A 144,179-nucleotide genomic window follows, 5' to 3' on the forward strand; every position below is an offset into this window, starting at 1 on the left:
CACAAAAGCCAACAACCTTGCGACCGAAAATTTTTATGATTAAAAAATTACTCCATCAATTCCGCATACAATTTCTTAGCCATCTATTATACCGGAAGTAATTATATTTCGTTTAGGTTCACGCTTTTCCACCAAATTCTTACTACTGACGAGCTTTCCTCTTGGCTCAATACTCTCTCATCGTGTTGGTACGCCTGTTTCTCCGTCCGAGAGTCCGTTTCACTCCAGTTCCTGAAAACATTTTTACTACCGTTAGTGACTGGAGAGAATCTAATGATCCGATGAGAAGTCTGTAAAGATCTCTACCATGAATGTCATCATTGTTAATTTCTGATTTTTCATGATGTTTGCTAACCGGTTTTGTCCATTTGGCCAAGTCGCTTTCCCTCTAAGGACAGTGGTGAGGCTCTTGGCATTGTCCTTCCTGAGTATTTGACTATAGAAGATTACCCTCCTCTTTCTAATTGCTCTTGTAACGCATTATGGGCGTTGGTAGAGTCCCTTATCATGTCTGATTTTGCATACACCATCTTCTTTATTCAGCTCCATGATTTTTCTCAGAATTACAGAACCTGGAAATTATTATTATTATTGTTATAACACAAAAACACAGTGAATGAGCTCAACAAGCTGGATATTTTGTTTTGTCGCTAGTGGGATACTTCCTATGCTTCTATGACAGCGTGATGACTCGGCGGATAATACATGCAAATCCTAGTATTTTTGCTTTTTTTCGTAGTTATTAGATGGGTATTTTTTCAATTCCAACGGTTTTCAAGTGCCCATTAAGATCTTTTGCATACTCTCAGTGTAGCAAGAACCACTGAGACCTCTGTCAGTGGTTTACGCCAGAGTCACTGTAACTCGATTTTCAAGTCCTCATATCTGGCAAGTTTTTTCAGGTTGTTTCTCATCGAGCCTGCTACCGATGATTCAGCGATTCACACTTTCTTTTTCTCCGAAATTGTGATGACTGCTGTATTGGGTTCCAACATTCTACCTGAGTGAAGTGGGATGTCCCCCAGGAATTTGGCAAGTTCGTTTTCGAAATTTATGGCCTGTGGGTCCACCGGTCTCTCGCCATCTGCAGATGGCGATTTTGGCATATGTTCAAGTGGATCATTCGTGCCACATCATTGTGCCGCTGCTTGCAGCCAGCCTGAGCGATCTTTTTAGCAGAAACTCAAGCTATGGTCAATTGTTTCGCGACCTTCTTTGCAGAGTATACACTTTGGGTCTTTTGCTGATTTCTCTGTTCTGGCTTTGCTGACATTAGTGCTGATGGCTTGTTCCTGTGCTGCAAAAGTTACTATTATTGCTAGTACTATTGGTTTTCGGTCAAGTCTGGTCTGAATGAATTATCTTCACTTTTACGTATGTGTGTCACAACTCAATACTATCAGTCAGTCCCGGCACTTAACATGACAGACAAAGTAAGTAATTTATTTGGCGCCCCCGCCCTCCTCAGCCTTTTTCACAGTCATCCAGTACTACCTCTTCCCCCAAACCGCCGCACAACACTATCAAATTAACAGAAACGTTATAATAATTTTGATTGTGCCATGACTATCGTATTGAAGGCGCATGGTCGAATTACCTGCAATTTTATATCCTTGTCTTTGTCGATGGTCACAATACAGATGCGAAATCTGAGAATTGCATTCAGCTGGTGGATTAACACTAGAGGTACTGTGCTGAGATTTTTTGGTACTGAATAAAAAATTACCAAGAACATGATTTAAATTCAGTATTTTCCCGGACAGAAGGAAAACGCAACTAAAAACAAAGGATAATTAGCGGCTCTTCTGGATTTATGCATCTACTCAGATATAGTGCTGCTTGCGGAATGTAAATGGAATATATAGAATTTATTGGGATATTATTTCATAAAAGATGCAACAAATTTTATTTGCAGTGAGATACACTCCTGGAAATTGAAATAAGAACACCGTGAATTCATTGTCCCAGGAAGGGGAAACTTTATTGACACATTCCTGGGGTCAGATACATCACATGATCACACTGACAGAACCACAGGCACATAGACACAGGCAACAGAGCATGCACAATGTCGGCACTAGTACAGTGTATATCCACCTTTCACAGCAATGCAGGCTGCTATTCTCCCATGGAGACGATCGTAGAGATGCTGGATGTAGTCCTGTGGAACGGCTTGCCATGCCATTTCCACCTGGCGCCTCAGTTGGACCAGCGTTCGTGCTGGACGTGCAGACCGCGTGAGACGACGCTTCATCCAGTCCCAAACATGCTCAATGGGGGACAGATCCGGAGATCTTGCTGGCCAGGGTAGTTGACTTACACCTTCTAGAGCACGTTGGGTGGCACGGGATACATGCGGACGTGCATTGTCCTGTTGGAACAGCAAGTTCCCTTGCCGGTCTAGGAATGGTAGAACGATGGGTTCGATGACGGTTTGGATGTACCGTGTACTATTCAGTGTCACCTCGACGATCACCAGTGGTGTACGGCCAGTGTAGGAGATCGCTCCCCACACCATGATGCCAGGTGTTGGCCCTGTGTGCCTCGGTCGTATGCAGTCCTGATTGTGGCGCTCACCTGCACGGCGCCAAACACGCATACGACCATCATTGGCACCAAGGCAGAAGCGACTCTCATCGCTGAAGACGACACGTCTCCATTCGTCCCTCCATTCACGCCTGTCGCGACACCACTGGAGGCGGGCTGCACGATGTTGGGGCGTGAGCGGAAGACGGCCTAACGGTGTGCGGGACCGTAGCCCAGCTTCATGGAGACGGTTGCGAATGGTCCTCGCCGATACCCCAGGAGCAACAGTGTCCCTAATTTGCTGGGAAGTGGCGGTGCGGTCCCCTACGGCACTGCGTAGGATCCTACGGTCTTGGCGTGCATCCGTGCGTCGCTGCGGTCCGGTCCCAGGTCGACGGGCACGTGCACCTTCCGCCGACCACTGGCGACAACATCGATGTACTGTGGAGACCTCACGCCCCACGTGTTGAGCAATTCGGCGGTACGTCCACCCGGCCTCCCGCATGCCCACTATACGCCCTCGCTCAAAGTCCGTCAACTGCACATACGGTTCACGTCCACGCTGTCGCGGCATGCTACCAGTGTTAAAGACTGCGATGGAGCTCCGTATGCCACGGCAAACTGGCTGACACTGACGGCGGCGGTGCACAAATGCTGCGCAGCTAGCGCCATTCGACGGCCAACACCGCGGTTCCTGGTGTGTCCGCTGTGCCGTGCGTGTGATCATTGCTTGTACAGCCCTCTCGCAGTGTCCGGAGCAAGTATGGTGGGTCTGACACACCGGTGTCAATGTGTTCTTTTTTCCATTTCCAGGAGTGTATTATACAGGCAGCTCTTTCTTCCGGAATCGACAACGATTTCCGAAGCGGTACTTAGGTCGAGATCTAAGAGCACAGTTAAAATTTCTGCGATGAAGGAAACAGATACACTGATAATTACAATCTGAGTGTTACACACTTTCGGCGGTTGTCTCGGCCGCGTGGAGTGGCCGCGCGGTTTGAGGCGCCGTGTCACGGATTGCGCGGCCCCTACCGCCGGAGGTTCGAGTCCTCCCTCGGGCATAGGTGTGTGTGTTGTTCTTAGCATAAGTTAGTTTAAGTAGTGTGTAAGTCTAGGGACCGATGACCTCAGCAGTTTGGTCCTTTAGGAATTCATTCACATTTGAACATTTTGCGGTTGTCTGGAACATGTTGCATATCCGAGTTGACGGTTAGGTTGTGACCTAAGAGCACAGCTTAAAGTTGTTTCTGTATTCCTCTCCGTATCACGTCGTACTACGGTATATTTATATTTCACTGTGTGGCCGTGTGCTGTTCGCGCACTCCAAGCTGACTTCCGGCGGCGTTGCTGATGGGAGCGGCCGTAAATGAGAAATGCCTTTACGATCGCTTCTGTCAGTCACTGCGCTGAGCGTCAGCTAGGAGCGCGGGAATATCTTAACAGAAGCAACGCCATGATGATGCTTTTCGAATGCAGTTCTGTCGTTGTTTCCACCATATAATGTAACTAGGATGTCTCCTTGGCAACTACTAGCCCGTATTTCGCACATTTTTCTATTAAACGTTATTTTTCAGTTTACGGTATGGGAAGCTTCATGATTTGTAGTGCTTGTCTACACTTTACAATCATATGCATGGTGCCTGTCCTAAGACTTTTTAGGCGCATTTTTTGGTGGATATTTGTAATTTCGTTTTCGCACTGTGTAGCTGGAGTCACCGCAAATAAATACTACTCAACATGTCTTTCAGGCGACGGGTCTCGACGGAGTTACGTCGTTTTTATTTTTAAAGTGGAATTTTTGCTGCCCATTCGATAGAGTGATCCCAAATTAGTCTAGTGCGACATTCGTTTTATCGTCATGTATTAACATGGACATTAAAAGACGAAGAGTCACCAGTATTCCTGCAGCAACTGAACATCGATGCTGCATGGCGATAGAAATCAGTGTGGGCCAGGGTGGTTCTCAGTCGCTGCTGGAATCTGCTGGTTAGTCTTCGTATCTTACTGCCACTGTTAATCAGTGATGGGTACGGATAAACCTCAAGGAGGTGGCGCTAAAGATATCATGAGCTGCCTTTACATTCACCGTAATAAAAAATAATCAAGTCACATGCAAAGTTTAAGAAATTTTTAATTACGGTTACCTTCCTCCAACCACTTCTCGCCTGTGCAACATTTTGGCAGTAGCTCCAACAGATGGGGCAGATTATTTGCTACAGTATGCTTTCATTCATTAGGCTTCTTTAGCTATTTATTTTTGTCATTTTTATATTATTCTGTATACTACAAAGGCTGCATTTTTCCCTTTATTGTTACTTCATACCCCTACCTCATGTGGGCCTTTTTGATTTCCCCACCCTTTTTTTCCCTCATCTGTCCGGGTTATTCCCCCCCCCCCCCCAATCTGCTTTAGGTTGTGGTGTGTTATCTTCGTCTCTAATCTCTGGTGCAGTGTTTGAGTGTTCAGTGTTGTGTGCCCCCCTTTTTAAAGTGTTGCGAACAGAAACCATACTGTCGCCGTCTTTTTTTCTTTTTTTTTATGCCTGTGTACTTAATGTGTGTCTTCATTAGCACCATCAACCCCGTGTTTTTTCTATTTTAACTTCCACAACTTTCCGCCATTTTACTGTTTTTAACAAAGTCACCGTTTTATCGCCTTTACATATTGTTTGTCATCTTCCCATTATGTTTTTTAACTCTTCTATCGGCTGTAGAGCGTCGTATTAACCTGCTGTCAGTCCCCCCCTCCCCCCCCCCCCCCCTCTGGGACGAAACTGGAAACTGTGGGAGTTGCAATATACAAGAAAGAAGGAGTTTGATGAGGCTCATTTACATAAAATCCAAATATAGATAAAATGACTTTCGATAAGGACATAGCACATAAAAACTGGCGGCACCGACAGCATAATTAAAACGATGTTCGCAGTATGAAAGCCACACAGGGCCAAGAAACTTAAAACACAATGCACTTATGTAGTACACATGGAGAGCACCAAAACACAATGGACAGTAACTGGATTAAAACTGAAAGGAACTGCCAAGGGAGTGGAGGCCAGAGAGAAGGAAAAGTTGAAAGAGAGGAGGATATCGGTGGAGGAGAGGGCGCTGGAAGAGGCAGAAGGGAGGGGGAGTTAGTAGCACACCAAGGGATAGGAGATGTGGAATGTGGGGAAGAGGGCAACCCAGGAAGGAGATGTAAGGACTGGGAAAGGAGAAGCGAGAAGGACAGGGGGAACAGCAGATTGGGAGAGAAAGGGGAGAATGCCCTAGGGAGGATGGGAGAGGAAGAGGAGGGTAAGAGTTGGAAGGAATGGTAAATATCAGGGCAAAGTATATCGTTCAGGGTGGGAGACGCAAAAAATTTCTTCGGTAAATTAGACACCAGGGGGTGAGGCGGATCGAGGCAGCAGCTGGTGTGGAGGATACAGATGTGTTCAAGGAAAAGAAGGAGATGGGGGAAAGCGATGAGGTCATAGACAATCCTTGTGGGGACTAGGGGATGGATACAGAAAGAAAGGCAGAGTGCATGGTGTTGAAGGATTTGGAGGGCTTTATAGAATTTAGGAGGGGCAGAGACCCACACGACACTGGCTTAACAGAGGATGGGATGGACCAAGGATTTGTAGATATGAAGGATGGTGGAAGGATGCAATCCCCATGTCCGGCCAGTCAGGAGTTTCAGGAGCTGGGGTCTATTGTGGGCTTTGCATTGGATGTTAAGGAGATGGGGAGTCCAGGTGAGGTGATGGTCAGAAGTGGAGGTCAAGGGTCAAGGTATTCCAAGGTGGGAGTAATTTGGATAGGACAGTCATAGATGGTGAGGTAGAAATCGTGGAACCAGAAGGAGGAGTGGTACATCCTATTATGTTTGCCTCAGTTTTTGAAGGATTGATCCAAAGGAGTACCAAGCGGTAAACTAGTCTGTGTGGGTTTGGAGGGAGCGCTGGGATCATTGAAGGCTATGGTAGCGGTCAAGGAAGGTGGTGTCATCAGCATACTGAAGGAGATGGACAGGTGGGGGTGGTTCGAGCATATCAGTGGTGTACAGAATATAAGGGAGAGGAGAAAGGGTGGAGCCCTGGGCACGCCTGCAATAGGATAGAAGGTACAGAGACTGGTGCTATGGATGGTGACAGGAAGGACGGTGGGAGAGGAAAGAGGCAGTGAGACAGACGAAGTTGATAGTAATGCCTTAGGTCTGGAGCTTGAAAAGGAGCCCAGAATGCCATACATGGTCATAGTGTTCTGGAGGTCGAGGGAAACAAAAATAGCAGAGTGACAGGAGATAATTTGGAGGGAGAGGAGATCGGTAAGGTTGAGGAGCTGGTCGTTGGCGGAGAAGAAAGGCCGGAAACCACACTGGGTAAGAGAAGGAAGTATTGTTGAATTAGGTGATGGGTACAGCAGGAGACAAGAGACTCGACGACCTCATAAGCTGACTATTACTTATGTCTTTATATTTTCATCTAACGTTCGCCACTACAGCGTGTCAGAATTATTGTCACCAAACTGTTTCCTTTTCAACAATCTAACTTTTGTCGTGCCTTAATTTATTGCGTTTTATTACTGCAATGACTTTTGTACCCGGTAAGCCCATTACAGTCCTTACTGACTGTATTCTTCTTTTATTTTATAACGTATAATTATATATTATTCAAGAATATATGTACGCCTACAGGAGCGACGTCTGGCGAGCTTGTGATACAGACATCTTGTGGTTACTGTACAGCAATTTGTTCTGAACAGTAAAAAGATGACTGTAGTGTATAGCATAATTTATTTATGTGTGACGATGCTGGCGGTGATTTTGTGTTTAGCGTTTGACAATGTCACTGTAGCTCCAGGATATTAGGACATGTTTTTATCATATGGTTCATATGGCTCTGAGCACTATGGGACTTATCTTCTGAAGTCATTAGTCCCCTAGAACTTAGTACTACTTAAACCTGTAAGTAGGCTGTTTAGGTTTTCTTAGCGCTCTGTATGAAAATCACTGGCTGTGCTGTGTGCAGTCTGTGGGTAGTTTGCATTGTTGTCTGCCATTGTAGTGTTGGGCAGCGGCAGCTGGATGTGAACAGCGCGTAGCGTTGCGCAGTTGGAGGTGAGCCGCCAGCAGTGGTGGATGTGGGGAGAGAGATGGCGGAGTTTTGAAATTTGTCATGAACTGATATATATATATATATTATGACTATTAAGGTAAATATATTGTTTGCTCTCTATTAATATCTTTCATTTGCTAACTATCACTATCAGTAGTTAGTGCCTTCTGTAGTTTGAATCTTTTATTTAGCTGGCAGTAGTGGCGCTCTCTTTATTGCAGTAGCTCGAGTAACCAAGATTTTTGTGAGGTAAGTGATTTGTGAAACGTATAGGCTAATGTTAGTCAGGGCCATTCTTTTGTAGGGATTTTTGAAAGTCAGATTGCGTTGCGCTAAAAATATTGTGTGTCAGTTTAAGCACAGTCTTGTATAAATGTTCAAAAGGGGACGTTTCAAACCTAATTAATCTAAAAACATCACACACATCCATGCCGGGGCAGGATTCGAACCTGCGACCGTAGCGGTCTTGCGGTTCCAGACTGTAGCGCCTAGAACCGCACGGCCACCCCGACCGGCCATGTTTTTATCAAATAGGTATGCTTCGTCATATCTAAAGCGCATAATTTTCACATGTATATCAGCAATTCTTTTCTTCATGGTCTGTTTTATTGTTTTAAGCTGTAGGGATCCACTAGTTGTATTTGTGTTTTGCTGCAGATCTGAAGAAGGTCATTACTGACCGATACATGGTAGTCTGAGAACCTACAATATTTGTGATCATAAACGTCAAGTAATGAAATTTATTCTACATTTTCGGGTCACTGTTCCATTCGCGACAATGTAGCAGTGTGAATATAGTTTTTAGGCAAATAATACCTAATATGTTTCTCTTATGTTTCTTATTCTGTGGGCCTTACATTCGTTAACCTTCAAATATTGATTGTACACAAGTGCAGGATTTTATAGATAACGGTTTTACCTTTTCGAGCTAGAGTACTCCCCAGATAAGAGATGGAGATGAACATTGCGTCGGAATTATTCTTGTTTTCCCAGCGACAACCCGGTACAGAAGAAAACAAGGCAGAGCCTATGTTGTACATGGAGAAAGTAATAAAACTTGGGGGGAGATGATGAAGTCATTTTGCTGTCAGCTTGGCCCCACACTGAACTTTTCAACTACTTCTGTTGAAATATTCTGAACCATCCTGTCCACAGCAACTGTATCACGGATGGAGAGTCATCGACAGATGTAACTTCAAGCGAGCCTCAGGGAATTGTGTTGGGGTCCTTGGATCATGTTGTTGAATGCCGCGCGTTTAAGGTACGTTTGGATGAGCCATGTCTTCGGAAATATTTGGCTGAATTAGCAATGCCGTCAACGCTGCTGCAGTGTGCAACAGGCAGCAATTTTGCGGTGTGAATGGGTAGTACTGCAGATCTTCCAAGTAGATGTCGGGGGGCTACTGTGTTGTCCACCAAGGGTGAAGAATATTTCGTACTGCAGAGCAATATCTCTGTCTGTCTTTGTAAATGCTTTCCTCTCGCTACGTGTAATCGTAGGTCGTGATGGAACTGGTATACAGTTTCTCATGTTTGTAATGGTTTTAGCAGTTCTTGGACGAATTGCTTGCACGAGATATTCGAAATCATTTTTGGACATTCTAGTGTAATTCTGAAACAGGTACGTATCAATCACTCATGCACGTGTTCGATTTTCCGAATCTGAGTTGTTTCGCCTGCTTAAAAAAGGACGCATCCACAACGCCCGATTTCTCTTGTTCCTCTTTCCAGTAACTTTACTACGTGTGTAATTTGAAAGCAGGAGAGCCGCAGTAACTTCTACCAGTTCACATTCGTCCATTTCGTATTAATAATGTGACCCCGTGCAAGCACGTCTCGTCGGGATATGTGTTCCCGCAAACAATGTCGGGCTACAGAGGTCGCTATGTTGTCGTCCAATTGGCAATTTTTATTAACTGGGAGACAACATTAGCAGTAACTTCAGGCTTTTTGCAGATGATGCAGTTATCTGAAAAAAAAGATGCTTTAATATTCAATCAGATCTTGTTAACATTTCAGAATGGTGCAAAGTTCGGCAACTTGTTTAAATGTTATGAAGTGTACAACAAAGCACTTCACAAAACAAAAAGAATGTAGTCTCCTATGATTGTAATATCAGTCATAGATAATTATAATCAATCAGCATTCAGAAACACTTGAGTGTAAGATTGTGTACGGATATGGAAATGAAATGAGCCTTTGGCGTCATTGGCCGGGAGGCCCCTTGCGGGGCAGGTCCGGCCGCCTTGGTGCAGGACATTACATTCGACGCCACATTGGACGACCTGCGCGCCGCATGGGGATGAAATGATGATGAAGACAGCACAACACCCAGTCCCTGAGCGGAGAAAATCCCCGACCCAGCCGGGAATCAAACCCAGGTCCGTAGGACGGCAATCCGTCACGCTGACCAATCACCTATCAGGGCGGACTGTACGGATTTGAAACCGAATGATTGCGTATGCTCCGTCGCAAGTCAGGGAAGCGATAGATTTCGTTTCATTAGCAGGATACCTGGAAAATGGAGACAGTCTATAAAATAAACTGCTTACAAATCACTGGTGCGCTCTATCTGGGAATGTTGCTCATGTATTTGGAACTCGTAGCAAGTATGACTACCAGTGGTTACTGAAAGTACACTATGTGATCAAAATATCAGGACACCTGACTGAAAATGACTTAAAAGCTCGTGGTGCCTTCCATCGGTAATGCTGGACTTCCGTACGGTGTTGGCCCACCCTTAGCCTTGATGACATTGATGACAGCTTCCACTCTCGCAGGCATACGTTCAATCAGATGCTGGAAGGTTTCTTGGGGAATGGCAGCCCATTCTTCACGGAGTGCTGTACTGAGTTGAGGTATCAGTGTCGGTCAGTGAGGCCTGACACGAAATCGACGTTCTAAAACATCCGAAAGGTGTTCTGTAGAATTGAGGTCAGGACTCTGTTCAGGCCAGTTCATTACAAGGATGTTATTGTCGTGTAACCACTCCGCCACAGGCTGTGCATTAAGAACGGGTGCTCGATCGTGTTAAAAGATGCAGTCGCCATTCCCGTATTGCTCTTCAACAGTGGGAAGCAAGAAGGTGCTTAAAACATCAATGTAGGCCTGTGCTGTGAAAGCAAGGGGTGCAAGCCCCCTCCTTGAAAAATGCGACCACACTATAACACCACCGCCTCCGAATTTTACTGTTGGCACTACACACGCTGGCAGATGACGTTCACCGAGCATTCGCGATACCCACACCCCGCCATCGGATCGCCACATTGTGTACCGTGATTCGTCACTCCACACAACGTTTTTCAACTGTTCAATGGTCCAATGTTTACGCTCCTTACATCAAGCGAGGCGTCGTTTGGCATTTACTGGTGTGATGTGTGGCTCATAAGCAGCTGCTCGACCATGAAATCCAAGTTTATTCACTTCCCGCCTAACTGTCATAGTAGTTGCAGTGGATCCTGATGTAGTTTGGAATTCCTATGTGATGGTCTGGATAGACGTCTGCCTTTGCAAAAACAGACATAATGTCTGATGGGATAACAGCAATCAGTGATTTTATAATGTTACTTTTAATCCGTCTTGATTGCAATTTTTTTTATTCATATGAATAAAAAAATTGCAATCAAGACGGATTATAAGTAACATTATAGATGTCTGCCTATTACATATTACGACCCTCTTTAACTGTCGGCGGTCTCTGTCGGTCAACAGACTAGCTCGGCCTGTACGCTTTTGTGCTGTTCGTGTCCCTTCACGTTTCCATTTCACTATCTCATCGGAAACAGTGGACCTAGGGATGTTTAGGAGTGTGGAATTCTCGCGTACAGTAGTATGACACAAGTGACACCCAATCACCTAACCACGTTCGAAGTCCGTGAGTTTCGCGGAGCGCCCCATTCTGCTCTCTCACGATGTCTAATGACTGCTGAGGTCGCTGATAGGGAGTACCTGGTCGTAGGTGGCAGCACATTGCATCCAATGTGAAAAACGTACGTTTTTGTGCTTTCCTTATACTTTTGATCACATAGTGTACGAGGGCGTGCTGAAAAGTAACGCCTCTGAATTTTTTACCTGAAAACTCTTAGCCTTTTGAAGTGAACCAAACGTTATTAACATTCTGTATCTTTATTCTTTATGTCTACACGTGTGTTTGTCAGCGTGGCCACACTGGAGACGAACACATTTCTTCCAACGATAGATCAGTTTGTTGCTACCGTCACTGTAGGATGTTTAACTTTGTTGACGGAGCCACAACTTCGTCTACGCTCGCACCGCTTCATCGCTATCAGAGTGGAGTCCTCCCTTTTCGAAATGTGACTAGACTAGGGACTTGTACAATATTACTGAAATCGTTCCACATGTGAATATTAAGAGTCACGGAAATAAATAACAGTATTATGCTGTTAGATTTTAAAATAAATTTCACAAGGCACCGCTTTCATCGTTACCTAGGTTCTCCTTTACGACTGGTGCACGCAGCTCTTTATGTGGATACCCGGTTTCTGAAAGGAAAGGTAAAGTGGATGGTAGACTTCGGTTTATTGGTAAAATACTGAGGAAGAGCAGTCAGTCTACATAAGAGATTGCTTACAAATCACTTGCGCGAGCCACCCTAGAATATTGCTCAAGTCTGTGGGACCCTTAGCAGATAGGACTACCAGAGAATATTGAATGTACACAGAGATGGGCCGCACGAAGGATCACAGGTTTGTTTAACCAGTGGGAGAGTGTCACAGAGATGCTGAAGGAACTGAATTTGTATACTCTTGAAGACAGACGCAAACTGTCCCAAGAATGCCTATTAACAAAGTTTCAAGAACCGACTTTACATGATTACTCTGGGGATATACTACGACCCTAAGTATCATTCACACAGGGATGGTGAGGATAATATTAGAATACATACCGCACGCACAGAGGCAGTCAACTATTCTTTCTGCGCTTCGTACGTGATTGGAACAGGAAGAAATCCTAAAAAGTGGGACAATGGAACGTACTCTCTGCCATCCGGAGTACACATGTAGACGCAGAAGACACCTACCTGCAGACAGCAGAAGTAAGGAGCGGAAGCAGGAGAAATGTGACAGTCATATCCCGACGCCTATTTGGAACCTGCTTTGAATAACCCAGTTCATCTGCAAGTACGTCTTTTAACATTAATTCTAGATATTATATATAAATCTGAATTACTTGCTTACTTTAAGGTAAGTGTTAAAAAGTGTGTTATAATTCCTTAAGAAATAATTTGTAAACGTTAGACTGCCAACAGGTGACTCAGAGAACCATTTGACTTCTTTCCAAAAAGGAACTCCGTTCACACGTTTTTGTGACTCGCGTAGATTTGAATGACACACTCTTGAAGATAGAGGCAAATTATCCAGTGAAAACCATGTTGCACAATTTCGAGAGCCGCACAATTTCGAGAGCCAGTGTTAAGTGAAGAACCTATATATATTCTTCAGCTCTTTACCTTTGGCTTCCGAAGGGAGCGCAAAGACAGGATTCGATTAATGACAGCACGTACAGCGTTCTCATTCTTCCCGCAATCCATATGCGACTGGAACAGGGAGCTACCCCTGAACGTGGTACCATGCTCAGTACCCGCACTTCACAGTGATTTGTTTCTAGATGCACTTCCGATATAGCTACTATCGATTTTCTTCTTTTCGGCATTCTGAATGCGCGTTTGGCCTAAACACAATTTTCAAGAGAACAGGAGGTCAATGATGCCTTGTACGAATCTTTAATTGATTTGGCAACAGGGACCTGAGTCCCAAGCGTAGGCAAACTGATCCCAGACCTCATCAACTGCTCGAAATGTAATGGCGGTTTCGTGAGAAAAATTTTAAATGTTTTTGTAATATGACATGAATTTTGCGAACAACTGAGCATTTGTCTATATGCGAAGTGAGTTTCACAATATTATCTAAGCGCGCTTCTGAAAGGTCGACCCGTATCTAGATGTTTGTAAGTGATATGACAGGAGCTTTTACTTCCTAGCATATCACTGGTAACTGGACGAACATAGGATGGAAACCCTCCATTATTCTCCACACCTACAAAGCTTTGATTCAATCCGTCCTCCCGTATGGGAATATTGCCTGCGTTTTTAATCCTCCTTCTAGGCACTACAGTCTGGAATCGCGCGACTGCTACGGTCGCAGGTTCGAATCCTGCCTCGGGCATGGATGTGTGTGATGTCCTTAGGTTAGTTAGGTTTAAGTAGTCCTAAGTTCTAGGGGACTGATGACCATAGCTGCTAAGTCCCATAGTGCTCAGAGCCATTTGAACCATTTTTAATCCTCTAAAATTTTACTGCCTATTCCAAATTCCTTAACAGCATGCTTTCCATTTGCTTCTTTTTGTGTCTGCGATAGACATTGATCTACTCCATGACAGTTTAGGGAAAAATAAGTCTCAAGCGTATAGAACAATACACGTACTGTACCTTTGTTTTCGAAAAATGGTTCATATGGCTCTAAGCACTACGGAACTTAACATCTGAGGTCATCCGTCCCCTAGACTTAGAACTACTTAAACCTAGCCTAAGGACATCACACACATCCATGCCCGAGGCAGTATTCCAACCTAGGACCGTAGCAGCAGCGCAGTTCTGGACAGAAGCGCCCACAACCGCTCGGCCACAGCGGCCGGCCTTGTTTTCGACACTTGCGTTCTCTTTTAAGATGAAAACTTACCTATAAATGTTTTCCAAATGTTTTCACTGTAAATACTCTGAAAAAGGCAGCGAGTACACTGCTGTATTGACTTTCTGAGAATTCATTTACGTTAGTGAAAGGCATTATGGCCTAGACCCTGGACAGCCAGTTCTTAGGCCATGTAACGGATGATAAATACAAAATAAGGGTGACAAAATACGCAAGTCTTCAAAAATAAATACGGACAACTTGTATTGTGCAGTAACGCTAGCGTTGTCTTCAGTACGAACTAATCTGGTTTTAATCGGAGTCTCATATTATTTTGACTTGATGTCAAGCAAAGCAACGCCTGATTAAACTCACATCTGTGACTCTAACCCGCGACGTTCGCTTCACGAGAAAATTAGACTGTTTATAACACGAACAGATCAGTCATCACCGGATATGAACGTTTGTACAAAGTTGTTTGTACTATTGATTCCAGCCCTTGTAGTTTTAATGGTTTTGATGTTCAGGCTGCACGAATTGCGTCAAATTGAATCAACGGTATTTCACCTGCCATCAGGAAACAAGTAAACAGAACAAATTCCAAGTGGGCAGGGAAGCCCCGCGCTTCCCTGAAATCTAACGGCAGAGAAAATCTTTCCGAGAACTTGAGCAGGGCTGATTCAACTGCTGCAGTAAACAAGAAGGCGCGGCAGGCTTCAGCCAATCACAGCTAAGGCCACAGCAGCGAGTGCGACCTTCGCCATCTCGCGTGTTTTACGTAAGGCGTACTCCGATACCAACGTAAAGATTTTCACTGACATTCGGTTGATATTATTTCCCATAGCTGATCGCAATTCTGCATCTGAAAACACATACTATAGTTCTAAATTAAATGTATAAAATAGCAAACGGTTATGGTATTAAAAATAAAAACAGTAAAACTTGATCAAATTGGCACGTGTATAAATGGAAATCTGCCCAAACCGTACAAGTATTTCAGTCCCGACGCATTCAGAGCACTTTTATATGCCAATTTCTTGCATAAAGCGGAACGTGCCTAACGCGGGAACGGAAATCAAATCTTAGAACATAGTTAATAATTCATTGCATCGTGCGGAAAAGTGCCCTGACGACAACACACACACCCTTGCCCCAGGGAGGACTCGAACCTCCGATGGGCTTGGTGGGGTGGGGGGGGGGGGGGGGGGGGGGGAGCCGCGCGAACCGGGGCAAGGCGCCCTAGACCGCACGGCTAAACAACGAAAAAGTTATGCACAGTGTCATAGGCGTACCCAGCGAGGGGCACGGGGGGCAACTGCCCCCCCCCCCAGAAGATATTCGCAGTTTTTCACTAGTTTACTGTTTTATTTAATAAGAAATGCTGCATGTTTTCTCGGATTGTACAAGTGCATTCTTGTATTTAAAATGTTTTATTAAAAGCAGTTTTTCGATGATTTACTGTTTTATTTAATAAGAAGTGCTGTATGTTGTCTCGAGTCCTTGTTTCCTGAGACTAGTATGACCTGCCCCCTCCCCCCCCCCCCCCTCCCAGTTCAGATCCTGGGTACGCCCTTGCACAGTGTCAGTTCAGTACATCAAAGGAGAGGGTTCGTTCGTCAGCGCTTTGTTTGTCGGCTTTCTCTTTTTCCTCATTTTTGACGCACGCCGGTGCACACAGGAACATTGTTGCGTATCTACCAACACACTGCTGCAATTTGCGCAGAGAAAGAGGTGAGTATTGTTCCATTGAACAATAATTTTACCGGCAAAGTCATTATATTCTGCCAGTTTCAGTTGACTAGTAGCACTGTAAGAGATACATTAACATGATGTCGAACAAACGATATGTGTTGTTAACACTTAACGAAAAGATTAATGAATCGAGGCGAGTGAGAAAGACAAACTCTCTCTGCGCGAAATTATGTGGCGTTTCAAATGCGGTAAAAGACAAATTTATGAGACTTTAATAAACAAAGATAAGATTCGGGATGAATGGGTGAAACGAAATGGGTAGATGAAAAGAAAGGCTAAGAAGATCGGAAATTAAGAAATTAAGGAAATAATGTGGGAATGTTTCGCAAGTGCGCGGGCAAAATATTTAACCTTTATCTGGACCCACGTTTCAGAGTAAGGCTCTGAAAGTCGCTACAGACATTGGAATAACAGAGTTTAAGGCATTCACAGAATGGGTGGACAGTTTCTAAGCTAGGCACAACATCGTGTGGAATGAGTTGTGTGGGGAACCTAAGGATGTGCAGGAAAGTGTAACAACAGAATGGAAGACAATACTGTCCAACTAATTGTGAATTATGACCCGAAAGACGTGTTCAATGCCGGTGAAACGGGACTGTTTTATCGCGCGCTGCCTTCAAAATCGCTAGCAACTCCAGGTGAAAAGTGCACCGACGGAAAAATATGCTGCTGTGTGGAAACATGTTAGGTGAAATGGAGAAGCCACTGGTTATTGGAAAGGCGGCAAAACGGCGTTATTTCAAAAACATAGACGTCAGAAAGTTTCCAGTTACATGGCGAAGCAATAAAAAGGCTTGGATGGTGAGTGGTCTTATGGAAGAATGGCTGGGCGCTTTCATTGCCAAAATGAAAATAGGAAATCGCCGAGTTCTCCTTTTCCTAGATAATGCAACCTGCCACTCGAAAGTAATGTTATCAAACATGAAATTGACTTGGTTCCCTCCTGATTCAACCAGTCTCACGCAACCCATGGACCAGGGGGTTATTTACACATTCAAGTGTCATTATAGGCGATTACTGATGCAATCTCTTATTCTAAATTATGAAGAATCCGAAAGTGCGTTTGCTCTTGCACGGTCAGTTTCCGCCCTGGGTGCAGTAAATTGGATTGGCTTGGCAGTAAAGAAAATATATCCCGAAACTGTCACCAGATGCTTCAACAAAGCGTGGTTTGGGGGACAAGAACAAGTCGCTTTTGTACCCATCGAAGTTGAAGAAATTGCAACAGCCAATGTTGATGATGACGATGACGATGATGAAGAAACAAAGGAAGAAGAAGAGGAGCAAAATGATGTCCCTAGAAAAATTGATATGCCTGAAGGCCATTGTATGCATAAACGATATTATACAATTTGCAGCACACACAAATTCTCCCAACTTGTTGGAGCTATTGTATGGTGCAAAAAATTGTCAAGAAAAAACAATTTTGAATAGGAAATTAAATCAACCCTTGATAGGTGGTGAAAAAAGTGAAATGTAAAGCAAATAAAAATGGAAATAATATGTATGTACATACAATAATAAAGGAATTTAAAGTTCGAGGAAAAATATAGAAATGCCGTGTTATTTATCAATTAGTGTAATAGTCCAGTATTCTATTGTCCAGTATACAGTAAATGAAAATCTAATGCGTTGGGGTGAGGTACATAAAAACAGTACATGCGTAATTAAAAAATTTGACTGTACTTTCGTGCATGATACCTAACAAATTTTACATAACCCAGTGAGTTTTGTGTAATCCGTAAACTTGTCCAACTTGGAAAATTATTTTAGTACCAGACGATTCCGTTTTGAGCAAGTTTTACTGATCTACTTCTACATACATTGTCGTTGGCAAAGGGTGAGGAGGGAAGGGGGGCACTTCACCCTCCTTGAATCTTGGTATAGTCTTTTTATTCTTTACGTAATTCTCTCGAATTTTTAGCAGTCATTATCTGCAAGTCCACTAAACTGCCGATTTAACGTTGCCTAACGCGACGAGAAGTACTATAGATTTCGCAGTCGCTATATGCGATTCCGGTTTCGGCGCTGATTTGTAGTAGGGCGATTCCATCTCAAATCATACAGGTCAAGAGTGAATGTGTCACATCACTATTTCAAAGTTTCCAGAAAAAAAACGCTGAATTCCCACATGATACCTGGCCAAAACTACAGTATTTTGGTTTTCTGATGATTTGTTAAAACGGCTACAGACCTCTCTAAATGAGGGTATTTGTGAAAATGTCGCAACGCAACGGAAAATTAAAAAATTGTAATAAAGAAACCAAGTGATAGAGATCTGAATTTATTTTCAGTAAATACTTTGTTCCCAATACTATGAGACATGATTACTACATATACATTTCTGAGCTTTTTTACTTTTTCCTTTCTTTTCTTTTTGGAAAAATAAACTACGAAAATTTGTAACTTTTTGCGAATTTTAAAATTATGTTTTGAAACTATGAATAGTCACAGAATGTTGACTGTCTTGAGAAATGATAATGTGGAAGGACTGCTAACTGTCAGCTATAACTACTGTATGAAATTCTTAAACTGTCAAAATATTTGTACGCAAAGATGAAAGAATCTGAAAGTTTTTGGTTATTTATAATTTATTTTCTCCCAAACCCCATCCTAAATCTTCTAAATATTTCATGGTAGTTCGTTGGTCATTGTACATAAGGAATGTACAACAAAGTGGGCAATACTTGTCTGTACAAAATATGAGAAATTTTTTAGGTAGACCTAGCTGTACTCTCAAGGTCAATAAAATCACGGACACTTTTGAAATTGATAACTGATTTTAAGTAAATGTCATGCAAAACTGGAATTTCTGAGTCAAAATAGCTACTTTACAACATTATAAGTGAGCGGGGAAAAAAAATCATAATTTTGTTTGAAAGCATATTATAGCAAAAATGAGGTATAGAATATTTATATCCATTTTTCTTTTTATCATATTATTCACAAATTATTATTGTCTTCTGTCATTATTTAACTTCTCGGTGGCTTTCCATGAATTAAAATTGCCCTACAATGTAATAGTCAGAACTGCATTGTTGAAAAGAGTTAATTTGTTGTTTTTTTTCCATCTGCTTCTCATTGAACTAATTTAGCCAAGCTGAATTTGAACACAGTCAAGGATGGTCCAACAAGAGCAGTACTTGGGAAATGGGAATTGCACACTGATCTTGCAGCAGGTTTCATAGCAGAACATTCTTCTCTCTTTTTTAAATGGAATTCCCTTCGTGTAATGTCATTTAGAATTAAGAGTGTCATGTTTGTTATTAATGTTGATATGGTGTGCAAAAATCCAGTATCATCTTGTATAGCATCAGCAGCTTCATGCTGGAAATAAAACCTTGTTGCAAGATGTTTAGAGAGACGACCTACCCCATAACATACACTTTTTCCCTGACCTGTTGCTGAAATTATCCATTTTTTGTCTTAATTCCTGTACTATAGTGTTGACCAAGCTCATAAAGCTGAAAGCAGTTTTTAAAATGAGATGCTGTACCATCAGTCCCATACACATGTTTAGGAAATGCATGGTCTCTAGATGCAATGTCATCAACTATCATGCTGACAGAGTAGCATGCATGTGCAGTGTCATGAATGAGATGATCACTGACAATAGTAAAACAGTGTGATGTTCCAAGAAAGTGAGCAACACATGTGAATATTGATAACTGTGATGTGTGCCAGTGGTAACTTTGAATTTCATTCCACAAAGCGATAGACCAGTTCTCAGCCAAGTCGAAATGAAGTACTAATGTTTCAGTATTCTGGGATGTGGCTGATTTGACTTCTGCTGTGGCCTGTCTCTGAATTGCCGAGATATGATGGTGAGCAATCCCTTTCATGATTCAATGCTTAACCTCTGTAACAAACTTATCTGGCTCTGTTGTCTTCTACACCAACTCTCCTCCCTACCACAGTGCATAGGTTATTCCATTGTCAGTATCCTGAAGGTGCAATGCTTCAACAGTCATCACTTCGGCAGCAGGTCACATGCACACTCCTGCAACCAACATTATCTTGCGGCTCTTGACGTACACACAAAAGCATCAGGCCCATCTCTGCCTACTTATTTCCTGTGTCACTGCTTATGGTGAAACAAACAAGTTCCAAATTAGTGCACTAAATATATGTGCATACTTCCTTCATTGGCTGGCATTTTACCCCTTTTGATCATAAGGAATAGAAATTTGTGAGACTTTTTTTTTTTTTTTTTAATTTGGGTTCTCCTTTTCAATTAGGAGATGTTCTTCTCTTATTGGTCTTGTCATATATCTGTTTATCTTTTTAAATTTTTCACCATTGTCACTAACAGAGATAACATCAACATTGTTAGGACTTTGCCTGCTGCAATCTTTGACATCACTTAGGTAATATTCCAGAGCAATAGGAAGTGATGGATTACCCACAGTAAGAATCTGGGCATGCCCAAATATCTTCCTCATCCATTATTTAACGAGCTTTTGAAATCAAATACGTAATTTGAGGAAGTGGGTATGTTTTTCTGTATCTGCTGCTTAGAGTAGCTACATGGTGTCAGTGTCAGTAACTGTACTTTCTCAGTATGGGTGGCTGATAAGCTAGCAGTATTTGGGGTTTGAAACCACACATCACATTTCATGTACGTATCACTATCTTCAGGTTCTACACCAAGTGCACCTACATTGTACACTTCACAAAATTTTGAAGCTGTTACTTGTGTAAAACTTGGTTCAATTTCTACCACTTTTCTTTTTACATACTTTTTTTTTTCTTCTGCTTCTGAACTTTCCTGGATGTTTAAGGGCGGATTTAATAGGGGCTACAGCAGAAATGCTAACATTTAATGCAACAACAACTTCACACCCAGGAATACAAACATCTGCACTATCTTCTTCAGTTTCACATTCAGGCGATGGTGATCGTTCAGGTGGGATGTCACTATATTTCTTCTTGTAGTTAGGGCAGCAGTTCTTGCACAATGGATGTGATGCTAATACTGTTACTTGAGGACTAAGATATTTCTGCAATAACCTCTGACAGATTTCCAACAACTGTGAAGTTTTTCACTTTTCTTTTTTTCATACTTCACACACCTCACTCTTTCATTACTATGTTTCCTCACAGACATTGTATCTAACAAAAACTTCAAACCAAACACAAAACTCAATGCAGAATGGTTTGTGTGTAAGCTCTCACTCATTTGTTTAAAACAGAAGAGCACTGGAAACAGTGTTGCCACCATGCATATTTTACACAAGAAATTGTGATGCAAAATGTTGAAAAATTTTTAACACTTTACAAAGAAAAATATAGCCAACTGTGTTTGCACTGACTATTGATATGTTAACCAAACAATATTCTGTGTAATTCTCAAAAGTTTTTGGATGGGGTTTTTTGAGTAAATTATTCATAAAAACTCGTAAAAATGCAATTTTTACATTTTCAGTAATAAATATTTACATAATACAGGTAGCTGGAGCACAGGAGATACTATATTAGTAGTATCTGGTAATATGAAAGCAAAGATAACATTTTGTGCCTTACCATATTGAAGAAAAAATAAATAAATAAAATTTAAATGGGAAAATTAACTTAAATTTTGTATTTTCATCTTAAATATGTAAGTTAAAGGAAGCCCATAAATGTGCAGGTGTCAACAAAATTTCAACATGCTAAGAGAGAGCTTTAACATGAAACACCTGCCAGGTCTCCAGTACTTATGATTTATTACTTATAATTTTTTTTTGTTCTCTACTGTTTCAAGGGTTATTTCCAAAACATACGTTTTCAAATGGTTGTACCATTTACAAAAATTAAGATAAAACAAAAATACTTTATTTCTTAACACTTATGATGATAGAGGTCTAATATATATTTTTTCCAGAGAAATTCATGACCACAAGTTGACATGACCAATATGTATTGTTATGAAATCACCCTGTACAGAACTGTGACAGAGTTATCTCTCCAATAATTTGCTGCCATTTTCTCATTCAGTCCTTGCTAAACTACAGAAAAAAATCAGTGTAATACAATGGCATGAGGATTCCATTGCAAATTCTCGACACTTAACCCTCGACTGACGGGGCAATCGTAACCACGTAAATATTGCAACAGACTCACATGTTGGACGTCACCCAACACAAACTTCAGTTAGCTGTAAGACTTTGCAAAAACCAATTTCACTGTTGTAAATGGATTCAAAGCCCCTTTCAGTGTCCTAATTAGGTACTCGATTTTTTTGTTATTTTTTATCCTGAAACTAATAAAAGAGATAACAAAAAATACAAATGAGTATGCTAAGGGCAAATAAAAAAAGAATCACTGAAGGAGAAATCAGCCAGGAAAGATTGGAAAGAAGTTACTTTTGATTAAATGAAAGCGTTATAATCCTGAATATGAGACTGAATGCCAGGCCCAATATTCAGAATTACTTTACTGATGAATGAACACAAAGTGTTCATTTTATAAAGACGTATTCAGCCGAGAAAGATTTTTTCAAGCTTTTTTGGATGTTCCATGTGCACCAATTGCAAGACAAACTCCAGCTGGAACTGTAACAAGGGAGGTCTACAATCAAAAGCATAGTGCGGTACCTTGACAATAAGATCAGAGACTTTTACATTCCAGGACGGCAGATAAACACTGATGAGAGCACTATTAGCTTCAAGGGGTGTGTCATTTTCAAGTGTTATAATCCAAACAAATCAACGAAGTGGGGTGAGGATTTATGTTTTGGCTGAAAAAGAGCATATGTCACAGAATTTGAACCATACTTTGGAGTGACTACTACACAGGCATTACGAAGTCCAGGAACCCCATATACAAGTATGAGTGATTCAACAGAACAGGAAAGGACTACCAGATTAATTGACCAAGAAGAAATTAAAACAGAATCAAGTTGCTGCCTACAGGAAAGACAAAGCAAAGGCAGTGGTGAGGAAAGAGAGACACTGTGTTGGCATGCTAAGTACTTGGCACAACACTGAAACTATGCCGATGACAAAAAGAGCCAAACACAACAGAGAGGAGCAAATCCTAAAAGCAAAGTCATTTGTGATTTAATAAAAACATAGGTGGAATGGATATATCCAACCAGCATCATAGTTTCATCAGCAAATCCAAAAAGTGGTGGTATAAGATGTTTTTCTGGCTGTTGGAGGGAGCAGTACTCAACAGCTTCATTCTTTTCAATTTGGATGCTACTTCCAACCAGAAACCCAAGTTGAACCACAAGAATTACACAGTGGCGGTTCCAAAAGCTCCGGTTGGAAATGGGCGGAACACAAATGGAAGAAAGAGATGATGACCATCTACTTTCGATGATGAGGAGAGGCTATCAAAGCAGCCACATTTCATTTACTCCAATGGAAAGAATAACAGTAAGGAATGTGCTGTTTGCAGTAACAGGAAGGTGAAAGGTGGTAGAAAGGGAGCTGTTTACTACTGCAACACATGTTCCAGAAAACCAGGACAGCATTCAGGCGAATGCTTCAAAAAGTACCACATCTTGGAGAAATATGGAGCCTAAGTTACCAAAAACGTGAGATACAAGACATGCTCAGCATTATAATGTACCATTATTTGTACCTTGTTTTACTTTTTAGTTTATAGTTAGCACTGGTATCATTTCATTACATGTAATAGAGACTATTTTAAGTGCAAATATTGTGAGTGCAGCGGAATTACTGGGTGGAGGGAAAAAAATCGAGTGGAAAGGGTTAAAGCTGGCTGCAGTATACATGTCAATCATTCCTCCCCCACTCTCATAAGCATGCCTACTCCTCTGGGTGCGCAATGGAATCACAACAGTAGTTTACTATTTGCCTTTGGAACGTGACAGCCTTTTACGTGACAATACACAGCCATTACAGGTGTGTGCATCTACCCTTAATACTAAATAGATCACTTGATAAAAGGAAATGCCTGTAATGAGGAAAATGTACCAACAAGCAGCTAATACCATTTTATGCACTAGAAGACAGACAAAAATATTGTGATATTCATAAAGACGAAGATCTGTGTAACCTGCCACAGAAATAACTGTGTCCATTAGCATAGGTGTTGGCATGCTCTGAAAAACCTGAAGTGACGAAGGATTACCTGGTGCACCAAACGTTGATTCTATTGGCCAATCTGAGGATTTTTTTTTTTTTTTTAAGGTTTCCCATATTCATATAGTTGTATACTGGCCTGGGCTACGCTTCAAGTATCCACAAAGTAAGTAGCTTTCAAACTACACTCTGTTCAATGTAAATTACGCCAGTCAACTCTTCAAAAAATTAAGCCATGAAAATAATGCAACAACGCCATTAACATGAAAAAAATTGGTTTTGTAAGTAAACTAAGTGTTATAGAAAGCATCAAAATTGAATAAGCCTTGTTAAAGTTGATTCCTGTTACCTACAAATCAAGGGGCTTTAATGTGGCACTTTTGTTGATATTCACCAGGATTTTCTCTATATTCCTGACTTTTTTTTATTATTTCAGATTTTTAATTTTCAGTTTCAACCTGACATTGTGGGAGTATGAATGAATTACGAGGGCAGTTCAATAAGTGATGCAACACATTTTTTTTCTGAAACAGGGGTTGTTTTATTCAGCATTGAAATACACCAGGTTATTCCCCAATCTTTTAGCTACACAACACTATTTTTCAATGTAATCTCCATTCAATGCTACGGCCTTACACCACCTTGAAATGAGGGCCTGTATGCCTGCACGGTACCATTCCACCGGTCGATGTCGGAGCCAACGTCGTACTGCATCAATAACTTCTTCATCATCCGCGTAGTGCCTCCCACGGATTGCGTCCTTCATTGGGCCAAACATATGGAAATCCGACGGTGCGAGATCGGGGCTGTAGGGTGCATGAGGAAGAACAGTCCACTGAAGTTTTGTGAGCTCCTCTTGGGTGCGAAGACTTGTGTGAGGTCTTGCGTTGTCATGAAGAAGGAGAAGTTCGTTCAGATTTTTGTGCCTACGAACACGCTGAAGTCGTTTCTTCAATTTCTGAAGAGTAGCACAGTACACTTCAGAGTTGATCGTTTGACCATGGGGAAGGACATCGAACAGAATAACCCCTTCAGCGTCCCAGAAGACTGTAACCATGACTTTACCGGCTGAGGGTATGGCTTTAAACTTTTTCTTGGTTGGGGAGTGGGTGTGGCGCCACTCCATTGATTGCCGTTTTGTTTCAGGTTCGAAGCGATGAACCCATGTTTCATCGCCTGTAACAATCTTTGACAAGAAATTGTCACCCTCAGCCACATGACGAGCAAGCAATTCCGCACAGATGGTTCTCCTTTTCTCTTTATGGTGTTCGGTTAGACAACGAGGGATCCAGCGCGAACAAACCTTTGAATATCCCAACTGGTGAACAATTGTGACAGCACTACCAACAGAGATGTCAAGTTGAGCACTGAGTTGTTTGATGGTGATCCGTCGATCATCTCGAACGAGTGTGTTCGCACGCTCCGCCATTGCAGGAGTCACAGCTGTGCACGGCCGGCCCGCCGCGGGAGATCAGACAGTCTTGCTTGACCTTGCGGCGATGATGACACACGCTTTGCCCAACGACTCACCGTGCTTTTGTCCACTGCCAGATCACCGTAGACATTCTGCAAGTGCCTATGAATATCTGAGATGCCCTGGTTTTCTGCCAAAAGAAACTCGATCACTGCCCGTTGTTTGCAACGCACATCCGTTACAGACGCCATTTTAACAGCTCCGTACAGCGCTGCCACCTGTTGGAAGTCAATGAAACTATACGAGACGAAGCGGGAATGTTTGAAAATATTCCACAAGAAATTTCCGGTTTTTTCAACCAAAATTGGCCGAGAAAAAAATGTGTTGCATTACTTATTGAACTGCCCTCGTATTTTGTGAATATTTTCAAGCTTTATTTCATAAACCAGATTTCATCATATGAGAATGTTATTTAAGACTGTTGAATCAAAAACACGCCTTCCCTATTCATATGATGAGTAACATGAAAGAAGATGTACTTTGCATGTACTATTGAAATATTCTTGCTGTTTGGGTAGTGAAGTAATCTACTTAAAAATACTGAGTAGATAACTTTAGATCTTTTGAGGTATTGTAATTTTGTGTACTTATTGTGAAATTTAGTTCTTTAAGCACAATGCATTTTCACACTTACCGAATCAGTTATTTCAAAACTGGCAAGTTCCCAATCTTGTATTTTCCTGGAAAAATTTTCTGCAGACAATCATATCTACAACCATACTCTGAAAAAACCATTGTGAAATGCATGTTATGTGGGAGAACTTCAGTGAGTGTTGGAAGGTAGGAGATGAGGTACAGCTATGTCACAGGACACAGCTAACAAAAGGACAGGGCAGTGCAGGGCACCTTAGTGAAGTAAATACTTCGCGATACAGTATGTGCACATATTGGGAGGCATTTTAGCCATTGTCATAAAGTCCTCCTTTGTGAAGACACCGCTGAACATGTAAATCTTAGTTCATAGTCGGATTCTGATGAGGAAGAGACATTCTGATATTATATAGCACTTGAAAGTGGAATATATCACAATGAAAAAGAGCATGCATAAACAAAAGAAATACTCATGGCTAATTCACTTTGATGATAAAGTGCTTCCTGACAAACAATTCACACACTATTTCCATTTGGACCATGAACTTCACAAGCTTGTGCAGAAATATATACAGGGCGTTTCAAAAAGAAAGAGCAGATTTCAAACATTTATTTCTCAAAAACTACAAATGATAGAAACACAATTCCAACGGTCCTTCACTCAATATGAGTACCAAATGTTACACAACAAATATCAAAACTGTACCTCAATATGAGCACCATTTGTTACACGACAAATATCAAACCGGTATCTCATTTCTTGCCACACACGACGCAACTGGTCTTTAGTTACCGAATTCACGGCCGCAACAATTCGATGTCGTACCTCTTGAAGAGTAGCGGGCATAGGTGGGACATAAACACAGTCCTTTATGTACCCCCACAAATAAAAATCGCAGGGAGTAAGGTCTGGTGACCTGGGAGGCCACAGACGATGACATTGATCTTGTGCTCCTGCTCTTCCAATCCACCGTCCTGGAATGGTGTTATTTAGGTACCGTCGTACAGGTTCAGAGAAGTGTGGTGGGGCGCCATCTTGCATGAAGATGAAGTGATTTGAATCTTCCTGAAGTTGAGGAAATAGCCAGTTTTCTAACATGTCCAGGTAAATGGTTCCTGTGATAGTTTTCTCCATGAAAAAGAAAGGTCCATAAACTTTGTTTACCGAAATTGCTTCATGTGCAGACGGTTACTCAGAACGCGCCATACCGTTGTTTTAGACATGTTTAGTTCGTGACTTGCCCGTGCCGTGGATTTTCTAGGGCTCCTTTCGTAAGCTGCACGGACACGCTCGACATTTTCATCCGATGTGCGTGGACGACCCGTGCTTTTTCGCTTGCAGATGCAACCATCTTCTACGAATCTGTGATGCCACTCATAAATTTGCTTATGACGAGGCGGCTGTTTGTTGAATTGACGGCGGAATGCACGTTGCACACCAACAATGGACTCTAACTTTGCAAATTGCAGCACACAAAATGATCGTTCCTGTGGTGTCGTCGCCATTTTCCTACAAACAAACGCCAGCGCCACTGCGGATTTGCATGGAACTTCTGCGCGGACCATTGAAAAACTTTGAACCTTTCTCTGACAAGAAACGTTTGAATGGTGTTTCTATCATTTGTAGTTTTTGAGAAATAAATGTTTGAAATCTGCTCTTTCTTTTTGAAACGCCCTGTATTTTCTGATGAGTATAATGGCCAAAAATCACTTGGAAGTGAAGGCAGACTCACTGTGTTCATGAGTAAGCTTTACTCAAATTTCTTAAAAAGTAAACATGTAAGCAGGAGTTACATAGTTTACTTTAGAAATTTAATTAGAAGACTGTAGTTACTATTCATGAACAGAGCGTAAGCTGCAACGGCTGTCTTTAAGGTATGCCCACTGAGTTCTGAAGAACTGTGAAAGACATACCACTGGTTTCTGATAATTACGATGGATGTAAAGCACTTGTGTCATAATTCAAAGGTGGTTCAAGTTCTTGAGTTGGAGGACTGTGAATTCCTAGGAGAGATGCATCATTTGTGAAATCACTTCAAATATTTTACGTCAGATGAAATGTTGACTAGTTGGTCATATCTTTTTAGTTGCTTGATACACTGACATGAAGAAATGTTAAGAGTGGTTCACTGGCAGATTTTGAGCCTTTAGTCTTTTTACTTTCAATCGTTCTGTCCCACTGCTGCACAATGAAATGTTGTATAAGTTTGGAAACATAAAGGTTTCTTTATTTTATTTGGTTGTTCTTTACATCATCAGTGCCTGATTAATGACAAAATGTCCAATTTTGCAGGACCCTCAGTTTGTGAAGCAGCTTCCTCATAACTATCAATATTACCGATATCTTTACCTTCGGCACTCGCACAGTAAATGTATCCCCGGACAATGCGCTGTGAAAGTGGAAGCAGGAACCGTGCTGCACTGCTCCCCAGTTAGTGCTGTCATATTTATGCACAAGTATCAAAAGCTTTGCTGTAGTATCCTCCCCGTTGTCGGCTGCATCTCAGTGTGCGCCTGACCTAAAGCTGAGAGCTTTGCTTGGGTAGATCAGTTGGTCCACAAAAAGCAAAAGTACTGGATATGAGTCCTTGTCTAGCATACAGTTTTAATCTGGCAGGAAGTTTCATAAAAAAATGATGTTGCCTTGGTTCATACTCAAACAGTTCAATTTTTCTGTGGAGGTCTTAATTACAGATGTCAATCTTTGAACATGACAAAAACTGCCACACTGTTCTTGTACCATCCATTTTATACCCAGTCCAGCTTGTCTCTCAATGGAATACTATCTCACATTCTTCACCGAAGGAGACTTGTCTTTAGTTAACATTTGGACAAACATTCAATATTTTTATGTTTCACTAAAGTCCAAGAGTTTCTGTCTTATATTGTAGTCAGTTATGGCACCAAAATGAATTATTGAATTTAAGAACCTTCAAAATCACAGCACATCAGCAATCGTTGGTTAATATATTAAAAAACTAAACCTAGTGTTAACCCAGGGGTTGGTGTAGATAACTACTCCTTCTTCAGAACAACAATAAAACCCACAAGTGCCTATTCTTTTTATCCTCATTTTCCTTTTACGATGAAGGTGATTTTAGACCGTTGAACACCTCACGTTTTATCCCTATATTTTTATTACCACGACGTCTTTAGATTACGTCCCCTCAGCCCCCCCCCCCTCCCCCAGCTAACAACTGGCTTTGGGTACAGTTTTTAAGAGTTCCTCCTGTTGTCATAGGTAGCTTCGTATATAAGTTTCTTTACTAGCATAAGCAACCGTGTACAGTTATTTTTAGGTTTCATCTCCTATTTAGCTCATCTCTTGTTCTATCCATTCCATTTTTTTATATACGCTGATCCACGGTTGGGAATATATGGGCTATTTAGCCCTGACCCATGCATAAACTCTCTCGTATTTGTATTCACGTTCAAGTAACTTCCCTTGTCTTGCCCACGTGCACAGATAGCGGGTCAGGCTTGTAAGTGAGCGACCATTTGTAGCTGCAGTTTATGGCGGGTCATGGCCCATCGAACATAGGCCAGTGTGAGGTGGAGCGTACACCATTAAGTTAAGTAGTGGTTTTGACTTTGTACGTATGTACTGTTTATGTTTTCCGTTTCTTTTACAAATATATAGCTATGGTGTTCCATTAATCATTGACAAAGGCCTTCTTAGGCACTTGTCGGTTTTATTGTTGTTCTGAAGGAGGTGTAGTTATCTACGCTGAAACCTGGGTTAACACTTAACACTAGGTGCTTTTTTCACAATCGAGGCAAGTTTTTAGTTTTTTACTATATTTATTGAATTTATCCTGATGTATTATAACCCTGGTGAATTACTTGTAACCTTATTGACTCAGAGTTTTTCATTTGTTGAAAGCATCCTGCTTTATATTTTAGCACCTCAAAACTGATCACAGCTGGATTTGGCACCTTTCCTTAACTTCTTAACCACTTTTGGTTTCCATTGCACTCATACACACATCTTGCCTTTCAAAAGGCCACATACATCAATTTATTTTGTGCAATCTTATTTACTCTTTTAAGTTAATGGGGTCAACTTGCTCAGTGATAGAAAATGTGCGTCTTCTTTTGAGTAGCACATTATTATTATTATTATTATTATTATTATTATTATACATCCTGCAGCTTACAAAATTTAGTCCAACAGTTAATTCTTTGTCAGCATACTGTTTTGCTTTAACTTCCTGGGTATTGGACTGCTGAGGTTAGAGCACTACTTGAACACCTTGAATATCTTTTTTGATAGCCGCTGTAATTGTCCTGCGTGTTCACATGTTGTTCAGAGGGTGGTTGGTGGTGGTGGTGGTCCTGGTAGACAGAGGGAATATCTGTGAAACACTTTTCCATATGGTTTGGGCCATCTGTTTTACAATTTTGAACCTTGTGTTAAGTACCTTCTGAAAAGATCATTGCTGTCAAGTTGCCGTAGAATGGAGCAAATTGTACTGGTTTTCTTTTAATTCCTCAGTTTCTGAACGCAGTTGAATTTGAAACATCATTTAACATACGTTCCATGATACTGATCGTATACACATCCATGTATCCTTGGTTAGTTATGGTCTGTAATTTGTTAATGATATCCTGCTTTTTTCCAGCATTATCACACCTTTGGTAGGAACCATGATTCAGCAATTACTTTATTTAGTTACAACAAAAGGAAAACTCACTTGAGAAATGGAGAATAGTTGGCCACTACCTAGCTTTAACAGTAGAAATCCCAAGTACCGCTTTCAGAACTATTTGATTATTCCTCGAGGAGGATGAAGGATAGGGTGAGGTAGGTTGGAAAAGAGTGAGGCCACTCAGACTCCATGTTGAGCAAGATGTATCTGTTGAAAGGACAAGGGAAGACAAGATTTATTCAAGCTTGCATATTTAATTTGTAGGAAGTTCTACACTATCACAAAATACTGATCAAATGCCAGTTACTTTCAAATCTTCTTTCTCCAGAAAAACACGTCTCACATATCATTTCATCCTGAGTACACTGGATCATCAATTAAATTCAAAAGGTTACTTGCAACCCAAGACTGAATGTTTTATTTGTTTCCAGTGTACCATAGATAAATAATACACCTGCATTACAACGTTACAAGTTCATGTTGGTTCCTGAAATGGCAGATGAAATGATCATTTGCCTTCTCTCTCTCTCTCTCTCTCTCGCACGCACGCACGCACACACACACACACACACACACACACACACACAGTGGAAACATTACTTCAAAGTACTCCACTGCAGATTATGGAAGGTCCACTCAGTCTCAGCACATCTAACCTTCAAATCAATTTGGTGGTGGGGATGATAGTTCTCCTAGTTGCACATCTGGGTTATTTTTGTGGTGCCTCATCTACTCCAGTTTCTTACAGCCAAAGAGTTTTGTGCTATATACAGTGTCTCCATTCTGATTTTCTTCGGGAGAATTCCTATTTTTAATAAACTGGACCATCTCCACTCTTTAGGGACAACAAAAGTCCCTGACTTTGATCTTACATACTGTGCCTTTCATTTTTAAACCCATCATTTTATCTTTATGAGGCACTTTCTTTCCGAAAACTGTACAAATTTCCCTTCTTTTTTTCAGTTTGGGTCATGTAAGAACGATGTGCCAATTTCAGTGCTTCCTCCTTTGTTCTTCTGTCTTCTTTCTCCAGTATTCTTTCACCTTCTCACTATGAATCCTTTTTCTCTGCTCCGATCATTTTGACCCTGTCTTCTTGCCTCTTCTGCCTTGGAATCCTTCCATTTTTAACACTTTCTTCTTAAAAATCTCTCTTTCTGTTGTATCGCTATTTCCCTTCCATTATTTCAATTATTGGAGGAAATTTTGGCATTATGCTTCATTCTTTCAAAAAATTAAGCTGTATCAAGCTTATTGTTCAAAATATAATATCAGTATTCATCGGAAACCCCTAAAATGTCAAATATTATATGTTTGGGCTTCGGTGTTCAGTCATAACAGACATAGTTTTGTAATATGTCATATACTGCAGTTTAGTGTATGTTAGGTACCAATACTCACAGCTATGATTTTTATAAATGGTACTGTGATATTGTCTACATGTATCAGGAGGAAACTTAAGAGAAAGTTGAATGTGCAATTTATGGTGCAAAACTTAGCACTGGACATGGGAGGACAAACCAATATTATAACTCATGGGAAATAAAGCAAAGCTATTCTTCTGTTGGTGTGCTGCATTCAATGCGTAACAAATATGGAAAAATGTATAGTGGCCAGAAGACTGGTTGAAGTCTCTCATCATGCCCTTCACAAGAAAGGGTCAATAAGGAACTGGTCCAACTACCAAACCATTGCTCTCATATCCCACAAAAGCAAAATTTTACTCTATATCTTGAACTAGCTTTTCAAGCCATACATTCAGCCTCGCAATTTCACATACCAAGTAAGTTTTGTTTAAGGCAAAAGAACTTGTGAACAGATTCTCAATACATGACAAATAATCAGGAAATCTTGGGAGTTCTATGTTCCTGTCATCATCTGGTTCTTTGACTATAGGAAAACTTTTGAATGTGTTGTCTGGGAAAAGTTGTGGCAGGTGTTTGCACTGCACCTCTGAAGTTAACTGCTGACAAGTCTGATTTCATAGGTGTTTCAAAAGATGTTGGACAATTGTGTTCTATCCCCCCCCCCCCCCCCCAATTGTACGATATCTATGCAGAACATGTCATTAGGAATGCTCTTGATGGATGGACTAAAGGCGTCTCAATTGGTGGTAAAACTATTAACAACCTCCAATTTGCTGATGATATCATGGTTTTAGCCAGCAGCAAATATGAACCTGCTGAGCAATTAACAAAAGTAAAAGACATTAATCTATCACAAGGATCAGGCCACAATCACCAAGTCCAACCTCATGTAACTGATCAGTGAGTACAGGTTCAACTCAAAAGGACCTATAAGTTGTGTATTCTTTCACCTATCTTGGGCCAACCATCTGCGACATGGAAAGTTATGAAGATTGGGAGACAGATCAGGCTATCAGGATTGGCTATGATTCAGCTCACCAAGCTCTGGCAGAACAGAGAAATAACAAACACCACAATGGTTGAACTTGTTGAAACACTCGAGTTTTCCGTCTTCTTTCATAGATGCAAGACAGAAACGCTTCAATCCAAAGACAAACAGGAGATCACAGCATTTGGGATTTCATGCTCATGCCCGGATGCTGCATATAAAATTGATTTAAAGAAAAAAAAATGACTATTGAGCAACTCAATATCTCCTTCACTTTTCTTCTTGTGACAACCAAAAAATTCTCCAGTTCTTTGGCTATATTTTGAGACGAGATGGACAAACCAGAAAAAAAATAATCATGGAAGGGAAGATCAAGGCCAAGAGCAGTGAATAGACAACTTGATCAAATCAAGCAGATATCTGGTCTACCTCTTCAGCAGGCTCTAAGAGCAGCTCATAACCATCCATGATGCAGACACTTGCTTCGGGGGGGTCACAACGCTCAGAAATGAGCACAAAGACTTGCGCTGGTGGTGGTGGTGGTGGTGGTGGTGATTCTTCAAAACAGGTCATCAACGCTTCAAAATAGTAACTACCTATTGCAAAAACATACATTAGACACCAGTGACTGTAATTGGGCACCCAGCAAGAAGCCATTGTAGATTTACAACCTGGTGCTCCACTGAAATTAAGCACTCTACATTTAAAATTTAATTCTGAGCCCCACTACCATCTTCCATTTTTTACACCGATTAAGTATTTTCAGTCCACAGCTCGTGGTAGCATTCTCGCTTCCCAAGCACTGGGTCCTGGGTTCGATTCCCGGTGGGTCAGGGATTTTCACCTGCCCCGAGATGACTGGGTGGTGGTGTGTTGTCTTCATCATCATTATTCATCCCCATTACAGTCAGACGAAGGCAATGGCAAATTTTAGAACCTTGCCTAGTACAGCAGTGCGTGTCTCCTGCATTGTTTCCCTACGCTCTCTCAAAAAGCATGGGACTTCATTTCCATTTTCAAGTATTTGCAATGCGAATAACATGTTACCTGCCAGAAAAAGAGTCTAGAACAATCCATGATGATCCTCTGAATCATTAGATCACAGTTTGCCGAACAACCAAAGTACTCAGCCAGTTTTATCATCTTAGGAAAGCAAGGAGGTCGTCCATATTTTTACTCATTTCAGGTTCTTGATTCTCAGAAGTGTTGGTAAAAAGCTTGTTTTGTTCTAAATAGTAGACTGCTTTCCTGCTCTCATTTCACTCAATTTTCTTGTGCCCTACATCCTCAGCTTTTCCAGAAAATATACCAGAAGAAAGTTTTGTCTTCTCCTCATGTATTAAAACAAAATCATCCTCCTGCTGGTTAGAAGCTACAGAATCTCATTCTACAAAGTTTAGAAGTTAATGAAAAATACTGGAGGATATGCTCTGCTTGAGTGTATGAAAAACATGCACAAATGCATGGAAAGCTTCGAAAGCCTATTTCTTACACTGAAATAATTGACAAGCAATAATGAAAGACAGAGAAAATAAGTACTTGAACAATCTTTTGTTTTGCAGTAAAAATACACGGTAACACAAATTTTGACAGAACTTTTTTCACAAAATGTAACAGACTTAATTAACACAAAATACAAACAGGTTATTCATATCGCAAAATTTGCCACTGCTAAAAAATTCAAATGTACAATTTCATAACATCAGTGTTTGTAAAAAACACATATGGAACCAAAACAGATTTTACATTTCTGCAGTTATAATGGTGAAAAATATTTGCAGGCAATCTTATAATCATTTACCTGGAACAAATATGAAACCTTAGTTTTTCTTCTTGTAAACTGGTTACAATATTGTACTAAAACAAAAAGTTAACACTGACAGTTCATGTAGAAACATGCCAAAATGCATGTAAATCAACTGAGTATTCTTTTTGAAGTATACACAGCTCCCATCTTTCATTACATAAATACTATCATTATCTATACATTAAAGCTAAATTTCCTTAAATTATCCAAAACCATCTCTTCCTTGCTCAATTATAATTTATGATACTTATAAGTTCATTCCTGGCAAATATATCAGAATTTACAAATATTTACATCAGGCTACCTTTATAACAAATCTGTAAAAATATCCTGCAAATATAAAACTTTTACAAAATATATATTTTTGTTTTATGTGATCTGTACACTAAGTGTATCAAAACACAAAGTGATCCACACACTGTCTAGTCTGTAAATAAAGTTACAAATCACTTTTCTATGTACATGGGTTTTCTTCAAAGGGCACACATTGAAAATAAGGTAATTCCTTCGGACACAGAGGAAGGGAGGGGGGGGGAGGGAGCGAGGGAGGGAGCGAGGGAGGGAGGGGGGAGGGAGCGAGGGAGGGAGGGGGGAGGGAGCGAGGGAGGGAGGGGGGAGGGAGCGAGGGAGGGAGGGGGGAGGGAGCGAGGGAGGGAGGGGGAGTGGAGAGAGAGAGAGAGAGAGAGAGAGAGAGAGAGAGAGAGAGAGACCTAACCACAAGCAGATTCAGAACAGAAGTAATTAATAATACTTGTAATGGGCAGAATTTAGCTTGCCCTCTGCTGCATATTTATATTTACATAATTATGTATTGATCATAAATTATTGCATCCCCATGCTCATCTTTTATTAAGTAGTTTGATCACATTTTCTATGGTACTGAAAAACAGTTCTGCTTGTTTCAATGGCTGTATGGTGGAAAATAAAATACTTAAAACAACTGTTCCTTTGTTAACAGTTTGTGAAAACCGCACAGACCACCACTGTGCACACAAGAGACACAGAATATGCCTGCAACAAATTCTTACAGAGTGTTGAAATTTGAAGTATGGCCCCTAATAAATCTGTCCAAATAGTTCAGTTTCTGATAAGTGTGCATCTCAGCCTTAAGCTGCATGTGAATCTTCAATCACACTTTACAAGTTATTTTACAGTATCAGCAACTTCATAATTAATTTTCTCCTTACAATCAGGTGGTTTTAATTGACATTTTCTTTGAGCTTTCCTCTCATACTTCCAATTAGCCAAGTACATGCTAATGGTACTAGAAGACAAGCCCTCAAAATGACATCATCGAAGAGATTTTTTGAAATTACAGAAAATGAAAACAGCATATTTGAAAACACAAACAAAATCACATCCCTTGTGGTAATCAAGAATTGCATTATATTTTCACTGCACTAAATACAAATAACTATGAATAAAAGCAGTTCTGAAAAATTGGAAGACATATCATGGCGAAAGGGATGTTTAAAATAACACTACATAATAATTATTATAATAAGGTCTAACACAATTTTGATTTTAAAAACTCAGATCTTCTCTACTGCAACAAAAGTATGAAAACTCACAACAAGAAATTGAGATTTTATCCCTGAGTATCCTTTATGTAAAATTCTCTTCAAGTGAATGTTCTCTTCCATCCTTTCGTCACTGAAGCATACACCAACACCTAAAATATTAATTATTGCTCTTTCTACAACAAAGATGTAACAGAATACTACTGTTTCACTGCCATTAATGGAAAATGTACTGATGGCACAACTTTGTAAACCTGTTATATTTGTAAATAAATTACAAGTCATGTTGTGGGATAAAAACTGTACCTACTGACTCTTGAATCAACATGATTGAAATGTCTTTTGAGTAGCGTACCAAATAAAATTTTCTATTTCTACATGACATTAAAGGAAATGTTTAAATTATAACAAGCTACAACATGTATGTTGAAGCCAAAACTGTTTCAATATTTGGTCAATAGTACAGACAAGACTTGAACATACAAGAAATAAAAAATTAAATACAACTTCACATATGTAGAATAGGTCATACAGAGAGGAATGCAAGAAAAACTATGACTGGTCCTGAACAAATGTAAACAAACAGTAATAAATAGAACCAGTGTGCCGGAGGTGATAACAGATATGTGAACATTTTTAGTTGCAGACAGTTCCCACTAGACTGAAATCTGGTATCAAGCCCTCGTAAGAACATGGCTTTGATTTTAAACAGTTTCTCAAAGCACACATCCCACTAAAGAGTATATAAATTTCATCTCAGTAATGATACAACTGTTTTAATGGGCCCTCGCTGTGCAATGTGCAGAGCTTACGTGAATCTGCTGCTGAATAAGTGCTACTTTTAACTAAGCAACTTTGCACAACCACATCTCTATAACATGTTTCTAGTTTCTGATTTTCATTGTTTTTTCATTCAACAAAAAATCTGTTTACTAGTTGCATGAAAAGAGGTAATATCTTAAGGGTATGGCTCTGACCTCCTTCACGGTAGTTACTTCTCACAATCCAAGGTCACTGCTGCTCACCATCATATCTGTGAAATTATCTTTGAGCACACTTTTTCAATGTCACATCATCACAATGATCAGGGCAACTGTGGTAATTATATGCCAAAAGCAGTTATTAAAGGCACTGTTCTTTATATATTTCAGTTCTTTTAACAGATCAACCTGTGATACATTGTAAACTAGGGTGACCAAGCTATTGTTGGACAGAGTGTAGCCAACATCACTTTGCAAATTCCTTAAGTAGCCACTGTGAACCCTGTAGTTTTATGTCCTCTTATATTTTCCCTTTCACCTCGTTTTGTTTGTTTCAAAGAGGGAAACATGAAATTGCAGAAGGATTCATTCTGTTAGTGACAGATTGGATCAGCCATGACAATATTTTTCTCACGAGTATAATTCTTAATTTAAGTCTTGGAATTATAAACTACATCTTAAAAATAGATACTCTCAGAATTATACAGCACACAAGATAACACTCTCTCTCTCTCTCTCTCTCTCTCTCTCTCTCTCTCTCTCTCTCTCTCTCACACACACACACACACACACACGATATATTCAGACAACTACATATCAAAAAATACTGAGCAAGTACAGAAAGCACCACAGAGATAATCGGTAACAAATAATTCCTTAAGACAATACAAAACTATAAAATATTCAATAAACAATGTCAACTGCCACCAAGGAATTTAAAACACACACACACACACACACACACACACACACACACACACACACACACACACACACACAAAAGTACTGCCTAATCTCCAGATTCTCAAGTCTTTATTTCACTGATGACAATGCTCTCCCCCAATGCTCTCCATGAGTGATCAAAGAAATACCCCTCTAAATTGTTAAAACCAATAGCTGTTGTGTCACCTCATCTGATAACTGCAGTGCAATTTGCAACTGACAGCTGAATGCTTTCATCGTGCAACAATCCTATATGGTAGTTAACCAACAACATTACTGGAATTAAAAATTCCTCACTGTTAAAAAAAAGGTATTTCCGACACTGTGCTCCATAGAAACTATAATAATTATAATAATAATAATAACAATAATAATAATAATGACTCCAGCGCTTAGAGTATCTTTAGATCAATAAATCTCTAGCATCCCCCATAGCTTTGCTTTCTGAGTAAAGGATCCTACTGAGCTGGCCAAAGGAAAAAATCTGGGACTATTAATGCATTTAGCTATGCCACGTAATAAAAGAGGCAGCTTGCAACCGGAATGATTCATCTACATTACTTTTAAACGGTGACCTTTCATTTTTTGATGGTTCAACATGGCAAGTGTTTAGTACTAGGCAAAATTAATGTAGAGTAACTTCCAGAAAAGATGATAAGACTCTCGAAATCTATAATTCATTTACAAGTCTCTTCATGAAGGAACGCGAGTTTTCAACTTTAAAATTCTCATTTTGAACTGTACCTTTGTATTGCATGGGATTGGCTGATTCCCCACATAAACGGAAGTAATGTCAGAAATCTGATGACCACTGTGCTTCTATATTGTAATCCTATTGTATCTCTCATTTAAGCACTCAGGGGAAAAAGATCACTGGACATACACCTGACTGTTTCAAAGGGAATTTTTAATTTACAAATATCCTTCCACTTTAAGTACCATCAAAACTGGAAAATGGCACTAACATCTTAAGTTGCCATCAGACAATAATTACTTAAACAAATGCCAACAATATCAATGATAGCTACATCATAAAAATTACCCTTATGTACACTCCAGAAAACAAAAAATTCTGCAGATCCAAAACATATAACTATCTACGTATTAACCCAAATAATATTCTTCAAAAGAGTTTCCTATCACTAAAAGCTCTTAGAGAAGTGACATCCTTAAGTGTGGTGAAACAAAAGTGTAATCAAAACCAAAATTAACTAACAAGACATTTTGGAATGAATCAGACATTGCAGAAAGTATACCCAACATCAGAGTACCTATATTATACACGAAGAGAAAATAAGATCAGGTATAACGTCTGAGTGACTCCATGGCAACCAAAAATAATATAGTCACTTTGATACACATGTTTGTTAACATTAAAACAGTATATATGGATGGGCAGGTGTGCATGTGCACACATGTATGCAGAAGGAAATTCAGCATGTATAACAGTGTACACATCAAATGAAGGAGAAAATATACCAAAGGAAAATATTTAGGAGCTAAAACTTTCCAAGAACAAGGTCGCTATCAATAATTAAAACTCTTTCCAATTATTATGTTTTCTACTGTCCATCAATACCAGATGTTGCTGTTTACATACTAACCTCTAAGCTGAAAGGAAGGAAATATAAACAATATCTAACAATTGTATTTGGATGTTTCTCATCCCTAAATGTGAATGTTCTTATAAACAAAGGGGTATTCTCCATTTAAACGTTTGCAGGTATGTAATGCTGACACTACTCAGAAATGTTTTACTGAAAATGTAGGCAAGATCACATTTTTGCCACATATTTGGATAAGAGTTTTTCCATAGCACATTTGTCAAAGAATGGGTAAGTTTCTGCAACTGATTTTATCATATTTCCAAGAAAATGCCATGAGCTTTTGCTGAACACTGCAAGTGTAACGAACTTACAATTTACATTAACACCACAGCAGATTTTATTTTATACATTTTAACAAGCAGAGATAATATTCAATCTGAGCTCAAAGATGATCACAAACCCAAAGCGAAGCTAAAAAACGATTCTGAGTCTCTGAGACACTGAAAAAGAGCATTTTGACTGAAACAATCTTAAACCATTGATTTACTATTTCTGGCCACCACGTATCGACGAATTATCAGCAGTTATAATACTTGTGCCCAAGTAAAATTACACAATGCCAAATACTGGGTGATTCAAAATTCCTATTACAGGCTTCTAGGGGTTGCAGAGGAGACAAACTCCTCATGGTATACACAAAGCGGAGATAATGAGTTCTGACTTGTGTGCTATAGGAGCACATGAATATTTTGAGTACTTGTCCTCGGGCTCTCATCTGTGTCCTCTTCAGTGTTGAAAGTGCAGCATGTCCATGGAACATCACAGCCAAACCACCTACTTTCAAAAGTGCCAATTTCTTTCAGCCGTTGTTGTAGTCAGATAAAGGTGTTATGTGGCGTCAGAATTACAACAGGGACTGACGACAGTGCCCAATTCTCAACTTCTGTGCATACCATAACAGCTGAAGATTTGGAAGTTATCTGCTCTTCAAACTGATTTTACTACCAAACACTGAATTCCTGGGCACTGATTCCTTTTGAAAACTTTATCTACTAAGACCCCTCCACAACCCCTAGAAGCTTGTAATAGGAATTTTGAATCACCTTATATAGGTTTCATAATCTCCAACATAAATGTTCCTGAAAACTGGTCATTACAAACTTCAGATTACATGCTGCCTCTTTTCTTCATATGCTATAAAGGCCATACATTCAAAATTCATATTCTATAACTAACTTCATAGCAGATCTGTAAAACTAGATAGCATAATCACAAGGTTGCAACCTCATACATATCAATGAAAAGAGATAACAGGAAAGTGACATGATGATGATAAAAATGGCATATGATGTCTCAAACTGCTGCTTTGAGAACATGAGATGCGAAAGTGTTTGATTCTTAGATTAATTTGATTCACCTCATCCAGAGTCAGTGCACATGCTTCATCGTGATGGAAAGAGCGACTCGTAAGATGGTGGGAGGTCTTTGTCAGCTGCCAGATGTGCTGGAGGTGCTGATGGTGGCAAAGTAGCAACAGACTCAACCATCACAGATGTGGGGGGAAACTGAGATTGTGCATGTCCTGAACTCGACGATGTACGACCAAGAGGGCTACTTCCCCGATTGTAGGCAAGATGTTCTGCAAGTGCACCCGATTCAGCTGCTGAGACTGGAACTCGCTGGTGTGGAGCACTCCAGCAAGCTTTGTGACATCGTCGTAATACCCAGATGATTACAAGGAACAGCACAAATGCCAGGAGCACTGTTGCAACGGCACCGAGCACCACCTTTGTGCCTAGTCCGCTCTTAGGCACCTTGGGTCCATCATCATCGTACTCTGCAAGATACAACACCTTACAACAAGAGCCTGAAAATTTCATGAGCTAGACATTTATTCAATTTTTCCAACTATAATGCTTTGTAGCTTAAAGTGCAAAATTACAAATTTTGACTTTTTTCTCATTTTTGTCTAGAAGCCAGATCAGTTTCTTACTGAACTAAGTACCTTAATCAGTTCCACTTTTGTTTTATACTTTAACAACAGGGGCTCTAACTCATCTAGACATTCTCATATAAATTGCTCTCTATGAAAAATTTTCTTTCACTTCAACCCTGAAGAAACTTCGGAAACAGCCTATACACAACATTTGACACTGATGCACTCTTTCCCCATCCTTTCCTTACATGTCATGATTTTGAGAGGCTCTGGGAAGTACACACACACACACACACACACACACACACACACACACACACACACACACACAGAGAGAGAGAGAGAGAGAGAGAGAGAGAGAGAGAGAGAGAGAGAGAGAGAGAGAGAGATTATGAGTGACTTAGCAGATAGCAGATTGGAAAGTGTTGGCTATTGTTAACAATGGCATACCATAAAACTCTCTGCTAGCCACTTTCTTGTCTTACAGTGCTGATTACCCCCCTTAACACAAAGCATTCTAGTTTCCTACCACCCACCAAGTTATAGCCGAGTATGCACTGGGGGAGCATTTTCACTTTCTGCACTAAGAGCAGTGTTTGGGAGATCCATGCAGTTGATATGCAAAACAGGAAAAACATATTTTCAACAGCAGAGAAAAAACAAATCAAATACAAATATGACAAAAACAATACATCGCTGAAAAAAATTTTGAAGTCTCTATGATTTCTATCTTTAGCATTGTGAGGTTTTCTTACCACACAGCAAGTGAAAGTGCTAATAAGAGCCAGATAACGAAATCTCGAAGACATGTTGGATGAGAAAATGTTTTCATTCAGTGGATGCACCAGGCTAGATGTGTTAATTTCTTCATGATGACAAGTAATCCAAGTGAAGGTACCAGACTGTGAGAGTAATATGAAAGAATACAATTTTAGAGTCTGATAAGTCTTGCACAGTGCAAAATGCAAATGATGCTGAATCTGAACAATAACTGACTGACAGTATTGGGAAACTGAGGATGCTCATTATTGGTAAAGCAGCAAAACAAAATTGCCATGAAAGTATCCAAACCAGTGATGAGGCTGGATGAGAGTATTTCAACTTACTGTATGTCCTCTAGAAGGGGGAAATATTGATAGCAGTAATCCTGATAATAAAGACAATCAGGAAATCCACAAAAAATTCAGTATCAAGCACTTGCCAAGATTTTTGTTTTCAATTAGTGATAGTGTTATAACATCCAAGATATAGGATATTGATGCAATAATAAATGTTTTTGCAGTTATTTAATGGTGCAGAATTTGAAACTGACTTTGAACTGACATCAGGACCTAGTAACAATTCTATAAATCATGAAACAATTATACTCAGAAATTAGATATGGTACCTTCCCCTTTTTACACTGACAAGATGTGTTGAATGTAGTGACATATGCAGTTGTAGTTACAATGTTTTCTTTCCATGCGCTATTTTTTAAATTTTTCTATAGCTGATTAAAGTAACAAATGATGAAAACTCATTCACGTAAGATACGCAAAAGGCTTAAGCCACAAGGAATCTGTGAATATATCCAAGACATTCTTCTTTCATTTCTCCTCCTCCCCAATCTTCATATCACCTCCAACCCCCATCAGCCACCCTGCAATTACCACCATCTCTTAATCAAAAAAATTATTTATTCAATGAAGTTTACAATGTCTATGAAAGAATATAACTTGCACTGTTGAAGCAATGAAACATGACAACAACAATTGTCTGCAGTAATAAGAAATCAATTCACAGACAGGTGGCACAAACAACTTCCTTCTGTTAGATTATCTTGATGACTAAGGCATCCGCCCATGAAGTTAAATAAAACAAATTTGTCAAAACTTGAGTACCATAGATTCCATATCAACAACAAGATTAATGCTAGTTAAAAGAAAGAAGAAAAAGAGTACTGTACAGTGCTGCATTACTGTTGTGTGTTAAGCTGTTGCCAAATGAAAAACAACGAAAAAAAAAATTACAAAAAAAAAAAAAAATTGAAATTCAATCTGCATAAGATGCCACTTCACTAATATTTTTTTAAAAAAATAACAAGTGGATAGCGGTATAAACTATTTCACTACAGTTATTACTGGTTTTCTTATAAACAGCCCCTGAAGTGGTAGAATGGTGCTACATGAAACACGAAAGAACCACAGTGTAAAGAGCACATTTAGGCATGTGTGTCTATGAACTGTCTGCATGATTCTGATGAACTCCTGTGGCTAGCAAGATCCTGTTTCTCTCTCTCTCTCTCTCTCTCTCTCTCTCTCTCTCTCTCTATCTATCTATTCGTTTAGTCGGTTCTGACTCTCTGTGACCCCATGAACCAAATCATGCCACTTTTTCCTGTCTTGCACTTTCTCCCATAGACCTTCCAGGTTGGAACACATTACTTCTGTGATGCCATCAATCCATCTCATCTTCTGACGTCCTCTTCTAGTTCCTTCAATCTTCCCCAGCATTAATGTGTGTTTCCCCCCCCCCCCCCCCCCCCAGCGAGGCATGCGTTCGCATTGTGTATCCAAAGTAAGTCAGCTTTTGTTTTAACATTAGACCTTCCAGGAAGAAATCTGGTTTTATTTGATCCAATATTGATCTGTTGGTTCTCTTTGCACTCCATGGAACTCTTAAGAAGTTCCCTCCAACACCACAATTTGAAGGAGTCAATTTTTCGCTGTTCAGCCTTTCTAATGGTCCAGGTCTCACATCCATACATCACAACTGGAAAGACCATAGCCCTCACAATACGGATCTTTGTTGCTAGTGTTGTATCTCTGGACCTTATAACCTTGTCAAGGTTTGACACCGCCTGTCTACCGAGCAACAGGCATCTCCGGATTTCATGGCTGCAGTCACCATCAGCAGAGATCTGGGAACCGAGATAACAATGTGGTCACTACCTCCATGGTTTCTCCTGCTATATCCCACAAATTGGTAGGTGTAGTTGCCATAATTTTCGTTTTCTTCACATTCAGCCTAAGACCGGCCTTTTCACTTTCGTCTTTCACCTTCAGCAAGAGTGTTCTCAATTCTTCTTCACTTTCTGCCAACAGGACCGTATCATCCGCGTACCTGAGGTTGTTTACATTTATTCCAGCTATTTTAATTCCTGTTTCTCCTTCATCTAGCCTCGCATTCCTCATAACATGTTCTGCATACAGATTGAATAAGTAGGGTGACAGTATGCAGCCTTGCCGGACCCCTTTCTGAATCTTTATCCATTTCGTTGTTCCATACATGTTCTCACCGTGACTTCTTGGTCAAGGTATAAACTCCATATCAGATGAATGAGGTGATCTGGTACACCCATGTTTTTCAGTACGTTCCATAATTTGTTGTGATCGACGCAGTCAAAGGCTTTGGCTTAGTCAATAAAGCAGAGGTACACATCTTTCTGGAATTCTCTTGCTTTTTCAATAATCCACCGAATGTTAGCAATTTGATCTCTAGTTCCTCTTCCTTTCCTAAATCCAGCTTGTTCTTCTGGTAGCTCTCGATCTAGATATTGGCGAAGTCTATTTTGTAAGATTTTCAGCATAACTTTGCTAGCATGTGAAATAAGTGCGATTGTTCGGTAATCTGAGCATTCTTTAGAAGTTCTCTTCTTTGGAATGGGGATGAATACTGATCTTTTCCAGTCTTCTGGCCACTGCTGCGTGATCCATATTTTTTGACATATTGAGTGCAGCACTTTCACAGCATCCTTTCCAGTGACTTTAAACAATTCTGCTGATATTTCATCATGTCCACTAGTTTTGTTATCAGCCATATTTTCAAGGGCCCACTGGATTTCGCTCTCCAAAATACCTGACCCTAGTTCTGAATTAACATTAACATCAGCAGTAGGAGCCCTGTCATTATGCAGTTCTTCCTTGTATAGGTCTTCTACATGTTCTGCCCATCTTTACTTAACACCCTCTGCTTCACTCAGATCTTGTCCATTTCTATCTTTTATCATTCCAATTTTTGCCTGGAATTTTCCTTTAATTTCTCTAATTTTCTTATAAAGATCTCTTGTCTTCCCCATTCCGTTACTATCTTCAACTTCCTTGCACTGTTCATTAAAGAACATATTTTTATCTCTTCTAGCTAAATTCCGAAAATCTTTATTTAATTCAAACATAGCTGATCTATCTCCTTATCTGTCCTCAATAAAACATTTGTGAGCAGACTGGATGTCAACTCTGTCCCGTTGCCAGTATCCAGGATACCATGGACTAATTATAAAAGTGATGGGCCAACTTGCTACAGAGAGGATATAATAGCTTTGTGACACCCTTCCCAACCAAACCTGTGCATGTATACAGGTAAAAAGGCATGCTGCAACACCAATAAGGGGCTCATACTGCCATGTTATTTGTAAATTTGACTCAATTTTGCAGTCACTGAAAAAATATTATGTACACTCTCAACCTGTGGAGTTTGATTTCATTTCCTCCTCCCCTCATAAGAACTTCACTGTTTTTGTTAGACAGTGTATTTCATGAGTGTATTTTATGATACGCGATTATGGTCTGTGGACCGAAACTGACTGTATTTAAAAAAATAAAAATGCCACCTCTTGGCAGTCAGTTGTAAATGTGGGGCACCATCTTAAAATGTACAGAAGAAGAATTACAGGCAAAATGAAGGGGAATTGGATGTGAGTAAGTTTGGTTTAAAAATAGACTTGCAATCAAACCAGTGAGACATACCTCCAAATGTGCAGTGCTCATCTAGACAACTTCCATACGGGCAGTTCACTATACTATCTGATTTGAATTCCTCAGGTATGCACTTGTCTTCTGCACAAACAAAAGCGTTCCGAGAAGAACAGGCTAGAAAAGTGAAGGAAGGATATTAGAGCAATAGATAAAAAGAGTGCTTAAATTGGTTTACAAACTGAACAACAACACAGTATACATATATCATTAATGTGAACAAATATGTGCTTTTTACAACATAGCTGAAACAAACATCATCTGAACAGGCACATTAATACCTCAACTTTTTCCATTTCATCCAAACTGGAGGACAGCAATTTCTATGTAACTTCTTTTTCTTGTACCTTTGTCCCAAATCAGCACAGGTCGACATGGTTAATTTAAGGATTGGCCAGATTTAAACAGCTATATTGTAGTTATTAGGAACTTCCATTAATCAAAAGAGGATGAATTGCTCTTCTCACATTCTTTGCATGCATCTTAGTTGAAACCAATGTGTTATGGACAAGTCACTAACAGAAGTTGTTATTTATTTATTTTTGGGTGGGGGCGCATAAGAGATTTGTGACTGTATACATATATACAACATAGCTTAAGATTGTGTAGGTGAGTAACAGGCATGCTGTTATATACTTCTACCACAAGTAGACTAGTGTACGAATAACACTATCATGACACCAGTAATCCTGAAACTTCAATTTTTGCCATATTTCAATAACCATAGCAAATGAGAAGTTTCGTTCCAAAAACAAAGCTATGACATGCTTTCGAGTAATTCTTAATACAATGTTCGGTAAACTCATCAATAATCCTAATCCACACATTCTTTGTTTTGTTACTGCATGTTTAAGGAAATTTCAAATGATGTACAATCGATATCTGCTAGTAGCCCTGACAGTTTTTTTAAGTCATTTTGCACTAGACTCATAGTTCATCACAATCAGCAGATTGGGCCTCAGCACCCAAGAGCTTAAATATTTTATTAGTCTGTATATTGTCTCAGTGTCTCCTCTGTGTGGTGAGCGGCAATCTATCCTTTCTATATAGTTGTTATTCCATCCTGGACTTTCCAATGTTTGATTTAGTTCACAATAATCAATGGTTATGAATACACACTTACTAGTCAGTCTCTAAGGACATATTTCTGGATGAGTGAATTACTTTCCCACCTCTTCTGCACTGTACTTAAAGAGAATTCTTAATGAAAATGTTAACTTGCTGAACTTAAGTAACATGTTACATCAATCAAGAGTAATTCATTATCGTGGCCTGTCATATCTCTTTCTATAATTTTGACTGGCTGCTTCAGTTACTGAACAGACACCTTCCATGCTTTTAATGATGTTCTGTGTTCTTAAGTATTTTATCACATTTTCATTGGATTGCCTGGGCATTTTGTGCCAAGACGATGTACCTGTGTGTCTATCATTTGAAACACCATGTAAGAATACAAACTCAGGAGCTTAATCATGACTTTATAGGAGGGTGACATGGTTCCTCTTCAGATGTTCTTGTGTGATTTGCAAGTTATTTCTATTTTGATGCCAATGTTATAAAATGCAGTAAATTAAAAATACTTGCAAAGTAAGTGCTGAGGTGGAACCATGTTAACCTTCAGAAACTTACTTGACTGTAGATAAATTCAGCATATGCTGTGGCAGCAGCACCTGAACTTTACATCCTGTTATTTAACAACAGAAAATCCAGGATGGAATAATGACAATATTATGAAAAGGATAGATTGCTACTCACCATGCAGTGGAGATGTTGATACACTGACAGGCACAACAAAAAGATGCTAAACAAGCAAGCTCTTGGCCAAGGGACCTTTTTCTGAATTAGACAACACACACACACACACACACACACACACACACACACACACACACACACGCCACTATCTGGCTGCCGAGCCCACACTGTGAGCAACAGTGCATGATGGGAGAAGTAATTTGGGTGGGTGGGTGGGTGGATGGGTGGGTGGGTGGGTGGGTAGTGTGGGGGTAAGCAGGAGGCTGGGGTGGGGAGGGGGAAGGATAGCAGGCTATAGGTGGGGAAAGGTAAAGTGCTGCTTGTGGGAGCATACATGGACGGTGGAGAGAGCGTAAAGCAGCTAAGTGCAGTCAGAAGGTTAGACAGATAGTGAAGGGAAGCTGAAAAGGAGAGAAGTAAAGAGACTGGGTGTGTTGGGGAATAGAAGAGTGTGTAGAAGAGTTCCCACCTGTGTAATTCAGGAAAGCTGATGTTGGTATAAAGGATCCAGATGGTACAGGGTGTGCAGCAATCACTGAAATGAAGAATGCTATGTTGCGCAGCGTGCTCAGCAACTGGGTGGTCCAGCTGTTTCTTCGCCAGTTTGTCAATGGCCATTCATGTGAACAGACACCTTGTTAGTTGTCATGCCCACATTGAATATGGCAGAGTGTTTGCAACTTAGTTTGTAGATCACAGTTGATTTCACAGGTAGCCCTGTCTTTGATGGGATAGACGATGCTTGTGGCCAGACTGCAGCAGGTGGTGGCGGGAGGATGTATGGGACAATCATCCCTGTATGCTCCCACAAGTAGCACTTTACCATCCCCACCCCTACCTTGCTATCTCCCCCCCCCCCCCCCTCCCCCCTCTCCCTGCCCAAGCCTCTTCCAAACTCCCATCACCCATACTGTTTCTTCACGTGCTGTTGCATGTAGTTTAGCCTCAGCAGCCAAAGGCAGTGATCATGTGCCTGTCTGCGACTCACCATTACCACTATACGGTGAGTAGCAATCTATTTTTTTCATAATACTGTTCTCAGTTATTTGTTGGACGTATTCCAATCTCTGTCTCCTCCTGAGGTTTTTACCCTCCACAGCTCCCTCTAGTGCCATGGAAGTTATTCCCTGATGTCGTAACATGTGTTCTGCCATTCTGTTCCCTCTTCTTGTCAATGTTTTCGCTGATTCTATGGAGAACTCCTCATTTGTTATGTTATCAGTCCACTTACTTTTCAACATTATCTGTAGCATGGCATCTCAAAAGCTTCGAATTTCTTCTGCCCTAGTTTTCCCACAGCCCAGGATTACCACCAAACAATGCTGTGCTTATATGTACATTATCAGGAATTTCTTCTTCAAAGTAAGGTCTATGTTCGATACTAGCAGACTTTTCTTAGCCATGAATGACCCCTTTGTCTGTGCTAGTCTGTTTTTTATGTCCTCCTTGTTTCATAAGTCAATATCAATTCATATTATGTGCTCATTAGACTGTTCATTCCATCCAACAGGTCCTGTGATTTTTCTTCACTTTTACTGAGGATGGCAATGTCAGCAGTGAATCTTGTCATTTGATACCTTTCCATCCTGAATTTCGACCTCACTCTTGAACCTTTCTTTAATTTCTGTCATTACTTCTTCAACTAAAAGATTGAATAGTAGGGGCAAAACACTGCATCCGTCTTACACCCTTCTCAATCCAAACACTTCATTCTTGGTCTTCCAATATTATTGTTCCCGCTTGATTCTTGTACATACTGTGTATCACCCATCATTCCCTTTAGCTTGCACCTACTTTTTTTTTTTTTTTTTTTTTTCATAATTTCGGAGATCTCGCAACATTTTACATTACTGAATGCTTTTTCGAGGTCAACAAATCCCATGAAGTGTGTCTCGATTTTTCTGCAGCCTTGTTTCCTATTCTCAAGCACAATGTAAGAACTGCCTTTCTGGTGTCTTTACTTTTCCTAAAGACAAACTGGTCCTTATCTGATTGGTTTTTAACTTTCTTTTCCATTCTTCTTTACACTATTCTTGTCAGCAACTTGGATGCATGTGCTGTTAACCTGAATGTGCAATCTGCCCTTTCTATCTTCGGAATTGTTTGGATGATATTTTTCCGAAAGTTTGCTGCTATGTCGCCACTCTCAGATTCTACATGGCAACATAAATAGATGTTTGGATGCCATTTCAACCAATGATTTTAGAAATTCAGATGAAATACCTATTCTTTGTAATTTATTTGATCTCAAGTTTTCCTGGACTCTTAAATTTTGACTAATACTGGAGCGCCTATGTCTTCTATATCAACTTCAATTTCTTCTTCTATCATGTCATCAAATACGCCCTCCCACTCATAGAGGCCTTCAGTGTACTCTTTCTATCCATCCATCCTCTTTTTTTTTCTTTTTTTTCCCTTTGTGATCAGTCTTCTGACTGGATTGATATGACCTGTCAGGAATTCCTCTCCTGTGCTAATCTCTTTATCTCAGAATAGCACTTGCAACCTACATCCTCAATTATTTGCTGGATGTATTCCAATCTCTGTCTTCCTCTACCTTTTTTGCCCTCTACAGCTCCCTCTAATACCATGGAAGTTATTCCCTCATATCTTGACAGATGTCTTATCACCCTTTCCCTTCTCCTTATCAGTGTGTTCCACATATCCCTTTCCTCTCTTACTCCGCACAGAACCTCCTCATTCCTTACCTTATCAGTCCATCTACTTTTCAACATTCGTCTGTAGCACCACATCTCAAATGCTTCGATTCTCTCCTGTTCCAGTTTTCCTAAAGTCCATGTTCAAGTTTCTTCCTCAAATTAAGGTCGATATTTGATATTAGTAGACTTCTCTTGGCCATTGCTGGTCTGCTTTTGATGTCCCCCTTCCTTCATCAGTCATTGGTTATTTTACTGCCTAGTTAGCAAAATTCCTTGACCTCATCTACTTTGTTACCATCAATCCTGATATTAAGTTTCTCATTCCTACTACTTCTCATTACCTTCGTCTTTCTTCGATTTACTCTAAATCCATACTCTGTACTCATTAGACTGTTCATTCCGTTCAGCAAATCATGTAATTCTTCATCACTTTCACTCAGGATATCAATGTCATCAGCAAATAGTATCATTGATATCCTTTCACCCTGAATTTTAATTCCACTCCTGAACCTTTCATTTATTTCCATAACTGCGTCCTCAATGTACAGATTGAACAGTAGGAGCGAAAAGCAACATCCTAGTCTTACACCCTTTTTAATACAAATACTTCATTGGTCACCCACTCTTATTATTCCCTCTTGGCTGTTGTACATATTGTATATGACTCATCTCTCCCTATAGCTTACCCCTACTTTTCTCAGAATTTCGAACATCTTGCACCATTTTGCATTGTAGAACGCTTTTTCCAGGTCAACAAATCCTATGAACGTGTCTTGATTTTTCTTTAGTCTTGCTTCCATTATTAACCACAACGTCAGAATTGCCTCTCTTGTACCTTTACCTTTCCTAAAGCCAAACTGATCATCTAGTGCATCCTCAATTTTCTTTTCCATTCTTCTGCATATTATTCCTGAAAGCAACTTGGATGCATGAGCTGTTAAGCTGATTGTGCAATAATTCTCGCACTTGTCAGCTCTTGCCGTCTTTAGAATTGTGTGGATGATGCTTTTCCGAAAGTCAGATGGTATGTCGACAGACTCACATATTCTACACACCAACGTGAATAGTCGTTTTGTTGCCACTTCCCCCAATGATTTTAGAAATTCTGATGGAATGTTATCATCTTTTCTGCCTTTCTTGACCTTAAGTCCTCCAAAGCTGTTTTAAATTCTGATTCTAATTCTGAATCCCCTATCTCTTCTAAATAGACTCCTGTTTCTACTTCTGTCACCTCAGACAAATCTTCCCCCTCATAGAGGCTTTCAGTGTATTCTTTCCACCAGTCTGCTCTCTCCTACATAATTAAGTGGAGTTCCTGCTACACTCCTATTGTTGTCACCCTTGCTTTTAATGTCACTCAAGGTTGTTTTGACTTTCTTGTATGGACAATCATTTCTTTTTTGATGTCTTCACATTTTCCTGCAGCACATTTTGTTTTGGCTTCCTTGCACTTCCTATCTATTTCATTCCTCAGTGTCTTGTATTTCTCTCTTCCTGAGTTTCCCGGAACATTTTTGTAGTTCCTCCTTTTTTCAATCAATGGAAGTATTTCTTGTGTAATCTGGTTTCTTCGCAGTTACCTTCTTTGTAAATATGTTTTCCTTTCCAGCTTCCTTGATGGTCCTTTTTAGAAATGTCCATACCTCTTCAACTGTACTGCCTACTGAGCTATATATCTCGTCATTCCTTAGTACTTCCGAATCCTCCTCCTCTGCGTATTGATTCTTCCTGACTAATATCTTAAACTTCAGCCTACTCTTCATCACTACTATTTTGTGATCTGAGTGCTATATCTGCTCCTGGGTATGCCTTACAATCCAGTATCAAATTTTGGAATCTCTGTCTGACCATGATGTAATCTAACTGAAATCTTCCCGTGTCACCTGACCTTTTCCAAGTATACCTCCTCTTCTTGTGCTTCTTGAACAGAGTATTCGCTATTACTAGCTCAATTAGTCTTTCTCCTCTCTCATGCCTTGTCTCAATTCTATATTCTCCTGTAATCTTTTCTTCAACTCCTTCCCCTACAACTGCATTCCAGTCCCCCATGACTATTAGATTTTCATCCCCCTTTACATACTGTATTACCCTTTCAATATCCTCATACACTCTCTCTTCATCTTCAGCTTGTGACATCGCCATCTATACCTGAACTATCATTGTCGGTGTTGATTTGCTGTCGATTCTGCCACTGAACTGTTCACAGTAACACACTCTCTGCCCTATCTTCCTATTCATAACGAATCCTACTCTCGTCATACCATTTTTTGCTGCTGTTGATATTACCCTATACTCATCTGACCAGAAATCCTTGTCTTCTTTCCACTTCACTTCACTGATCCCTACTATATCTAGACTGCGCCTTTGCATTTCCCTTTTCAGATTTTCTAGTTTCCCTGCCACGTTCAAGCTTCTGACATCCCACGCCCCAACTTGTAGAGCATCATCGTTTCATTGATTATTCAATCTTTTTCTCATGATAACCTACCCCTTGGCAGTCCCCTTCCGGAGATCCGAATGAGGGACTATTTGTGAATCTTTTGCCAATGGAGAGATCATCATGACATTCTTCAATTACAGGTTGCATGTCCTGTGGATACACATTACGTGTTTCTAATGCAGTGGTTTCCATTGCTTTCTGCGTCCTCATGCCATTGATCTTTGCTGATTCTTCTGCCTTTATGGGCAGTTTCCCACCCCTAGGACAAGAGAGTACCCTGTCCACTCCTTCACCTTTTTTGACAAGGCCGTTGGCAGAATGAGGGCAACTTCTTATGCCGGAAGTCTTCGGCCGCCAATGCTGATTATTAATCAAAATTTAAGCAGCGGCTGGATTCGAACCCGGGAACGAAGACATTTTGATTATAATTCAAAGATGCTACCCCTAGGCCAAGAGTGCGATATCACTGGGTTTAACAGTGGAATTTCCATTGCACTCTTTATGTCACCACCCTTGCTTTTAATTTCACCTAAGGCTGTTTCAACTTTTCAATATGCTGAGTCAGTACTCACTGTGCACTGTATTAAAGTTTTTTTGCAACAGTTGGTAATAACGGCTTGAAAGGTTCTGTAGGTTGCCCAAGTACACAATACACTTGCTCTTTAGCTAGCTAGCAGAGCACATATGCCAAGAGAAGGGGAACAGGATTTTACACCATCATAGGGATGCTGAGTCCCTGAGCTCCCTACCACACAAATATGCAAAGTATGGTGTTGGAAATCCAGCTGAGGAAGACAGGAGGATCTTGGTCACCCTATTGTTAGTGCTATGTCCTGTCTTCAGATGTTGGAAAGCAACAACCAATTTTCCTGTCCAACCTATTCTAATGTGACACTTGAGTCAGCATATCTATCTTTAATACAGTGACTTCTTCAGAAGGGTGCCACAGATGCAACACAATGGAAGAAATCCACCCTCTTCATATCAAACCAGTTTCCTAGCTGTCCATCTCAATAGCTGAGTGTTCAGCATGGTAGAATGGCATCCAAGGGGGCCCAGGTTTGATTCACAGCTGCGTTGGGGATTTTCTTCGCTCAAGGACTGGGTGTTATGTTGTTTTCATCATCGTATCATTCCCATCATCATGCAAGTCGCCTAAGTGGCGTCAACTAAAAAGACTTGCACCTCCCGATGAGGGGTCCTAGCCACACAATATTTCATTTTCAGTTCCCTAGCAATGTGGTTACACGTACCTAACAGTACAAGCACTTGTTTCTCTGAGATACATAAAATGGGTTCTGCTTTGTCCAATTGTTAGCAATATTGGAGCTCTGACATACTATCTAATGATTCATTTAGCTTCTGTTTTGAGCCCTACTTTAAGGGAAATGTGAATACCAAATTTGCAAATCAGATGACTGTATAGATCAACCTAAGAATTTCAGCCTCAAATCAACAGGTGTGAGACTTAGTAGTACTGTAGTCTTTCTGTCGAGATGGCTGCCATAATTGAATGCTGTGCTTTGCAACTCATACGAATAAGTTATTCACACATGTGCTCACTTTGACCAATTTTTTACACAGGGACCAATATTGTGAACAAACAGAAGGTGTTGCAATGAATCAATGTCTTCCACAGTAACTAATGTTTATACTAATGTCATTGAGGATAAATCATTTCTATCAGACATTCTAAAGTGAAATTTGTATTTTGGAGGTATGTAGATAATATGAATTTTTCTCATTCTATCCTTTGTTTCACTATGGAAGTGGAAAAAAATGGAGAACTTCCTCTTGTAACACAATGGTTCATATAACAGATAATGGGTACTTGAGGTACAATGTGCTTCACAACCAACACATACTGACCAGTACTTATGAGATACTAGCCGTCTCAACACAGCAATGTATTACATACACTCATTCATAAAGGATATATCACATCCTGAGAGCTTATCAACAGATCATAGCCATCTTCCCTCTGTACTTGTTCAGAATGGGTATTCTAAATGGAAGATCCACCACTTGTTTCTACCAATATGGATTAAACATAGTGAGTGATCAAAATGTAAATGTATCTGATATACTGGGATATCATTACAGAATGAGTCAAAATATGTGTCAAAAATGATTTAATGAACAGAGACATGATCCAGCAGGAGCCATGGAAGTCAAATCCACTGCAACGATTTAATAGCCGCCGCCCCCCCCCCCCCCCCCCCCCGCCCCCTTTCACACACACTTCTGACACCCGCACATTTCTAGCAAGCTAGCATGTATAGTGTTTCACCACCACAGCTACCCACATTCTCACTTGAACATGACGAGCAGTTTCCGTGTTGAAATATTGTACAGTTTCTCTGATAGTGTCCGACACAATGCATGAGAACTTTTCAAGCAGTTACTATGTACAAATGTTCTCAAACCAGCAATAATAATAATAATAATAATAATAATAATAATAATAATAATGTCCAAATCAGGCACTATTTAAAGCACAATTTCACAATGTATCATAAAATACCCAAGCAGTGTTAGTAGAAAGTTACTGTAAATAACAGTGTACATTTATTTTCAACCTTATCACATAACAAGGATTAAAATAATAAATTACCCTCACCACTTACACAACTGGATTTTGCAAATCACCAAAACAATAAAAATTTAAAAGTTAACTGTTCAACAACACGGATTTCTCATTCAAGGAACATTTCACTTAAAAACAATTAGCAGCTACATAACCAGCATCAAAATCTTTAGTCTGTGACACAAGGTTTTTAGTAATAAAGTAAGCAAAAAAAGGAGAAAGAAAGGTGAAAAACTTACGAACAGAACGTGTGAATGCCAGTGAAAATGTAAGCTCCTCAGAGTTTGAAGACAGGGGCTCATTAGCCACATACACTTCAACTGATATTTCACCATCAGAATCCACAAAAGCTATTGGTATGGTATCTGAATAGGATTGTACTGCATTTCCATAAAGACGCTTTATTGCATTGACAGTCCCACAAATTTTCTCAGTCTTCATTCTTTTATCATCACCTGTGAGCTATAGGAAAACATGAAACTTAATACATCATTAAACTGCAATTATGAAACTAAACTGTTTCCCTCACCAGCTATTGTTATGCTATGCTACTGTTATGTTAGGAACAATTTCTATGCCTGTACATAACAACGTACTATAAAATGGAAATGCACTCAAGACTCCGTGACATAATAACCTCAGATATCTAATTTCACTCAACAAGCACAACATTTCTGAAAATAACAACTCTCTCTTCAAATTTTTCAGATCATGCCAAATGAGATTCCATAGCTGTAAACTCAATTTTTCACATTACAATTACATACTGTGTTTTTACAGTCTTCTTATTAACATTCTTCACAATAAATCTTAGGATCCCAAGTTCGAACAAAAATAATAGGTTATGGCAGCTGAAGAACAATGACATGATGGACAAGCACCTTCACTCATGAAATTTTGCACCAACTGAATAGAAATCAGTTTTGAAGAACTGAGAGAATAACTGATCACACTTGGAATAAAATATTTTTGCATCCTCTGGTTGTTTGTGAAAGTGGGGTTCTTTATGGGCTACTTTCTAAATTAAATACAAAGAACAAACTGTGTACCCAAAATCAGATTACGGAAGTGTTATTGCCATAGTTTTATAAAGAATGTTAAATATTCTGAATTTTATTCACAAAGTGTGAATTCAAAGTGACTTCACCTGTATTATTTATTGGGAACACATGAAAGTTTGTGTCAGACCAGCACAGATTTTCACGTGTCATCAATAAATAGTAAAGCTTAAGTCACTTTGAAATCATAATTTCCAAATAAAATTTCATAATATTTAATGAGCAGCTGTGGATCGTCATCAGTGTCTGTTCCTTCAGACACGCTCGTATCACTGAAGGAACATTGTATAATAACAATTGTAAACACAGACATTGTAAAATAAAATAATAAAATTACAATCAATGTTTTTAAGGCAAGTTAGTGGAAAAATTTTATAGTTTGACGGACTTCTGATACTATGGATGACAAACACTGGTCACTTTCTACTTCACTACTGTACCCGACAATGCTTTGCAACTGCTAAATATGTGTGGGAATTGAATGTTAAGTCCTGACCCCCCCCCCCCCTCCCCTCCCCTCCTCCTCCTCCTCTTCCTATTTCTGTCCACTTGCTCCTCTCTCTCTCTATCTTCTCCTTCCCCTCTCTATGTCCATTGCCTGCCCTCCTCCCCCAGTTCAACTCCTCTTTCCGCCTCTCACTGGCCTTGAGCATTGTGTATTGCTCTGACCAACAAAAACTTGATTGGGAACGGAAGTCGCTTAAAATAAATGAGTAAATCATTTGGGATCATTAGCATACATGGTGTATGAGATCTCTCTTGCTGCTGCTAACAGGTAGTATTACAAAGTTTTGCATAATACAGATTCTGTTATAGTATTTTAACCATAGGGTGATAAGCAATAAGACAAGTTTAATGCTTTCTGTTAAAAATGGCTATGATGAAGAAAATGAAACAGTACACCGCTGTGTATACAAATTTTGCTTGACATTATATGTAAGGAGGATGAATACATATGGGAGCAAGACTTTTGTTTAATGGTTTAAATGCCCTGGTATCATAGTTAAAACTGAATGCGAGAAAGAAAATGAAATTGCACTGATCACAGCGCAGCATTTTCTTTCTTGCAGTCAGTTTTAACATAAAACCTGTATATTGTTGTTTAATAAATATTTATCAAACATAGGTTATATTTTTTTAGTATCATTTAAAAATTTGAAGTAAATCAGTCAAGAATTTTTTGTGATTTTTGCTAATGTTTCCACTTTGTATATTATATATACAATATATAATAAAATATACAACCTGCATATACAATTATATATATTAAAAATATATAGCATAAGTTCATCCAAAGGCATGTAAAAATTGGAAGTAAATTAGTTAAGTACTTTCCGAGATTTTTGGTAACAATGTTAAACAACGACGACTTGTCTTCATATACTAGTATAGATGATGATCTACCCTCAAATACTTTTTCTCATTCAGAATGTGTTTTTTCTCATTTTGGAACAAACTTGGGTAGGTGGTTGAATACAACTCTCATTGAGTGGATCGCACACTGAACTGTAATACTTGCTATTAATGAGGAGTATGAAAACACTATTATCATTGTGTAGTCCACACACAAATATACTATCAATGAGGCACACTGAAAATTTTTTTTGAGTAATTACAATATATCTTAAACATAGTAATGTGGCTTCATGGAAATGTGAGAAAAAAAAGATGGCACCGGTCCAATTTTAGAATTTAACCCTTAAACGGGGTCAATGGAAGCGTCCGATTCCAGCCGTCAGCTTTGACCCATGACGTAAGGCTGTTGTGGTGTGTGACGTCTCGACGGCGCGGAATTTAGTTTGTGAGAGTGGCGTGTTTGTAGGTGTCATTTTGATGTGATCGGTGATGCTGTCTGGTGGTGTGTTTATGTGTTGTATGTTAGGTGATGTTTTTGGTTTAGCTTGCGTGTGTGGCGTGTTTATAGGTGGCATATTATTGCAGTCAGTGGTTCTCTCTGGTGGTGTCTTTATGGGTAGCGTGTTAGGTGGTGTATGGGGTTCATTTGCGTGGTAGCATTGCACGTGCATGGTATTGATAGTGACTATGCTTTCATCGGAATATTTTTCAGTGAGTTAAAGATTTTGGTTGTGTTATGTTGACATTATTGTAGTTGTTTTCTGTTCATCATGTGTGAATTTTGGAAAATTGCTTTGTTTATGTCTTTGGTAGGTATGGATATGACTGACAAGGTCAACAGTTTTTGGTTGTTGGCAATGTGGGGGACAGTGCATTGTCTCTTATAAAATTTCTTCAACTGTTCAGATTTTTGGATGAAGTCTTGAAGTGTTCAGTGTGTCGTGACGAAATGAGGCTTACTAAAGTTCTGGCATCTCGGACCAGGGACGGCTATATGTGGAGATGTCATAAGGATAACAGGTCAAGGGAAGTTTTTGATTCCATTTTTTTTAGTATTCAGTGAAAGTTATGAGATTTATAGTGTGGTATGGAAGGATGATATTGTTTTTAGTTATTTTGGGAAGGTTGTGGTTGTTTTATCGTTTGGTTTAGTGGCGTGTGTTTATTTTTAGTTTGTTCCCACCCAAAAACTCCCAATTTCCCCGGCTTGTCCCATTGGTTTCATTATATTTTTGGGGGAATATGTGTTTGATGGTTTTTCGAACTATTTTTGTGTTTGTTGTCATGTTTATGTAATGACGTCATAGTCGCAATATGAGAGTTGTTGTGAATGGTCATTTCTGCCATATTGGTGACGTCAAAGCAGACAGGTGGAATTGGACGTTTCCGTTAACCCCTTTAATGCATAATGGAGCTGATCAGCTACAGACTTTATTTCTTCAATGTATCCTATACTGAGCAACATTTTGTAACAAACTCATTATGTTGTTTAGTGTATACACTCCACTGCAGCTGCTAAGCTGCTAGTGGTTCTTCATAGCGATTTTAAATGGCAGGACGAACTGAAACAGTTCGACAATCAGCTGTGTGGATGTATTGCGGCGCGTGTGTTTTGGCTGACAGTAGAGACTTTTTTTGTGTTTGTGCACTTATTTGTGGGTTTGAAAATCACTTTTTTTATTCTGAAAACTTAAGTAGTATGGTGTAGACAGTTAATTCAAGTGTCTTTATGATAGATTTGAAATAAGTTCTGTTTTTGTGTTTGTAGCAATTTAAAACAATAATGCTTTTTGTTAATTCAATTAAAAAAAATCTTCAATATTTTTTTCGTAATGTAGGCACTATAAACTAAACGTGGTAATTTTTACAGCTTGAAATAAAAAATTATGCGTTTAAGTGTTAACACACAATACCTAACTGAAGGGAACTCTCCTAAGTACAATAAAAGGACTAATCATCACAAAATAGCCTCTCTTCCCACATGAGGAATGCACCAGAAAAAGAATTACTAGATGATAGCTTTATGTTTATACACACAATTGTCTTTGTTGTGGGCTCACATTCTCATACAATTTTGTAAAAGACTTCATACTTTCCAGTGTTGTACATTTGCTACAATATCAACTAGAGAAATTTCGACCTTCAGGTCATTCTGAAATGGTTCCAGGTGCAGAAACCAAAGTAACAGCCAGCAGTAACAAAAAGAATAGAAATACATGAACATCTATGGCTCATGACACAAGTCAGTAATGAATATAGCAATGTCGCCAGTCTTGAGCCCTTAGAATAACTCAGTTGAAGCAGAAAGATGGTTACTGGATGGGAGGTGCAATAGTCTAAGCAATGTCTCCTTTGCTAGAGTGGATGAATCCCACTTCTCTTTACAGTATTAGTGAAGCACACTGCATCACAACATCAAACTCTCCTCATTGTCTCCTCTACATCTGAAGATTTATTGGCACAATGTATGAAGTTGTGTGCGCTCCATCTGGCATGTTTATCCAGATCAAGAAGTGGCAACTACAGTGTAGATCTTGACCTTTTTCCACAGAATTGTGTGTGTGTGTGTGTGTGTGTGTGTGTGTGTGTGTGTGTGTGTGTGTGTGTGTACGGACTGGACAACACAGTGAAAGAAAGAGCTGGAGAATGCCCTCATAGCTATTCTAAAGATGGCAATCTATAACACATTCAGAACACACAAAGCCCAAAATAACGGACAGGATTCAGAGATGCAGAATGCATCAAGGTTTGCTTTAACAGGCAGAAGCAGCAACTACACACTGCTTCACTATGGTACTTAATTCTGGATTACTTTTACGCGAGGGGAAAAACAGTTACTTTTTTAACTGCTGATGACCTTCTACAGTCTTTTGCATTGGAATATAAAACTCAATTCTGAACCTTAGAGTGATGAATAGTCTGCATGGAATTTTTTATTTCTAGTACTGAAGCTGTAAATGATACAGTTCATTCTAAATTTCTAAATTCACTCTCGTTATTCACCATAAATTTCATTATGGAGTTGGTCTATATATGTATTGTGTAAATATCCATCTGCCTGAAGATGCCTGCAAGGTGTTCAGCTATCAGCTATACACAATATTCTTACAGCACACTTCAGTAGAATAAATACTTCTTTGACCTTCACTGCACTGTCCCAGAAGATTATGCCGGAAGTTAGAATCTGACGTGATGCAATGTATGCTAGTGGTCCTATCAACTGGTTAAGACAATAAAAGAAGTTAGCGAGTGCAAAGCATGTAGAACTGACTTCGTTGATAACTTAACCATGTGCTAGTGCCATCTCTGTTTACTATTATCCATCTAGATTGATGGTTGAGATGCCGTTAGAGGGGGCTTCTAGGTTTTTTCAGACTGACCTAAATGTTAACTCAAGCACAGTTCCATGTTGGCATGATCTGTACTTTCAACTTAATCAAATTTGCCACACACACACACACACACACACACACACACACACACACACACACACACACACACACCCCAAGTGTAGCTTGACCACAATGGGTCAAACTACTTTTTTTTTTTCTTCATTTTTACTTCTCAATGTAAACTGGGATAAGTCAGTGCTTGTAGATGCATTGCTTAATTTCTCTCTGCCTAGCAGTAGGCACAAACATATAACTTGTGATGTATGCTACACTTGAATATAAATTTTGCTGATGGCAGGTGTGTGTGGTAGGAATGGGTGACAAATGGACACATGTGATGTTCGCCCTACATCAATTACTGCAGATATCTCGCAAGTATGAATGATCCTGTCAGTTTCAGCTGAAAGAGATTATGTTTAGAAATATTTTTTCTGAAAGCTTTTGCTATTACTTTAACTTCTACATAACCTATTTTCCTCAAAAAATGACAGCCAGTTATAAACAAAATGGTTGCTCATAAAGGTCACTCAAAAATGCAGGTGAGAACACATCTGCACATGTAGAGGTGCCTAAAATTTCCATAAACTGCATGTCTCTTTTGTAGCTAAAAGCAGGTGTTTCTATTGCAAGTTTGTGAAAGGTCATCTTGGCCGTATAAAAAAATGTAAGAAATTTTCATCATTTCTCTGTATGTCATTTTTAAAACCAAAGCTGAATTTATTAAGTGTATAAAATTCTAACATTACAATCTGAGTTCCATAAAAAAAGCTGCAGCTTTCATTTAAGATGAAACTGATACTTATACATACTATAATATCTTGTATGTAACAGCACTTATTTTTCTCTAATTAACATTCTTTTTACACAGTGAACAAGTGTTTTCCACACATACAGTTCCCATTCCACTTATGCTCATACGATTTTTCAAGAGCCTGGAGTGATAAAGGCTACTGCCTTACTCTTAAAATAATTTGGAGCTACAGTCGAAATGTTGTCTACTGTCCCTGAAGTCTGTGAACTATGTATCCCATTACTAACCGAATTGTCTATTGTCAACATATCTTTTAAATAAAAATGTGTTTGTTCCCACTTAACTGGGGACTAATGCCAGAAATGAATGATTACATCTGATTATCAGCATTGAAGGAAGTAAACTTTTATCAGTTATGCATGCTGAACACTGACTGTGATGAATTAAGATTACCATAAATAACTGCAACCAGTCATCTTTAACTTAGCAAAAACCGAAGTACAGAATTTACACAACTGTAATTTATAAACATTTCCACTGAATTCGAAAGTGAACTATCAAACCTAAACAGTTGCTACGATCCTCTGGGATGGAGCACTATGATCTGATAATTAAGATAGCAGAAGTTTGTGGTCAACTGAACCTACCAACACCAGATGTTGGCTGCATCCCATAACATGATGATGTGATGTGCGGTACCATATGCACACAACAGGAAGAAAACACAACAGAGTATTTCATCTCTGTTTGTTTTGAGATGTGATTTGCAGTGACACAGTGATCTGCAGTGTAGCCCAGAGAGTAAGTCTGGTTGGCAGCTGACACTTTGGTTGCAAGTTGATAAAGCCAAAGAATCTACATATGAAATCTTACATGTGGTGATATGCGGATCTGTAACACAGCTTGAGGTTTAGGTTAGGTTGTGAGGTGACATTTGGTTCTGAGTTGGAGAAGCTATATCAAACACTTCACTAATTTGAAGTCTGATGTGACTGCAAGAAAAATGACCAAAACACTTCATATGACTGTGGATCCTACCCAGAAATGTTGTTGAAGGAATAACTAAATATATTTTTCTTCTAATTTTGGGGCCAGCATGCAGATACTGGTCAGATGTGCACTACACATCAGAGGCTGCTTCTCAGGTAGCTGACTGTGGGTGGGATGCACAAAAGCGTTTTTTAGATTAGGCGACTCTCCTTCCAATCCAGATAACGATAACTGTAGGACACCCAGAGCAACAGTGAAAGATCGAAAGAAATGCCTCCCACAGGTGAGAGTATTAAAATCCTCATGGTAAACTGCTGAAGCATTTGCAACAAAGTGCCAGAGTTTGACTCATGAAAATCAGTTAAGCTCACATAATAGTCGGTACATAAAGCTGGTTGAAACCTGAAATTGATAGCAGTGTGATTTTTGGGGAAAATTTAAGTGTTTGTTGAAAGAATAGGAAAATGGAGGTGATGTATTTGTCGCAGAAGGCAAGGAACTCAAATTCACCGAGACAAGTTGAAGCTGCATGTGAGATCATTTGGGCAAGACTCATTATCAGGGGTGGGCATAAAATGATAATTGCATCCTTCTATCGCCCATCAGACTCATCTCTCCATATAACCAAAGACCTTACTGAAAACCTCAGTTCACTTGTACTTAAGTTCCCCAATCATACTGTCATCATCGGTGGAGACTTTAATTGTCCAACAATTAATTGGAAAAATTACAGTTTTGTTAGTGGAGGGTGTGATAAAACATCCTGTGAAACTTTACTAAAGGCCTTCTCTGAAAACTACCTAGAATAGATGGCAAGGCACTCCATTCATCATGGAAATATATTAGATCTAATGGCAACAAACAGAACTGGCCTTTTTGAGAATGTCCACAACAAAACTGGTATCAGTGACCATAAGGCAGTTGTAACAACTATGAATACTAAAGTAGAAAGACCAACCAAGACAAGTAGAAAGATTTATAAGCTCAGCAAACTAGACAAAATATCAGTAATGCCCTACCCTAATGGGGAACTTGAAACTTTCAGCACAGGTCAGAAGCATGTAGAGGAACTTTGGCTCAAGTTTAAAAGAATAGTTGACCACGCATTGGGTAGATATGTACCCAGCAGAACAGTTCATCATGGGAGGGAACCTTCACGGTATACAGCCACTGTATAGAAATTTCTAAAGAAACAGAAGCTAACACATAACAGGTGTAAAACAAAGCATAGTGCTGCAAACAGAGAGATGCTGAATGAATTTGGCTGTCAAGAGAGCAATGCATGATGCCATCAATGACTACCATAGCAGAATACTGTCAAGCAATTTTTCGCATAACCCAAAGAAATTCCAGTGATATGTAAAGGCTGTTAGTGGCACCAAAGTGCCTGAGGATAGCAAAGCAAAAGCTAAAATGCTTAACTCCATTTTCAAATTTTCCCTTACAAAGGAAAACCCAGGAGAATTGCCTCAATTTAATCCTCGTACCACTGACAAGATGAATGAAATAAGTATTAGTGAGAGTAGTGTTGAGAAACAGCCGAGACTGTTAAAACTGAACAAAGCTCCAGGCCACGGTGGAATCCCTGTCAGTTCTATACTGAATTTGCAGCTAAGTTAGCCCCTCTTCTAACTATAATCTATGATAGATCCCTTGAAACAATAAAACCATGTCTAGTTCTTGGAAAAAGGCACAGGTCACACATGTCTACAAGAAGGGGTAGTAGCAGTGATCCACAAAACAACCATCCAATGTCCTTGACATCAATTTGTTGTAGAATCTTAGAACGTATTTTGAGCTCAAACATGATGAGGTACCTTGAACAGGATGACCTCCTCAATGCCAACAAGCGCGGATTTCAAAAACATTGATCATGTGAAACCCAAATCGCACTTTTGTCACATGACATACTGAAAGTTTTGGACCATGGCAACCAGGTAGATGCTGTGTTTTAATTTCTCGAAAGCATTTGACTCAATACCACAACTACGCTTCTTGTCAAAAGTATGGTCATATGGGGTATCAAGTGAAATTTGTGAGTGGATTGAGGACTTTTTGCTAGGGAGGACAAAGCATGTTATACGAGTCATCATCAGATGCAGAAGTAACTTCGGTTTTGGCCCAGGGAAATGTGTTGGGACCTATGCTATTCATGTTGTATATTGATGACCTTGCAGACAATCCATTTATCTATACCTGAAAGAAGCTGCATAAATATTCAGTCAGATCTTGATAAGATTTCAACATGTTGCAGAGACTGGCAACTTGCTCTGAATGTTCAGAAATGTAAAATTTTGCACTTATCAAAAAAAAAAAAAGGTATGCTTTGACTATAATATCAATGAGTCACTTTTGAAATTGGCCAACTTATAGAATACCTGCGTGAAATATTTTGTAGAGATGTGAAAGGGTTATTCATGTCAAAACACGCAACAACTCAAGGATTTGTAACTCTCTATCTCAGATTTTCACTAAACTTTACACATTATAGCATAGGAACTACTGCAACATCTTTTTGGGATCAGACTACAACTTTATTTTACATCGAATTTTAAATGTAGTGATATTCTGGTAAATGGGCTCTGCAAGAATGTCAATGCAAAATGGTAGTTATCTACATATATGCAGGTGTTTACGAAGCTTTTGATTTGGAATTTTTTTGGAAGTTAAATAAGGCATATAGTTAAGAGATATCCACTTATTGAAGTAGTAAAATTACAGAAAATTTTTGAAAGTATTCATGTATATCAATTTTAGATTTCAGAAAAATTGCAACGTTGTGGAAAAATGCTCATATCACATTTCTTCAACTTGCTGGGAACCTGATTTTGGTCTTAAATAATCACCTAGATTGTAAGTTTTCTAATAAATATTTTAATGAGTCTTCTGCTAATTGACACACACATCTGAAATCAAAATAATTTTTGCTGTGATGGAAAAGGGTCATTTTAAAGTAAGTCCATCCACTCATTGTCTCAGATGCAATGGTATCAAAGTAGCACATTTGAGTATAACTCATTCTAGGCAGGCAAGTTACCTTTCTTTAAGAGTGAAAATTTATTTCCTTTCATTTGCCTAATTCAGTGATTTTTTAAGACTATAATATATATGATTTGTGTATTCAGCCGATCACCCTCTACAATGATAAAAAAGTGTTCTTAAGACAGCACTAACATGTTTGAAACCTTTATAGGCATGAAAGTAATGCAACAATTGCTGAAATTCATTGTTGAGAATAACTGGCATGCAACAAGTAGTCTATCTGGCCTCAGTTGTTCTTTGCCTTTCTGTGAGACATCTCATATCTGTTTGTGGTGTGCCTCTATCATTCCAGTTGTAAAAAGTATGTTTTAATGGAATTAGCACTCAGTTAATTGCAATGGAAAATGTGAATTCATGCACTGTAGGAAAATTACTGAAAACACTATGTCATTTGACAACCTATACCTTAGTAAAAACTCTACAAAAAAAAAAAAAACGGAAGAGCTGAGTGAAGAACCACGAGATTTGATATTGCTTTCCAAAAGAGCGAGAAAGTGCTACTATGTGTGAACATCACGGATACTATTACTTAAAAGTTATGAAAGTCATCAATGAAATTATTGTGATGCTTCCAAAAAATGCAAACAGTTAAAAAATCAGAGGTCAGTTTGCTTGTTGTCATCTAAAACATTAAGTGCTAAGAGAATCTATGTAAAAGTGGGCCAAAAGCTGTGCACAATTTGTCCGTAAGATTTGTGAACTGACATCAGTGATAGAAATGAAAGTGATGCAGATGACCAAGATGTGACATTTCACAAATCAGTACTAGAAAGTCAAAGTAGTGAGGATGCAAATAAAATTTTACATGATTTGGGGTGATATCCCTTAAAACTTCACTCCATTCCAAATCACAACAAGGTCTCATATGGCAAACAGAAACTAGAAAAAGTGAAGCATGTTTTGGAAAGAAAAGTGAGCCAGACATTAGATTGCAATTACGAAGGTTCTGACCATAGAGAAGAAAAATTTGATGATAAAATTATTAAGAAAACCAAAGATTTTGATGCCATGATATTGTTAAGAGAGGAGAGAAAAAGTGGCTAGTGTAAGAGTACCTGAAAAAATTCAAACTTTAACTTTAGCTCCACCTTCTTGGTCAAAAGAAAACATACTGTCAAAATTCAATGTTAGTGAGTATGAGGTTCAACAAGCAAGGAAACTGGAAACAGAAATGGATATTTTATCAATTCCTAAACAAAACAGGAGCAAAGTTATTGCCGATGAAATGGTAAAGATTGTCACTGATTTCTACCAAAATGACGAATATACTCAAATGTTACCAGGTGCAAAAGACAAAGTTAGCATTCAGAAGAATGTGTGTATGCAAAAAAAGACTCATCCTTCGCAACTCAAGAGAACTGTACTATTGTTTTAAATGGGAGAATCCAAACATTAACACTGGTCTTTCTAAATTTCATTCACTAAGACCAAAGTGGTGTATTTCAGCTGGTGCTGCCCGCACTCACTCAGTGTGTGTGTGTGTGTGTGTGTGTGTGTGTGTGTGTGTGTGTGTGTGTTAGCCATAAAAATGTAAGACTGCTTCTGGACGTGGAACACATTGAAGAAACATACAAAGAACTTATTAAATTTCTTGTACATAATTCTGAAAACTGTGCATGCTTAATCACTGTGGCAATTGTCCCATAGATGACAATCTGTCAGAATTATTAACACAGAAATTAGCTTACAAAGATGCTGATGATGAAATTGAATTCAGCCAGTGGATAAACACAGATCATCGGGCAGAACTGCTAAAGCAGTCTGCAACTGTTGATGAATACACCGACTTGTTGGTAACAAAATTACAGGCACTTAAACCATGCTTATTTATATCTAAGTGTCAGTCAAAATCACTGAAAAAATTGAAAAGAAATCTAACCCCAGAAAAAGTAACTCTGTTAATGGACTGTGCTGCAAACTACAGTTTTGAAATTCAGAATGAAATTCAGAGTTACCTCTGGACAAGAAGCAGATGTACAATCCATCCTGTGTGTATTTATGTGGTAAATGAAGAAAGTAAATTGGTAATACTGAACCACTGCTTTATAAGTGATGATATGGAACATGATGTAGGATTTGTAAATGCTGTCCGGAAAGAGATGGTTAAGTGGCTGGCAGAGCATTACCCACAAGTGAAGAAAGTGCTTTAATTCACTAATGGATGTGCTGCTCAATATAAGAATAGAAAAAGCTTTAAAAATTTATGTGAGGCACAAAAACAATTTTTCTACTGATGCTGAGCATTCCGAGCCACGATAAATCTGTGTGCGATGGTTTGGGAGGAACTATAAAAAATGTATTGAGAAAAGCTTGTCTTCAACTAGCAAATTATGCACAAATAACAACTGCATCTGATGTTTACAATTTTTGCAAACCTAATATTGACAATTCTTTTTTCATTTCTTAGAGAAAGTCAATGTAGATTTTCTATGCAAAAACCTCAAAAAGAGATTTTCAACAACCTGTACAGTAACTGTTACCAGGAATTTTCACCATTACAAACCACTTTCTTGTGATTATTTAGAGATTGCAAGAGTAACTTCTTCCGAAAAGCCTTCCTTGATTTTTTCATTCAATGAAAATGCCCCACAATGGACTTGCACTTGTCCTCAACAAGATTCTTTTGTAGTAGCTGTGTGTGATGACAGGTGGTACTTTGCCTTCGTGAGAAATGTCTGTGATGAAGAAGGGGACATTGAACTACTTTTTCTCTGCCCACCTGGATCAGCAGTAATATTCTTTGGGCCGGAAAAGGAATACTCTTGTTTCGTGCCTTAGGAAAACATTTTATGTGCTGTTGGTGTAGCTAAATTGACATCATTGGGCAGAATGTATTACTTTAATGATACAGATATGAAGTTAAGAGAATATAATTTGTCACAGTGGATTAAAAACAGATATGCTCTTAAGAAGTTTCATCGATAGTTTCATGGATCTTCACCGCTGAACAGGTACATTTTAAATTAATATTAGTGTGGCTAGAATAATTGTTGATTACAGATGGTAATTTTACACCCTAAATAAAGTTAAGATGTGTAATGAAAATGTTTCAATTAAATTTGTAACTTTTGGGTCTGTAGTTTCATGAGGCAGCCTTACATTGTCATTTTACATAATCTGATTTGAATGACTTTCTGAACAATGATGTGATATGTGTTAAACATCCAGGGTGCTGCCTCTCTCTCTCTCTCTCTCTCTCTCTCTCTCTCTCTCTCTCTCTCTCTCTCTCGCCCATATAGGGATCATAAGGATAAGATTAGAACAATTACTGGCATAGTCCATATCCCTTCAGGCAGGCTAGGAAAGAATCTTATCTTCATAGTCTCAGATATTATTGAATTTAGCATATGTTAAGATGTAGGACTAAGTAAGGAAAACATATTCTTTTTGTTTTCTCCAAAAAGTTCCTGCTCTGAGGTACAGCCCTCCAAAGATGACACTGTGCACACCATTTTGAAGATGCGAATTTTGGAAAAATTTTATAATGATTCATCTCCGGGACATTTTATATGTTTTTTTTATTTGAAAGATAATTGGTTTATGATTACTAAGAAATCTTCCATTTGGACTTATCTCTTCTTTTACTATAGCGTTCTGAACTTTTTTTTAATAATTTATGGATTTTTTTTTTTCAAAAATGGCAATCCATAAAACTGTGACTCTTTTTCTGTTGATTAGTACCATATAGTTCTACTTTCCCTGAAAAGGAGAGCTTCCACTTTTAGGTTGAACAGGTTTTATAAACAACTGAAATTTTTGCCGTACAGAAAACCTGTTTTATCATCACATAACAGGCTCATAAGAATCAAAACCTAGCCTTATAGTCAATGAACCAAAATTGTGTTCCATTACTTCAGTATCCTCCTCTGTTTTGTACAGAAATTAGCCAGTCAATGAACTAAAAATGTGTTCCACTGCTTCAGTATCTTCCTTTGATATAGAGTGATGCCTTCTTCCTTTGATATAGAGTGATGCCTTCCTGGTGAACCAATAGGAACTGGAGCATTTACAATCTTCAAAATATTGTGAACAGGAAGTCAGCACTGATGGTGTTGTTGCTATCCTTCAGCTGGAAACCTATACCCAGCAGCTGGTCCATATGGTAGCATAAAATTCACTACAATTTTGTTTAACTCATAACTGGTGTCTATAATCTCTGCAATCCACCAGTCACAGTCATACACAAGCACACCACAAACATTCCTCTGAAGTCGGAATGACTGGACGATCAATTAACACCAAGATCAAAGAGCTTAAGCGACATTGCAGGTGGAGAAATCTGCCGTGGCAGAGCACGCACTGAATGAGACCGACCACGTAATAAAATTCGCCGACACGGAAGTTCTGGCTGTAGAGAAGTACTATCACACGCGCTTGTTCAGAGAAGCTGTAGAAATACAAAAACATGTGAACAGTTTCAACAAGAAAGAGGAAAGCCTTACGGTAAACGGATCCTGGCTTCCCGTACTGCAGCGAACGACCGTCGCAGGTAGCAAGAGGAGAACCGCACCGGAAATGACCGTGGAGAAGCCCTCGGACGTTGGCGCGCCAGGTACATATAGTCTGCGGCCACGAGCTCGGCTCCAGTTCACCACCGCCAATGGAGGGTAAAGCTTTGACAATGCCAGCCACTCGTGCTGGCGAAACATCAGAAAAATCAGTAGATGAATGTCGGCTGGAGAACCCGAGATGGAAGCCAATAGGCAGTCTGGTGGTGAATGTCGGAGAAGCCCTCGGATGTTGGCGCACCAGGTACATATAGTCTGCGGCCACGAGCTTGGCTCCAGTTCACCACCGCCAATGAAGGGTGAAGCTTTGACAATGCCAGCCACTCGTGCTGGCGAAACATCAGAAAAATCAGTAGATGAATATCGGATGGAGAACCCGAGACGGAAGCCAATAGGCAGTCTGGTGGTGAATGTTAAGAACACTTATTTCTTCAGACAGCTTCTATGATATAGAATAAGACCGTTCAAGCACTGAAAGTTCCCTTCAAACATTTTTCATTGGTATCCAAACTTTGTCACTAGTAGATTTCTTGAATGATGTTCTTAGGCCAGCAGGGTGGTAAAAATGCACAAAAACATCACTGTTTTCCAAACTTACTCTTTCAACCTCTGCAAGCCACCACTGTCCATCAGACACACATGCCACTATGTCATTCAACGTTAAAGACAGAGATGTAATTTTACTGACACAAAGATCCTCATAAATTTCAGTTTCTGATATTACATAGCATAGATCTAAGTTTTCTAATGCCAAGGAATTTGTGGAAATGCCTTGTTCCTTTTATTGCTATAGTTTTCAAATCTGGTTTTAAGTGTTGTTTTCATATACAGAACCCCTTCTTCTTTCTTGATCAGAAAATAGGTAATGCCTTTAATACTATCCTTGCAAAAGACATAAATATCTTGTACTGTGAGAATTTCGTCTGTGCTTGGTCTTTGTAGGCTGGCATTACTTACTTCACATTTTGTTGTACCTCCTACTCCATCAAATGCATTTTTACCATGGCAAGATGCGAACAAGTGCCATTCAGCCTCCAACCCAAAGTCTACTTTGGGGTTGCACAGATTTCAAATATTCTTTTTGTTCTTATACTGACTACCACTTCCATCTGAAAAGTATATCAGCTTCTCAACACTGGGAAATTTTTATTTTATGTAATTTATTACATACTTTTGAAACACATGTACAGCCAAAGTGTTGTGCTCCAAGTAGTCACTTAGAATCCAAATTGAAGAACTGTGAACTTCATCTTTCTCATTTTTAAAGTAGAGAATAAATGGATGCACTGTTGCCTGGTCATTGAACCAGTGCTACCCTTGTATTGCATCATGAATCACACATGTAAAATTTTCTGCAAAATCAGCTAGAACTATGCATTCAGTTTCATGACGTCGTTCTTTTTTGTCCTTCAAAAACTTACTTTGGGTTTAAGAAATATAGTGGTGACTTTTAAGTTTTTGTATGTTATCAATATAGATTCCAAGTACTCTTCCTGTGATTTAACCACTGTTATCATTTCTGCCCTGTCAGTTGTGACCCACTGTTTGAAGGTAATACTGCCTGGCATTTCCTCATCATATTCGTGAAACAATTCAGTAATGGTTTCCTTACCAGGGCATTTATTACACACACTCATCATGCAGTCATAACTGTGTCACAGACCACTTTGTACTTAAGATCACTGAGTTTTGCACCTACAATCATCAGTTTAACATTTTGATGATATAAACAAACACATACGGAGTGTGTCCCTGAGATCCAACCAAAATACACCAGAGGTCACAAAATTTTGACCTTCCAATTTTGCGTTCAGGATGAGAATTTTTGAAAGCTACATAAAGTCCATTTAAATCTGATAGCACTAGACGTTTCTGCTTTGTTACTTTAACTCCATTTATAACAACTCTTTTACTACCTTTGCATCCTAGGCACAGTCTACTGTTTTCATCATCTTCAAAAAACTGCTGGATCTTTTTAATTGTTACACCTACTCCTTCCTTCTTTCCTAAAACTGGGAGAATGCCTTGCTCTTTCACTAATTTTTGGGTTAGTTTAACCAAATGATGATAAACATTGCATTCATGAAGAGAAACGTTGAATTCATGAACTAAGTTTTCTCTTGATCGTGCGTCAGGGAGCAAACTTAAAATTTTAACTTTTTCCTCTTTAGATGTCACTGAACATTTCATTTTTAATTTCCCTATTAAGCTCAAACATTCAGCGTCAGACGATGCTGGTGGTAGGTTTTCTTCTTCTTTAGAATTAATGTTGGTATCTGTATCATTAAAGCATGATTCCAAGTCTTCTCTAATTTTGTGTGAAATTTGTTGTATCTTATTTTCAACAGCTGCTTTTCTTTTTCTGCTACTTAATTTTATTATTTTCAAAGCAGGAGATACATCTAACTTAGAACAAGCAAAATCCAATATGCTAACAGCTTCCTCATTAGGAATATAAATGTCATTAATAAGGCTGCATGATTCTGGTTCTGGATTCACAACAAATATTTTTGAGTAACAATGTGGGCACAGGGAATTTCCAGGAATCACTTTACGTTTCACACGGAAAGCTGTTTCACTCTCACATAACAAGGACAAATGTTCAAGTTTTACTTCCCTCAAACCTTTTGTAACAGGCTTTTTATGAACTTTAAGTGGATCACAGCACTATCTTCCAAAAATGTCGTCGTACTTCAGAAAATATTTCTTCTCATGATACTCAAACACTGATGTTATAGAAGAACTTACTTGAAATTTAAACAAAGTTTGTCTAACTTCATCAAAGTCATTGACATTTCTCAAGTTTTTTGAAACTGAACGGTAAACTGCTTTGTGACACATTTCACTTGCTATCTGTCCAACAGAGCACTGTTCATCCATGTTATTGCATTCCAGTTAAGGTCTCAAAATTAATTACAAATTACACACAGAACAATGCACATAATACATTCTACACTCTCAATGAAGTATGTACATCCACTCTAACAGAGGTTTCAGAACAGACTCACTACAACAATGCCGCACCCAGCAATAATGTACTTCTACAATGCCACACCCAGCAATAATGAACTTCTTTATTGACAATAAACCTGAACTTAAATAAGCATTTTGATTACCATAGAACAAAAGCGAAAGCTCCTATTGCTAATATTGCATTATTAAAAATAAATAAACTAAATGAATATTTGGAGATAGAGTTAACTAAATATATGTCACAATTAAACTTGATTACAATGAAACAATAAACCATTTAAATAGGCAACAGCCATAAGATGAGTTGTAGAGTAACTTGAATTATTTCCGCATTTTCAAAAATTCATATCTTTGTTCACTGTCAGATACCAATGTTGAAATTTTTACAGTACAGTGCTATCATATAGGTGTACAAACTGTGCAAAAATCATGTTTTTATATTCAGTCCCACATGAGATAGCTAACCCCAAACTTTACAAAAAAAGAAAATTTTGAAATTTCAAAAATTCATAAAAAATTAAGGAAACATTTGTAAATGTTCTTGCACTATATGAGGGTAGGAGTGTATCATATCTAACTATAGGAAAAAAAGACACTCATAAATCACTCCTTGTTTGTTATTTTTGGGCCTAAAAAGGCGATTTTGGAAAATTTGGATACCAAACTTTGGCAGTAATTTTGATTGGTTATTTTTGAATTTATGGTATTTTGTGTAACAGGCAATGCAAATTTCAAGTAAGTTCTTCTAAAAACAATCATGTCAATTGCAATGTTGTAACTTACTCCAGTGCAGAGACATTAAAATTTTTGCTAATGTCTCCAGACTGAAAAATAATCACACGCCTACAAATAAAAACGGCTGCCATCCAGTAAAGGTGCAAGATAAATTATTTTAAGAAACTGTTTTGAATTTCTCAAATATAGGTCATTCACATTAAAAAAAGTTAAAATATGTAAAAATGGTCAAGCAACCATCACTGGAATACTTTATGTGTGTTAGCCCTGGCTAACACGTACCTCTGTAGTTGACTGATTCAGTGTACCTAATTCTTCCTCTACTGATGCTAAATTTGCATCATCTGCACCATGGCAGGCTTCACCTTATTCAGATACTATCATGGTTGTTATTCTGTCAAAATATATTGAACACAAAAAGTTGTCACTGGAAACGTCTTCACTTTGAAACAGAATCTTCAAATGAAAATACTTATTCCCACCCTGGACAAAGTCTGTTGCCTTTCTCTCTCTCATGGCCCCGGTCAGAAGACATTTCAAACATTCCTTTTGACAAAACACATTGCAACTGTTCAACTGGCAAATTCCTCACGAAAATGCAGAACTCACTGGATGGTCTCAGATTTCTTAGAAGCCTCTTCAGTAAACAAATTAGCACTGAACAACTACAATAAAGAAACCTGCAATGAACAACCACGACAAAGAAACTGACAAGAAACTACAACACAGTGCAAGAAATATCTGCAACAATGAAAGTGAAAAGAAATAACTGCAACAAAGACAATAGAAATAAACATTGCAACAAAGAAATTTGTAAGAAACAACTTAATTGAAGACAAACAATATCCTTGAAAACGGTCAACGTCAGCATCCGATTCCACCCGTTGGCTTTGACCTGTGACGTAAGGCTGTTGTGGTGTGTGACATCACGACGGTGCGGAGTTTAGTTAGTGGTGGTGGTTAGTGTTTAACGTCCCGTCGACAATGAGGTCATTAGAGACGGAGCGCAAGCTCGGGTTAGGGAAGGAAATCGGCCGTGCCCTTTCAAAGGAACCATCCCGGCATTTGCCCGAAACGATTTAGGGAAATCACGGAAAACCTAAATCAGGATGGCTGGAGACGGGATTGAACCGTCGTCCTCCAGAATGCGAGTCCAGTGTGCTAACCACTGCGCCACTTCGCTCGGTTTTAGTTAGTGAGAGTGGTGTGTTTGTAGGTGTTGTTTTGTTGTGATCGGTGGTGATCTCTCGTGATGTGTTTATGTGTTGTGTGTTAGGTGAAGTTTTTGGTTTAGTTTACGTGTGTGTGGCGTGTTTATACATGGTGTATTATTGCAGTCAGTGGTTCTCTCTGGTGGCGTCTTTATGGGTAGCGTGTTATATGGCGTGTGGGATTCAACTGCTTGGTAGCATTGCACGTGTGCGGTATAGATGGTGACTGTGCTTTCAGCAGAATATATTTAAGTGAGTTAAGAATTTTGGTTTTGTTATCTTGATGTTATTGTCGTTTTTTTCCGTTCATCGTGTGTGAATTTTGGCAAATTGCTTTGTTAATGTCTTTGGTAGGTATGGATATGACTGACAAGGTTAAAACAGTTTACAGTTGGCAGTGATGATGGGGGACAGTGCATTGTCTCTAATAAAATTTCTTCAGCTATTCGGCTTGTTGGCTGAAGTCATGATGTGTTCAGCGTGTCGTGAAGAAATGAGGCTTACAAAAGTACCACCGTCTTGGACCAGGGACGACTACATGTGGAGATGTCGTAAGGATAACAGGTCAAGGGAAGTGTTCGATTCCAATTTTGATTTTCTAGGTGTTTTTTTGTGGTAGGATTAAGTGTAGTGGTGGTGAAAGTTTTGAGATTTATAGTGTGGTATCGGTTGTTTCGCTTGACCTGTTATATGTCAAGGGAAGTAATTTATCTCAGTGGATTTTGTGTGTTGTTGAATTTGGGAAGGTTGTGGGGTATTGTAATTTTAGTGTTTTTTGCCATTTGGTGTAGTGGCGTGTGTGTATATTTAGTTTGTCCCCCATCTAAAAACCCCCAATTTCCCCCGCTTGTCCCGTTAGCTTCATTATATTTTTGGAGGAATATGTGTTTGGTGGTTTACTTGATGACGTCATAGGAGCAGTATGAGATTTGTTGTGAATGGTCGTTTCCGCCATATTGGTGGCATCATCGGTGAAAGCAGAGGGATGGAATCTGACTTTTCCGTTATGAATTTTTAAAATGAAACCTGTCCAACTTAAAGGTGGAAGCCCTCCTTTACAGAGAATACAGTACTACATGGACAAATCAACAGAAAAAAATCTAACTTTTCTGGTTGTCATTTCTGAAAAAAGAAATTTTTTCTGTAAATTATTAAAAAAAAATTCAAAAGACGACAGTAATGTCCAAACAAAAGATGCTATTGTAATGATAAAGCAATTATCTTTCAAATAAAAACAACTAACAAAATATCTAGAACTGTTACAGAGCTATAGCATTTTAAAATTTTTTCCGAGATTCGTATCTTGAAAACGATGTTCGCAATGGCCTGTATCTCTGGGCAGGATTTTTTTTTTGAAGAATACAAAAAAGTATGTTTCTTACTTACACCTGAATGTTAACATATGCTAAATTCAATAACATCCCAAACTATGAAGGTAACCCCACTGCCTGAAGTGATATGGATTATTTCTACTTCATGCACAGAGGCATTAAAACAATAGTCTTCTTGCACTACATACGTGACTGAACAGGAAGTTACCCTAATAGCTGGTACACTTGGACGTACCCTTGCCATGCACTTGACAGTGGTTTGCAGAGTGTAGACATATATGCTGCAGAGACCAAACAAAATTCACTGTATCATTTGAAATCAGACGTTTCTCCAACACTTACATCCACAGATGAAACAACAGATTTTATATATAAAACTAGCTAACAACGTAATTCTATAACAATACCTATTCCATTTTTCATTTAAATTCGAACTTCATTGATTTAATAGATGCTATAATCTGTTACTTCATGTTTTGGTGCAAATAAGATACACCACTGTATTCTCTAAGTAGTCATTATTGTACTCAACTGTGCGACAATGAAAAATTGGCACTTATTTCATTTCCAAATTTACGAGCAAATACTACTGTGCTGCCTACTTCGCTCTTCACAATAAATAATAAAGCATCCAAAATGCATGAACACGAATTAAACAAATTTCTACTCATAGATACAAAGAAAAAAACAAACACAATATAAAACAGATAATAAGAGCAACAATGGTTTCCAAAACACTACTCTGATATTTTCAAAATATATTTATTAGACTCAAAACCTCTAGGATAACTACATATAAATAAGTCAAAATATATTCTAGCGCTGAACAACTAATTACCTGTACATAATCGATGCATTCACCAGTAACTGGATCCTTTCTAAAAGTTACATTTTGTATCACCGCAAACAAATCTCCTTCATCTAGAAGCTCAACTTTAAACTTACAGCGAAATTCTTTGTATCCAGACCACTTATCAAATGTTCGCTGTTCAGTAATTAAAATTCCATTTTCTGGAGGAAGTTTAATTGTTTGTTTTTTCACGTGTGAACAAACCTTGTCATGCCCTAAACTATCTGGAAGAAAAAAATCAGAATGAGAATAACTTAGTAGTAATGTAGTCGCTCGCACATTCAAACTTTTAACTTCATTATAATGCTGTCAACATTAATTATTTCAAGTGACTGAGTATGCACTTGATCAATACACTGCACACCAAAAGAAACCACCCGATCAACATTGTATATCACTTTAAACAACAACTATCACCAGAAGGATTAATCACTGAAAAACAAATATTTCACCGCTCGCCTGCGCCAAGTTAAAAATTCTTCAGGGAAGACAGCGTCAACAACTTCCAACAACACTACTATACGCTATACGCCTGCTCTGTCAATTCATTTGCTGACATATTTAGCCTAGCAATAAACTTTCATTTACACCAAAATTATAAAAACCATCATATTTATTTCCGGTATTTTGTTACGAACTGGATTATATGAGCTGTCAAAACATGTAAACATTGGTAAAAAATAGACAATTCTGTAGCACAGCACACAAATTTTCTCCCATCATTGCAGATTCCAGTATAGATTACACTCACATTTCCTGTAAGCGGAACACTGAAGAAAAACCATCAAAAAACTAAAACATAATATAACACTCTGCATCCGACCACCAGTCGGCGCCATCTTCACCGTTTTCACTGATTGCACTCGATTCCCAGATTTTTACTCAACGATGTTCTACGAAAATGGTATGACGCACCCACTACTCTCCAGAGATGTTGCACGAACATACATTCCACCCTCGGATCGCACATCTGTTATACGATCTGTTAAAAGGTTTACTGTTGTAAAGGTTTCATCTTTTATATTATTTTAATTATTATGGTATATTTAGTTTTTGACAATTTATTCCACAAGTATGATTTTGAGCAGCCTACAAGCCCATCTGTGCAGCCATTGTATTCCCCAATTTGATTACGTTAAGCGTCATTAGTCAACTTTGCTTACTCCCTTAGGTGAAACCTCCGGGGAATTCACTGTATCGACTGGTTTGCATCCTGCGCGGCGCTCATATATAAGCGAAAACGATTACAGTTGACATGTTAGTTCAGATGAGGACACAGCGATTTGTAAAGTGTTAAGTACGCAAAATTGTGTCAATGGAAAAAGAAGATTGTAGTAGTGGTCGTGTTTAACTGTAAGAAGCGAATTCAAAAATACAGAAAATTCTTGGAAACTAATCCTGAATGTAATGGTTGGTTGTGCATTGATGAACCGAACTCTGAAAGGGCTAGATGTAGAACCTGTAAAATAATTTTTGTGCCTCAATTGGGATGTGTTACAAACATTCTTATAGTGAAAACCATGTCAAAAATGTGAGGATGATGTCATCTAAAATCCATATAATTTTGAGTTCATTTGTGAAATCAGTTACAAGTGATGTAACTTTAAATAATCAGGCTCACACTGCTGTAATTAAATTGGTGGGATTCGTGGCAGATCACAATCTGCCTTTCAGTGTTGCAGATCAGCTGGAGGGCATAGTTAACCCGTAACTGGTACACCTAGGTCCTAGGGACCTGAGATAATTTTTTTTTTCAGCATTGCAATGTGTGCAGCACACTGACTTGCACTCCTACGTACTCTCCAGCATTCGGTTGGCTATCAGCCCACAGCATTGTCACAAGTGTCTTCGCTAGTTTTGCATCTATAAAAGCACATGGGTCCCAAGGACCCAGTTGTAACTGCAGTGGAAGTTTTTCATCTTAACAGCACTTGCAATATTTTGGAATTATTGTACCACATTTCATAAAAATGAGTGTGGAAGATACCATCGATACTCAGAACGAACCAGTGGACAGTGATATTGATGATATAAGCGGAAATGGCAGCAATTGTGAAACTAGTGAACATGAAACTGAATGTGACAGCAATGAAGGACAATCTACAGGTAATAATATCTATGAGAGAAATAGAGTCAAATGGTCAACAGCACCCAGCATACGTGGTAGAATCCCACAAAGCAATATCATCCCTCCAATTCATCTTCCTGGAATACATGGCCCAGCTAGACAGGTAAACAAAAAGATCCCTCTAGCATTTTGGGAACTACTTTTCACTGATAAAATGATTGCAGAGATAGTACTCAGAACCAATGTAAAAATTATATCATTGCCGCCTGAGTCTAAAAGTTTATTCTTTCAAAAGTAACAGATAAAGTGGAAATAAAGGCCCTTATGGGTCTTTGGTATCTCTGGGGAGCCTTCAGATCAAACAGTGAAGATCTGGATGATTTGTTTGCTATAAATGGCACTGGTAGACCAATGCCCTTGAAACGTCTATTATTTTCATTGCATTGTCTTCCTTTTGATGATTCAACAACCCGTGATACCAGAAAACCCAGAGATAAAATGTACCACATCTCTTAGCTATTCAATTCATTTGTAAAAGATTGCCAAGAAAACTATCCAGTTGGATAATATGTCACCATGGACGAAATGTTTGTTGGATTCCGTGGCAGATGTGCATTCAGGATGTACATTCCTTCCAAGCAAAGGAAATATGGAATAAAAATATTCATCTTGGCTGATGCCAAATGCATTACTGTTTGAATGCCGAAATTAATAGTGGAAAACCAGCTGTAACCACCTCACAGCGTATGCTCATTCCAACTGCAGTTGTCATGCAGTTTGTTGAACCAATTAGAGGAAGCAACAGAAATGTGTCTGGAGACAACTGGTTCTCAGGTTCTCAAGTGTATAAATGAGTTGTCCAAATGCCATTTTACTTATATTGGCACTATAAGAAAGAATAAGGCTGAGCTACCCTTAAACATTACTGAAGCAAAAGCAGAAATGAGTCTTCCTCAATTTATGGATACTCTGGCTGTATAACACTACTTTCACACATCCCAAAAAAGAACAAGGTAGTGAACATGATGTCAATAATGCACTATGGTGAATGTGAGATGGAACATAAGCCTGAAATTATATACGACTACAATAGAACAAAATGGGGTATTGATGCTCTTGATGAAAAGACTCATAATTATACAACTTTCAGAAGAAAAAGGCGGAAGCCTATGGCAATATTCTATACCATATTGGATATAGCTGGTGTAAATACTTTTGTTTTACTCCATGCCAAAGAAGACAATAATGATATTATTCGTCGAGAATTCCTCATTCAACTAGGAATAGAACTTGTAAGTGACCATATGAAAAGAAGACTGGATTCTCCATTTCTGAGAAAAGACGTCAGAAATTCGATTTTTGATATTTTAGGAATGAATCCTAACGAGGCACCAGGAACATCCCAAGCCGGCAAAGAGGCTCCTCCTACTAAATCTAAGAGAAGAAGGTGCTCCATATAACCATCTAAGAAAGATAGGAAAGCATCACGAGAGTGTGCCAGATGTCAAGCACCATTGTGTTTGGAATGTTCCAGTGTTTTGTACTCAAAGTGTTTCGGTGGTTTGGAAGAGTAAAAATACTAAATTTAACTGGTAAAAACAATAAATTATCTAAAACATGAGATTTTTAGACAATTGCTGCTATTTTTTACCATTTTAATAATCAAGTATGTCATTCAGCTGAAAACGTTACCACAGAATCTTCCCAGAAGCTATGCCTGCAGAAATCTTTATACCGTATTTGAACTTTTCTTTTGGTTTACAGCTTTGAAGAACAGTCCATTTTGATTGTAAATGTGTAATTTCAGTTATAAAGGCTAATATTTGTAGCTCTCGAGTAGGACTTGACAAATGTATGTTTTTCACTTTTTGTGCTTTAACTACTTCACTGTCTTTTTTTATAGTTTCTGAAAGAGATGACCAGAAATAAGGAAACTAGTTTTGTATTAACATTAATAATACCATCTTAAACAGTTAATATTTAAATTTTATCATCTTGTTTATTTTCTTCTAAAACCTGTTCAGAATTTATCTGGGTCCTGACGACCCAGGTGTATACCTTGTGTATTAACATTTTTGAATGTACCAGTTAGGGGTTAAGAGTTGCCATGTTGATTCTAAAATCGCTGACAGTATAAATTTGCTTCACATTAAGTGTTCCCAGATCGTAGAGAAAGTTAGGAGTGAGTCGTAAGAACGAACTTACAGAAACACTGAGACATACAAAATTCAGTTTTCTTACTGATGAGTCAACAGATGTATATAGCACAGTAAGCTGGTTTCAAACTTGTTTCCAGATGTAAAGTTCAAGTATATAAGTTTGATCAAAGCTGGAATATTCAGGCCTGTTAGTTGGATTCAAGCTTGAAACAAACATCAAAGTTGGCAGAGTTCAAGCTATATTTCAAGCTTGACTTATCAAGTTTGGCTCCAGTTGTATCTACACACGTGGAATACAGCCTGGTATTTACAGCTTGTTTTAAGCTACATAATTATTAATCTGAATTTATTGAACCTAATTAATTAAATAAATATCAGAATGGAAATGGTGTGAAAAAATTTATCAAGACATGTATGTTTAAAAAATTTTATTTTCAAAGTGTTTAAAATTGTTTTATTTTAAAATTTAATTATTCTGAAGCCCCTCCGGCCCCAGCACACAGACCAGAGCAGGATCAAATATCGCTGACTTCTGCTGGTATAATGATCCTGTAACAGGTAAAAGAAAATGATAGCCATACATAAACATAAAAAAATGTAAAAAGTTGAAACTGATCAACCTAAATATAATTTATGCCCCAGATTAGCAAAATAACTTCAAACTGACTGATGTAGTAAGAATCATTAACTAGTATAAACGTCACTGAGTAAGCAGCTGCTTCTGGTGACTTCATTCCAAACAGTTTTTAAAGTAATTTGAAATAACTTTTTGTTTGAAATTTTGGGTAATTTTGCGATGACTTCATGAAGAAGCCACACATCACTATTTCTAACAGTTTCAGGGCCATTTAATATGAATTATAAAGAAACAATTACTTGAAATCATATACACCTCATATAAGGAAACTACCATTTAGAAAAATGTAGACTTTTATTCTATCCACAATTATATTTTGGTGAGTAAAACTGAATCAAAATGAAATAAAAGATGAAATCGAAATGAATTTAAGAAATTACCCGTTCAGTGGAACTGAAATGTAAAAGAACAAAAAATGTTCTCCTTGTCATATTTTAATGTTGCCTTTTATTAGATTTCAGCCACATTACAAATAACAATAAAAGTAAGAAGTACCAGTAGGCCTTGCAGTATTATTTCACCTAGGGAACAACAAAATTAAGAGCAATTGAAGAGCAGTCAAAGCTACGTAAATAAAAAAGACTGACACCTATGTAGTGACTGGTTCTTGATGCACTTTTCACGTTCACCATGTCATTACTATTTGTATTAGCAAAGAAACTTTTCACACTTCACGATTATTCATTCATGGTGTGACACACGAGAGTACTTACAAGTAAACAAATGTAATAGGGCGATATATAAAAAGGTGAGATTTTAAAAAGGTAAAATAACATTAAGTTTTAATTTATTGGTGCCACGTACTAGAGAGCTAGTTTAAAATGACCTCTTTTTGCTGAACAACTTGTAATATGTTTTCTTAGCTGGTAATCCATTTCACTTTCATCCAGGTTCAATTTTTCTACGTAAAAGAATATGATATTTCTTTACGTTATGTAATAATATTTAACATTTGTAATATTAACGTACCACTAGAGAAAAAATGCACCAGCGTACCTGTAATACACTATATATCTTCTTCAGACCCGGTGTAGCAGCTAGGCAGGGTATGCCACACACTTTCCAAACTATCTTCCAGTATAAAACAAACTTCACAACAGTCAACAATCATTAACGCATGTCACAAAAATAAAATGGCCGTAAACCTAGCAGAGTCAGTGCAACTGCAAGGCTTATAAACGCTTTTGGCGCTTCCCGTGGACGTCTATGGAAGCTATGCTGCGCGTACATCTGCTGTACAGCCTTCCAGGGAAATTACAGTTTATTTCAAGCTTGGGAAAATTATTTTAATTCAAGCTAAATTTTTACAGCTTGATGTAAACTGTGTAACAGGTTGATTTTTCAATCTTGAATTTTCAACTGAACCTAAACTCAATATCCACCTTGAAATAAGCTGTGTAACAGGTTGATTTTTCAATCTTGAATTTTCAACTGAACCTAAACTCAATATCCACCTTGAAATAAGCTTGAGTGCTAGCTAGCATCTGTTAAAACATCCTGTGTTGTTTTTAGATAATTGAAAGTAAATTTTGGAAACTTTATGAAATTTTTAATCAGGGTGAATATGATAAAGCAAAGGAATGTGAAATAATTAATATGGGCACAACGGCATGAACTTAAAAAGTTTTTAGATATCTAAATTTATAAATTGCTGCATCCATCTCAGACAAGATGGCTATCTTTGTGTACTATTGTAGTGAGGATTTTAGAGCAGCAAGCTGCTTTGCATCTCTATTTTGATTTTAAATACCTAGAGGATGTGCTGGTTGTGGCAGAAGAAATTCTCTAATCCCTCAATGACAATTTTTGTTGATTATTTTATTTATTTTTGGCCTCTCTGTTACCGAAATTCACAGATTTAAATAAGAACTTCCAGAGTGGTAAAGTTATTATTATTGGCTTACATTAAAAGACGGTACAGGGTTCAAGAAAATGTTGCATTGGCTCATGGACCAGCAGTATGTTGTAACCAATAAATTGATTGACACTGACCCCACAACAGGTCAAAGTTTCTTCGAGATAGCCAAATGTATTTAGGAGTTGAAGCTCTGAAGGCAATTCCAGAACCAGAAACATGTAATGAATGGGATGCAGGGAAAGATTTTTACTGCAGATGTAGCGATTTTATGCAGACGAAGTTTTCAGAACTGAAAAAGAGATGTAAACTTGATGATAATTTATTGTCATTGCAGTTTTGACGCCTAAAAGGACCCTTCCAAACATGTAAAGAGAAAATACTCCCTTTCTCTTACACCTCTTATGTCAAAATTGTCAAGCATAGTCTCTCTAGATGATGATAACCATATATAAAAAATCGATGATGACTGAAGGAAACTTTCTATCGTAGAAAATAGATGAAAATATTAAGAACTGTTCAGAAGTGGGCACATATGGGGGAACATGCTCAACATAAAAACTTTATTTGGTGAGAGAGAATTCCCTGCTAATTGTGAAAGAGTTGTTATTGAGATGAAACTAATAAAAGTGAAAAATAGGAATAGGCACATTAATTCAATAGTGAATGGATGTCTGCTTGCCAGTCAGTATGTGAAGAGCATCATCTGAGTTGCATGAGGAAAAGGCAGTTATTTTCAAGGCCATCCGCTGCCAGTTCTTCTGTTTCTGCATCTTGAAGGGATGAAGATATGATGGTAACAATGATGATGATCATACATTCCATTTTTATGTCCTCCTCCAAGCTAAACAAATAACAAAGGAATTTTTTGTATAATTTTATGAACCATATTTAATGTTCATAAGTTGATGTAATAATCGGAAACACCTAATTATATGTGGTACCAGTATAAAGCCCCAGGTAAGAGCAGTCAAGAGTTCTTCCCAATACACTGCAACAATCATAATTGCGCTCTAATTCCATTATTCTTGACAATAAGCATGTAAGTGAGACAAAGTTTAGAAAAGGACTGAAATTATGCATGAAGTTTGTTAGAAGTCTCTAAGTGCTTTCATTATGAAATATTGGATGATTGTAGTGTAGGTAATTTGCCCTTCATTTTAAGTAGAAGCACGTTTTTGATGCATCTCACTATATCTCACATCATATCTCCTGAACTATTTGCTATATATTGACATTATGTTGTAGGTGCATTCAGATATTTGTGTAGATACTGTACGAAAAATGTGTTGTGAATAACATTAGTGGTAAAGAAGTGATAAATTAAAATGTCACACCTGATGTTTACTGCACGTCAATGTTAGTAGAAGCTAGTTTTTGACATGTCTAAGTGTGTGTCATGTCATACCCCCTGAACTATGTTCCGTACAGTGATATAATTTTACAGGTGGGTTTAGTGATGTATGCAGATACTGTCTGCAAAGTGTGTTGTGAACAGCATTAGTAGTAAAGAAATAAAATATTTAAACATCATGGCAGATGCTGAAGTTTGAAGTTCGATCACATGAACAGCGAAAATGTTGTGAGTGATAAACTTGTTTCCTTCCATCATTCTGTGGGGGCTGTAAGTGAGAAAAAGTTCCCTAAATAAAGGTTTGAAGCTATCTATTAACTTTGTTGGAAGTCGTTAAAGTGTTATAATTTTCGAGTAATGGTTGAATTAAGTTGGAATATTTGAGCGCTATCAGCTTCAAGACAAATACTTGGTTTCTAATTGTAATACTTGTCTTATCATGTTAAGTTTAACTTACTCTTAATGAGTAGATTATGAAAACAAGTTACATTTTTAAATTTGGTGAATAATTACGCAAAATATTGAAAATATTGTGCCTCTGAAGCCATTAGACAGGCCATCTACAACAAAAAGTCCAGGGCAGATACCCAAGAAAGATTTTTATTTGTAGATTGTAGATCTGTACGAACCCTTAAAGAAATGTACCATGATTTCGATGCAGTTATACAATCCAGTAAATCTGAAAGGTTGGAAAGGCTGCTCCAGACTCACCCAAATGAGGCCAGTCAGATGTATTCTGATCAGCTTTGCACATAAGTGTAAATTTGATTCGCAGGCAAAATATAGTTATTCACCACGTTTTTCATATATTAACAAAATGAGGTGACTGTGATAATGCAGTTAGTGATTATTTTATACTTCTGAGCGAAAATTTACTACAAGGAGTTTTTTGCTCGCAATCTTTTGGTTTTCTCCTCATCTTGTTGCTGTCATACGTTCCGCAACTGTAAGATACCAGCGGTGTTTGTTGTTTATTCAAGATAAGTAAATCTTTTAATATGACCAACCATGATAGAGTGTTTGGATAAAGATATGGAAACACTGCGAGAAATGCATGCTTGAACACATATGCAAATGTTAGTAATGCCTGCTGGTTGTAGTGCTGTATTTGCCCAAGAATGGCACCTGTGCAATGTTCTCAATACGTTCAAGTGTCAGTCGTGGTCAGAACAGTGTTCTGTGTAATTGCGAGTTCATTACGTTGAAGCTAAGTGAATCAGAATGTGAGCAAATTTTTGGTGCTCATATGGTGGATACCTCCATAACCAAATAAGCTGAAGTATTTGATAGTTTGAGAGATGCTATACAGAAGATTTATATTGCATTAGTAATGTAAATGCCCATAACAGGAAAACAATGTGCCATAGCCATAAAAACAGGACTGTGGGGCATCTGATGGGACAAGTCTTGTTTCACACTGATTCCAACTTCTGAGCAAGCTTATGTTCCACGAGTGAAACATGGTGGTGGTTAGGTAATGAAATTATAATTTGGCATTGTTGGCCAGAAGTCCGAACCTGAGGAAGTTCAAGCGATGGGTTCCAAGTATTTTCAACTGACGACACATTTGGTGACTTGCATGTTGATGGGGATGAGGACATCACAACACCCAGTCCCTGAGTGGAGAAAATCTCCGATCTGGCTGGGAAACGAACTCAGGCACCCTGGATGGCAGTCAGGTGCACTCACCACTCAGCTAAGGGAGCGGACGAGGTTAGGTGATGAGTTGGACATTCATTGCATGTATTACATGCACCACATCATTACTCTGCAAGGTCGCATTATTGCCAAGGATTACATTACCATTCTGAGTGATCAAGTCCACTCCATGATATGATGTTTGTTCTCCAGTGGTGACACGTTTCAATATGAAAAAGCCCCTGTTCACATAACTCACATCGTTCAGGAGTGCTTTTGTGAACTTGAGGATGAATTGTCACACTTTCTCAGGCCACCACAGTCACCACATCTCAATGCTGTTGAGCCTTTGTGATCTGCTTTGGAGAGAAAGCTGCGTGATTGCTATCCATTTCCATCATTGTTCCTTGAACTTGCCACTACTTTGCTGGAATAATTATAAAATTCCATTTAAATCCTTACAGAATCTGTATTTATCCATTCCAAGACGAGAGGAAGGTGCCTGGGGCCCCAACATTTTTCCTACACTGCATTGGGCATGGCAATGTGTCGTGTTTTTGGTGTTTCTATATTTTTCCCACTCTCTGTAGGTTACATGCCAAGTAGCAGTCCCATGTGTTCCTTTAAGCACTACTGGAAGTGTTGGATTGAAATAATTACAATAAATCAGCCAAAAATTAGGCAATTCATGTATATGTGCTCTTTGTGAAGACTTATACATTCTTCCACTACACTTAATAAAGAGATCAGTATGAACTTATATGAAACATCATTCAATACGTAAGTGTAGAACACTATGCAGCTGACATTTCCTTTTTAAAATACAATCAATGGTGAATATAATGACTGGCACATGCCCAGAGAAGCCTGCAATCTCATAATTTATGCTCCTTTTGAGCCATCAAGTTTCTTTCAAGTTATTGTTTTAGTGAGATAGTTATAAGTTTACAAAATAGAAAGCAAAAAAGTGCAAATATTTTACATTTGTTATTTCAGTGCTGAGTCTGAGGCATGACAGGAAGACATAGCCTCCATCGGCTAAGTAACACTAATGATGTGAGTTTCTTTAGCTCCTCAACATCAATGGATCTACTCATCTCCAGCAAAAAGTTGCAGTGTAACAACACACTTAAGAGTACTTGGGTGTCACCAAACTGGAGGATAAAACCAGTAGATACATCGCCCTAGGTATAAAAGCCAAAATACAGATGTCAGATGTTAAGAAGTTTGGCATGTGGAGAGTGGAAATGATCAATTTTTGGTCAGAGGCTTGTTAAAAATCCCGTTTATAAGAAAGACCAGGGATCAGCTACAGAGGGCTGTTCAGATACTATGTTGAAAGTCGAAAATATGCAACTTAACAATCACCCCTACAGGTAAGAGGCCCGAGGAACGCCAAGGAGGAGGCAGAGTGATGGCCTCCATGTAGACCTACAAGTCAATGATAGACATGGACAATTGGCAAATGGCAGTGATGTATAGAAGGTGGTGGAAAAGGAAGTTCATAGTAGTGCATAGTTCTTTGGGCCTGATCGCGTACAAATAAGGTACATAAAATTAAGTATACCGATACGGTAAAATTTAATTGTCTTCATTCATATTTCTTATTTAACTCCTACTATACTAACCCCTCACCTACAGCTTCCACGAAAAGGGAATGAGGCTGTTGAAATATTGTATAAAAAAGAATGTAGTGCAGCATTTTTACTTTCTCCTTTTATGTATATTCTTTCATGATATTTAATATTATTTGCTTCTGTTGCATTGCTACTGTATACTTCAGTTTCCATACTAGCAAAACGTGCAGTGTTTTACTAAATCTATAAACTGCAGTTACGTCCCAGTGAAAGGTGGCCGTGAGAACCCATGAAAAATAAGTGGGATCCGAGACAAGATGGCCACCGAGTGAGATCACAGGTATTTCTTTGCACGCTAAAGGAACTTATTTAACAGGGAATAGCGTCAAATTTAAATTTTCTTTGTTTCGTATATTTGCTGTAGTGTCCTTTGTTGTCACAAAACTGAATATTAGCGTCCCAGCAGAGCTTATTCTTGAAAAAACTTCATGTTATCTGAAATCCCGATAATCGCGACATAACTCGAAATTTTGCGTGACATAAACACAAAAAATTCTATTCAAATTTTCTTGATAGTGTAAAAGTCGTTTAAGAAATACAGCTACTAGTTTCATCAGTATCTGTTGTCGCAATAAAAGTGTAATTAAACGTTTCTAAATAGTATTTAACACAGTTCGTATTGTTTACTAGTTAGATAGACGCGATCTAGGCCTAAATTTTCCGAGTTATAAACGTTTAAAAACCTGACCAAACATCCTTGATAATGTAAATTCTCTAAAAGCAAAGTAATAACTAATTTATTCTTCTGTCATTGTATTTCTAAATCAGTACAAAAATCAACAACTACACTTAAGACCTTTGTGTCCTTTTTGGTTACATACAGCCAACTGCCAATTCGCATACTTGACAAATTTAAAACATTCTTTAAACTTAATTATTCTTTCGAAACTGACCATTAGTGAGAAATGTGGGAGCTGTTGTAGCATAATGAATAGAGGGATTTGTTGCCAATCTTGTAGGAAATATTTTCACTGGGGGAGGGGGGGGGGGGGCGGGGGTGATGTTGGGAGAACAGAAGAGGCTCTTTCCTGGAACTGCAGAGTATGCAGTAGGAACATTTTGAGTGGGGAGCAGGAAAGGAAAATCTGTTCCCTTCAGGCACAGTTGGAGGAAGCAAAGAAAGAACTGATAAGGATAAACTTAGATGGGGGGGGGGGGGAGGGTGGTTGGAAACTGGCAGGTGGTATGAGGATAAGAAGAAAGAGAATGCGATCTGATAGTTTTATCATCAACACCAAAAACAAGTATTTATCACTGTCAGAGTTAAGTGGAGAAGAGCCTCTGGTAGAATGAGGAGCAAGAAATGTGCAGCACACTTCAACCGAGGCCAAGAAGCCTGGGAATATACAAAATGTTTGGAAGAGGACATGTTAGGAAGAAGAAGAAGTTTAGGGCCAGCTTACCAGGCCACCACCAATTGTTGAGCTGCTCTGGCGTCATCATCGACCATACCTTGATGAAGCTGTGAGGCGAATCAATGTGGGGTTAGGGATGGCTCTGAGGGCAGCAAACTTCGTTCATGTTTCTCTGTTGCCCACTGAAACTATCAACAGATTGGGTTTCACTAGGCATGGCCTACACCTAAACAGGACTGGGAAGGAAAGATTGTTACAGCTGATTCATAAAAGTAAAGGGGGTGGATCTTGGGCCACACATGGTAAAATAGCTGTTGTCATGGGTAGGAGAAGTAGGTCCTTTTTAGGATAAATGCAGACAACAGGTTTCCCTGTCTAAAGAGTATCTCCAGCAGTTTAAAAAATACTGAAACGAGCACTCACAAGACAGATTTTAACACCTCAAATCTCATCTCACACATACCAGATGTCACAAAGAAAAACAAACCATTGGAAAGAGACTTAACAATCCTCCATCAAAACATGCAATCAATAAAAAATAAAATACGACTATTAGAAGTTGAGCTGCAGTCGTTGAACTACACAATAGTTTGTGTTATTGAGCACTGGTGTAGAGACACAGAAAACCAACATGTAGTGTTATCATTGTATGAAAGGGCAAACTCTTACTGCAGAGCTGTTTCAAGGGGTGGAGGATCATGCATTTATATCAGAAAAGGAACACAGTTCAAATCAAGACATAACCTCAGTACAGTAAGTGAAGACAAACACTTTAAAACATCAGCTATTTAATTAACAGGGCTTGGTATCACCAGGAAATTAATCATTTTGTGTGTGTACAGATCTCTCAGTCGTAGTGTGGACACTTTTTTCAATAAATTAACAGAAGTTCTAGACAAAGTCTCAAGTACAAAGGTCAGCATAATTCTGTGTGGGGACATTGACATCAACACTAGCATCATAAATGAATCCAGCAGCATCCTCATAAATATCCTTCAAAGTTTTGACATGTCCCTATTGCTCAATAGTGCAACAAGGGTTACTGTAATGACTTCATCAGTAGCTGACGGGGGAAAATGTGATGTAGCTGTAAAACATCTCGGTTTATCAGACCATCTCTGTCAAATAACAAGAGTAAAATCAACACATCGAATCAATCTCTAAACTACAAGCCTACAAACAACATCTATCTGAAATCAGAATAAAACATTTTGCAAAATAACTAGCAAAACAAAGCTGGGATGAAGTGTATAAGGAAACCAATGTGAATAATAAATTCTCTAAATTCTCCACATTATTTAAATTGAACTTTGGAAACGCATTTCTAAAAGTATGCATGTCTGTGTCAACATAACACAAAAACAGATGGATAACAGCAGGTATTAAGATGTCCTCCCAAACACTTAAATACCTGAGTTCTATGAAAAAGAGTCGCAATGATCCAGAATTCTTAAATTTCTATCATAGATACAAAATTACCTATAGGAAGGTACTGACTGCTGCAGAAAATTCATTTAGTGACAAAATAATATATAATGCAGAGAATAAAAGCAAAGCAGTCTGGGATGTTATAAAAAAAAGAAAATGGGGAGAGGCAAAGAAATGCAGAATAACATACTGCTAAGGGAGGGTGATAAGGTAATAAATTATCCACAACACTTAGCAAACTATGTAAATGAGCATTTTTCAAATATTGCAGAAAAAATTCCCCAAAACAAATATAACACCTGTAAATAATGTTGCACTAAATACAGTGACATTACATCCAACCACAGAAAATGAAATCAATAAAACTATTCAAAAACTAAAAAAATAAAAAGTCAGTAGGCTTAGATGAAGTATCAAAGTGTGTGCCAAAACAAAGCATCTGGATTATACAAGGCCCTTTAACAAATATAATAAATGAGTCCTTCACATCAGGGACATTTCCAGAGAAGTTAAAACGGGCAAGAGTTGTACCTTTCCTAAAGAAATGTAATGCAGAAGACGTAGAAAATTACTGGCCCATTTCCCTGCTGTCACCATTCTCAAAAATAATAGAAGCAATTATGAAAGACAGATTAATGAATTACCTGAATAAATACCATCTTTTAAGCGAATCACAGTTTGATTTCCAAAGTGGCAAAAATACAGAGTCAGCTATAGCAGAATTCACAAAAGTTGTACTTGATGCTCTTGATAAAGATGAGTGTGTCACAGGCATATTTTTGGATCTTACTAAGGTCTCTGATACAGTCGACCGCAAGATTATATTAAATAAATTAGAAGCATTAGAAATAAGGGGGGCGGGGGTAGCTAATGACTGGTTTCGATCATACCTAGCAGATAGGGTACAAAGAGCAGAGATAACACATACTTCAAATAGATCTAAACATATAGTAAAACACTTAACAGAACCAAAATACATTAATATAGGGGTTCTGCAAGGTAGGATATTAGGAGCAATACTATTCTTGATACACATCAATGACATTCCCAGTAGTGTTACTCATGGAAAAAAAATTCTCTTGTTGATGACAGCAATACGATAGGCACTTAGAAAACAAGAGAACTCCTCACAGAGAAAGCAAATGAAACTCTCAAGGAAGTTTACAACTGGTCAATAAACAATGAAGTGACATTGAACATAAATAAAACTAATGCCGTGAATATTAGTTTGAAGAGGGACTATGATAATGTTAAATTAAATATAGCTGGCACCTCTATAGACTGTGTAACAAATGCAAAATTTCTTGGAATGAATATTGATTCTCAGTTGAAGTAGTCTGAACAAACAAAGGAACTTGCAAACAGAATGTCATCAGCATGCTATGCCCTTAGAATCCTATCATCATTGTGTAACATACAGTGTCTTTTAGTAACATACTGTTCATATGTACACTCAGTTCTTATCTATGGCATTCTTTTTTGGGGAACTGATGCACAAAATATGAACAAAAATTTCAAACTCCAGAAAAGAGCCATAAGAAAACAACAGAACATAGTAGTCGAGCTCATTGTAAAGATCTGTTCAAAACACTGGGGATTTTAACTGCACCATGTGAATACATTTACCACACACATAAAAAATAACATTGGTAATTACTGCACAAACATCTCGGTCCATGACCATGGAATAAGAGCTAGACTCAACTCACATTTAACAAAAAAAAAAAAAAAAAAACATAAAACTCAAAACAGCAATTTCTACCAGGAATAAAATTGTACAATAAATTACCAAAAGAAATGCAATTCATTTTATACATTGATGGATTACTTACATAAAACAGAGTAGGGCTTGGTAAAAAAGTTATACAAATAAATAATGATTATAAAACATCCAACATTCCATATAACACCTTCACACTACGTTTTTTTGTTCTTTTTTCCTCTTCTAGAAATAATTACCGCCAAGCTATGCATAGCACAACACTAACACCTCTTCATCTTTCTGAGCTCAACATCTCACCCATTATTGAGGGATGTTGACTCGGTTTTTAATAGTAGCAAATGGGAAGTTGTTGTACAGAAAATGGCCTAGATATCAGCAGTGTGTGTGTGTGTGTTTGAGTGTGTAGTGAGTGAAGTGTTATGAAACAATGTGTTTATAGTGTGTGCAGTGACTGATAGTGAGATATGAGTGAACAGTGTGGCATTACATTATTTAATAAGTTATTTGTAAAAAAAGTATTACAGTATATACCAGGAGTAAATCAAATGATTATCTCTAACTAGAAATCTGTAAATGTATGTGTATACCAACTAGCTTATTTTAAATGGATCTAAACGTGTAAATACTTTGACATGTTTTATATCCTTGTAAAAAGAGATCCACAGATGAATAAAGCTACTACTACTACTACTACTACTACTACTATCTGCAGCTGTACCTCATTAAATAGCTTATGTCGTATACTGCAGTCATTTACCGCCTTCTTTCTCGAGTCACTAATAATGTGTGTAACCCCTTATGAATTCTCGGTCTTTTCATGCGATATATGTAAGAAGAAGCAGTCTCTTCACTGATTATTCTGCAAAAATATCGTAAACCAAGGATACTTCACACCTTCGATTTGCTGTAGATTTTTGAACAGTATACAGTGTTTGGACATTATAAATTAGTTCATAGATAACTATCTGTTGACACACAGTCAGCACAGATTCAGAAAATATCGTCCTTTATTCGCATCAAGTAATGAGTACTATCGACAGGGATCTCAAGTTAAGTCAATATTTCTAGATTTCCAGAAGGCTTCTCACATCGTTTACCCTAAGAGACTTCTAATCAAATTACATACCTGTAGAGTAATGCTTCAGATGTGTGAGTGATTTCGCGATTTCCTGCCAGAAAGGCCACACTACATAATAACCGATGGGATATCATTGACTAAAACACAATTGATATCTGGCATTCCCAAAGGAGAGGTTATAAGCACTCTGCTGTTCCTAGCTTACATAAAAGATTTAAGAGACAATCTGAGCAGCTCTCTTAGATTGTTTGCCCAATGATGCAGTCATTAGTAAAATTATCAGAAGATAAAATCCAATAGCAAAATAACTTAGAATCGATATCTGTATGGTGCGAAAAGTGGCAAATGCCTGTGAATAAAGAAAAGTGTGAGGTCATTATTGGAAATAAATCAGTTAAATTTCTGATACACTATAAATCACAAAAATTTTAAAGCTGTCAATTCGACTAAGTACCTAACAATTACAGATACAAATAACTAAATGTTGTGGGGAAGGCAAACCAAAGACTAAATTTTATTTGCAGGTCACTTAAAGTGGATTCACACTTGATGGAACGTCACTGTCATATCAAAAGATTCTCCTTTGTAGTTCAAATGATGGCATTCAAACAAACTGTCTATGGAACGTCATCGAAACGTCACGTCAGCATCACGTCAAGGTCTCTCGGGAAGAATGTTTCAACGGGCCATTAATGGAGTCACGTGATGTTCCCCTTTTGCCGCCGGCAAGCACCACTTCCATATTTCTTTTGTTTAGCTCAGAAGAACAGCCCATGTAGACATACCTTAGACAAACGATCAGCTTCTGCCATGTTGATATTGGATGCATAAATCTTGTATTTCTCTTTGTAATTTTTATTTGTTTCTTCCTTAAGAGGTAAAAAACGTGTTGTTTACACATTCTGAAATAATTATAGAACGATGACTCCTCTTCTTCCAGCTCCTTGTAAAGAGTGTGTGGAACTCTCCTTCACAGTCTCGATTTTTTAACATTTTTTTTCTAGCACAGACTCTTTTTGCTCCCTCTTTCTGTTCCTTATCATCAAATGCAATAGCAATCATTGCAAGTTGCTTTAAACACAAGCTGACGAAATGGCAGATATAGAAATAGATGACATAGGGATAGAAAAACAATCAAAATCTCTCAAAAGAGGAAAGGTCACTGGACCTGATGGGATACCAGTTCGATTTTACACAGAGAATGCGAAGGAATTTGCCCCCCTTCTTGCAGTGGTGTACCGTATGTCTCTAGAAGAGCGTAGCGTTCCAAAAGATTGGAAAAGGGCGCAGGTCATTCCCGTTTTCAAGAAGGGACGTCGAACAGATGTGCAGAACCATAGACCTATATCTCTAACGTTGATCAGTTGTACAATTTTGGAACACGTATTATGTTCGATATAGTGACTTTTCTGGAGACTGGAAATCTACTCTGTAGGAATCAGCATGGGTTTCGAAAAAGACGATCATATGAAACCCAGCTCGTGCTATTCGACCACGAAACTCAGGGGGCCACAGACATGGGTTCCCAGGTTGATGCCGTGTTTCTTGACTTCTGCAAGGCGTTTTATACAGTTCCCCACAGTCGTTTAATGAACAAAGTAAGAGCACATGGACTATCAGATCAATTGTGTGATTGGCTTGAAGAGTTCCTAGATAACAGAACGTAGCATGTCATTCTCAATGGAGAGAAGTCTTCTGAAGTAAGAGTGATTTCAGGTGTGCCACAGGGGAGTGTCGTAGGACTGTTGCTATTCACAATATATATAAATGACCTTGTGGATAACATCGGAAGTTCACTGAGGCTTATTGTGGATGATGCTGTACTATATCGAGATGTTGTAATAATGGAAAATTGTATTGAAGTGCAGGAGGATCTGCAACAAATTGACACATGGTGCAGGGAATGACAATTGAATTTCAATGTAGACAAGTGTAATGTGCTGTGAATACATAGAAAGAAAGATCCTTTATCATTTAGCTGCAATATAGCAGGTCAGCAACTGGAGCAGTTAATTCCATAAATTATCTGGGAGTATGTATTACGAGTGATTTAAAATGGAATGACCAATAGAATTAATTGTCAGTAAAGCAGATGCCAAACTGAGATTCACTGGATGAATCCTAAGGAAATGCAGTCCGAAAACAAAGGAATTAGGTTACAGTACACTTGTTCACCCACTGCTTGAATACTGCTCACTGGTGTGGGATACGTACCAGATAGGGTTGATAGAAGAGATAGAGAAGATCCAACAGAGAGCAGCGCGCTTCATTACAGGATCATTTAGTAATCGCGAAAGCGTTACGGAGATGATAGATAAACTCCAGTGGAAGACTCTGGAAGAGAGACGCTCAGTAGCTCAGTACGGGCTTTTGTTGAAGTTTCGAGAACGTACCTTCATTGATGAGTCAAGCAGTATATTGCTCCCTCCTACGTATATCTCGCGAAGAGACCATGAGGATAAAATCAGAGAGATTAGAGCCAACACAAGGCGACTGACAATCGTTCTTTCCACAAACAATTCAAGACTGGAATAGAATGCAGAATCGATAGAGGTTCCCAAGGTACTCTCCGCCACACACAGTCAGGTGGCCTGCGGAGTGTGGATGTAGATGTAGATGTAGAAACTAAATTTCGGCGTTTTATGGCTATCTACCTTGAACTACGAAATAGCACCTTTGGTTGGTATATTATGAACCAGTTGCAACTTCATGATATCCTTGTGACATTGGCCTGCCATATAGCAATAAGGGGCCGATTTGTGACTAAAATCCTCTGAGTATTCATGTAATGGTAACTGCAGTTATGCATTTGCTAGGTCGATCTTCGAGAAGTACGAGCCCCCAAGCAATTGAACCATGAGTTCTTAAGGCTGAGGAATGGTATTTGTGTGTACCTCCAATTAAGCATTATTCATGGATTAGACATCTCCACATACGCGTTAGGAGCCAACTGGTTTTCTGGCAACAACCAGTGAATGGCCCACTGTCTGGATATCACCAGTATTATTACATTTTGTTGTTGAAGTGGCTCTAACTCTGTCTCCATGTGTTCTCGAAATGCTAAAGGTGTCAGGTGGGTCGTGTAGCAGTGGGGAATTGCTGATAATTCCATTATGATGCTGTAGCAATAATGTACTGCACAACGCAAGCCTAGTGTCAGAAATGTATGTATGTTCTCGGCACAGACCCTCTAGTTCATTGAAAGGTACTGAATCTTGTACTGAATTATCAGAATCGTCCACCTGGAAGCCAAGGCTGTCACTGCCATTTTGCTTGTCTGTGAAATGATTTGACAGCTATAATTCCAATGCAGTTTGTTCCTTGGTTGAAACTATTGACAACCAATAGCAATATACGTGTCTTGATTGATAAACAACTGCGTTTATTTCAAATTCTCTGGAGTTTGTTGTGTTGATACTGGTGGTACAAGTGAACTTGGGACAGAAGTGCCCAGGTTTGACACAGGCATAATGCTGTTGGTCCACAAACAACGCCACTGCAGATTTTGGAATGCTGTTCCAAATACTGACTGCTATTGCTAACACTAATCAAGTGTCCTACTTATTAGCAGCGATGGTATCTTTCATTACTGGGTGAACAATTTCTCTACAAAAATTTGTGAAATCAGGCAAGCTACAATGGAAGTGAATTGCAACATCGAGGTTCCACTGATGAATTTATACTCTGTCTGTCTTGTGTAAGCAATAGAGACTAGAAACCTCCTAGAATTGTGATATAAAGATGTTTCTGCCTACTGCTGACTGTTAAGATCTAACAATGATGAGAGCGAATGCAACTGTGATGGTGAACGGTTTCTGTCACTCACCTCCTGATTGTATGAACATGGTTCGAGAACCTTAGCGATTGCTGCCTTCTCTTCATTGCGTTGCTTCCGATAGTTTATGTGCTTCAGCACTGGAAAAGACTTTTTCCAATGATTATTTGGATAATATGAGTTACTTAGCTACAATTCTGGAATTGGGAGCAAAGCAGACATCACAGCATAGTGACTCTGTCTAAGAGAGGCTTCATGCCAAGAGTTACAGTTTTAACTGGCAATGCTGGCTGAGACCTTTTAAATCTGCATCCCAAGCACTATGGGGCTGAGTGGAACATGTTTCAAATTCAGATATTATGACAGGTTTGGAGGACAAAAATCCTTGTTGTCAAAATAAACATGTATTCTGCAAAAAGAGAATTTTCGAAACTCAGCTTGCTCTTGCCATCCATGAGATCCAGAGGGCCAAAGTCATTGGCGCCCAGGGTGATGCCGTTTTCCTTGACTTCAAAAAGAGTTGAAGGTTTGAACAGGTTCCAGGACAGCCAGTATTTTTGCCATACTTCTGATAACGTCTTTGATAACAACATGCAATGCTGCGATATTTCCCCTCACCACTGCTCTGGCTTCCTATGCCAATTACCCTGTGTATAGAATGATGGGAAGTTTAAAAAAGATGGGAACGGTCTAGATGTAAATAAGTGAAAAATTTTAAAAAAATCCAAGCTGGAGACCGTATCACAATTGCCCTATGTGTAAAATCCAAGACAGTAGACTCATAAACAGTCTCTGCGACATTCGAATCCAAGATGGTGATCCAGGATGCTGGACCTACGCATTCAAATATAGTCTGCATGTCTTTCCAGGTCTCTTGTTTGAAGTATAGTATCCAAGACGGCTGAGCTGAGAAGAGCCCTCTGTATTATAGGCCTTCATGCTAAGTGTTAGGGCCTGATGAAACGGTCGGCCACTCATAAATGTGAATTCGGTGATTGCTCTGGGAAATGGATGACTGGAACTACAACATATGAAACATGAATTCACTTTATTACAAGAATGATAAAAAGAGTTACTCATCTTATCTACTACGTTGCACAAGAACAAGCTGAATATCTAAAGCTGTGTTTGAAGAGCAAAGCATCACTTGATGTACACAATTACAACCTTGTCTCTTGAAATACAAGTTCAATATTTACAAAAGTACAGCTCTATTTAAGACTTGAATAGCACTGGTATCCTAACTAGATGATGCTGGATGCTCCATTGGAGGTCACAATCTGGGCAGAGCGAGTCCACGCTTAGCTCTATATTGACCTTCATGTGACAGCACTGTGGTGAGAGACAGTGTGTCGTTACAGATTGCAGCGAGATATTGTTAATGTGTGTGGTATCAGTGTACATTGCGAACTTTGATATGGCACTGTGACCTTTGAACGATACCACACTAAGTATAAGATAACAAGAAATTCAAAAATCCAAGGTGGACAACTGTCCTACTGGTGAGAAATCCAAGGTGGTGTGCCTGTAGATATGAGCATAGCCATGGGACATTACAATCCAAATGTCGAACCCAGAAATATGAGCATAGCCCTATAACATCATAATCCAACATCGAAATCGAAGCTGATGAACCTGGAGATATGACCGCAGCCCCATGACATCAGAATCCAAGATAGCAATCCAAAATGGCGGACATGGAGATATGAGAACAACCCTATGACGCCAGAACCCAAGATCGCGATCCAAGATAGTGGACCAAGGGGCACAAGGATAGTCTGCATGACAACCAGATCACTTTTAGTAAGTTTAGAATCGAACATAACCACTGAGTTTTTTCCTGACCTCACAGATCACTTGTGCTAGGATTAAAACAGCAGTAATTTCAAATAGTCCAGTTTAAAATGACATCCAAACAATTTTCACACCATTCTGACATCAAAGTTTACTGACACAGTTTGAATGTTTAATTTCCCCAGCCCATTGCCAGACCACTTCTCCTTATGTCAAGACCAGTGGGATGGAATGGAAATGATTGTATCCTTACTTAAACCAACTCAGTGCTAGGAAGGTATCTTCAGCACTGGCACACCTGTGCACACATCACTGCAATGTATTCCACTCTCTTCACCCCACCTCACTGTGCCACCAATGCTACTAGAGAGTCTGGCCGCTATGGAGCAGTGCACCGCTCCTGCTTCCACAGCGGCTGACTCATGGCTCTGTGCAGCCCCCAACCACTGAGCAATGACTGTGCCATCAGCATACTGCCTGTTCAAGTGTCAGTCGCCAAGGGCAGCGACTTGTGTTTGACCTCAACATGTTCCATGTGACATCACAGGCCACTGTGTCGGCGCCTGCTTTCTCCAGCTGCCTTTGTGTATTCCTGTCACAAGGCTACAGAAAAAATTCCTAAAGTCTTAATCACACTCCAGTTATAGAACAACAGTTACGCCATACAGTTCATGCCAATCAACAGTTTGTGAGAGCATCTGCCAACCTCTGCAGTGAAGTTTGTTCCATACCAATCTTACAGATATGAAGTTATTTTCAGATATGAGTGCAGCAGCATAGAAAAGCACTAAACCCTACACCTCTGACTATCTGAAAGTAATGCTATTTCCACCAATACGTGGCCACTTGTCAGCCCAAGAATGGAAAAGACTTCAATTTTCTAGCAGGACACTTACACAAGAAGTATTCGAATTATTTCACTTTTCTGATGATACAAAGCCCATCTATTGATAGCAACACATACAACATCAAGCTCACACTAGAGCACTTCTGAGTGACAATTAGTGGTTTCGTAAGCAATATAGGAAAGTGGCAATATTTCTACCGTGGCATAAGGTTTCTGCAGACTGCTAACGATTCACTTAGATTTGACGTATTCCATATATGCAACACCATAGCTTTTCCTCGAGTCTAATTTTCAACAAAATCAATCATACCACTCACTCACCTTTACAAATAAACGAATCTGCTACAGCACCCCTTTCCTAAATTCAGTGGACACATGGTGAAAATATACACCACTACGATATATTCCAATATTATTCTTCTTGAAACTAACACTGATTTTTTTGTTGTTATATATAGGCATCATGTATGAGAGAAGTTTGTTAGTATTTGTAGAGAAAAATGTAGCGTTTGTTGACAGTGTGCTTTTTGCATGGTGAATAACGAACATACAAAGTATGTTCCTGGAACTGTGAAAGATCTCTCTGATCGTAGAGGTTTGCCATTGTGTGAGACTTCTATTTAAGGGCAACGCGTATTTTTCGTGATGTTACAAGGAAGACACGTATGCAAAACTTTCGGAACAGTTTAAAGGACACTTAAGATTCAAATTTCATCTCCCTGGATACGATTATGCGAGAATGTTGCAGTTAAGTGACTGCAAATGATATTGCTACATCTCGAATTTTGCACAAAATGTAGACTCCATCCTGTAATGCATAACATTTTCAAATAACAGCTTTATATGGTGAAATGAAACTCCTATTCCTTGGTGCATAAAATGAGCGCTTGGTGGTGCACTTTTCAAATCTCTGAAAGACTCAAGAAGGGTACTGTCTGCTGACGTTGACCTCTGAGTCATGAAGCTCGATGTCACTGTTGTGAAGACGAACATAAATACTTTCTGGATAGCCCTCGTGATGGTAGATTTTTGGAGTTGTCCTGCTTAGTGCAATGGAATCATTGAGATGGAGATGAGCTGTTCATGATTTTGGTCACTCGAATATGGACAATGGCTTTCCACAGTTTGGATCACTTTGTATTCAACCTAAAACAATTGCTGAATCACTCAACATAGTCGTATTTATAACATCACAGTTTTTAGTTTGGAAGAAGTAGTGGAGTGTTGTAGTGTTGTACCTGCAAGTGCCGCAAACAGTTCAAGATGTAGCGTTAATAGCTCATATGAGTGGTGAAAATATCGCCTTTCTACATACTAGATGAATGATGACAATTCTCTTAGATTTGTGGTCGAAGATAAATGGCAGAGTAGTATAGCGTTTTGGAAGCAGGTCAGAAGACATGAATTTATCTAACTACCAGACACAGGCAATGGATATCTCCAAAGGATTTCCAAATCTTTTGTGATGAGCAACAGTTCTACTTGCATTGGTCTGCTGGATACACATTTATAAAAGCAGTATAGACATAAGATATATCCACAGCATTTCTAAATAATTTCTAATGAATGCAAGTGCAGTTCCTTCAACAATAATGTTTGTGTGGGAGGCCTTATGCAGCCAAGGCTGCAGACAGTCATGACAGCAGATGTCAGAGATGAGTGTTGAAACAGTTGTGCATATGGACTTGAGGTAAATCTGCGAGTCTGCTAAGTTAAGCTGTACTTAGACTTTGAAATATTTTCGACAGTCATCAAATATTACTCTTAAAGGTTTTGGATGAATTTTTGAATTTAAATGTTTTATGTGAAGTGGTAGTATGGTGGGATAGTGAACAATTTGTGCATTTATCAGCAGCCATTTAGGATATGTGCAATGTACAATGTGTGGTAACACTGAAGCACTGCACTTATAAGTAAAATTGAAACAAAATGCTCCATACTGCAGCAAAGTATAAGCACTTTGTCCGTTTGTTGCCGTAAAATCGTAACAATTTGCCATCACATTGCAGCAAAATTGTAACAAAATGCCAAATGGTACAGTGAAATTGTAAGAAACTGACAATGTTACAGAAGAATTGCCATTATTACAGGAAAATTGTAACAAGTTGCCCATATTATAGCAAAACTTAAAAATGGTCCATTGTACATTATAATTGTAACAAAATGCCCCTGTTACACCAAAAACCGCAACAAATTGCCCATTATACCACTACTCACTGAATACAAGCAAGCTGTAGAGCTATGCAAGAGCTACAGGACAGACCACACACCTACTTCTGTGTCACCCACATATTGATTGAGGTAATATGGAGTTATTAATAGATGTAATATCATAGCCTTTACAAGTGTTCAGTGCTATTAGCAAACAGCTCTTAGCTCCAACACCATCATACCATACATGAGTTTTCCCTGACATCACATTGTACGTAAGTGACTTGTGCTAAGTATAGCATCCAAGATGTCCTATTTGAAATCTAAGATGGTCACTAGTACTAAGTATAAAGTTCAAGATGGCCACTTGTCTCCCAGACTTTCCATGATGTCATGTAATGCAGGAACTTTTTATAGTTGAATTACTTTCCCAATGCAATCTCACAAGCACAAAATCCAATTCCCATTGCACTGTAGTCACCTACCCACACCACTCCTCCACACTGTCCTGTCATATGTGGATTTAACAGTCATGCCCAGTACATCCTAGTGAAGGGCTGCTCATCATGATGCATCATGAGAGATAACTCCCTCCTTCAACCAAATTAAAAGTAGGTTCACATAGTCAAATGTATCAGCTCATATTAATGTCCATTATTATTATTATTAATTGTGTGTAAGTGTAGTTGTTTTCATGGTCTTCATTTATGGTCCCTCAGCACTGTCACATCCAGTGAACAGTCTTTACTCTTAATGAAACTGGAGGCTCAGGAAAGCCTTTCCAGTTAGGGGACATGGCGATTGCTAACTAAATGTTTTGAAGAAGTTGTGGAACTCTGTTGGGAAATATATGAACAAAATGGGAGACTTGAACAGCAGCAATATTTAATGCTTGTCTGAACAAAAGTTGAATGAATGACTCAAATGAAATTACACTACTCCTGACTGTAGGTTCCCTTGTTGGGGGCATATGGCTAAATATGAACACAAGTGGAGCCAGAACGAGTACTACTACATTCCATACCCCAGGCCTGACCTGTGTGGAGGCCCCTCTTTGGATAGCTGTATGGAATGAAGTCTCCTCCATTATACTGTGCAGCAGGCCATATAGCCCCTTCCGTGTTGGCACTTTCAGCCACTACCATGCGATGCTGCATGTGTGACAATGTATAGGCTCCACCAATGCCTTGCCATGCCTCATGGCTTCTGCACATGAGCTCACATAAGGTCCACATCGACATCTTGCTACTCACAACCACACCCCACTAGCAGCAGTGTCCTTGTACTTTCTGCTGAACTTACTCATTCTGGGTTTTGTTCTTTTTCCACTGGTTTTATTCAATTACTGTTAAAGCACACAACTGTTTTACAACGGTCAACATCAGAAATACGCCATTCGTAAAAGAGAAACACGTTTACAGTATTAAACTTCGCATTTCATATCATCATTACAATTCCAATACCTGAAATAAAGGCTCATATTAGTTGCAATATGAAACATTTTTACATCATCATTACAATTATGTTTTTTGGTAGCATGGATATATATATATATTATTTTAAAATTTACTTTACAATGAACTACACTTCATACAATGTCATTACTTCACAACATAATAGCAGTTTTAATACCTGGAGACAACAATTGACAGTAGTTTTCCACTTCTTACCAGTGTTACAATTCTAATGCTCAGCTTTTATCTGTTTTTGCTTTGACACTTTTGTAAACACCACCTGTAGCTTCACTTCACACATGATTAGCAGGCGTTATAGACCTATTAGAAATTATTTCTTCTATGTCTCAGGGTGTCCTCGTCATAGGACGATACCTGAAGACATCCTCAGGCAGGCACTGATTTTATGATAGTGTTTTTAACACGTATTTTCCTGTAGCAATACTCATCCATTATTTTGAATATAGATTTAAAACGGTCTCTGCAACATTTACAGGATTTGAGTAGACAACATATAATACTATAATCAGTATACCAGAACCCAATACCTCGAGAAAGAGAAATGACTTAATAAGAAGTTCCTGAAGGTACTTCTCTATTGATATTCAGTCTCACTTTTCAGTTCATCCAGCTTATATCCCGCAGCTGTTAGGTCATCTAACTGCCTAACTGCAGGCTTTATTGGCAAATGTAGCTTAAATTCTGTTACATTTTTTGTCTCATTATTTATCTATTTATTCCTATGCTGAAGTTCGGCACAATATCACTAGTGGGTGTATTTGTTCATAATTATATGCTCAGATTGTATCACTTTTTGAGCCATATATCCACAACATTTACCAAAAAATTTTAACTTGTCTATCCCTCAGGGCACGATATCCTGGGAGTCTTCCTTTGTGACATACGATGGTAATGCCATCATCCACCAGGGCAACAAACAGTCATTCATTATTACGCAATGGCGTCCATACACATTCATTCAACACTATTATTAACTTCTGCAAGGACAGACCTTCGGGACTTCCCGCACTGGTTGCAGCATCTTTGCCTCATACATTTTATAGTCATATGTAAACAAAATCTGCTTCCAAGTTCTGAGGCTCTGATCTAATATTTTACACTGCAGGTGCTCACTTCCTTACGTAGCTTCACATATTGCTGTTTCGCATCGTCGTTTAGCAGTAGCCCTGTTTCGGTGACAATGTATAGAGATAAGTGCCTTGTTCCAGCCACTTCTGACGGCAAGGGTAATATTCTATACAGGTTGTCATATTATTCTCTACTAGTGGGATATCTGACACATTATTTAAGACGTTCCATGCAATGAATACATTCAGATCAATAATTCTGATCAACTGGTAATTGCTGTCTGCTATAAGTTTGGCAGAAGACCACTGGTCCATGATGTTGTCTTTTATCAGTTGTAAATATTTATACGATCTGAACTAGATTGATCACATAAGGCTCCAGAATGTCTTTTTGAGTGTTAACAGTTTCTGATATTAGTCTATCACATTCACGCTCTAGGTCACTGAAAATACCCATAATTGTAATAGCAATTCGTTAATAGTGATCAGAATTACTACTATCTGTAATCTTTTGTCAGTGATGTTCTCATATTCTGATACATGCTGGCTCAATTGTTTCATACGCGATGTGATAATCACTTTATTTCTCGCTATGGAGCTTACCGTTTGATTAGACAAGGTTGCTTTAATTGTAGTCACATGCTCCTTCGAAAGCCTAAGCAGTTGTTTCTGTGCCCATTCTAACACATGTATCTTAGCCTTGAAGTACGTGGCGTTATTTTCGTCTAGCATTCTGAGCACAATCTTACTTATCTCACCCACAAAGTTTAATATCCATCACTTCTTTATGTGGGATTCATCGCATGCCAGTTGTCCAATTGGAGCCTGAGCTTTTTTTCAGTTTCTCCTACATGCCACTTCAACGCAAAGATCTGCACTTCTATACTCTGCTGCACACATATTCAATAATGTCAACCTATCTTTACAATATTCAATTACTGTGCAGACGAGAAACCCAGTGTGCTGAAACTTCTCTTTCATTTCCGTCAAATTAAAGTATCTCACAATTTTCCAAGTTACACCATAGATTTTCACTTTGCTATGACAACATGGGGATTTTCCTACCTACACGTACGATGCTGCCCATACTATGCAACTTCGACTACGAAAATTCTGTCAGCTTGTTGGAATGTACCACAAGGTACTTATTTCATTTCAAACAGGTTACTAAATTATGCCCCCCCCATGAACCATGGACCTTGCCGTTGGTGGGGAGGCTTGCGTGCCTCAGCGATACAGATAGCCGTACCGTAGGTGCAACCACAACGGAGGGGTATCTGTTGAGAGGCCAGACAAACGTGTGGTTCCTGAAGAGGGGCAGCAGCCTTTTCAGTAATTGCAAGGGCAACAGTCTGGATGATTGACTGATGTGGCCTTGTAACAATAACCAAAACGGCCTTGCTGTGCTGGTACTGCGAACGGCTGAAAGCAAGGGGAAACTACAGCCGTAATTTTTCCCGAGGGCATGCAGCTTTACTGTATGATTACATGATGATGGCGTCCTCTTGGGTAAAATATTCCGGAGGTAAAATAGTCCCCCATTCGGATCTCCGGGCGGGGACTACTCAAGAGGATGTCGTTATCAGGAGAAAGAAAACTGGCGTTCTACGGATCGGAGCGTGGAATGTCAGATCCCTTAATCGGGCAGGTAGGTTAGAGAATTTAAAAAGGGAAATGGATAGGTTGAAGTTAGATATAGTGGGAATTAGCGAAGTTCGGTGGCAGGAGGAACAAGACTTCTGGTCAGGTGACTACAGGGTTATAAACACAAAATCAAATAGGGGTAATGCAGGAGTAGGTTTAATAATGAATAGGAAAATAGGAATGCGGGTAAGCTACTACAAACAGCATAGTGAACGCATTATTGTGGCCAAGATAGATACGAAGCCCACACCTACTACAGTAGTACAAGTTTATATGCCAACTAGCTCTGCAGATGACGAAGAAATTGAAGAAATGTATGATGAAATAAAAGAAATTATTCAGTTTGTGAAGGGAGACGAAAATTTAATAGTCATGGGTGACTGGAATTCGAGTGTAGGAAAAGGGAGAGAAGGAAACATAGTAGGTGAATATGGATTGGGGGACAGAAATGAAAGAGGAAGCCGCCTGGTAGAATTTTGCACAGAGCACAACATAATCATAACTAACACTTGGTTTAAGAATCATGAAAGAAGGTTGTATACATGGAAGAACCCTGGAGATACTAAAAGGTATCAGATAGATTATATAATGGTAAGACAGAGATTTAGGAACCAGGTTTTAAATTGTAAGACATTTCCAGGGGCAGATGTGGACTCTGACCACAATCTATTGGTTATGACCTGTAGATTAAAACTGAAGAAACTGCAAAAAGGTGGGAATTTAAGGAGATGGGACCTGGATAAACTAAAAGAACTGGAGGTTGTACAGAGATTCAGGGAGAGCATAAGGGAGCAATTGACAGGAATGGGGGAAATAAATACAGTAGAAGAAGAATGGGTAGCTTTGAGGGATGAAGTAGTGAAGGCAGCAGAGGATCAAGTAGGTAAAAAGACGAGGGCTAGTAGAAATCCTTGGGTAACAGAAGAAATATTGAATTTAATTGATGAAAGGAGAAAATATAAAAATGCAGTAAGTGAAACAGGCAAAAAGGAATACAAACATCTCAAAAATGAGATCGACAGGAAGTGCAAAATGGCTAAGCAGGGATGGCTAGAGGACAAATGTAAGGATGTAGAGGCCTATCTCACTAGGGGTAAGATAGATACCGCCTACAGGAAAATTAAAGAGACCTTTGGAGATAAGAGAACGACTTGTATGAATATCAAGAGCTCAGATGGAAACCCAGTTCTAAGCAAAGAAGGGAAAGCAGAAAGGTGGAAGGAGTATATAGAGGGTCTATACAAGGGCGATGTACTTGAGGACAATATAATGGAAATGGAAGAGGATGTAGATGAAGATGAAATGGGAGATATGATACTGCGTGAAGAGTTTGACAGAGCACTGAAAGACCTGAGTCGAAACAAGGCCCCCGGAGTAGACAATATTCCATTGGAACTACTGACGGCCGTGGGAGAGCCAGTCCTGACAAAACTCTACCATCTGGTGAGCAAGATGTATGAAACAGGCGAAATACCCTCAGACTTCAAGAAGAATATAATAATTCCAATCCCAAAGAAAGCAGGTGTTGACAGATGTGAAAGTTACCGAACTATCAGCTTAATAAGTCACAGCTGCAAAATACTAACACGAATTCTTTACAGACGAATGGAAAAACTAGTAGAAGCCAACCTCGGGGAAGATCAGTTTGGATTCCGTAGAAACACTGGAACACGTGAGGCAATACTGACCTTACGACTTATCTTAGAAGAAAGATTAAGGAAAGGCAAACCTACGTTTCTAGCATTTGTAGACTTAGAGAAAGCTTTTGACAATGTTGACTGGAATACTCTCTTTCAAATTCTAAAGGTGGCAGGGGTAAAATACAGGGAGCGAAAGGCTATTTACAATTTGTACAGAAACCAGATGGCAGTTATAAGAGTCGAGGGACATGAAAGGGAAGCAGTGGTTGGGAAGGGAGTAAGACAGGGTTGTAGCCTCTCCCCGATGTTGTTCAATCTGTATATTGAGCAAGCAGTAAAGGAAACAAAAGAAAAATTCGGAGTAGGTATTAAAATGCATGGAGAAGAAATAAAAACTTTGAGGTTCGCCGATGACATTGTAATTCTGTCAGAGACAGCCAAGGACTTGGAAGAGCAGTTGAATGGAATGGACAGTGTCTTGAAAGGAGGATATAAGATGAACATCAACAAAAGCAAAACAAGGATAATGGAATGTAGTCTAATTAAGTCGGGTGACGCTGCGGGAATTAGATTAGGAAATGAGGCACTTAAAGTAGTAAAGGAGTTTTGCTATTTGGGGAGCAAAATAACTGATGATGGTCGAAGTAGAGAGGATATAAAATGTAGGCTGGCAATGGCAAGGAAAGCGTTTCTGAAGAAGAGAAATTTGTTAACATCCAGTATTGATTTAAGTGTCAGGAAGTCATTTCTGAAAGTATTCGTATGGAGTGTAGCCATGTATGGAAGTGAAACATGGACGATAAATAGTTTGGACAAGAAGAGAATAGAAGCTTTCGAAATGTGGTGCTACAGAAGAATGCTGAAGATTAGATGGGTAGATCACATAACTAATGAGGAAGTATTGAATAGGATTGGGGAGAAGAGAAGTTTGTGGCACAACTTGACCAGAAGAAGGGATCGGTTGGTAGGACATGTTCTGAGGCATCAAGGGATCACCAATTTAGTATTGGAGGGCAGCGTGGAGGGTAAAAATCGTAGAGGGAGACCAAGAGATGAATACACTAAGCAGATTCAGAAGGATGTAGGTTGCAGTAGGTACTGGGAGATGAAAAAGCTTGCACAGGATAGAGTAGCATGGAGAGCTGCATCAAACCAGTCTCAGGACTGAAGACCACAACAACAACAACAACTAAATTATGCCCCTTTATTCGTACTTCTGTGTACGAATCGCGCCATTGCTTATCTAACTTACGCGATCTGCCTCATCACAGTTATACTACAGAATTATACAACAGAATCTTATCCACTCAATGAAATTGCTTTGGATTCTGTGTTCTACCAGAGTAGTCCATTTTCCTAATTGTGTAATGCACATTATGTTCTCTCACATATATGTAGACTGGCTATGGCAAGGAAAGCGTTTCTGAAGAAGAGAAATTTGTTAACATCGAGTATAGATTTAAGTGTCAGGAAGTCGTTTCTGAAAGTATTTGTATGGAGTGTAGCCATGTATGGAAGTGAAACATAGACAATAAATAGTTTGGACAAGAAGAGAATAGAAGCTTTCGAAATGTGGTGCTACAGAAGAATGTTGAAGATTAGGTGGGTAGATCACGTAACTAATGAGGAGGTATTGAATAGGATTGGGGAGAAGAGAAGTTTGTGGCACAACTTGACTAGAAGAAGGTATCGGTTGGTAGGACATGTCCTGAGGCATCAAGGGATCGCAAATTTAGCATTGGAGGGCAGCGTGGAGGGTAAAAATTGTAGAGGGAGACCAACAGATGGATACACTAAGCAGATTCAGAAGGATGTAGGTTGCAGTAGGTACTGGGAGATGAAGGTGCTTGCACAGGATAGATTAGCGTGGAGAGCTGCATCAAACCAGTCTCAGCACTGAAGACCACAACAACAACAACATATATGTATATTTCTTGCATGTGCTCTTTTAACTCTTCCAGCCGGATCTTCCTGTAGCATCCCTGGAACGTTTAGCGTAGCAAATTTAGCTACTTTGCCACTGGATTAAGCGACATTTTGACATCAAATGCGACATTTTAAAACTGTTTAGCGACTAAATTTGTTTAGCGACTGTTCTGGCGACTCTTCAAACTACGTTTCTTCAATGACTACATGCAACTTCTCTTGGGAATTCATGTGCCCTAGCTCTTAGTTCTCCTGGAAAACGGTAATCAGAGTCGAGAAGAACAGTTGCTTGACTCTTCAAACGATAGAGCAAGGCACTCTGAAATCGGTATTTGTCTTTTGCCATTTCGGAACTGTTCGGTTGTCTTGGAATCGGTACTTGTGTCATTTTGGAAGTGTTGGGTAGCTTGAGATGGCATTGTGAACGCTAAGGCGGGGCTGAAGTGTATTTTTGCACATATTCGTTTCTTTGTGTAGCGTCGTGTGTGGTAAGCGAATACAGTGTGGTGTAATGGAATTACTAGTGAAGAAAGAACCCTACACTCAAAAATACAAAAAAGAATCGGAGAACAAATCTGAATTCAAAGGATATAAAATCGGCACTAAAGACCTTGCCACTACAAAAAAAAAAAAAAAAAAAAGGACAATGTTAGACTTTGTAGTACAGCAGACGCATCACCTGCATTGTTCATCACCGGACATTGTTCGGTTTTTACTGTTGAACACCTGGGAGGCAGGGTTGTCTAAAAATATATATTTTCTGGCTCTAAATGCACTACAGACTTACAATTACGTCGAACGAAGTGTTCAAAGATAAAAAGTGAAGTGTTTCCTCCACATTTCAAGGAAGTACTGCGGGCTAATATAGGTAACAAAAACTTTAATGGTAGACAAATCTACTTGCATTAGTGTTTTAAAACATCTAGGACTTGCAGTCCGCCTGCTTAGCTGCGTGGTAACGAGCTTGCAGCGGGCCAAGGGTTTGATTCCCGGCCGGGTTGGAGATTTTCTCCGCTCGTGGACTGGATGTTGTGTTGTGTTGTTCTCATCATTTCATCCTTATTACCGGAACGCAAGTCGTCCAATGTGGCGTCGACTGAAATAAGACTTGCACTCGGCGACCGAACTTCCCCAGATGAGGCCTCCTGGCCAACAATGCCACACGATCTTTTCATTTTTTATCTAGGACTTGCAATAAGATACTCCAGTGAGTCACAAAAACAAATCGTGCTGACATTTTCATCGCTTGCTACCGTCGAAAAAGCCGATGCGAAAGGTCTGGCCGATGCAAACACACTAACTTTAGAAGACCACACCTGGAAACTGATAATTTGACACAAAATTTTAAAAACGGATTATGGACTGCCAAATATTTTAGTTGTGCGTTGCAGATGTCATTCTTTACAACTGGCAGTGAATCACGCATCAGAAAACACTATAGCCCGCAACATAGAATTTATGATAAAAGAAACCTGCAGCTGGTTTCGTCTATGTTCACGCCATCAAGGCGAATACAGAAACATATTTGAAACAATAAATTGTGGCAAAGTACCACTGAGAATACTTAAAGTAAGTGTGACGCGCTGGCTTTTCATACACCCAGCAGTCTGTCATATTTTACAACAATGGGATGAACTGAAATTATTGCATTTCTCTGTATTTAAAACTAGACAAAATAGTTACACAGCGAAACTGCTCCATCCTCTATTCGAAGATCTAGACAAATAGCTGTACTCAACCTACTTACAAAGCCTATAGGTGAAGTACAAACAGCCATGAAAGCATCTGAGAGTAAAAACTCCGATCCCACGAAGTTGCTGGACACGCTTACTTTTCTTTTACGATCAATCTCTAAAAGAGTAATTTACGAGCGTGTTATTACCATGAATGTATTAACTACATCTCTTCAAAAAAGTCGTCTTAGTCTCTATACCACAGTCGGCTAAGGTTTTGAAACCTGTGCTAGCAGCCGGCGGAAGTGGCCGAGCGGTTCTAGGCGCTACAGTCTGGAACCGCGCGACCGCTACAGTCGCAGGTTCGAATCCTGCCTCGGGCAGGGATGTGTGTGACGTCCTTAGGTTAGTTAGGCTTAAGTAGTTCTAAGTTCTAGGGGACTGATGACCTCAGAAGTTAAGTCCCATAGTGCTCAGAGCCATTTTGTGCTAGCAAGTTGAAATTATCGGAAAACGGTATTAAATCGGTAACAAAACGATGCATTGACTTTACAGTGAAGCTTATAAAAGAATTACAAAATAGACGTCCCCCCCTCCTTTTAACTGAAATTTTAACCAAGACGCACAAATTGTCTGTAAGAGAAGCTTTGATGACTAAAAACGTATTCATGATGTCACTGACCTCGCAAAATAATTGGTATATAATGATATCGATGTATTGGAAAAAAGTCTCACAACAATGGAATAATATCAGTTTCATTCGATGGTAAACATCGAGAGTGCAGTCGATGTTTGGATTGAAGTTCGATCATATAAAGATGCTGGAAATTTAAATCCGTTCAAAGAATTCTGCACTCTTCCTTTCACTCTATTGTCATTGTCACAATCCAGTGCAGAGATACAACGTATTTTTAGTCCCATGAATATGGTGAAATCAAAACTTCACAGTCACTCTTGCCTTACTTCAATGAATTATATTTTTATGATAAAAAGCACCTAAAACGAATTAATAAAAAATGTATCGACTGTGAGTCATTAACAAATGTACTAAGACTTGAATGAGATTTTCACTCTGAAGCGGAGTGTGCGCTGATATGAAACTTCCTGGCAGATTAAAACTGTGCTGGGCCGAGACTCGAACTCAAGACCTTTGCCTTTGGCGGGCAAGTGCTTTACCATCTGAGCTACCCAAGCACGACTCACGCCCCGTCCTCACAGCTTCACTTAATGCCAGTACCTCGTCTCCTACCTTCCAAACTTTGCAGAAGCTCTCCTGCGAACCTTGCAGAACTAGCACTCCTGAAAGAAAGGATACTGCGAAGACATGGCTTACAACTGTCTAGAATCTCGTGCAGCTGTCTGCAACTTCCGGTGAAACTGTACCTGTTCTGCGTGCCGTCCGCTTCGTCACTCCACCGTCTGCATTGCCTCTACGCCCTTCGACCTCATGCCGCTGTCGGCCGCTCCTGCCCGCCCTTCGGGGTGTCAACTTCGGGCCTGGGCGTTGTATGTCCATTGCTACCGAGGCTGCACTGCCCCTGGTCGCCTTCCAGGATGACTGCCTTGCCTCATGCTCTGTCTGTCTGCTGGTCTTGTCCTAGCCTCTTCTTCTACTCCCGACGTCGGGAAGAGCCCATTTCTTCTTCTCGAGAGCAGGAGAGGAACGTGTTCTCTCTCTCCTGGCTCAGTCACTGGCCTGCATACTATCTGTTCAAGTAATCCAAAGGAGTTCGCACAGCCATTCCGTCGTTTTAGGTGACGTCAGGCTTCGCAAGTTCGATCTTCCAAAGGAAAGAGAACTATTCCAGTATTATGTAGCGTAACTACAACCGCACGCTAATCCATGGCCAACCAACCCACACTTGCCACCAGAATATACGAGGTGCGGCTAGAAAAAAACCGGACTGATGCTGGAAAAAACATTTATTTACAATTATTTACAATTGCATGTTATCTCCTTCAATGTACTCTCCTCCTCGGTCTCTACACCGCTCCATACGAATTTTCCACTGTTCATAGCAATGCTGCAGATCATTTTGGGTAAGTCCATACATTACTTCCGTCGCTTTTTCTTTTACTGCTTCAACAGTCTCAAATCTAGTTCCTTTCAAAGCTGACTTGACTTTAGGGAAAAGAAAAAAGTCACAGGGGGCCAAATCAGGTGAGTAGGGTGGATGATCTAAGATGGGAATGTTGTGTTTTGCCAAAAACGTCTTCACTGACAACGCACTGTGAGCTGGGGCATTGTCTTGGTGAAGGATCCACGACTTTTTTCTCCACAAATTGTTCCGTTTTCTCCGTACTCGCTCGCGTAGGGTAGCCAGGACGCTAATGTAGTAATGCTGATTCACTGTTTGTCCCTCTGGTACCCAATCAATGTGCACAATCCCTTTGATGTCAAAAAAACAATCATCATTGCCTTGAATTTCGATTTTGACATTCGTGCTTTTTTTTGTCGTGGATAACCAGGAGTTTTCCAATGCATCGATTGGCGTTTAGTTTCGGGATCGTAAGTAAAAAACCACGATTCATCGCAAGTAATAACATTTTGTAAGAAGGTGGGATCACTTTCAATGTTTTCCAGGATGTCAGGATAAATCATTCTTCGGCGTTCCTTCTGTTCAATTGTGAGACACTTTGGAACCATTTTTGAACACACTTTGTTCATGTTGAAACTTTCATGAAGAATCTGCCTAACACTTTCCTTGTCAACTCCTGTTAACTCAGACACTGCTCTGATTGTTAAACGGCGATCTTGTCGGACAAGTTTACCGATTTTTTCAATGTTTGCATCAGTTTTTGCTGACAATGGTCTGCCAGTGCGAGTGTCATCACTGGTGTCTTCGCGGCCATCTTTAAATCGTTTAAACCACTCAAACACTTGTGTTCGCGATAAACAATCATCGCCGTACACTTGTTGTAACATTACAAACGTTTCACTTGCAGATTTTCCTAGTTTGAAACAAAATTTGATGTTAACACGCTGTTCTTTCTGTACACTCAACATTTTCCGACGCACAGACAAAACGTCAACTACTTAAAACAGACGCCACGGGCAGACTGAGTGCAGGAGGCAGATGGAACGCGAGCAGTAGGCGGAGCGAGAGTCACGTGACAGGCCACGCGACTTTCAGCCTTATTGCATTCGTTTTATTGTTTCACCAGTACTACTCCGGTTTTTTTCTAGCCACACCTCGTATTAGTGTTGTGTCCCATGGGCTGGCTAGTTGCTTGATGACATAGGAAGCTGAGGATGATTCAGCCATTTAGGTAACGTGGAGATGGCTATCTGAATATTTTGATGGCGTAATGGAACTCGATTGGGAAATACACTGCTAGAAAGAAATTAGGAGTTTCCAATTCACTCAAGATTCATTGCACATGGAGTACACGGAATGATTACATTTACAAACCAATGGCAGAAGCGGCTCTAAGCTACCAGATATCGACCCATGCTGAAACACCCATATTAGTATGTGGTGCTACCTCCAGAGGCGGTAGTGCAGGCGCTGATTCTGTCCTGGAATATTTTGTGTCGCACCTGCTCGAACCGTTCACGTAGTTCTATAAGAGTTGTTGGCTGACAAATCGTGCTAGTCACTTCTCGTTCAATCATATCCCACAATGCTCGATCGGAGACAAGCCCAGAGATCGTGCTGACCAGGGAAGTTGGTGGCACGTCCAGCAGAGCACGTTGAGTTTCAAGGGCAGTGTGTGTGTGAGAATTATGCTTTTGGAACAACACAACCACACGTGCACGCGATTTGTGGTTTATCGCATCCCGGATGATAAGATCCTTGGTGGGGCCACATTTTCTTGGACAAATATACTCTACGAGACAGCGCTCACCAGGTCTATGTCGTCTGCGCAAACGACCATCACTTGTGTGCAGGCAGAATCTGATTTCATTGCTGAAGATCACGGTGCGCCGTTCCATCTTCCAAGTGACTCTCTGATGGCACAGGTCTTACGCTGCACGTCGCTGCTGTGACCTGAGAGGAAGACGGTCTAGAGATCTGTGTGCCCATAGTCCTACTGTTAATAACTGGTTCGTGTTGATATGTCTGGGTGTACAAGCTCTTTATCTGTGCTGTAGTAGCTGTATGCTCTGCAACTATTGCCCTTACAATGAGATGATTCTGGCTGGCGTCTGTGGTGCGTGAACGTCCAGAACCTCATCTACAGGTGTGAGAATGTTCACGTGACCATTGACACCAGTATCGTTGCACAACCAATGCAGCACCTCCAAGTTTTGAAGCAGTTCACCAAAAGGACCATCCCGCCACTCTGAAGGCCATAATTTGACTCCTTCCAAACTTTCTCAGCTGGCTGTAGGAAGCACTAATGCATCTTTATGGCGTGATTGCCTGCTTGCTTTGGAGCCTGCACCACATTGTGCCTTCTTGCTGTGAGCTTTTTCTATTAAAGGGCAGACACAGATGAGCTCTGGTAGCTATGGCTGGGTGGCATATGCCGTCATCCCACCATCGGAAATTTTTTTCCAACAGTGTAAATGAACAAGGCAAAACTTGAACATCCTGCTACGCCCAACCATGCCCTGCTGGCGACATTTTCTTTGTATGTTGTAGTAAACAGGAATATTTAATGCTCCTCCAAGAAAAATTTGGATAACTGACTTGCATTAAACTACACCATTCCCGACTGTAAGTTCCCTCAGATGAAGATGTGGCCTAAGTAGAAAAATAAGCAGAACCACAGCAAATACCAGTACAAGTCCAAGCCCCAAGCCTGATTTATGCAGAGGTTCCTCTCGGGACGGCTGTCTGAACTGAACTTTCCTTTCCGCCTTTATACTGTGCAGCAGGCCAAACAGCTTGACGACCCTGCTACGATGCATGGCTTACCATGTACGATCCCTGTCAATGCCTTGACACAACCCATGTCCAACCATGCCCTGCTGGCGAAATTTTTTTTTGTATGTTCTAGTAAACTTATTCGTTCTGGCTTCCGTTCTTTGCCTATTTCGCGTTGCATTTTTCAGTTTTTCCATTGTCTCGACATCTGCACTTACCACTGAGCCGCAAGCATTGCGTAGTACATCGAAGAATAATGTCTTGTTATTCACTGCAGTATACGGGCTGAATCCATGTGACAGCATACATGTTGTTGTAGGTTCGTTGTCAGTTCAGGAGTTCAATTTAGTGATAATTTTTGAAAATCGACTATTTAGTGACATAAAATAAATAAATGTCGTGTGACTAGGGCCTCCCGTCGGGTAGACCATTCGCCTGGTGCAAGTCTTTCGATTTGACGCCACTTCGGCGACTTGCGCGTTGATGGGGATGGAATGATGATGATTATGACAACACAACACTCAGTCCCTGAGCGGAGAAAATCTCCGACCCAGCGGGGAATCGAATCCGCACCCTTAGGATTGACATTCTGTCGCGCTGACCACTCAGTTACCGGGGGCCGACATTTAGTGACATGGGAGTATGTTATTAGACTTTGAATGGTCTCAATTATGTCAGAATTCAACACCAATAACTGTAAGTCTCTGTAAATCCATATTTGTACAGATGGTTGCAGGACCTAAAACGTTAATATGAAATGTCGAATCAAAACATCTTCCAGCCGTCTCAACATCCAACTGTTATTTTATTTGAGCAATCAGTTATGGCACTACATTACACCATCCTCAGGCCCCCTGAGTGACTTGTAAGAAGATGCCCATCTCTGGTCCAGACAAAACAGGGAACAGCATTCAGTATATGGTATTCGTAGATTTTTGGCACAATGGTCCCTTTGATCATCACAGACGGCACGTTTGGACATGTCCAAAAGAACAGATACCATGCATTCGCATAACTGATTCGCCTCGATGGGCAAGTAATCCACCACTATTAATGCACATGAACGTTCATGTCCGAACTCCTGTGTGAATCTGGAAATAGCGAGCTTGGAGGGCATAGGCAGGGACTGCGGATATGTGGTGCTAGGTAGGAATGTGGGTTGGCCGAGAAGAGTACCGAGATAGTCCGTGGAATTTACGATAAACACTGTGTCCAGGTGGCGCAGTGGTTAACACAACTGCGTAGTAAGCAGAAGGTCCTGGGTTTGAATCCTGGTTCGACACATACTTTCACTCATCGCCAACCTTTTACCATTCCTTTCCTTTCTCTCCTCTCCATCTTCCATTGACATAAAACATACAGAAAGGTTTGTACCCATAGGTGGTATGCAGGGATGCTGAGTGGAGCACCAACGTATGTCTAGAAACACATTCGTCAAATGCTGAATAGTTTACGAACTCTATGAGTTAAATAGGTGAAGCTCCGTCCACTGGTAATGTAATAGGGCTATTTGTCTGATGATAACGTATTAACCCTTGAAGAAATCGAAATTTATACACATTATAAAGACCAATAACTTAAAACGAAAACCGTTCGATTCTCCTGTCACAATTACTTCAGAATTTGTTAAAATGGCCTATATAGGTAATCTGCCTATAAAATAAACAATTTGTTTAATATAGGTATAACTTTCACAGTTACCACCAACGCCCTCCTCCCAAATTAGGTCAGACATACAGTTGGTAATCAAGGCAGCAAATATTTGAACTGTGGTGTCTAAAAGTTTCTTTGTAACGACTGTAACAGAATATATATTGGCCAATCAGATTGTAACTTTCTCATCTGTTTCTAAGGCATACAGCTGGTGCTGCTTGCAATACATTATTGTTCTGCTAGTAACAGATTCAAGACAACCATTGTGAAGTGTCGATCCAAGAGATTTTTTTAAAAAATTACACTTGGAGAAATCGATGTTTATGCACATTATAAAAAAACAGTCGTGTAACTGATTAAACAAACGCCTGGAATTTAGAGAGGAAAATTTCTACGACCTATTTGATGATTTGCTGTAGTACTGCTCTTTCGTTGTTTTATCTCTTGTTATAAATATTTTATTATTTTTATACTCCATTTTATTCTCCTTTTGTATTTCTACATTTGTTTTTCAGGCATTAAGCCTGCACATTTTTATCGGCTTTATTCCATTTAATCCCTCTCAAGTATACTACTGACAATGTTTTCCCACTTCAGTACCAATACTTTAACGTTTACAATGGGACACATGAACTAATATTTCGCAAAATACTGACTTGCACAATTTTCATCGTCCTAACAACGACTGATGTGACAGTCTAATTTTTTGCTGCTGATACACGATTTTCGTCGAGTTCTAGGCAGACTACTTCTGATGCATCTGACAGCAGATGGTTCATTGATGTTCTTGTTCCCATAGTGAGCTGTGGCGTCCATTTCTGGTATATCTTTGGTTTATCGTCTGCTTACCAACAGTGGGGTCACTGCAATCGCTCTTTATCACGCTGCCCATCTCCATGACAACTGATGGTGTCGTCGACTTCATCTTTGCATCAGTCTTGCTTATACAACTTTGTTGTTACTCGCACTTAGTGCCCATAGTTGGCAGTCACGGTTCTTATAACTGATTTTTATTGGTTGTCTGTGTAACTTTCTCTTCAAATGTAACTAATGTTTATAGCGACTATTTGTGATGTACTTTAGCCAGCTGTTTTACATTTTTTTCTTTTGTAACGCACCCGGAGTCATTATTCTAAGCTTTTTCATTCGTTAAAGTCATATGACTAGCCCTATTGGCTCCTTCCACGGTCATGCAATAGGTGATGGGTAGAGCTTCCCCGTTTAACGCATAGTGTTCTTACACTATTCAGTATTTGACGAATGGGGCTCTTAACAGATGTTCGTGCTCCACTCGACGTCTCTGCTCACCACCTATGGATATAAACGGTTCTTGGTGTTCTACTTTATATGTTCTAATCACTTACTTCTTTTTGTTCCTGATTCCCTCCAAGGAAAACGTTATTTACATTTTAGAGACATGACATGGTCTAATGATGGCTGTCAAGATTGAATCTCTTTACCACTGAAATAAAATATTTTAAGAATTTCTTTTGCGATTAAGACTGTTTATTTCTTGTAAATTTCGATATAGAACGCTGTTTCTAAAAATAAAAATGAATTATGTTGTTTAAAAAATTCTATGGAATGATGCAGAAAGAGAGAATGACATTATTTTAACAGTAAGTTTAAAATAGGCTTTTCACTGACAGAATGCAATGTACTGGGGCCACAACTTTGCTTCTGCCGTTTTTTCTCAAAGTTCGAGGCTTTATTGTGAGAATCTTACAAAAAATTTACGTTTCAAAGTATTTACCATCGCTGGCCACTACTTTCTCCCATCTTTCGGGCGGCATACGAATCCCACGGCGGAAGACCTGGGCATCTTTCGAGAAGATCCATGCATCGATCCAATTTTGCAATTCTTCATATGACAGGAAGCGATGGGCAGCCAGGTCGTGTGCCATTGAACAAAAAAGTTGGCAGTCAAAGACAACAATGTCTGGAGAATACGGCGGGCGGGGTAGGACTCCCCATTTCAACGTTTCCAGGTATGTTTCGGCGGGTTTTGCGACATGGGGTCGAGCGCTGTCATGCTGGAAATTCACCTTTTCATGTCTATCACTGTATTGTGGCCGTTTGTCTTTCAGTGATCGGCTCAAACACATCAATTGCTTTCGATAACGATCTCCTGTGATTGTTCCCGTCGGTAGCAGTAGCATCGAAAGCTTTCTCTCTTTCGCAACCATGCCGGTCTTCAACGTTAAAATCACCGTTCTTGAAGCATGGAAACCATTTTCTGCAGAGTTCTGTCACTAACAGGTGTCTCATCATAGGTCTTACGCAGCTTTTTGTGAGCCTAAGACGCAGATTTCTTCATATCAAAGCAGAAAATTAAAACCTCCCGCAGATGACGAGAATTAGGCTCGTAAGCTGACACATTAAGCCGAGAATAACTTTAAGGTGCAATAAAAAAATCGACTAATAGTTTGATGGCGTTATGTTCTCAAATGCCTAAGCTTACTGTATGACTCTTACGACCTACGACTTGCGCCACTACTTTGCACTAATGCCGTCTGCTGCAAAACAGCGGAAGCAAAGTTGTAGACCTACTAACAGTTGTGGGAGCCATTTATAGCTCAAAAACATTCCTTAGCAGGATGAGCATGTATGTTTGTCTGATTTAGACTATTAGGTTTCACCCAGCCTTGACTCTCCTCCACCTATTCAAGCCACCAAGGGAGATGGTTGGTGCACGTAAGATATAGCAGTACATCGATCTAGCATACCCATTTCACAATGCTACTTTGCAACACAACTCATCAACTAACCATCAACGAATTTAAAAGTGTTAATGTGGGTTTAGCACCTAACATAGACTTCGATGTTGTAATAGATGTAGAGAATGTCTGGCAGGGTACAAAGGTGCAGTTCACTGATACAGAGAGCGCTCAACGTGCAGCAAGTTGAAATACATCAAGGATTGCATGACAACTGACTATAACCCATTCCCTTGAGGCACTGATTTCTTCAGCAGCAGCATCTGCACATCAATCGTCAACATGTTTCGAGGTGATACACTGAAGTTAATATCTCAAGGCACAGTACCGTGCATATATTTGTAGCATCCAAAATTTGTGAGCAAGTGCGGCTTGTACGCTGCAGCATGGATCACTACAGACAGACTGAGTCTGTGGCCAACACATGTTAATGCGACCGACGTATCTGACGAGTATGTACTGGAACATGAAGTTCACGAGAACGAGGTATTAAAAAAATTTGGAAAATTGTGGTAAGTTCCTATGGGACCAAATTGCTGAGGTCATCGGTCCCTAGGCTTACACACTACTTAAACTAACTTCAACTAACTTACGCTAAGGACAACATTCACACCTACGCCCAAGGGAGGACTCGAATCTCCGACTGGGAGAGCCGCGCAAACCATGGAAAGCCGCCCTCGACCGCGCGGCTATCCCGCGTGGCGAGGAGTTAAACAAGTGCATAAGGGCATTTGTGTGTGCCATACCTAAGTTTGCTAATACTACTTCTATAAACAGATATTCCATACAAGCGGTGTTTACAGATGGCATGTCTATGTCTGTCAGTGATCCAATTGGTTTGGGTGCAACTCAAACTGAATTTAAAGCATGTAAAAACAGTTATTTGGAAAATACGAGTATTGCAGAGTGTTGAATGGAATTGCTGTAGAAAAAAGAATGATATCATTTTAAGGATAGTGATTTAATTTCCACTATTAACAAAGTACAAAAAATATTGTTAACAATGTACAAAAATTGTTTAAAATATATTTAACAACAAATAAATAAATATATTTCACCAGCATGGCGCCCACTTCTTCGCTCGCCTAGACTGTAAGGTCTGCACAGTTTTTTTCTTTAAACGAATTCTTATGTTGTTCACAAACAGCAACAACGTCTAACCTTTTCCGCTAATTAAGGCCATAGAACAATAATTTTTCCGAGTGTACTTCTGACCAAAAAGCGAATCTAATAGCTGAAGCCTTTGCCTTTGGCATTCTTGTGGAGATATTTCCATGGAAACTTTCATCCCCTAACACATATTTCTTTGCATCTAACCAAGAACTGAAATACCAATTTTCACAAATCAAGCTTTTGAAATTTTTCAATGTAAGTAAATAATTTCTTAAAAATTTTCATCTCTATTTCAGTCCTAAGGGGTTGAATTTCCAAAAGCATTGAAACATACATACTTTTTTTTAAATTTCTAACAGAGAAGCCAAAAACAGTTTTTCATAGATTTAGCTTTGAAGGTGTTTCTATAATGAAATAATTCCATAAAACTCTTCATTCCCTATTTCACATCCTTAGGGATTGAGTTTCAGCAGAGCGGTCTTAGGCGCTGCAGTCATGAACTGTGCGGCTGGTCCCGGCGGAGGTTCGAGCCCTCCCTCGGGCATGGGTGTGTGTGTTTGTCCTTAGGATAATTTAAGTTAAGTAGTGTGTAAGCTTAGGGACTGATGACCTTAGCAATTAAGTCCCATAAGATTTCACACACATTTGAACATTTGATTGAGTTTCCAAAAACACTGAAACACGTGTTTTTAAATTTCTAATCCATAAGACAGATATCAATTTTTATGGATATAGCTCTAAAAATGCTTTATTAGTTTCTTCGATAATGATTTTTTTAATTGTTGACTGAGAAACCAAATACCAATTTTCGAAGTCCTAGCTGCAAAATTACCTTAACAGTGAAATATTTTCAAAAATCCTTTCATCCCCTATTCCATTCCCTTAGGACTGGAATTTAAACAATCACTTCTTAAAGGATGCCTTCAGTATAAGATCCACACACTCCCCAAATTTCAAGTTCCTGTCCTTAGGAGTTTGGGCTGGGCAATGATGTGTCAGTGAATCAGCCTGGCCCTATTTCACCCCCTGAGGGTTTGAATTTCCAAAAACAGTGACACGCTTTTTTCATTTCTAACCAAGAAGTCAAACACTAATTTTCAAAGATTTAACTTTAAAAATACTCACAAGGGCTGAGTGCACCCCGATTACCAATAACGCACGGCAGACCGGATGGTCAGCCATCCAAGTGCTAGCCCAGCCTGATAGCCCTTAACTTCAGTGATCTGACGGGAACCGGTACTACCAGTGCGACAAGACCGTTGGCTTAAAGATACTTAGTAGTTCTTTAATAATGATTTACTTTAAAAATCTTCCACATGCTATTTAACGTCCATATAGGCTAAATTTTCGAAAATGCTGAAACACATATTTCATTATTTCTGACCGAGAAACAAAACACTGCTTTTCGCAGGTCTACATCTACATCTACATGGATACTCTGCAAATCATATTTAAGTGCCTGGCAGAGGGCTAGCTTCAAAATTGTCTTAATAGCGACACATTTTCAAAAAACTTTTCATCCCCACTACACTCTCTTAGGACTGGAATTTCGAAAAGTCCTTCTTAAACGACACGTACAGTAAAAGATAACCATCCTCTCCAAATTTCAAGTTTCTATCCTTAGCGGTTTTGGCTGAGCAGTGATCAGGCAGGGAGTCAGTCAGACAGGATATTGCCTTTTATATACAGGGTGCCCTATTTATCTTGACCACCCTAAACAACTGTTTGTCCAAATGCAAATTACAAAATGTTTCAAGCAAATGTTCTTTAGCCGTCAGGAGGACATCAATCAGCATGATTACCTTGATTGTAGCTTTGTTTTTTTGCAAAGATATGAACAGCGGCATGACTTTTTTAAATGGCATAATGCATTTTTTATACGGTAATTGATTTCCTCTCCTAAAGACCTATTCAAAAATGTGTCACAGTGTACCATTCACTGAAACACAACGTTATTAATGACATAACACTGACTTTGTGCCTGAGATCACAAACTCGTCCACTTACTGGAGTTGTCAGAATACAAATGAAAACCAAGTAAAAACATAACACGAAATTGACTTTGATTCTCCAGTACCACTGCCCACGAGTAGAACATTCAAAGGTGCTCAAAGTGGTGACCTTGCACAGATACACTGGTGTACTCATTGAATGAAAGAATTTTTTACTGCTTCCAGTGTTGCCTTCTGAAGAGAATTACAAGCAAGCACGACACGTTCCTGAATGTCCTCTGGAGTTGTTGGAATATCGCGATAGACAACGTTTTTAATGCATCCACAAAGAAAAAAGGCCAGAGGATTTAAATCGGGAGACCTAGCAGGCTAAGTAACTGTTCCTCCTCGACTAATCCATCTGGCAGGATACCTTCGGTTCAGAACACGCAAGGCATTATGTGCTGGACATTCATCGTGTTGATAGCACATAAACATTCTGGTTCTTAGCGGTACTTCATCCAGAATTCGTCTGAAGAAGTTGGCATACGCTGTTCCGTTTAGACTACCATTGATGAAATAAGGGCCAATAATTGTAGTACCAAGTATCCCACAACAGACGTTAACTCTCCATTGACGCTGAGGTTCCACCTGTCTAAGCCATTGTGGGTTGTCCCTGAATCAATAACGCATGTTCCTTGTATTTACCTGTCCTTTGTTAGAGAACGAACATTCATCGGTAAATAGAACATTAGAGAAGAAGTTCGGGTTGGCGAGGATTTGCTACTGTGCCCACTGACAGAAATGTACACGGTTCTGGAAATCATTCCCAAGCAATCCTTGACGTAGGTGTACATGGTAAGGATGGAACCGGTGACGTGTAAGTATACGATGTACACTGGTTTTAGGAATGCCAATCTCGTGTTCAAGCTGTTGTGTGTTCACATGTGGATTCACAGCGATGGAAGCGAGAACAGTAACTTCGGCAGCTTCGTCTGTGCGAGCGCTATGACGATTGCGTTGTCGTGGGTTGAAACTTCCCATTTCCTGAAGCGTCGCAACAAGACGAGAAAACATCAGTCGGGAAGGTGGGTTCTTGTCAGTTCCGCTGCCCGCGTAGCATTTCGCCCACCTTCAACAACAACAACGTATGCCTACTCTACACAACAGTATTTAAAAGGAATAAACTACTGTACTAAATGTACCCGTTCGTAAGAAAACAGTATTGCGATTACTGTTCTGCTAAGTTACATTCCCCACAGATGAGTAACATATCTACCTTCTCTTCGTTGGTGTAAGTTTATTCACACAACTCTTCAACTGACGATGGTTGACGGAATGACGGGTGTGCATTCTACTTATGTTTACATTTGTCCTCTGTCAACGTCAGTACGTGGATGTGTTCCATTATCCCGAGTACCTGCACTAAGCGCTGGGAGCATCAACGTCTATGTTGTGTTATGTAATTAATAACTTTGTGTTTCAGTGAATGGTACACTGTGATACATTTTTGAATAAGTCTTTAGGAGAGGAAATGAATTACCGACTAAAAAATACAGGGTGCCATTTTAAAAAGTCATACCGCTGTTCATATCTTTGTAAAAAACAAAGGTACAACGAAGGCAATCATGCTGACTGATGGTCCCCTGGCGGCTAAAGAACATATGCTTGAAACATTTTGTAATTTGCATATGTATACAGATTACATAACACATATTTTGAGACTTGAAACATCACTTGTTGGAGAATGAGTCTTAGCAATTCATATATATACACTGTCAGGAGAGAGAATTTAGTGACAAGAGAGAGATAGACGGAGAGAGAGAGAGAGAGAGAGAGAGAGAGAGAGATAGACGTATCAGTTCAGATTTTTTTAGTTGTCGTTGGAATTAACAACATGAATAAAAGGTGTTTGACCTTACAGTCCAGCCGATTTGGGGGGAATGATAAATTACTTTTAGTATGCATCTGTTTCAGTAATTTACAAGCATTTGGGGATTGTAACAAAGGTAACCCACCTTTCAGGCCACAAATCTATGACCATACTCAGCTACAAGTCCCACACTTCTTTATGATACTTCATGAGTGCAGTTTCTCTCCACGAGTGGGTAGTATTCTAGGAGGAAAGCGAGTACTATACAGGTAGCAGCTTCGAGTTTTGTTGTACCCTGATCACCTCTTGGTAAGCAATTAGTAAGTGTTTTGTGCTTGCTGCAAGAATGTGACAGCTGAAAAACAAAGGTATGTACGAGTAATCATACAAGAGATGTGTGGGAGGGAGGAACCCTTATATTCGGGATGGTATGATGTGATACCAGGTGCACTGCGCAGAATATGCAGTGTGTGGGGCAGTGGCCTGGACACGACGCCCGGACTATGTGGCATGCAGCCCAATGCCCCTCACTACTCCTCCAAACGTGGCAATATTCGAATTGTGCAGCACACAGTGTGGTAGCCAGGCACAATACCCAGACTATGGAGTGAGACACGGATCAGTGTGACACTCACTGGGAGGGACAGCCTCCATATTTCCACTCCACATAAAATATTCAGAGACGAGGCTTCGTCAGAAATATTTCAGAGTAATGTTCATAAAATCATAATCCCCACGACCTTGAATGACACTATGTTCGTCGATTGTAGAAAATATTTCAAAATCTAACTACAGTCGATAATATTTCAACTGTCCAGAATCTAGCAGACTTGTAGAAATTCCCGAAGCACTCATGTGCGATTGTTTCAACTCTTATCTCGGACACCTGCTATCATGATCATCGTCAACTTTGACTGACAAAAGGTTTATTGCACAAACACCAATGTTGAAGAAACCACACCTATATTCGTCACAAATGATTTGAAATCCCGTGGCAACGACCAATTTTCACCGTTCATCTACAGTGTAGTAGGGCAACACTTCCACCAGTCAAAAGAGCTATGCTGTAATGTCTTGAAGTATTCGAAGCACTTGTGAGTGCAAGACTTTCACGCTGCTTCTGCCAAGCTGCAAACTGTGCTCTTGCAAAAACGACTACGTGAAACGATTCAGCAGTTGCTTTAGGCTGGATACAGAGTGATCCAAACAACTGGGAAGCCTTTGTCCACAATCGAGTGACCAAAATTACGAACAGCACATCTCCATATCAATGCTTCCACTATCCTAAGGAAGACAATCAAATCTACTCTCGCCATGTCTATCCGTAAAGTATCTATGTTCATCTTCCTTATGGTGACTTTGGGCTTCACGGCTCAGATGTCCTCCTGATGTTCAACCACAGAAGACAGTACCATTCTCGAGGCTTTCAGAGATTTGAAAAGTGCAAGGAAAAGTGCTCATGGTAACTACCAATGAATAAGTCTTTCACTTCATCAAGTACTCCTCTTATTGTGAAATACTATACATTACAGGATTCCATAAGCAGATTCTAGATGCAGCAATATCATCAACAGTGATCATAACTGGAATATTCGCGCATCAGCAGGTCGCACCCAGAGATGAAATTTGTGTCCTGTGGGCTCTTCAGACGTTCCTGAACGATTTACAGAGGTGTCTTCCAAGTAAATTAGTGAAAAAGACACACTGCACTCAAAGAGAAGTGTCATACCCTGTCAGCCAATTACAATCATAAGAGCCTTTCACAATTACATGCACAGACTCGGCATGTTCGTTATTCATCGAGGAAGTGCGCACGGTCGACAGATGCTGCATTGTGCTCTGTAACTGTTGAAAAACTTCTGTCTTACATAAAGTCACATACTACAACAACAAAAATCAGTGTTAGTTAAAGGACAATACTGACATACACTCCTGGAAATGGAAAAAAGAACACATTGACACCGGTGTGTCAGACCCACCATACTTGCTCCGGAGACTGCGAGAGGGCTGTACAAGCAATGATCACACGCACGGCACAGCGGCCACATCAGGAACCGCGGTGTTGGCCGTCGAATGGCGCTAGCTGCGCAGCATTTGTGCACCGCCGCCGTCAGTGTCAGCCAGTTTGCCGTGGCATACGGAGCTCCATCGCAGTCTTTAACACTGGTAGCATGCCGCGACAGCGTGGACGTGAACCGTATGTGCAGTTGACGGACTTGGAGCGAGGGCGTATAGTGGGCATGCGGGAGGCCGGGTGGACGTACCGCCGAATTGCTCAACACGTGGGGCGTGAGGTCTCCACAGTACATCGATGTTGTCGCCAGTGGTCGGCGGAAGGTGCACGTGCCCGTCGACCTGGGACCGGACCGCAGCGACGCACGGATGCACGCCAAGACCGTAGGATCCTACGCAGTGCCGTAGGGGACCGCACCGCCACTTCCCAGCAAATTAGGGACACTGTTGCTCCTGGGGTATCGGCGAGGACCATTCGCAACCGTCTCCATGAAGCTGGGCTACGGTCCCGCACACCGTTCGGCCGTCTTCCGCTCACGCCCCAACATCGTGCAGCCCGCCTCCAGTGGTGTCGCGACAGGCGTGAATGGAGGGACGAATGGAGACGTGTCGTCTTCAGCGATGAGAGTCGCTTCTGCCTTGGTGCCAATGATGGTCGTATGCGTGTTTGGCGCCGTGCAGGTGAGTGCCACAATCAGGACTGCATACGACCGAGGCACACAGGGCCAACACCCGGCATCATGGTGTGGGGAGCGATCTCCTACACTGTCCGTACACCACTGGTGATCGTCGAGGGGACACTGAATAGTGCACGGTACATCCAAACCGTCATCGAACCCATCGTTCTACCATTCCTAGACCGGCAAGGGAACTTGCTGTTCCAACAGGACAATGCACGTCCGCATGTATCCCGTGCCACCCAACGTGCTCTAGAAGGCGTAAGTCAACTACCCTGGCCTGCAAGATCTCCGGATCTGTCCCCCATTGAGCATGTTTGGGACTGGATGAAGCGTCGTCTCACGCGGTCTGCACGTCCAGCACGAACGCTGGTCCAACTGAGGCGCCAGGTGGAAATGGCATGGCAAGCCGTTCCACAGGACTACATCCAGCATCTCTACGATCGTCTCCATGGGAGAATAGCAGCCTGCATTGCTGCGAAAGGTGGATATACACTGTACTAGTGCCGACATTGTGCATGCTCTGTTGCCTGTGTCTATGTGCCTGTGGTTCTGTCAGTGTGATCATGTGATGTATCTGACCCCAGGAATGTGTCAATAAAGTTTCCCCTTCCTGGGACAATGAATTCACGGTGTTCTTATTTCAATTTCCAGGAGTGTATATCATGCTGATGTATATTTTCACTGAATAGGGCCTGGCTGTGGCGTTGCCCGTGGCGTTGAAATTACTTAACGAGATTCCAACGAAAATCAAAATAGTTATAGAATGAATATTGAAGAGAGGTACCATATTGGTTTCTTTACTTGGAAGGGTGGGTGTATGGTCTGTTTGATCTTGTTGAAGACAAAAAGCAATGGCGATACATATATGGAATTCTTCACACATGAGTGTATCGTTACCAGTCTGGAGAAACCTTGTGTCTCAGTGGAAATGTTGCCGCTTTCCCATATTCTTGACAAAACGCGTAATACACTGAGATGACAGAGATCATGGGCTAGAGTTATGCAGATATACAGATGGCGGTAGTGTGGCGCACTCCAGCTATAAAAGAGCAGTGCATTGGCGGAGCTGTCATTTGTACTCGGGTGATTCATGTGAAAGATGATTCCAACGTGATTGTGGCCGCACGACGAGAATTCACAGACTTTGCACGCGGAATGGTAGCTGAAGCTAGATCCATAGGACGAATAAATTTTGTAAATCGTTAAGGAATTCAATATTGCGAGATCCACTGTGTAAAGTTTGCCAAGTATACCAGATTTCAGGCACTGCCTCTTCTCACGGACTACACATTGGCCAACGGTCTTCACTTAACGACTGAGAGCAGCGGCCTTTGCGCTGAGCTGTCACTGTTAACAGACAAGCAACACTACGCGAAATAAGCGTAGAAGTCAATGTGGGATGTACGACGAACGTATTCGTTAGGGCAGTGCCGTGAAATTGATCGTTAATGGGCTATGGCAGCAATTGACCGATGTGAATGCCATTGCTAGCAGCATGGCATAGCCTGCAGCGCCTGGGATCATGACAGTATCGATTGGACCCTAGACAACTGGAAGACCATGACCTGATCAGATGAGTCCCGATTTCAGTTGGTAAGAGCTGATGTTAGGTTTCCAGTGTGGTGATGACCCCACAAGGCCATGGACCCAAGTTGTCAACAAGGCACTGTGCAAGCTGGTGGTGACTCCATAATGGTGTGGGCTGCGTTTTCATGGAATGGACTGGGTCATCTGGTCCAACTGAACCTATCTTGATGGAAAATGGTTATGTCCAACTACTTGGAGACCATTCGCAGTCCTTTGTGGACTTCATGTTCCCAAATAACAGTGAAATTTTTATGGTGCTATGTCACAGGGCCACTATTGTTGATCGTTGGTTTGAAGAACATTCTGGAAAAATGAGTGACTGATCTGGCCAACCAGATCGCCTGACATGAATCGCATCGAACATTTATGGAACGTAATCGACAGGTGAGGTCATGTACAAAATCTTGCACTGGCAACACCTTCACAATTATGGACGGATATAGGGACAGCATGGCTCATTAATTCTGCGAGTGACTTCCAACGACTTGTTGAGTCCATGTCGTGTTGAGTAGCTGCAATACGCCAGGGCAAAGAACGTCAGACACGATTACTTTGGTCATCTCAAATTTTACTCAGAGTCAGCTTGGTGTTGTGTGTGATGTCATGAATAGCTATGGTGTCTATAGTCAGAAAGTTGAAATGACTCAAATAGCTTTGTAACAGTGTCTCACTAGAAAGTTGTATGTTTGTGCTTTCTAGGGTTCGTTTGGGGCTTGTGAGAAATAACATCACTTTTCAACAGTCAAACACATAGCGTTAGTGCATTTCTGTGCTGCTGCATTCCTAACGACTGCCAATAGCTTCACATCACTAAGACTGATTGGAGAGTGCTCTCAAACAACTGTTGGTAGCCACGAACTGTATGATGTAACAGTTGCCCATTTCTGAAACTGAAATGTGAGTAAAGCCTTACTGTGTGTCTATGTAGCGCTTGTAACAGGTATACACCAGCATGCCAGCAGCTGGAGAAAGCGATCTCTGATGCAGTGGTCAGTGATGTTATGTGGAATGCGGTGAGACACAGTGAAACTGACCGTCCTTAGTACCTGATACTGAGGTGTCAGTGTGCTGTGGGCACACTCACCTGTTGGCGACAGGTGCAGATTAATGTGGAGTCGTGAGTCAGCCATTGTGGATGCAGGAGTTGTGTGCTGCCTTGTCAGCCCAGCACTCTCACAGTGGCAGTCGCACAGTGAGATGAGTCAGAGGCAGTGGGAGACTTTGCAGTGGCATGTGGACAGGTGTGACAGTGTTCAAGATGACCTCCTGGCAATGCACTTGTTTAAATATAGAAGCAGTTGTTCATATATTATCTTAGTGGTGGCGGCTACAGCACAAGGGAGCTGGTAACTGGCTGGGAAAGAACTGTTTAAACACATAAGCTACGTCAGTGAACTGTGATATCAGAGAGATGCGAGAAATTGTTTATATGATATTTTAAACGAGATTAATTGGATTTCCCATCATATTAAACTTAGCACAAGTGGTGTCAAGGGAAAACAAAGTGGTCTTCTTGGATTCTAAACTTATCTCTGCGCTCTGGCAACCATGAAGGCTGTCCTCATATCCCATGGACCACCATCTCGGATTTTGATGTCATAAGACTGTGCTTGAACCTCCATGTCCTCCATCTTGGACAGCCATCTTTGACTGTGACTTCGTAGGGCTGTGCACGTATCTCCAGGTTGACTCCCTTTGAACATGACATCATAGGGCTCTCTGCTCATCTCTCCAGATCTATCATCTTCAATTTCTCACCAACAGATCTATCATCTTCGATTTTTCACCAATAGAACAATTTGATGTTTGAATTTTGCTCTGTGTTATACTTAGCACGAGTCCCCTGTGCCATCAGAGGACTGTGCTCATGTCAGCCATTTGGATTCTATACATACAACAAGTGACCTGGTAACCATGCCCAGCCACGCAAAGTGGAGGTGCGGTTAGATGCGCCATGTCACTGATTGCGCGGCCCCTCTCGCCAGAGGTTCGGGTCCTCCCTCGTGCATGGGTGTGTGTGTTGTTCTTGCCATAAGTTAGTTCGAGTTAGTTTAAGTAATGTGTAAGACTATGGACCGATGACCTCATCAGTTTGGTCCCTTAGGAATTCACACACATTTGAATATTTGAACCATGCACAATGGCCTCATATGTCCGCCATCTTGGATTCTGGTGTCATAAAGGCTGTCCTTGGATGCCCAGGTTGCCATTTTGAATTCTGATCTCATAGTCAATGACATACACTCCTGGAAATGGAAAAAAGAACACATTGACACCGGTGTGTCAGACCCACCATACTTGCTCCGGAGACTGCGAGAGGGCTGTACAAGCAATGATCACACGCACGGCACAGCGGCCACATCAGGAACCGCGGTGTTGGCCGTCGAATGGCGCTAGCTGCGCAGCATTTGTGCACCGCCGCCGTCAGTGTCAGCCAGTTTGCCGTGGCATACGGAGCTCCATCGCAGTCTTTAACACTGGTAGCATGCCGCGACAGCGTGGACGTGAACCGTATGTGCAGTTGACGGACTTGGAGCGAGGGCGTATAGTGGGCATGCGGGAGGCCGGGTGGACGTACCGCCGAATTGCTCAACACGTGGGGCGTGAGGTCTCCACAGTACATCGATGTTGTCGCCAGTGGTCGGCGGAAGGTGCACGTGCCCGTCGACCTGGGACCGGACCGCAGCGACGCACGGATGCACGCCAAGACCGTAGGATCCTACGCAGTGCCGTAGGGGACCGCACCGCCACTTCCCAGCAAATTAGGGACACTGTTGCTCCTGGGGTATCGGCGAGGACCATTCGCAACCGTCTCCATGAAGCTGGGCTACGGTCCCGCACACCGTTCGGCCGTCTTCCGCTCACGCCCCAACATCGTGCAGCCCGCCTCCAGTGGTGTCGCGACAGGCGTGAATGGAGGGACGAATGGAGACGTGTCGTCTTCAGCGATGAGAGTCGCTTCTGCCTTGGTGCCAATGATGGTCGTATGCGTGTTTGGCGCCGTGCAGGTGAGTGCCACAATCAGGACTGCATACGACCGAGGCACACAGGGCCAACACCCGGCATCATGGTGTGGGGAGCGATCTCCTACACTGTCCGTACACCACTGGTGATCGTCGAGGGGACACTGAATAGTGCACGGTACATCCAAACCGTCATCGAACCCATCGTTCTACCATTCCTAGACCGGCAAGGGAACTTGCTGTTCCAACAGGACAATGCACGTCCGCATGTATCCCGTGCCACCCAACGTGCTCTAGAAGGCGTAAGTCAACTACCCTGGCCTGCAAGATCTCCGGATCTGTCCCCCATTGAGCATGTTTGGGACTGGATGAAGCGTCGTCTCACGCGGTCTGCACGTCCAGCACGAACGCTGGTCCAACTGAGGCGCCAGGTGGAAATGGCATGGCAAGCCGTTCCACAGGACTACATCCAGCATCTCTACGATCGTCTCCATGGGAGAATAGCAGCCTGCATTGCTGCGAAAGGTGGATATACACTGTACTAGTGCCGACATTGTGCATGCTCTGTTGCCTGTGTCTATGTGCCTGTGGTTCTGTCAGTGTGATCATGTGATGTATCTGACCCCAGGAATGTGTCAATAAAGTTTCCCCTTCCTGGGACAATGAATTCACGGTGTTCTTATTTCAATTTCCAGGAGTGTAGTATCAATCCTCAGGTCCGCCACATTGTATTTTATGCTTAGGTAAATTGGATTAAGTTCGCCATCTTGAATTTCAAATTTCCTTCCAATTTACACTTCGCACAGTTGGGATATTATTGAATTTCCCACCACATTTTGAATTTCCTGCCATTTTATATGTGGGGCAATTGGACTATGACATGAGAGGATTGGGGGAAGGTCATCTGGTGAAGTTGCAAGACATCACTGGAAATCTGGTAAGAATGAGGCTGGCTTTTAACCCATCCTGCTGCTGAGAAAAGGCCTTTTGTTTTAATGATTGTTTTCCAATTCACATATCATGTTTGTGGCACCCTCTCCCCTCTTTCGCGATGATAAAAAAGAAGTTGCACTTCTTTGAACATTTCCAATGACCTTCGTCAGTCCCATCTGATGTGAATCCCACATTGCACAGCAGTACTCCAGAAGAGGACAGACAAATGTGGAGTAAGTGGCCACTTTAGCAAACCTGCACTTGCTAAGTGTTCTGCCAACAAATCACAGACTTTGGCTTGCTTTCACCACATTATCTATGTGATCGTTCCAGTTTAAGTTACTCATCATTCTAATCCCTAACAGTTCAGTAAATGACCCGAGGTCTAGGGGTGGCGTCTTTGATTAATGAATAAAACTTTCTCGGGCCCGGGTTCCAACCCCTAGTACTTAAATTTCGAATAAGAATCATCAGATTTGGCAGCCGAAAGCTGTTGGCATAAAGAAGACCCCCTCAACCTGACAACGGCCTTGTCTACGAGTCGGGGCACGTAATGTCAGAAGTCTGAACGTGGTAGGGAAACTAGAAAATCTGAAAAGGGAAATGAAAAAGCTTAACAAGAAATGGAAAGAACAGGAGCATTTCTAGCCATACGGTAATAGGGTAATATCAACAGCAGCAGAAAGCGGAATAACAGGAATAGGATTCATTACGAACAGGAAGCTAGGGCAGAGAGTGTGTTACATTGAGCAGTTCAGTGATAGAGTTGTTCTTATACGAATCGACAGCAGACCAACACCGACAACGATACTTCAGGCATGCATGCTGACGTCGCAAGCTGAAGATGAAGAGATAAATTATATGAAGATATTGAAAGGGTAATACAGTACGTAAAGGGAGACGAAAATCTAGCAGTCATGGGGGACTGGAATGCTGTTGCGGGAGAAGGAGTAGAGGGAAAGGTCACAGGAGAATATGGACTTGGTACTAGAAATGAGAGAGGAGAAAGGCTAATTGAGTTTTGCAATAAAGTTCAGCTATTACTACTCTGTTCAAGAATCACAAGAGGAGGAGGTATACCTGGAAAAGGCCGAGAGATACAGGAAGATTTCAGTTAGATCTATTGACACGAAAAAGCGTTCGACAGTGTCAAATGTTCGAAATTATGAGGAAAATAGAGGTACGCTATATGGAGAGACGGGTAATCTACAGCACGTACAAGAGCCAAGAGGGAATAATAAGAGTGGAAGAGCAGGAACGAAATGTTTGGATTAAAAAGTGTGTAAGACATGGATATAGTTTTTCGCCTGTACTGTTCAATCTATACATCGAATAAGCAATTTCGGAAATAAAAGGTTCAAGAATGGACTAAAAATTCAAGATGAAAGAATATCATTGTTAAGATTCGCTGATGACATTTCTATCCTCAGTGAAAGCGAAAAAGAATTACAGGATCTGCTGAATGGAATGAAGTCTACTGAGTACACAATATGGATTGAGAAGAAAGACGAAAGTAATGAGAAGTAGCAGAAATGAGAACAGTGAGAACCTTAACATAAGGATTTATGGTCATTAAGCAGATGAAGTTAAGGATTGGCTACTACCTAGACAGCAAAATAACCCATGATGGACGAAGCAAGGAGGACATCAAAAGCAGACTAGCAATGGCAGAAATGGAATTCCTGACCAAGAGAAGTCTGCTAGTATCAAACATAGGCCTTAATCTGAGGAAGAAATTTCTGAGAATGTACATTTGGAGCAAAGTATCGTATAGTAGTGAAACATGGACTGTGGGAAAAGCGAAACAGAACAGATTCAAATGGTTCAAATGACTCTAAGAACTATGGGACTTAACATCTGAGGTCATCAGCCCCTAGACCTAGAACTACTTAAACCTGACTAACCTAAGGACATCACACACATCCAAGTCCGAAGCAGGATTCTAACCTGCGACCGTAGCAGCAGCGTGGTTCCGGACTGGAGCGCCTAGAACTGCTAGGCCACAGCGGCCGGCAACAGAACAGAATCGAAGCATTTGAGATGCGGTGCTGCAGACGAATGTTGAAAATTAGGTGGTTTGTTAAGGTACGGAATGAGTAGGTTCTCCGCAGAATCGGAGAGGATACGAATATGTGGAAAACACTGACAAGAAGAAGGAACAGGATGATAGGAAGGGAAGACAGCATGGAATAACTTTCATAGTACTAGGGGGAGCTGTAGAGCGTAAGAACTGTAGAGGAAGACAGAGATTGGAAAACATCCAGCGAACAATTGAGAACGTAGGTTGCAAGTGTTATTCTCAGATGAAGAGGGTGAGACAAGAGAGAAAATCCGGGCACGCCGCATCGAATCAGTCAGAAGACTGGTGACTATGAAATTTACAGCTTTTAAAATTGTGTGCTTTATTGTGTAATTGAAATTTAGCATATTTCTTTGAGTACCGATGTGGATGACTTCATACTTTTCATTAGTCAGAGACAATTGCCACTTTTTGCACCATGCAGGTATCTTATCTAAATCATTTTGCAACTGGTTTTGATCACCTGATGACTTTGCAAACGGTAAATGAGAGCATCATCTGCACACATTTTATTTATTTGCTATTTTATTTTAGTCTGTTATTTATATAAGAGAACAGACCGAATGTTGCGCGTGAATTGGCATGAATAAAACACATAACAATTAACATGATTTCAAATATGTTAGTAGTAACTAAGCATTATGCTATTTATGGGAGGAAACCTACATAGGATAACTACATTAAAACAAAGAAATTAATAATAACTAACGAAGAGTCTACATACTACCATTTGGCCATATGGAACACAGAAAGCTGTTGATCTGGAATCTAGAAGGCACACATTACTGGTCTGTTACACTATGGGCAGATCACAAATTTTGTCATTTTAATTCTGGACTACACTACTACAACACTATACTATACAGCACTACACTACACAACACTACATTGCATTACTACTTGGTATTAGAAACAAGCTGGACCTCTCATTTGCCTGGATGGTTAGCCCCTGGCGCACTGAGATGCAACTCAGGATTCTCAGGGTCTGTGCTGCTCTGCCACCCAAGGTGTAGAGATTGGGAGATGGCTATCAGCGTCTCAGGAAGTCCTTCTTGGTCCTCTCAGAGGCTCGTCTCCTCACTGTTTCCAGAAGGTTGTTGTAGGTGGGTTTCTGCCTTAGCGCGTCTCGTTATTATGACGTAAGGCCTCTTCTCGTTTCTCTCAGCTATGTAGGCTTGCAGAACATAAGCTGATATCATAGCTGTAAAGCGAGTTCAGCTTATGCCACATCTCTTCATTCGTTATTATACTATAGACGGTTGCATTTCCAAATTCGTTCCTGTCCTGGCCTTTAACATCTTGTCAAATGGCACAATCCCAGACGATGTGATCCGCGGTACTGATTGCTCCATTTTAACAAGTGTCTGTAAATTGCTGGGACACAGACCATGTCCCAACGGGTATTATATAGCTTCCTTGGTCGGAAGGAAGTATGTCATTCTCGTTCTTTTTTTATATTACGAAGGAATTCGTAAGTTCTCCTTCCTGTTTCTGCCCCGTCCCAGATTTCTTACCATTCACTATCAACGCATGCTTTTATTCCCCTTTAGCCGGCCGCGGTGGCCGTGCGGTTCTAGGCGCTTCAGTCCGGAACCGCGCTACTGCTACGGTCGCAGGTTCGAATCCTGCCTCGGGCATGGATGTGTGTGATGTCCTTAGGTTAGTTAGGTTTAAGTAGTTCTAAGCCTATGGGACTGATGACCTCAGATGTTAAGTCCCATAGTGCTCAGAGCCATTTTTTTTATTCCCTTTACCTTATCATATTCGCCCTTTTTGAGCCAAAATTGTGCTCCTTTCTTTCTTACTGCTAAGTGCAGAGGTAGCAAGCCTAGTATCACAAGCAACCCCTCAGTTGTGTTGATCTATGCGCACCTGTCAAGCGTAGAAGTACACTCTTTTGTGCTCGACGTAAAGCCTGTGATATCCTTGCCCCTCTGCCTCTATGATCCCAAGCGCTCGACTCGAAGCCTGCAATAGCGAGTAAGATTGTGTTGTGACACATTCTTACTGCACTTAGTGGCAGTTGGAAATTTCTTTGGTCGGTTGTTGCTATTTAATTAGGATTTTAATGCCTCTCTTGCAGACGATTTCTACATATGCACGGAAGTTTTGCTTTTCGTCGATGTTAATTCCAAGATACTTATGTACTTCTTTCCTTTTCACAGGTTGGTAATTTATTTTGATTGTGCTATTACTCGTTCTTGATAATGATCCTTTTAGTAACATATAGACTGTTTTGTTCGCTGCTATCGTTAGTTCGTTCTCTATGTACCAGTTGCTTATCTTTCAAGAACTACCTGTTGTTTTCTCTAATTTGTCCTTGTGTTAGCAGATACTATAATTAGCAGATAGTCTGCGTAGGCGATGCGGCCTCTATTGTTTGTTATACTCTGAAACTGGTTCAGAAATGGCTCAATGCAGACATCCCAGAACTCTGGAGCAGAAAAAGAGCTCCTGTGAGCAGCCTTTGGTCATGTTTTTCACAATTTTCTTTCCAGGATATTGTAACTGCACCTGCCTTTCTGTACAGTTATCTAGTAGACTATGATAGAGACACCTTGGACAGTCCCTCTGTTTCAATCTTTTGAACAGGGCAGCAACGACAAATTATCAAACGCCCCAGCAATATCAATCATTATACCTACAACATATTTGTCGTCTGAGGTGTTCACAGTATTCATTGCCTGATTTATCGCATCCTCGATGGATTTCCCTTCTCTGAAACCGTATTACAGGGAGCCCATGCCTAGTAATTGTCTTTGGTCTCTGAGGTGGCGGCACAGAAGATTTTCCTATACTTTGGCTAGAGCATTTAGCAAGAAAATCAGCCTATAAGGTTTCGGTTTTCTTGGATCGATCTTTGTCTCCCCCTGTTTTTAGCGTAATATTCGAAATTGTCCACATTCTGGGCACGCGACCCTGCAAAAGATATTCGTTCAATAATATATGGCACAATTTGGTCCACTAGCTGATGCAGCACTTCTGCCCGTATTCTATCAGGTCCTGTTGCTTTCTTCTTCTTTAAATTCATTATTGACAGTCTCACTTCCTCCTGGGAGAATGGAATCACAACACGCTTATTCACATGCTGCTCCAATAGTTCAGAGCAAAGATGCTGATCAAACTCTGTCTTCCATCGTTGTATCGTCCGGCAACAAAATTCTGAGTGAGTACTGAACCGATGTTTCCCAGTCTGTCGTTATCATGCCATCGGGTCTTCTGGGGTTTATAATAATGTGGGCGGTCGAACCTCATCTGTTGCAAGTTTGTATGGAAAACCCCAAACATTTGTTACAATTTGGTCCAAAATGTACGCCTCCCATTTTTCTACACTTGATTGGTGTGGTAGTTCTTTGTATTGTTTTTTGACTGTTCGATAGAAAATCAGCCTTCTTTGTGGTTATGTTTCCTCTAAAGATCTTTGGTAGTATCCCCTCGTCTGCCTTGCTATAGTCTTAAGGACTATAGGGTGGGACTAAGGGAATTTTAAACCCTTTTGACTTCCTAACAAATGTTGGGATCGCCTTGTCTTGCCATCTGCATCGCTCGCACCAGTTTGTTTGCTTGGGCGTCAACTTTAAATCCGCTTCCTTACAGTAGTTGTATCTTGAATTCTGCCTGTACGAGCCTCCAGTTCGCTATGTGTAGATCGTATAGTCACTCAGGCTGGTGCTGGTGCCTAAGTCATTAACTGCGTTTGTAATTGTCAAGTAAACGATGTTATAGTCAGTTGGCAAGGTGGTCACTGACTTTCGAGTTTGCGAGAGTGATATCTATTTTTGGTGTAGCACCTGAGCGATTTTGCGAAGTAGGTGCGTTGAGTGGCCTATTCATGACGCGAAGGCCAACTCCTTGTGTAGTGTCTTGAAAGCAGAATTCTCTTGCGTCCGTTACTCTGCTATGCCACCACAATGTTGATTTCGCGTTTGCGTCCATTACGAAAAAGCATCTGTCGTGTCGACCCAGTATTCCTGCTGTTTCTAAGTTCTCTATAGCAGGTTGCATGTCCTGACTACCGAAAACATTGATTATTTATGTAAAATTTTCCTACGGCACTCATTGTTTCTATTGTCACAGCGTGCTCGTCACAGAGTTAATGTATCTTTGTCAATGTTATGCCTTTGTCTGGCACCACAATCGCGGTCATTGGATGTTGACCTGATGTTTGATCTGTGCTGCAACTGGCATGAGGCAGTGCTCCATTTCTGGAATATGGCTTCTGTATACATAGTATTTGTAAGTCCAACTCCTCTAACACATTCCTGAGTTCTTGCATCACCATGGCACTGAGCATCGCAATCATCTGGCCGATTTTAATAATTAGTCTCTGTTCCATTGCCATTGTCATGCGATTTGATTGTAGGTGAATGCTACAGGAACCTAGTGAGCACATAGCTACGGGGCCAGTGTAACCTGTAATCATAAACAATTCGGCCATGTGTCATCACTAATTGCCTGTACAGATGCTCAATATCAGGTGTCTTCCATCTCCTCTTAAAGATGACAAGTATAGTCTGCAATTCTCTCATATTTGTAGACAAGTTGTTGACATTGAGCTGAATATGAACAACTTCCTCATGACAGGAAAATTTATGGTACAGCCTTTTGGATAACTGCCCTTAACAGGTGTCTTACTGCTATGGTCAATATCTTCTAATATAACCAGTCTTATTGCATTTTCGGATATTTTGTAAACAGGCTACGGGTCCGGCCATGAACCTCTTCCGTTTTTCGTGTCATGTCCATCATTGTTTGTATGCTTTTCGTAATACCCGTTGCCATCTGTAGGGTCTACGATCTGCGTATTTTCATAACCATCCTGTATTAGCTGTTGCGTGCTGTCACTCTCCGCTACTGCAACGTGCTGTCACACATTGCATTTTCAACTTTTACTGAAGTATTTCTTGTCTAGAGGTAGGCATGCTGCCCATTCCTTGTTTTTCTTTCTTCTAAGCCACTTCCAAAACACCACTCCTCTTCATTTTTATTACTATTGCCCATCTTGTCTCCATCCTTGTCTGTATGGTCAGTCACGTTTCCGGTAGGTGTGTCATTTCTCATTCTGCCCTTCACAATGGACCAGAATATTTTAACTCTTTCTGTATCTCGCTTTCTCTTTGCTGGAGGCTTCTATTTCTTACAAAGATAACAGGTAATTTTATAATCCGTTTGATCAGTGGGCTCGGGTCAAATACTTTTTTTCCTGGAGAGCGTTTCATCCTCTTCGACTGTCGATGCGATATTTGCTACGTTTGTATTTACTCTGTGCTTTCCTGTGATGTTGACCAGGAGATTACACAATCGTTCAGAATCCATATTCGGTTCTCTGAACGTCCAGCTCCAAGAACATTTGGTACGTCGCACAGTCTTTTTCTTCCTTTTCGCACATGAAATGCACACTGGAGCTCGCTTGGATTTGTACTGTTCTTTTTTAGATGTTCACACTCTCCAGTGTGAACATGTCGGCTTGTTTTCCTTACAATACCTTTCAATGTGGCCATAGTCACGGCAATTACAGCACTTGGTGACTGCAACATAGTCCCTCATAGTGGTTGATCGAAATCCAATGTATATTCTTTTCTACATAACCATTTGTGCTCTGACTTTTGAATTTACTTCCGGTATATAATTTATTGTCAGCTTCTTCCGTAGGCCCGTTTTAATTGTTTCTTCTAAGAATTGCTTCCTATCTGACATTCACTCCAAGTTCTGTTCGTACTGTGACTCAATTGATTCAGTTTCTAACATGATAACTGAGACGTCACACACTATCACCTTCTGACTACGCTTCCTAGGCTGCTCGCATGTCATTTCTGTATTTAGCTCCGAATTTTGTTTCAGCTTCCTGATTTCCTCTTCTGTTTCAATTATAACTACATTGTTTGCTGCCTTCATTTTCTTGATTATTATCTTCTCTTTCTTCGAATCAATTATCTCTGTCAGATGTGTCTGTATTTCCTTTGCGTCTTTATTGCCCTTGGATATGACAAATTGTATGCTACCTTGCTTGGCTTGTATGGACTCAATCTTTGATTTTGTGGCGACCGTCTGAACGAATGGAGCAGTGGCTGCCACAGTAGCGAACGAACGGACCGTCTTGTTTGTGTTTACTTGCCTAAGCCTGGCATTTTCTTTTTCTAATTGTTCTATATTCCCAGTAAGTTTTGCGTATGGTATTGCCCAATAAATGAGTTTGTATTTCAACTCTGGTTCTTTAGCGGCAGTAATATTTGTGCCTACATGGAATTCTTCACCGGTGTAATATATTATGTCCTCAAGTTTGTCGACTGTACATTACTTGTTTCTGAGTGCTCGGAAGTTTTTGAGGAGGGCTTTGTTGCAGTCTCTGTGTCGCCTTTTGTCTCATCCATGGTTCATAATGTGTGGATGAGATGCCTAGGCCTTCCTGAGTTGGTACTCACGTATATGTACAGACACCATAGCTGCAGACTCTCTGCTGTTTCCATAGTCACACGACCCCTCCACCGCCGAAAACGATGCCCCCGTTGGCCGGCGGTGTGACGGCTGATGGCAGCTGTATTCCACTTGGCCTGAACGTTGACGCCCCGCAGGAGAACGACTGTTACACGCAGACGAATACACAAAGAGCATTTATACGTATCCTGCTATTACAGTAACGTCCGCACGGAATACAATCACTTACAGCGAAATTGATGCCATTACATGCACTCGGTAACCGAATGCTAACGTTGTGGATTTCGTAATACGAACGGAGCGGACTTTAACGTACTACCGACACGGCGGCAGCCTTGGACCTGCAGAACCTAAGAGGGCTGCTCAAATTTTCCCCTGCTTCGTTTATGTAGATTAGGAACAGCAGGGGGCGTATAACACTTACTTGGGAAACGCCAAATATTACTTCCGTTTTA

At 39.9% G+C, this 144,179-nt stretch overlaps 1 protein-coding gene across 2 annotated transcripts; it reads right to left on the reverse strand.

The window, feature by feature from the left end:
• Positions 1 to 35,590: 35,590 nt before the first annotated feature.
• LOC124791936 lies at positions 35,591 to 78,848 on the reverse strand. 2 transcript variants are annotated; one of them, XM_047257899.1, is made up of 6 exons: positions 78,760 to 78,848; positions 77,997 to 78,232; positions 56,051 to 56,273; positions 46,364 to 46,486; positions 41,121 to 41,540; positions 36,472 to 36,605 (listed from the first exon to the last, which is right to left on the reverse strand). In XM_047257899.1, the coding sequence occupies exons 1-5, from the start codon at positions 78,845 to 78,847 to the stop codon at positions 41,146 to 41,148; spliced, it is 1,065 nt and encodes a 354-aa protein (XP_047113855.1). In that variant the 5' UTR covers position 78,848; the 3' UTR covers positions 36,472 to 36,605; positions 41,121 to 41,145. The 2 variants fall into 2 exon arrangements, with proteins under 2 accessions (XP_047113856.1, XP_047113855.1); XM_047257900.1 differs by lacking the exon at positions 41,121 to 41,540 and having other exon boundaries at positions 35,591 to 36,605.
• Between the last annotated feature and the right edge of the window lie 65,331 nt (positions 78,849 to 144,179).

This window comes from Schistocerca piceifrons, chromosome 1, assembly GCF_021461385.2.
Source record: "Schistocerca piceifrons isolate TAMUIC-IGC-003096 chromosome 1, iqSchPice1.1, whole genome shotgun sequence".
Classification (NCBI taxonomy): Eukaryota; Metazoa; Arthropoda; class Insecta; order Orthoptera; family Acrididae; genus Schistocerca; species Schistocerca piceifrons.

What these genes read in the sequence shown, in the direction of transcription:
- LOC124791936 (XM_047257899.1), bottom strand. Translation starts at nt 78,847, where the DNA reads ATGGCGCCGACTGGTGGTCGGATGCAGAGTGTTATATTATGTTTTAGT. An exon ending in AATGCATCGATTATGTACAG is followed by an intron (nt 56,274 to 77,996) that starts GTAATTAGTTGT and finishes GTTTTCCTATAG; the next exon opens with CTCACAGGTGATGATAAAAG. An exon ending in TGAGCACTGCACATTTGGAG is followed by an intron (nt 41,541 to 46,363) that starts GTATGTCTCACT and finishes TGTATCTTGCAG; the next exon opens with AGTACGATGATGATGGACCC.